Below are 136,570 nucleotides of genomic sequence, written 5' to 3'. Positions count from 1 at the left end.
GATTGTAGTAGCAACCAGAGTGCCTTGAGACTGAAGAGAGAACGTATCGTGCACAGCCGTCTTAAGGTGGAGAAAGATTTTTGTATAACTGTATCAATAGAAATCAAACAAAATAAAACATGGAAAAGAAAATAAGACGATACCTTTTTTATTGGACATAACTTAATACATTTCTTGATTAGCTTTCGAAGGTTGCCCTTCTTCATCAAATCGGAAATAAGCAAATGTGGTAGCAGATAGTATATATAAGTGAGATATCCAAGCATTACTTTGACAGTCTGGCAGGGTGGGAGGGCGGGGGTGGGTAGAAGATATGCATGGGGGCATCAAAGCATATCAATGATATTCTAACAGGATGGGTGTGGGTAGGTGAGAGGAGGGTGATAAACAGAGAAATACAACTTTATGGTTTATAATGGGCTAGAAAACCCAGATCCTTGTTAAGTCCTGTCTGTTGGGTGTCAAAATATTCAATCATTCTGACTTCAAAGGTCTTACATTCCTGTATTGTTTTAAAGTTACCCTTTAGGATTCTTACTATGAAATCACTGATGCAGTGTTCTGGTCTTGCATAGCTGTAGAGATCTGCTTATTAAATTTAAGGTGTCTGTCTATCCAAAATAAGTCCTAGAACACAAATGGAATCTTTCAAGATGATTGGCGTGCCCAAAATATTGATGTGGCAAGAGTTGGGGGGAGGGGGGTGCTCACTCCAGGAAAAAGTATAGCATCAATTTCTGATGGAATGAGCTTCAGTTTAATATCCAAATTATCCAACAGCCAGTGAGTGATAGTATCTCATTTCAATAAAAGTCCAGGAGATATGTGGAATGTAAGATTTTTACAATGAACAATAAAGAATAATTCAACAAGAAGAAGAAGCTGTACCATCAGCATAAACAAAAAAGTGAATCCTAGGTGTTGGAGAAGGAGAACCAGTGGTTTGAGGAATAATTAAATAGAATCTGGAGCCCAAAACTGATCCTGTGGTACTTGTGAAGTGAAGAAGGCATCCTTGTCAATGAACTCTAAGGGATCTTTGAGTTAAGTAGGATTTGAACCACTGTAGTACCATATCTAAAATGCCTGACCAATGATTCAACCCTACTAGACTACGTTGTGATCCTGTTCGACTCATTTTTCATAACTTTCTACCAATAGTCATATAATCCCCCCCAGAACCCCCTATGAACGCAACCTAGCTCTAATACTCTCCATGAGACAACCCCATAGACTCACACTAGTCTATCGAATTGTTAACCTGATCGATAACTAACTTGTAACCGCCCCCTTTGTTCCATGTAAGCCACATTGAACCTACCAGAAGGTGGGATAAAGTGGGATACAAATGCAATAAATAAATAGAGATCAGTCTATGAAATAAAACAGAACTGTCAACCAGGTCAAAAGCAGCTGAGAGATCTAGTTTAAGCGGAGCATCCTGGCCCTTATCTAGGTTGATCCTAATATAATCTACTAAAGCAAGTAGAAAACATTCAATGCTGTAATGTAAGCAGAATTCAGTCTGTCTTGGGTAAAGCGCATGCCACTTGTAAGTTGCAAAGACTATATAGAAAGGGCAAGTGATGTCACTTCCAGCGAGCCTGAAACAGGACAAGGGAAGAGATCTACAAGACGTATTGCTTCTGGGGCAGGCCAATGGCCTACCACCCTGCAACCTCACTTCTTGTCTTCTAATTCTACCACTTTCCAGTCTCTGATAAAGATTGGTTTGTAAAGCATGAAAACAGCATGGACGGCTGAAGAAAGAACCTTCTTCAGAGCCCTCTTTAGGCATCACAGTGATACCGCATGGACTGCTGAAGAGAGAACCTTCATCAGAGCCCCACATCACATTGATACACATAAATCATGACTATAGCCCAGAGGATCTTTATCAGAGCCCCATAACATTTATATAATCAGAGGCATGGTACTCGCAATATCAACATGATACATATGAAGACAACTTATTAGACAGCGAAGGGGATAGGTGGACACTGAAAAAACAGAAATGTAAAATTAGGGTATAACAAAGAGGTTGGGATAACAACAGTGGATCACAAACTCAAAGAAAATTTGCATGTATAATTAGATAGGGTATGTGCAAGTTTACAGTACATTAAGGTTGCCAACTGGATTCAGATTCATCTGTCAAGATTGATCTAATCCTGGGTTTACCCCATTGCATGCAGGGACTTGTAGTGTTGCTTTTCTTAGGGCATGCAATAGGGTGCACTCAGGACTGGATCAACCCTATCGGACAAATCTGGATCCAGTTTGCAACCCTACAGTATGTTCAGACAACATCAGTTAACACTTTTTCTGGTCTGATCTGATGGAGGCAGCAGAGCTCCTGGAAACTTAGTCACAAATATATCACATTATTTCAGCATGAAAACTTTTTGCTTGACATGGCAGTCACCCCATTTTATTCTGGTTTCAAGCTAATTTCCCAGAGCTCTCCTACAAGGAATTATATTTAACATATAACTACGTGGGATGATCATAAGTTGCGTTCCTCTAAATTGCAGAAAGCTGACTTGTACATTGCTTGTTCACTTAGGGTTGCAGATCTGAGACAAGGAGAGACAGCAGGAGAGACTTCAGACTGCTGACTCCTATAAACCCAAAATATATCCCCAATGAGAGGGGAGGAGTGTTGGAAGAGGCTGTGGGAGGTACTCGGGTTACAGCTTAAGCTCTTAAATCTCCCCGAGTGCTTAAAAATAGTCAGGAACAGACTCAGGGTCATTTGAAACCTTGGGTCTGCCAGCCAGAGGTAGAAGATTGGAGAAAGGGTCAGGCATTAGGTGGGCATGTTTAAGGCCTGATTATACTTCTTAAGAGTGAGAAATAGGGTGCAAGGAATTTTTTTTTTCTTGCTTCATTTTGATGTTTGATAAACCCATTGGAAGATCTACTTGTCAACGTGTTATGGAGGAGTAACCTAATGGTTAAAGCAGTGGGCTGAAAACCAGGGAAGCCAGGGTCCAAATCCCACTACAGCTCCTTGTGATCTTGGGCAAATCATTTCATTTTTCATTGCCTCAAGTAAGCCCATCAGAGACAGAGAAATACCTAGTGCACCTGAATGGAACTCACCTTGAGCTACTACTGAAAAAGGCTTAAGCTAAATCCAAATCCCATAACAGCCAAAATTAAGGCACATTAGGTACAAAACCTCTGTCTTAATTGCTGGTACATTCTCAGCACTTTGAGAAGGCAGCCATGGAGTTAACACAGAGCAGAAAACTGAAATCCAGAACCTCCAAGGTAGCATTTTCAGAAGAGTGCCCCATTCCACGCTCAGGACCCAAGAGACAATCTCAATGCATGGAGGGAGGAGGGTTTTAGATTTGTTAGGAATTAGGTAACATTCTGGGGAAAGGGGAGCCTATTCTGGAAAGATGGGCTTCACCTTAACCTGGGTGGAACCAGCTGCTGGTATCAACATTTAAAAAGGAGACAGAGCAGCTTTTAAACTGGAAACTGGGGGAAGGCCGACAGTCGCTCAAAAGCGCATGGTAGGAACAAGGTAGCTTTGAAGGATATCACCAAAGCAGGAAAGATAGAGACATTCTGATAGTGAGGATGCAATAAAGACCATAGTAGACCAAGGGCCCTGATTACTAAGGTACGCTGCTAAACCGGAATATTATGGATGTCTACACAGTTAGCATGTGCTAAAAACGCTAACGTGCCTGTAGCCCAGCTTAGTAAACAGGGCCTCAGGTGTCTTTAAATAAAGTCAAACCAACAAAAAGAAGGTGCAAGTCTCCCTTAAAAACCACAAGAAACAACAAAGAGAATGGAAGGTAACCAAGATAGACCAGATACAAATCGCAAAGAGTAAGAGCACCAAAAAATGTTTTATTAGGACCCTACACAGTCCGTGTTTCGGCCAACCGGCCTTCTTCAGGGGTCTTCAAATTGACGTATACATATGTGCCTCCAGAATTCTCATGGAATGAGAGATACAAACGCTGGTGCTATCCGATATCAAGCATAGACATTCGTTATCCTGGTGGAAGGAGGATAACCAGTGGGACACTGTCATACCAGGGTACAAATTATATCACTATGATAGGGTGGATCGAATTGGTGGAAGGGTAGAGCTATATGTTAAAGAGGGCCTTGGATCAAATAAACTACAATTTCTGCAGGACACAAAATACAACTTGGAATCCCTATGGTAGAAAAGGATAGTGATAGGCGTGTACCATTATCCACCTGGCCAGGTTGAACAGACAGATGTAGAAATGTCAGCAGAAATTAGGGAGGCTAGCAAACTGGGGAACACAATAATAATGGGTGATTTAAATTATCCCAATATTGACTGGATAAATGTAACATCATGGAGGTAAAGTTGCTTGATGAAATCAAGGACTGCTGTATGGAGTAGCTGGTTCAGGAACCAACAAGAGGGGGGAAAATTCTAGACCTAGTTGTTAGTGGAACACACGATATGGTGCAGGAGGTAAGGGTGCTGGTGGCACTAATCAGATTTGATTTAATAAGGGAAGTACACACAGGATATCCAATATGTTAGCATTTAACTTTCTTTTTTTTTTTTTAATTTCAAAATAAGTGCATAAAAAGCATTTAAGAAGCAATTTAGTTCACATGCCAAGAGAAGAAGGAGGAAATCAGGAAATACAATAAAAAAAAAATATATATATATATATATATTATAAAAAGAGTTACAACGAACATCAAAAAAGGAAACCAAACACTTAAAGGGAGACTTCAAAAGGGAAAAGGCCCCCAAAGCAAGAACAAAAGAAGACTATGAAAACAAAAACAAAACCTAGAGGAGCAGCTGCTAAGGTCAAACATTTACATCAGGCATGGATGTTGTTCAAAAATATCCTGGAAGCCCAGACCAGATATATTCCACATATTAAAAAAGGCAAAAAGAAGGCCACATGACAGCCAGCATGGTTAAAAAGTGAGCTGAAGGAGGCTATTAGAACTAAAAGAACGTCCTTCAGAAAATGGAAGTAGAATTCAACTGAAGATAATAGAAAACAGCAAAAGGAATGGTAAGATAAGTACAAAGCCAATGATAAGGAAGGTAAAAAGAGACTTTGAAAAGAAGATTGCATTGGGGGCAAAACACACACATTAAAATGTTATTGGGTATATTAGAAGCTAGAAGTTAGTAAAAGAATCAGCTGGACCGCTAGATGACCGAGGGGTAAAAGGGGTACTCGGGGTAGGAGGCAAGGCCATAACTGAGTGACTTGGAGGGGCATAATTGAAAGGGACGTCCAAGTTTTGTTGAGGACGTCCTCGCAAAACGTCCCGATGGAGGGGCAGGGAAACCCATATTATCGAAAAAAGATGGACGTCCATGTTTTGTTTTGATAATACAGTCAGGGACGTCCAAATCTTGAAATTTAGGTCGTCCCTAGAGATGGTCGTCCCTAGACTTAGTAGTTTCTGATTTTCGGCGATAATGGAAACCAAGGACGTCCATCTCAGAAATGACCAAATGCAAGCCCTTTTGTCATGGGAGGAGCCAGCATTTGTAGTGCACTGGTCCCCCTGACATGCTAGGACACCAACCGGGCACCCTAGGGGGCACTGCAGTGGACTTCATAAATTGCTCCCAGGTACACAGCTCCCTTACCTTGTGTGAGGAGCTCCCCAAAACCCACTACCCCCAACTATACACCACTACCATAGCCTTTACAGGTGAAGGGGGCACCTAGATGTAGGTATAGTGGGTTCTGGTGGGTTTTGGAGGGCTCGCTGTTTCCTCCACAAACATAAAAGGTAGCGGGGGGGGGGGAGCCTGGGTCCATCTGTCTGAAGTGCACTGCACCCACTAAAACTGCTCCAGGGACCTGCATACTGCTGTCACGGACCTGAGTATGACATCAGAGGCTGGCATAAAGACTGGCAAAAATTATTTTGAAAGATATTTTTTTAGGGTGGGAGGGGGTTAGTGACCACTGGGGGAGTAAGGGAAGGTGATCCACAATTCTCTCTGGTGGTCATCTGGTCATTTCGGGCACCTTTTTGTGCCTTGGTCGTAAGGAAAACACGACCAGGTAAAGTCGTCCAAGTGCTCATCAGAGACGCCCTTTTTTTTCCATTATGGGTCGAGGACGTCCATTTGTTAGGCATGCCCAAGTCCCGCCTTCGTTATGCCTCCAACACGCCCCCTTGAACTTTGGCCGTCCCTGCGACGGAAAGCAGTTGGGGACGTCCAAAATTGGCTTTCCATTATACCGATTTGGATGACCCTGTGAGAAGGACGTCCATCTCTTTCGAAAATGATCACATTGGTCTTCTTCACCAACGGAGATGTAGGGGAGATACCCATGCCAGAAATGGTATCTAATGGTGATAAGTTGGAGGAACTGAATCAAATCTCTGTAAACATGGAAGATGTAATGTGACAAACTAAAGAGTAGCAAATCACCTGGACCAGATAGTATACATCCCAGAGTACTGAAAGAATTAAAAAATGAACTTGGAGAGCTATTATTATAAATTAATAATTTATCTCTAAAATCAAACCTGGTATTGGAAGATAAGAGGGTGGCCAATGTGATGCCAATTTTTAAAAAGGGTTCCAGAAGAGACCTGGGAAAGTATAGACTGCTGAGCAGGGGAAAATGGTATAGTAATATAAAGAACAAAATTACTGAGGATATACATTGGCATGAATTAAGAGGACAAAGCCAACATGTATTTAGTTAAGGGAAATCTTGTCTCACCAATCTAATACATTTCTTTGAAGGGATGAATAAACATGTGGATAAAGGTGAGTCGGTTGATATTGTGTATTGGGATTTTCAGAAGGCACTTGATAAAGTACTTTATGAACAACTCCTGAAGAAATTAGAACATCATTAGGAGGCAATGTCCTGTTGTGGATTAAGAACTGGTTAATAGATAGAAAACAGAAAGTATAGTAAAATGGTGAATATTCTCCAATGGAAAAGGGTAAATAGTGGAGTTCCCCAGGGGTCTATGCTGGGACCGTTGCTTTTTAACATATTTAGAACGGGAATAACGAGTGAGGTGGTTAAATTTGCTGACAACACAAAAAATCATAAGAGGATTGTGAAAAATTGCAAGAGGACCTTACGAGACTGGAGACAAGGCATCCAAGTGGCAGATGACATTTAATGTGAGCAGCTGCGAAGTGATGCATGTAGGGAAGAGGAAACCAAAGTATAGCTACATGATGCAAGGTTCCACATTATGAGTTACTGCCCAGGAATAGGATTTAGGTGTCATCATTGATGATACATCTAAACCCTCTGTTCAGACTACAGTGGCGGCTAAGAAAGTATATAGAATATTAAGAATTATTAGGAAAGGAATGGAAAACAAAAATGAGAAAGTTATAATGCCTTTGTACCGCTCCATGGTGCTACTGCATCTCGAATACTGTATGCAATTCTGGTCACCACATCTCAAAAAAGATATAGTGAAATTAGAAAAGGTACAGAGAAGGGTGATGAAAATGTTGAAGGGGATGGGGCAACTTCCCTATGAGGAAAGGCTAAAGCAGCCAGGGCTGTTCAGCTTGGAGAAAAGACGGCTGAGGGGAGATATGATAGAGGTCTATAAAATAATGAATGGAATGAAACGGGTAGATGTGAATCGCTTGTTTACTCTTTCCAAAAGGGGCAAGCAATGAAGCTACAAAGTAGTAAATTTAAAACCAATCAGAGAAAATATTTCTTCAGTCAATGAATAATTAAACTCTAGAATTCATTACCAGAAAATGTGGTAAAAGCAGTTAGCGTAGCAGGGTTTGGACAAGTTTCTAAAAGAAAATGTGGTAAAAGCCATTATTAAGATGGACTTGGAGAAATCCACTGCTTATTCCTGGGATAAGCAGCATAAAATCTGTTTTAACTTTTTGGGATCTTGCCAGGTGCTTGTGACTTGGATTGGCCACTGTTGGAAACACGATACTGGGCTTGATGGACCATCGGTCGCTCCCAGTATGGCAATGCTTATGTTTTTATGTTCTTATTTACCCCATGTAAATGGCACAGCTGATAACTCGGAGCACAATTAACTACATCTCTGAAAGTGTCGAGACCTGCACTTCATTTTCTGCTTCATTAGCAGTCAATACGTAGTAATGACCTCCACGTTAACTGCAAGACTCAGTCCTTGCCAATAAGAATTTCCACAATGTATATTTCAATGCAGCAAATGGCAGTTAATGCACTGCGTTGATTATCACTGTGGCACGAGCTCATTAAAAGCTACAAACGCCTAATATAAGTTAAAGTGCTTCACTTTACCCAGGAGCAAACTGTCTCAGAAGTGAAAGGGGTTCAGTTGGACATCCTAACTTGGGCTCGGTGACTAATGCCTCCCAGATCGCAGTCTAAAGTGTCTTAATCAGTGTATCCAAACTGTCCAAATCTGTTTCCTAACTGCGTCCATTTATTTTATTTATTGTACATGTTTTTATATTGTATTTAGGCGGCCATTTTAAACTATCCCCCAATGCCCAGGTGAGTTTGGCCCCGTGCTCTTCCTATCACACCTTACCCTGTGCCCTCCACACCCTCAGTAATACCCATCACCCTGCCCCCTCCTATCACTCCCCCACCCCAATCCTCTATACCCCCAGTAATAACCATTACCCTTCCCCCATGTCCCCTTCATCCACAGTAATAGCAATCACCCCGCCCCTCCCATCACTCCTCACCTTGTGTCTTCTACATCTTCAATAATACCCACCACTGTGCCTCCTGCTATCTCTTCTCAACCCCCAATAATAACCATCACCTTGCCCCCCCAATCACTCCTCACCTTGTATCTTCTATAACCTCATCACCATGATCCCTCTTTTTACTCCTTGCCATGTGTCCTCTAACCCCCCCCCCCCCCCCCCCCCCAGTAATAACCATCATTATCCCCCCATCACTCCTCACCCCACATGCTCTTCACCCCCTAGTAATAATTCTTTTTCACTGAGAAGGTGGTTGATGCCTGGAATGCTCTCCTGAGGGAAGAGGGTGGAGAAAAAAAACCCTGTGGCGGAATTCAAAATGGCGTAGGATGAACACAGAGAATCTCTAATTAGAAAATGAATAGTATAAAAAAAAACTTAAAGGGTTGCATATGTGTTTGCATGTCAACTGGTGCTTAGATGGCAACTCTGGCTGTATCAACTAAGGTCGGTGCTAGGCTGGCTTGTACGTTCTGAGTTCCACGTATAACAATCCGGTTTAGGATGGGCTATAGAGACCTTTCACAGAAGCTCTAGTAATTTAGAACGTGAGGACAGTCCCGGCCAGACTTTTACAGGCAGTCCCGCAAATGACAAGGCAGATTTGGATAGGCTTTGATGGCAACTCCAGTAGTTGGAATATAAGGACAGAGCCGGGCGGACTTCTACAGTCCATATCCCAGAAATAACAAATAAAGACCATGATTAAGTATACAATATTATTATTATTATTTATTGCATTTGTATCCCACCTTATCCCACCTATTTGCAGGCTCAAAGTGGCTTACATAGTTTTGTTATACACAGTTAATCCTGGATGTCAGGTACAATTATGTTGTGCAGAGATTAATTAGGGGAAGAAGTAGAGAGAAGAAGGAAGGAATTTAGTAGGAATATTAAACGATGGGTTTTCTTAGGACGATGGGTTTTCAGAGGTGATTAGTACAGTTCTGGGTTTTCATTGTAAGCTTTGTTGAAGAAATCGTCTTGAGGGATTTGCGAAAGATAGTTGTTTCGTTGAATGTTTTCAGGTTCTCTAGGTAGTTGCGTTCCATAACTTCGTGCTCATGTAGGAGAAGGTGGTATATGCATCGTCTTGTATTTTAGTCCTTTGCAGTTGGGAAGTGCAGGTCAAGAAATTTGCGGGATGATTTTGAGGCGTTTCTGGGAGGTAAGTCCACAAGGTTTAACATGTAGATTGGGGCGTCTGCGTGAATGATTTTGTGTACCATTGTGCAGATCTTGAATGCAATACGTTCCTTAAGTGGGAGTCAGTGATGTTTCTCTTTTAAGGTTTGCACTTTCATATTTGGTTTTTCCAAATATGAGTCTGGCCGCAGTATTTTGGGCAGTTTGGAGTTTTTTGATGTTCTGCTCTTACAGCCTGCGTACAGGCTGAATGAATGAGACTGGTGGGTAGACTGGTGAACTATTTAGGTCTTTATTTACATAAGTACATAAGTATTGCCATACTGGGAAAGACAAAGGTCCATCAAGCCAGCATCCAGCTTCCAACAGTGGCCCAATCCAGGTCACAGATACCTGGCAAGATCCCAAAAAAGTACAAAACATTCTATACTGCTTATTCCAGAAATAGTGGATTTTCCCCAAGTCCATTTAATAATGGTCTATGGACTTTTTCTTCGGGAAGACGTACAAACCTTTTTTTAAACTCCGCTAAGCTAACCGCCTTACCACATTCTCCGGCAACGAATTCCAGAGTTTAATTATATGCTGAGCGAAGAAAACTTTTCTCCGATTCAGTTTAAATTTACTACATTGTAGCTTCATTGCATGCCCCCTAGTCTAGTATTTTTGGAAAGCGTAAACAGACACTTCACATCTACCCGTTCAACTCCACTCATTATTTTATAGACCTCTATCATATCTCCCCTCAGTCACCTTTTCTCCAAGCTGAAGAGCCGCAGCCGCTTTAGCCTTTCCTCATAGGGAAGTCGTCCCATCCCCTTTATCATTTTCATCGCCTTTCTCTGCACCTTTTCTAATTTCCACTTACTATGTTACTATGTACCTCCCTGCCCCTCACACTCCTCTCCCCCTGTCCCTTACATCCCACAGTAATAACCATCACTCTGCCCCCTCCTATCATTCCTAACTTCCTACACAGCTAACACTTTTTCTCCCATTTACAGAGAACCTGGCACTGTCTGTCCAACGTCTGGCTTCAGGGCATCCTACACTGCCTGCACTGTTTGCTCTGCAATGCCACAAAACCGAGATTTACCAGCGGCAGCAGCAGCGGAGAATGATTTGCCCTGCAAGTCTTCTCAATAATAATTCAATTCACTATATAAATATTCCCCATCAATAATTAAAGCCCTGTATAAATATTCCCAGTGAATAATTAAACAGCTTTTACTGCTATAAATTTCACTAAAGGCAGAGTAATACCAGTCGGCAGCCATGGCAGGGGTACCAGATCAGGACACATCTCCACTCGAGAAGCCCAGAAGACCAGTTTGGGATGTGAGCAGAGAATCTGGGATAGCTGGGACACAGGAGGAAAGGTTATTAAAATTTCGGAATGGCATAAACAGGGAGGGAAGAGATTGTTTTAAATCTTTTGAATGGTCTCATTATTTCAGAATGATTTCCATCACCGGTGACTGTCATAGAGGAAACGCCAAATCCCATCCTGCTGCTTGTAATTTATCTATAATCCTGATATGATAGTAATGAGATGATTGGCACAACCATGGTTTCCTGCTTGTGTTTTTCATTTTAATTTAGGTTAATGTTTTTGTTTGCTGCTAATGAGTATGTTTGATTTATAATACTGTCTCTAGCCATGAGTCCTTCAAGAGCTTAGATAGCTCCCTTCCTTATCCAACTCTATAGAAGAAACAATGGGACCCTGTAAATTCAGGTCCCCCTCCCCTTCCCCACTCCCTCATTCCCTCCAGCTGAGAATAAACCTGAAACTTTGAACCAAGCTCAGGTGCAATAGTCATTAGTGTTAACTGGCCTCATGCTCTTTTCTAATGCTGATTCCCCTACCTGTACTTCTGCCAATAAACCTCATTCTCCAACACTAAGACACTTATATACAGCTCTACCAATGCACTGTACTTCTGAGGTGCAGCGAGAATCCTACAGACACGGATCTACTAATACACCTCATGTCATATTCCAACCCTGAGCCGTTAATTACATGAGCAGGGCCGCCGAGAGACAGAGCCGATCCAAGGGCAGGGCTGCCGCATCTGCTGCCCCCCCCCCCCACTCGGGCCCGTCATCACTGCCCCCTGCCCCCTTACCTTCATGCATCTGCTCCTCCCTCAGTCTGTCACTCTCCTGCTCCTGTGTGTCTGGACCAGGGTTATCTGGTTAACCCAATCACCCAAATTCTGACACACAGGAACAGAAGAGAGACAAACTGAAGGAGCAGAACCTACTGGCACCAGGCCCCCCCCCCCCCCCCTTGGAGGCTGGGCCGAGGGAATATCGCCCCCCATGCCCCTCCCCTCTCGCCGGCCCACTATTCAAAGGATTTAGGCTCCTAACTTTGAGAATTATGATCTGAAATTGGTCTCTTTCAACATTTACTAGGGCTGAATGCATACATTTATATTCAAAATTTCACTAAACTCTTAAATTCAGGAGCATAAAAAGCAGTAGAAACAGGGGCAGATTTAAGACAGGGAACAGATGTTAAGAGCTTAGAACTGATTTTCAACACTAGGCTCATAAATCTAGACAAATGAACAACAGGCCCGATATTCAACTGGCAGTGATTCACGTTTTGCTGACCGGTAAGTTGACTGGTGTAAGTTGGTGCACTTAAGTGCATTGCTGATAATATTCTATAAGTATGTGCAGGTGGCATAGTAAGGGAAGACGGTGCCTAGGGCAGAGGGGGGAGAATGGCTCCCTGCACCCTTACTTTGCCAATATTCACTCCACTGTCCCTCGCCCAAGCGTGCACTGGAGGGATCACAAGCCCCGCCAGTGGAAACCCTCCTGCCTGCGAGCCGTGCCATCCATCCCCCCCTTCCCCCCGTGAAATGATGGATTTTGGAACAACCGAGCTTGCATGAGGGAGGAGGAGGAGGAGGGAGGCCCAACCTCCCCGTGCATGTGTGAAAACCACTCACGTCCACTGTGCCCCTGCCAAGACACGCCCCCCCTTTATTACGCCACTGCTTGTGTGTTCCTTGCTGACACACCCATGACATGTCCATGCTCTGCCCACATGTATGTGTATCTTGCAGTTGTGCACTAACCGCTGGATTCTATATATGGTGGCCAGATGTGCATGCAAATTAATTGAGTAATGAGCCCTTAGCTACCAATAATTGGGTGCTAGCTACCAATTATTGATGAAAATTGGCACGCATTAAACTGTGTATGTGTTGCTGGCTGTCCACTAGTTTATACGACATGGCACCTAACTCTACTAGCATATAACTCAAAGAGGGCATGGCCATGGGCATTCAGAAAGTTTCATGCACAGTTATAGAATATGGCCTTAGTGCGGCTAAACTTAGGCGCCAGCGCTTACACCAGGTTTCTGGAGGCGTGGGTTTGGTGCCTAAAGTTAGGTGGGGAAGAATCAGCATGAATGCAATTCCTATAAAGAGCACGTACCCTTTCACCGGTGGTGGGAGGCGGGGCTGGTGGTTGGGAGGCGGGGATAGTGCTGGGCAGACTTATACGGTCTGTGCCAGAGCGGTGGTGGGAGGCGGGCTGGTGGTTGGGAGGCGGGGACAGCGCTGGGCAGACTTATACAGTCTGTGCCAGAGCCGGGTGGTGGGAGGCGGGCTGGTGGTTGGGAGGCGGGGACAGCGCTGGGCAGACTTATACAGTCTGTGCCAGAGCTGGTGGTGGGAGGTGGGACTGGTGGTTGGGAGGCGGGGATAGTGCCTGGGCAGACTTATACGGTCTGTGCCAGAGCCGGTGGTGGGGAGGCGGGGCTGGTGATTGGGAGGCGGGGACAGCGCTGGGCAGACTATACAGTCTGTGCCAGAGCCGGTGGTGGGAGGCGGGCGGTGGTGTGAGAGGTGGGGATAGTGCTGGGCAGACTTATACGGTCTGTGCCCTGAAGAGGACAGGTACAAATCAAAGTAGGGTATACACAAACAGTAGCACATATGAGTTTATCTTGTTGGGCAGACTGGATGGACCGTGCAGGTCTTTTTCTGCCGTCATCTACTATGTTACTATGAGAATTGCGTTCAGTGCCATTTATTGAATTGCCCCCTAAGGGGTTAATTCTCTATAGCTCACTTAAAGTCGGGTGCTGGGATGATGCGCTAACCCTCAGATTCTATATATGGTTAACCAGCTCTGAACCATCATTGGGTTCTAACCAGGGCTTTTTTTGAAGGGGTACTTGGGGGTACGGAGTACCGGCACCGTTTCCATTGTCTGCTAAAATTGACCCATGGACCCCAAGTTTTAATGAAAGAGCTCTGGCTCTACACAGCAATTCTGCCTTGTCATAGATTCTGTGACTGGTTGCAGGGGGGGTCTTGCTATTGTGGGGTGGGTCCCTCACTGATCTCCCCACCCCTAAAGGGTGACCTGGCATTTGAGTACTGGCACCTTTTTCGCTAGAAAAAATGCACTGGTTCTAACAACCGATTATTGATGTTGATGGGCACTCATTAAAATTTGCATGCCCATCTGTCTGGTTGCTATTCTATAAGGCAGGGCGCCTAACTCTTATAATGAGTATCCCAAAATGGGTGTGGCCATGGGAGAGGCATGGCCTCCTGAAAAGTTATGCATATAATTCTAGTAGATGGGGTATGCGCGCTTAACTCAGGCGCCACGATTTACACCAGGTTTCAGATAGGCAAGGGAATCAGCTCTACATGCTATACTATAAAGGGTTATGTTTATTTATTTCATTTATTTATTTATAACACTTTGGGGCATGCCCCACGTTTTCCCACCCATTGGCAGGCTCAATGTGGCTAACATCAGTCCGTAAAGGCAATCGCCAATCTGGTAAATAAACAAACGAAGTATAGTAAGGTGAATAGGAAGGACAGTAATTACAAGGGATGAGGGAAAATAGGGGAAGGGTAATAGAGTCCATGAGGTCCATAAATTAGTTGTATTCCAGGAATAATGGATTTAAGACAGGTCCATTAGGGTAAGCCTTTCCAAATAAGCTGGTCTTAAGAGATTTTCTGAAGATCAGATGATCATGAATGATTTTCACAGATTTAGGTAATGTATTCCATAGTTGAGTGCTAATAAAGGAAAAGGTGGAAGTGTATTACAGTGAATTACAGCTATGTCATGCAAGGTTCCGCGTTAGGAGTTACAGACCTAGAAAGGGATCTGGGAGTCATCATGGATAAGACGTTGAAAACTTCTGCTCAGTGTGCTGCAGCAGCTAAGAAGGTGCACAGAATGTTGAGTATTATTAGGAAAGGGATGGAAAACAAACACAAGGATGTTATAATGCCGTTGTATCGCTCCATGGTGAGACCACACCTCGAGTATTGTGTTCAGTTCTAGTCGCCGCACCTCAAAAAAGATATAAAGGAATTGGAGAAGGTGCAGAGAAGGGCGACGAAAATGGTAAAAGGGATGGGAGGACTTCCCTATGAGGAAAGGCTAAGACGGTTAGGGCTCTTCAGCTTGGAGAAGAGGCGGCTGAGGGGTGATATGATAGAAGTCTACAAGATAATGAGTGGAATGGAGCGGACAGATGTGAAGCATTTGTTTACACTTTCTAACAATAATAGAACCAGGGGACATAAGATGAAGCTAGAATGTGGTAGATTTAAAACAAATAGGAGAAAGATTTTCTTTACTCAGCGTGTACATAAGTAATGTCATACTGGGAAAAGACCAAAGGCCCATCAAGCCCAGCATCCTGTTCCCGACAGCAGCCAATCCAGGTTAAGGGCACCTGGCAGCTTCCCAAACATACAAACATTCTATACGTTATTCCCGAAATTGTGGATTTTTTCCCAAGTCCATTTAGTAGCGGTCAATGGACTTGTCCTTTAGGAAACCGTCCAAACTCTTTTTAAACTCTGCCAAGCTAACCGCCTTCACCACGTTCTCCGGCAATTAATTCCAGAGTTTAATTACGCGTTGGGTGAAGAAAGATTTTTCATATTTGGTTTAAATGTACTACACTGTAGTTTCATCGCATGCCCCCTAGTCCTAGTATTTTTGGAAAGTGTGAACAGACGCTTCACATCCACCTGTTCCACTCCACTCATTATTTTATATACCTCTATTTAGACTCTGGAAGTCGTTGCCGGAGAATGTAGTGACAGCAGTTGGCCTTGCTGAGTTTAAAAGGGGTTTGGACAGATTCCTGGAGGAAAAGTCCATTGAACATTATTAATTTAAATGTTTGTTTTGTTTTTGGATTTTTGCCAGGTTCTTGAGGCCTGGATTGGCCACTGTCGGAGACAGGATGTTGGGCTTGATGGACCCTTGGTCTTTTCCCAGTACAGCGGTGCTTATTTACTTATGTATGTGGATTTATATTTGAGACCATTACAGGTAGGATGATGTAGGTTTAAATATGAACGGGATGATCTGCAAGAATTCCTAGATGGCAGATTGATAAGGGTATCCATGTTATGATATACAGGGCTTATTGTCTGCAAATACCCATATTTAGTTCATTGTGGATCACAACTCAAACGCACTGAGAAATAACCTCAGGAGGTATATGCTATAATGCAATGATTTTTAACCAGTGTGCCGTGGATGGTCTGCAGGTGTACCATGAGACTGTCAGTGGCTACAGTGGCAGGTAGGGGTCCCCAAGTTCCGTCAGCTGAAGATGTCCCTGAAGGCGCCCAGAAACTCCTAAGCACAGTTCGGCAGTCAGCAGCTGCTTCCTGATCCGCTGATGCCGGTAACTCTGGACATGCTTAGTTTTCGCGAAAAAATTGTTCTTCTTCTCTGGGTCCGAGTAAGTGAAATGCCAACCAAAACTGTTGTTGAAGCCTTTTACTCCTGTAATTGACTGCTGGATTTTCTTCCTTTTTTTCTCATTTCTTAGGAGCTCTTAAATTTTATTTTGCCTTTATCAAACGATATTATTGACTAGTGTTTTTTTTTTAAGTTGTGTGTATGGGCGGGGGGTGAGAAACTCGAAGGGGTAGGGCAGGGCGAGAATAGGGTGGAGCGGACATATATCCTTTAAAAAACTCATGGTGTGCCTTGACAATTTTAGCACCTTCTCAGTGCGCCATGAGATGGAAAAGGTTGACAATCTCTGTTATATTGGATAAAACAGACATACTCACAATTATAAGAAACAAGTCATAAAAGCACTTGATTATCCCAGATATTCATAAAACAAAAACGATTTAAGAGCTCTATGAAATACTTGGTAATTCCTAAGTGTACGCATCTGTAACAGTAGAAAATTCCATGATGAAGCAGTTTGGTAGTGAAGAGAAGAACAGAACAATTTCTTAGATCTAATTGAACGGACTGCTGGGAAATTTAGCAGCATGTGATCACAGATTTTCCTATTATTAATAGGCTGTCCCTGCAAGAACTGTACAAGCTCGTATAGGTAAAATGGTGCAACTCCGTAAATGATCTTAAATGTGATGTACTACTACTACCATAAATCACTTCTATAGTGCTACCAGTCGTACGCAGCGCTTTACAATCGAACATGAAGAAGACAGTCCCTGCTCAAAAGAGCTTACAATCTAAATCAGGACAAACAGACAGGACCAAAAAGGATAAGGGAAGGACAGACAGAAGGACACAAGGATAAGATAAAAGTGACAAGTCAGGAGTCGAAACAGGTAGGCCTTTAGCCCGGATTTGAAGGCAGCCAGGGATGGAGCTAGACGTAATGGCTCAGGAAGCCTATTCCAAGCATAAGGTGCGGCGAGATAGAAGGAGCAGAGTCTGGAGTTAGCGATGGAGGAGAAGGGTGCAATTAGGAGAGATTTGCCTAGTGAACGGAGTTCCTGGGAAGGAGTTTAGGGAGAGATGAGGGTGGAGAGGTAGTGAGGGGCTGCAGAATGAATGCACTTATAGGTCAACAAGAGGAGCTTGAATTGTATACGGAAACAGATAGGGAGCCAGTGAAGTGATTTCAGGAGAGGGCTGATATGGGCATAACCACTTTGGCGAAATATTAGTCATGCGGCAGAGTTTTGAACAGATTGAAGAGGAGAGAGATGGCTGAGTGGAAGACCTGAGAGAAGCAAGTTGCAGTAGTCTAAGCGAGAGGTGATGAGAGTGTGGATGAGGGTTCTGATAGCGTGTTCAGAAAGGAAAAGGGCGAATTCTGGCGATGTTATAAAGGAAGAAACGACAGGTTTTAGCAATCTGTTGAATATGGGCAGAGAAGGAGAGGGAGGAGTAGAAGATGACCCCAGTAAACAGTTTAAACTTAGCTTTAGCCTCAACCAGGAGCCAGTGCAATCTCACAAGCAAAGGAGAGGCTGAAATCGCTGGCTGAGAAAATCAGCCATGCCACTGTTTTTGAATAAGTTGCAATTGCTTTCCAAGTGTCTTTGAGCAACCATTATAAATTATGTTACAATAATCTACTCTGGACAGAGTTAGAGCTTGAACCAGTAATCTAAACATCAGAATCAAAGTAATTTTGGATTGTTCTAAGCTTCCTTGACGTGTGAAAAGATTTCTTAAAGATTTTACATAGTTGGAAAATGTTAATAAGCTATCTATCTCCACACCCAAAATTCTGAAGCAGAAGTCAAACAAGAAAGTATGCATTCCAAGAGAAAAGTTCAGGGGAAACTTAGAAGAACCAAACAAACCTAACTAAAAGAATTAGTTTTTTTCTGGATTTAATTTTGAGTCTATAATTTGAAATCCAGTCCTCAATAACCTGTACACAAATTCCCAACTCTTTCAATGTATCGCTCCGATCCCCTTTTACCGGTAGAAGAAAGGTGATGTCATCAGCATATTTAAAAAAAATGGTATCTTTAACCTTTCTAACACCAATCTTTATAGAATAGCGTTTAGTGATGATTTTTTTCAGCACCCATATCTGAGCACTACTTCTAGAATCCCCCCCCCCCCCCCCGAAGCACGAATTCTATGTTGGCAATTGTCATTATGGAAGTCTGAGTTATGCACCTAACCGTAGGCAGGTAACTGCTCATATTGTATAACCCATCTGCGCAAGCACTTGGCATGCCCCTCACCCACCCATGCTCCTCCTAGGTCCATGCCCTCTTGTGCTTACGCACTTTGCATTTTGCACACAGTTTATAGAATGCCAACTTAGGGCAGATATGTGTGTAACTGCTAATTAGTGTCAATTAGCACTAATTATAGCCAACCATTGGTTGTTAATGCCAATTGGCAGCTCATGAATCAATCAAGTTACATGCGTAAGTGACGGTATTGTAGAACTTGCAGACACGACTTTGTCTGCTAAGCATAAAGTTATGCACACAGGTTTATAGAATTAAGTGTGTGTCTGTGCTCGGAACAGCATACATCTGGTATACACAACCTGAGATAATAATATTATAGGGATGTGGTGAAATAACAGAGTCAAATACATCCCAAGAGTTGGGTGAAACTCTATATGCTCTCCCCTCTCTGTCTGGGGTATGTCTCTTAAGCTCTACACTGGATGCTTTGCTGGCTTCAAGTTACTTTTCTATAAGACCCTTTCATAAGGGGTCTCTTCACTTGCCATCACTTGCCATGGACTGCTTAGAAGTGCATGAATCAGTGCCAAGCTCCTATGTTTTGTTTTGGCTCAGGAACAGGGACACATTATGGTTTCTATAAGTTTCTGACTCCCTCTTGCAGTTGAAGTCATTGCCTGACCTATGGATGCCTGGTGGCAGCTGAAGCTCCTTGCTGGATGCACTCTTACAGTTCAAAGCTATTTCACCTGTTCAAATTGCTGGATAATGTTATCACACACAGCATGAACAACATAGGCAGCCGTGACTTCTCAATCCAGCCTAAACTCACATAAATGAAAACAGGACTCATGTGTTTGCAAATGGCAACAACTTGGCCGCAGCTTTATTTAAATCCAAGTTAACTTCAAATTAGGTTACTCAAGCCAACCTTAAGCTTTCCAGCTTTAACATGCCAATCCCAGTCCGCCACCATTAGCAAGACTGATAATTCATCAAGCAGCAATCCAGAACGCCCTGCCGCACAGCAAGGGGGGTTCAACCTTAAGCGCAACTGTCCCAGCTGCAGAACTTATCTCAGATCAGGCTTGGGTACACTCGCCCAAAGCTGTGACATTATGGTTGAAGGTTGAAACCTTTCAATTAAGGGGGGAGGCAGGAATGCTCTCTTTCCCGAATGCCAGCCAAAGATGGCTTGCGATCTCCCCAGGGGTTATATACCCCTGGCTTTCTCTCCATCTATCTCAGCCGGTTGCCGGTGCTTGGCAGGAAACCTCACCAGCTGCCCAGCATCCACCCCGCTGTCCAACTTTGCGCAGGCTCATCGAGTGAACGGCGCCATGTTAATGGCGGCTCCATGTACCCGAGGGGCACTAAGCCTTGTTTTGTGTCCTAACACAAGCCAACATAACGCATAGCATAGAAGAGGGAGCCACTGGGGAGATGTAGAGTCTGGGATCCTAAAATCTGCTTAGGCATCAACAGAAATATGTTTGGTACCTCTCAGCTTGCTAAGAAACTCAAGGCAGTCATATATCTTCAGTCACCCACACAGCACTTTCTCCTTCATCCCACCCCCCACTCTCCAGCTCCTGTCCCTCCCTCTCTAATTACCCACTGTCCGCAGTAACTTGATTTCTTTTACTACAGATTCATCAGACCTTATTTTTAGCCCTGTCTTCCCATCTTCCTTCTCTTTCTTAATATGGTGTTTGGTTGTCATTAAGCCAGTTGAGGTGTTTAGGGCTGGTGGGAGGAGATGAGCAGAGACTGACACAGACACAGAGAGACAGAGTGGACAAGTGGAGGCATAAAGGCAAAGTGAGAAAATCACAATATATTTATTTAGTCATCTGTGTCTAGCTGTTTAGGGACCTTTCTTGATTTTCCATAAACATATTACACCCCATAGCTACTATATAAATGAGGCCATGCAGATGTCTGTATGGGGACAAATATGTCACAACTACATATATAGTCAGGGAGCAAGGAGGAGGATTTTGCCAAGTGTCAAGTTCATCAAGATAGGAGGGCCTGCCCACCAGAGTCCTCCCTCCCCCACCCCCACCCCACATTCTCTTTTATGGTCCAGGGGTCATTTTATCTCTTTGCTTTTCAGGCTTTGCACCTTGGATCGGGTGGCCACCAGCACCCACGGACTCTCATACCCCCATCACCGGGTTAGCCCAGGCAGAAAAGGAACCAGAGAGGCCAGAGTGAGAGAGAAAGAGACAGAAAAGCCAGAGTCAAGTCATCTCCCAGCTCTTTCTCTTTTGCTGTGCCAAACTATTTTATTCAGACAGATAGAAGGACCTTTTTAACGAGGCTGCTCCTGAGGTCTGGGTTGTCCGTGAGGATGAAAGGGCTCTGGCTGGTGGTCGTGGTGCTCTGGCTTGCCGTGGGAAACCTAAGCGTGTGGGGTGAAGAGGGCCTGAATTTCCCGGTCTACGATGGTGAGGACCGAGTCATCGATGTGAACTTCAAGAACTACAAGTCGGTGATGAAGAAACATGAAGTCATGGCACTATACTACCACGAACATGTGGGGGACGACAAGGCTTCCCAGAGGCAGTTTGAAATGGAGGAGCTGATCTTAGAGGTAACGGATGGTGGGGAAAGGAGTTGTGGGTGCAAGAACCAAAAAGAGCTCTTTAGGGATGTAAGAGAGTTGGTGTGCCACTATTGTACAAGGGTCTGTACAAGGCAGACAATGGCTAAGAGGTCACAAGATGAGAGCTGCAGAAGAGAGGCTGAGACCTGGGTCTCTGCTTGCTGGTTATTCATTGAATCTTTTGGAGAAACTGTTTTTCTTGGGTGATACAAGAAATTGCTATGTAGATTCTTTGCAATCTGTCCTCTCCATGGCAGAGATCAATTAAGAGAAATCCTTTCCCAGGCTAGGAAAGAGTTCCTTGTACTGCAGTTTAAAGCTGGCATGCAGAGAGACATACCTTGAGCTATCTTGGCAAGCTCTCTCTTCTGCCCTAGGCTGTAGTCTCCAGTTATGGAAACTACGTCGTATAAGGTCAAGTTTTAGCCAAGAACTGTTTAGATCGATTGTACAATATCGACTATGGTAATATAATTTATAGTAGATATAAGGATATGGTGATTAAAAAACTGCAAACCTTGTTAAACACTACTGCAAGACTGATATTTAGATTATCCAAATTTGACAGAGTTATTGATTGCCAATGCAGGCACAAATTGTTTTTAAGCTTTGTTGCCTTATATTTTTTGATAGCACATGGTGAAACACCTGTGTATATATCAGATTTAATTAGATTATCGCCTAGGAATGTCTCCCCTGGATCTAGGTGGTTTTTAATGCTACAATATCCAAACCCCAAAAAGATAGTTTATATAAAGGTTTCTGTTAGCACATCAGCTAGCCAATGGAATGATTTACCAATCAGTATTAGAAGGCAATCCAACTATATGACTTTTCAAAAGTTACTGAAAACGTTTTTTAGAAAAATTTTAAATATGTAGTGTTTGTGTTGTATAAAGTACAAGTTTTTTTTAATTCATTTCTATAATTCCTGGAGATATTCCTGTTTCTTCTTTTTCTGAGCCACACTGAACTTTGATGGTATGTGTGGGATATAAATGTCATGTAATGTTTGCCTTCCTACTGAGCGAGTTTGGAAACTGGTATGAAATCTGCTTTGCAAGTATTTGAAACCAGATTCCAGTTCACTTTTCTTTGACCCAGAAATTTCTTCTTGCTGTCTTGGATTTCCAGCTCAATCGGAACCAGACCGTGTTGGGCTGCAACACCTGGAACTTTCATTCACAGAGCATCTGGGGACTTTTCTCTGGTTATGCTTCCCCTCTTAACTCCTGTAGCCCAATCATTGTGGAAACAGTGTTCAGCTGGTGGCCATACCCAGAACACCTTTCAGAGCTCTACAATAATAGTCCCTATGTTTGACCAGTAGGTGTCGCCATTGAGCAATGACTGGGACTCCCCTCCCCCAAGCTCTGCTCCACAGCATCTCCCGTTCCAACGGGCCCAGGGAATTGAACCCAAGTCCTCTGTATGATGGTATGCAGCATTATCACTGAACCACCAGGCCATACTAGGACTTGTATCAAATCCATCTCCTAGTCCATTCAAAGATAATATATTCACTTTAATTATCATTGTATTTTATGTCATAGTGAAAAGAATTGGTTTGAATGGAGCGTGGAGGATCAAACATCATCTTTTTCTACAGTTCAGTTTGTTTCTAAGCTTCAAGTTGGTGTGTAAAGTTGAGCATATGAAGGCAGCAGAAATGCACAGAAATGGCGATATTCTACTCATTTGTGTGCATAAGCAACTGAATATGCATGTAGATGACCTCTTATATAATACTGACTAGTGACAAAGTACCTACAATGGTTAGATGACACATTCTTTTCTCATGGGTGTGTGCATGGGAGGTGTTGGGGCAGAAAGTGGGCGGAGCTCAAAAGTTAAGTGCATAAATCAGTGGTTCCCAAACCTGATCCTGGAGGCACCCCAGCCAGTCAGGTTTTCTGGATATCCACAATGAATATTCATGAGAGTGATTTGCATGCAGTGGAGGCAGTGCATGCAAATCTCTCTCAAAAATATTCATTGTGGATATCCCAAAAACCTGACTGGCTGGGGTGCCTCCAGGACCAGGTTTGGGAACCACTGGCATAAATGATAAAATACTATAATTTATATGTGTAACTTCTAACTAACATCTAGGCGTGAGTGTTCACACCAGTTATAGGGCTAGTGTAAGTGCCCATGCCTTCCATGTGAGCATGTTTTCCGCCACCTGGTACCTACTTTTCTTTATAGAATAGATGCTCTAACCAATTCCTTTATTAGGCGCTCTGTTATTTAATTACCCTTACTTTGAAGAGGATTACAGTCTGACTACAAAAGTAAGTTGTCCTTCAGCTGAACTGTTTAGCGATGTGTGGGACTGTGTGTCACCCAGAAACTCACAAGTGCAACGAGATTCGTAAAGTCTTCATGCAGATCTTTAACTGGGCATTGGGATAATGCTGAGGCAGAAGTGAGATTGTGGGAATGGTACGTTGAGGTGGAGAGAGGGTAGAGAAAAGGGCCTGGAAATTCTAATAAACCGACCGGTACAGTAGAAAAGAAGCCCCCTCATGGTTTGGTCTTTGCAGTATAAACCAGCAGATTTGCCTTCCCTGTAGATGGGCCACCTTGCGTGGATTCATTGGTGGAGAAGAGCTGTACTGAAAGGTTTCACCTTGCCTCCAGCCCTCTCCTCTGTTCTCTTCAGCAACCTATTTTGACAACTGTTATGGCTATGCAGAAGATGATGGGGTGGAGGGGGATGTCTTTGGAAATTAAACAGAGTGCAGTGTTGCCCAATCCAATGACCTGCCATCATGAAATGAGTCCAATTCGGGATTTGTAATTTCTCTCACTGGCCCCTGTTGTTCTGCTGACCACACTGGGATAAGCAGGGCTTTTTTTGAGGGGGTACTTGGGGGTACTGAGTACCGGCACCTTTTCCACTGTCTGCTAAACTTGACCTATGGTTCTCGTATTTTAATGAAAGAGCTCAGGTTATACAAATTCTGCCTTGTCATAGATTCTATGACTGGTTGCAGGGGTCCTGGCTATTGTGGGATGAGTCCCTCAATGATCACTCCACCCCTGAAGGGTGGCCTGGCATTTGAGTACCGGCACCTTTTTTGCTAGACAAAATGCACTGGGGATAAGTCTGAAAACAATGGCATGACAGCAAGGTGTTATCTCGCTGGTGACCAAAGATAGGGTTACCAAAGATGGCTCCAAGTAATGCAATTTTCATCCTTTCTGTAATGTAGGGATGAGAACCCAGAAAATGTTCATTTTCATGTTTTTTTTTTTCATTTTCCAAATGAGTATCACACATGCACATCTTCTCAGAAAAGAATACGTGCAATCCACCGGATTGTATATATCGCGCCTAGCTTCAAAACATATTCTATAACAATCCACATAAATTAATTGGCTTTACAAGCCAATCAATGCTTTTAACAGCACTTAACAAGCAATAATGAGCACTAATTGGCAGTAATTAGAATTTACACACACAACTTGCTAAGCGTATTCTGTAACGCACAGCACCTACATTCTAATGCATGGAGCCAAAAAGGGCTGTGGTTACAGACAGGGAAATGGACATCTTGTGAGCATTCCAAAATTTATGCAAACTGTTATTACGCTACATTTTCCTCGGTGTAAATGGATGCGCCTAGTTCTAGGCACTGGGATATCAACTATGGGTATTCTATATACCGCACCTAAATATAGGCGCCACTAACAGAATATGCTTAGGCGGAAATTTATTCTACATGGATTCTTCAGGCGCCATATACAGAATTTAGCCCTATGCGGGAAGAAATCTATAAATAGTGCTCAAAATTTGACGCCTGAAAAGAGAGCACTCCATTTACAGAATAGCGCTTAAAGTGCATTTCCTTGCCCAACTCTAGGTGCTGGATTTATACCAGCTGAAACCTTGCGTAAATTGTTCAATATGCTATAACAGTGTGCCCAAAATTTTGGAATGTTCCTGACCCACCCCATGGCCCCTTCCATTGCCACGCCCCCTTTTGGGTTGCACGCTATGCGAATTCAGTGCCACCGTGTAATAGAATAGTGTGCCAAAACCTCATTGGTGCCAATCAACGTCAATAATTGGTTGTTAGAGTCCAATTGTCGCTCGTTAATGGTGCGCTATCCAATTAAGTGTATGAGCATCTTGGATTGGCATCCATATTTGGATGCCATATATAGAATCTTGGGGAGTGTCAGTACCCTTCTCCACCACTGCCAACTCCAGGCTCCGCCCTTTCTGCCTCGCCTCACCCCATGCCTGGAATAATCTCCCTGAGCCCATACGCCAGGCCCCCTACCTGCCCATCTTCAAAGCCTTGCTCAAAGCCCACCTCTTCAATGTCGCCTTCGGTACCGAACCACCATACCTCTATTCAGGAAACCTGGACTGCCCCTACTTGACATTTCGCCCTTTAGATTGTAAGCTCCTTGGAGCAGGGACTGTCCTTTATGTCAATTTATGTTAATCTGTACAGCGCTGCGTAACCCTAGTAGCACTCTAGAAATGTTAAGTAGTGTAGTAGTAGTAGTGTTGCTTCTTTAAGAAAAACACACACACTATGTGCACATAGTGGAAAATGGTAGTCGTTTAAAACAACAGCCCATCCCTACTCTGATATCAGGCCAACTGGTAACACTGCTAAAGATGAACTTTAATACTATGATAATCTGGCAAACTTCCAGATAGCTGATGAAATCAGTCTGCTCTACTTTATGGACTGTCATTGTCCAACGCTTTGCTTCCTTTAAGGGAGAGGTTATGGAACAAGAGTACAGCCTTCACTAAAACAAAAATGATGATACTTTATGGATCCCAACCCTGTGACTGAGCTGCACATATGACCCATTTCCAGGACTTCCATCTACTGGGGTGGGTAACAGACCTGCCAAGTTTTCCACATTCAGCAGGAGACTTTCACTTTCACAGCTCTTCTCCTACACTCCCGCCTGGGAGCAGAGAACTCCCATTGAGCAGCCTCTCTCCTTCCATTGGCAGCAGGAGATGCGTTAATAAGACGTTATCTCCTGCTGCCACAGGCTCAATCTTGTGATAAGAACTGCAAAATCTCACAGCTCTTATCACGAGACTGGTCCTGCAGCAGTAGGAGATGATGGTTGTCGGTGCCGCGGCCAAGATTTGTCAGGCGGTGGAGCCAGGAGGTAGAGTGGGCGGGTCAGGGAGCATGGCTGGGCGGAGTGAGGCGTGGCATAAAAATCTCCCTCTCAAAGATTGGATCCCCTTGGCAGCTCTGGGATAATATCCTTGAGGAAAGGAGCCTAGAAATCCCTGCTGGTTCATAAGCTGCCCTGAAAAGCTTAGGTTCCGAGGCCTAGATTTTGTGCCACTAAGGGGGCTTAAACTGACAGGTCAACTCTCCTGGAGAGTGGGGAGGCATGAGAAAAAACTACGGAGAGAACAAATCATATCAGAGCTACCTAGTGAACCAGCTCCTGCATGGCATGGGGGAGACTTTTGTTCACTCCTGTTTTTGAACATCTGTCTCACTGCATTGTGGGATTGTAATTTCTACATGGAAATAAGTGGAGAAGAGAATGGCCCACAGTTTCCCTCCAGACGCTGGATCACGTGACAGCTCACTCCCTATCAATTTTGGGGATGATTTTCAATAGTCTGCGTTGTGTGCATTGCTGCAGTTCATAAAGCTACAATAATCTGCATTGGTTCTGTTCAAATACGCTAGGGGAGCAGAAACAAAATACTGCACACGATATTGGAAATTTCACATGCATGTACCCACTTGCAAGTCTCCTTTTAATACAAATAAGAGCATGCTAACTATGCAACCAGCAGCTATCGCTAGGGAAGGTGGTTTTCAGGCAGACCATTTTACCTGGTTGAATTTATTTTTATTTGCCCAACTAAATACCTTTGCAAGTTTCCCTCCTATGGCTAAACTGTCTATGGTGAGTGAGCATGTAGGGAGGTGTTGAACATATCAATAAATAAATGCATAAAATAAAGAAAAAAAGCAGTGTGACAAGGTCAACTACGAAGGTCAGCCTATAGAACTAGTTGATGAATAAGGGTGAAGCATTTTGTAGGGGGATGGTGTTGCCACCTGACCTAGACTGCAGAGTTGCCAAGTTACTCAGTTCCAGGAGGGAGATTTATAGGCCAGCTCTGGATTTCTGACAATCCCATCATCATGCATTTTGAGACCTACAGCCCTGGGTAGAATAGGCCTGGCCAAAATGTCTTCCTCCTGGAACAGGATAACTTGGCAGCTCTGCCCACATCAGTCTCAGTTGGTCACTCAGTCCTGGTTTTGCCCCCACTGCATGCACAAGATTGTCCTTTTCTGCCTTTCCTAGAGCAACTGGAACCACAAGCTCTTAGATGGAGGGGAAGTTAGCCTAAGTGAGGCAGCCATCCTAGACACGAGGGCCATGGCAAAGCAGAATGTGCCATTGAATTACCTCTGCTGTGTTACCAGCCTCCTGCAACTCTGTGTCAAAATCAGATTCTAGTCCCTGTCCCTAGAGTAACATCCTCTCCTCCCAGTCAGCCCAAAGAAGTGATCTAATCGTGGGCACACAGGAGTTGCAATCCTTGTTCCTCTATAAAGGAAGTAAGCATACATTTCCATGCATCCAGTGGGACAAACTCAGGACTGACTTAGCCTTTTGGTTTGACCTGGATGGCATGGTAGCCCTAATTCCCTTCTAGTTTCAAGCTTAGTAGAGGCTTATATCCCGCCCACAAGAGAAGTCTGAGCAGCTTACATATATATGGGGGGGGGGGGGGGGGAGGACAGAGAGGATAAAGAGAAATGACAGCAGAGCAAGGGGAAGAAAGGGATGAAATACAATATAAACAGGAAAGCAGTTTCTGTACTGGTAAATTCTGGTCCATGGAGTGAAGCCCTCTTTGGACCGTATAGAAAGCTGTCAATTTCCCAATGGTTTGTACTGGCTTTTGCACATGCAGGCCTCCACGCCTTTGACAACCATTACTTTTCTTCCTTTTATTAGGGCTATTTAGGTTTACGTCTGTTTCCAAGAGTAAGTGGTCTGAATTCTACCTTAATAAGACTAGACATGAGCACTTCCTAAACAGCTGGACACAGACTTGCTTTAATAATGAACAGATCATTCACAGGAAGTTCATCAGTTTGAGTGTAATGGTCAGATCCCTAGTTTTCAGGCTAATTCAAATTATGGGGGGGGGGGGGGAGGAGGATAGCTTTGTAGATCAAACATATATAAATCATATGTGTGATCAATATTCACACTGGCTTCCTTTTACTCATGTCCTAGGGCTTGTTTGGCAATGTAAGGAGAGCTAAAAATACCAGCATGCTCTGGGGTTAGTGATGGACAGAGTTGGTGCACCAATCGTTATCTAGGTTTGGGGGGAGGAAGGGGTATAGGGGTGTGGATTTTGATCTCAATGGCAATTTCATTATAGCAGCCTGCTGGTTCCTATGTGACAAATACAAGTCTAAAGAATGCCAAACAAGGTTATCTCCCAGTTGATGAGAGGTCATATGTGTGTGCTCAATGCAAAGAGCTCCTAGCTCTCAGAGAACGAGTCCGTTCTTTTGAGGCTAGAGTAGCAGACTTGGGGGAGCTGAAGGAGACAGGTACATAGAGAAGGCCTACAGGGACGTGGTAGAGAAGTCCCACCTCCAGTCTGGAAGACCCTGTGCTGCCTTAGAAGAGGGAGGTCTTCTAAAAGGAGAGCATCACCCTGGTTTATCACCCTGGTGTAGCTGGAAGTAATCCTGTAGACAGGACCAGCACACTAGAGAATACAATATCCTCTTGAACCAAGGATGTGTCTCCAGGAGCTACTGGCCAGGAGGGAAGAGTTAGGATGGCTGTTGTAGTTGGTGATTCAATTATTAGACATGTAGATAGCTGGGTGGCTGGTGGATGTGAGGATCGCCTGGTCACTTGTCTGACTGGTGCGAAGGTGGCGGACCTCACATGTCACCTAGATAAGATTTTAGATAGTGTTGGCGAGGAACCAGCTGTCTTGGTACATGTGGGCACCAATGACATTGGAAAATGTTGGAGAGAGGTTCTGGAAGCCAAAGTTATGCTCTTAGATAGAAAGCTCAAATCCAGAACCTCGAGTCCAAGAGATAGGCAGCTCTGGAGTCTCATGCATGGATGAGGTGATGGAGGGGTTTAGAATTGTAAGGAACTGGGCAACATTCTAGGGAAGGGGGAGCCTATTCCAGAAGGATGGGCTCCACCTTAACCAGGGTGGGACCAGGCTGCTGACATCAGCATTTAAAAAAGAGATAGAGCAGCTTTTAAACTAGAACCTGGGGGAAGGCTGACAGTTGTTCAAAAATGCATGGTTCGGAACAAGGTATCTTTCAAAGATATCACCAAAACAGGGAAAATGGAGTATCCTGATAGCGAGGTTGCAAAAGAGACCATAGTAGATCAGATGTTCTTAAATAAAAAATCAGACAAAAGTTTGCAAATTAACTCTGTCAACTACTGAGCAAGATGTAAATAGGAACAACAAACATAGTTTGAAATGTCTATATGCGAATGCCAGAAGCCTTAGAAATAAGATGAGTTAGAATATTATTTATTATTACATTTGTACCCCGCGCTTTCCTGCTCATCGCAGGCTCAATGCGGCTTACATAGTAACAAGAGAATACAATCTGTAGTATCAGAATCAACAAAGGAGGTATGTGATAGGACCAATGAACAAGGAGTAAATGGAATAGAAGAGATGTGAGAGAAAGGATAGGGATAGGTAAGGAGGTGGGGCGATAAAGGAGAAGTTGGGAAGAGCATGGAGGGTAAGAAGGTTGGTAGGAGATGTTTTCTGAGTCATTGTTGTTAATAATTAGTTGAACCGGTAAATAGATGGATTGCTTATGATAACTTATGGTACGTCAGGTCATTCGGGTAAACCTGTTTGAATAGATGGGGTTTCAATAGTTTCCTAAAGGGAAGAAATTCACTAATTGACCGAATGTATCTGGGCAGAGCATTCCAGTGTTGGGATCCCAGGTAGGGGAAGTTAGATGCATGGTAGGTTTTGTACTTTAGTCCTTTGCAATTGGGAAGGTGCAGGTTAAGGTATGATCGTGACGATGTTGACATGTTTCTGGTCAGAAGGTTTAATAGATTGGCCATGTAACTTGGTGATACTCCATACATGATCTTGTGGATTAGAGTAATGGTCTTAAAGTTGACTCGTTCTCTAATAGGGAGCCAATGAAGTTTCATACGAAGGGGTGTTGCACTTTCGAATCTAGGCTTCCCATAAATAAGTCTAGCTGCCGTGTTCTGGGCAGTCTGACGTTTTTTCATAATTTGGGCCTTACATCCAACGAAGATACTATTACAGTAATCAGCGTGGGTGAGTACCATAGATTGTACCAAGCTGCGGAAGGTATTCAAGGGGAGATAAGGTTTCACACGTTTCAACATCCACATCCTGTTGAACATTTTCTTTGTGATGGATGTTGCGTGGTCTTCAAGGGATAAGTATTTATCCAATGGAACTCCAAAGACTTTCAGATTGTTGGATATAGGAATTGTGACATCAGGAGTGGTGAGAGTAGTTGGGTGGAATGTGGAATAGTGGGAAGAGAGGATTAGGCATTGAGTTTTATCTTTGTTCAGTTTCATTTTGAAAGCATTGGCCCAAGAAGTTAGAATTCTCATACCATTGGTTATTTTGTCGGAAATTTCTGCCAGGTTAGATTTGAAGGGAATAAATATGGTAACGTCATCAGCATAGATAAAAGGGTTGAGACCATGTCTGGAAAGGGATTTAGTCAGAGGAATCATCATAAGGTTGAACAGAATTGTGGATAGAGGAGAACCTTGAGGCACACCGCAATCTGATGACCAGGGAGATGATATTTCTGTAGATGACTTCTCTATAGGCTCTAGTGGTAATAAAGCCTTCAATCCATTTTATAACATTGCCACCAATTCCCAACTTATCCAGAAGTCTAGTAAGAATACACTGGTCGACCATGTCAAATGCTCCAGACATATCAAACTGTAAAAGGAGTATGCTATTTCCGAATGATATTTCTTGTTTGACTTTGGATATTAAAGTAAGCAATACCGTTTCTGTACTGTGGGTAGGACGGAAACCTGATTGAGACTCATGAAGGATGGAGAATTTTTGTATATACTCATTGACTTGAAAGGTCACTCTGTTTTCCATCAATTTAGTTAATAGGGGGATGGAGGCCACTGGTCGGTAATTGGTAACATCACTTATATGTTTCTTGGAGTCTTTGGGTATAGGTGTGAGCAATATGTTACCATGTTCGGTAGGGAAGGAACCCTGCTGCAACAAGAAGTTAAGGTGGATGGTGAGATCTGTGATGAAGCGTTCAGGGGCGTCTTTCATTGAATGGCTAGGGCAGAAGTCAAGATGACAATGGGATCTGGAGAGTTTGGAGATCGCCTTGTAAACTTCTTCGGTGGTGAGGAGGGTAAAACTTGTCCATGAGCGGTCAACCGGAGTTTCATTAATGTTAGGATCCAATTCATCGAGAAAGGTATCTATGTAGTTACCATCAAGGGGAATCGATTTACGAAGATTAATAATTTTATTATAGAAGTGCTTAGCCAATTGGGCTGCAGGTGGGCTATTTGAAGGTGAGAGGGTAACTAGATTGGTGTTAAGAAGGCTCTTTATGAGTTGATATTGTTTCTTTATATCTGTGCCATTGGTTGTGATTTTTTGAGTATAGTAGGATCTTTTTGCTCTTTTAATGGCGTTCTTATAATTTCTCTGTGACTGTTTCCAAGCGTTAAAGGTGAGATTGTTTCTTGATCTACTCCATGCTTTTTCTAGTTTTCTGGTTAGTGATTTTAGGTTTTTTAATAGGTCATTAAACCATGGTGATGGTTGACGTCTACGTAAAGTTCTGGATCAAAGGGGGCAATTTCATCCACGATATTGCACTAAATGAAAAATTAGTTATAACAGGCATCTCGAAGACCTGGTGGAAGGAGGATAACCAGTGGGACACTGTCATACCGGGGTACAAATTATATCGTAGTGATAGGGTGGATCGAATTGGTGGAGGGATAGCATTGTATGTTAAGAAGAGCCTTGAATCAAATAGATTGAAAATTCTGCCAGAAATACAGTAAATGACGGCAGATAAAGACCTGTACGGTCCATCCAGTCTGCCCAACAAGATAAACTCATTTTACATGGTATGTGATACTTTATATATATACCCAAGTTTGATTTGTCCTTGCCTTTCTCAGGGCACAGACCGTAGAAGTCTGCCCAGTACTGTTCTTGTAATAAGATCGGAAGCTAACATCGAAGCCCCTTAAAATTTACACTCCAGCCCATCCCTATCTATTCAGTCATGATCAGGGCGTAGACTGTAGAAGTCTGCCCAGCTCCCGTTTTGTTTCCAATTACCAGCGTCACCACCCAATCTCCGCTAAGATTCCACGGAACCATTCCTTCTAAACAGGATTCCTTTGTGTTTATCCCACGCACGTTTGAATTCCAATACCGTTTTCATCTCCACCACCTCCCGTGGGAGGGCATTCCACATATCCACCACCCTCTCCGTGAAAAAATACTTCCTGACATTACTCCTCAGTCTGCCCCCCTTCAACCTCAATCATGTCCTCTAGTTCTACCGCCTTCCCGTCTCTGGAAAAGGTTCGTTTGTGGATTAACACCTTTCAAATATTTGAACATCTGTATCATATCACCCCTGTTTCTCCTTTCCTCTAATGTATACATGTTCAGGTCAGCAAGTCTCTCCTCGTACGGTTTGCAATGCAAATCCCATACCATTTTTGTATCTTTTCTTTGCCCCGCTTCCAGTCTTTTTACATCTTTAGCAAGATTCGGCCTCCAAAACTGAACACAATACTCTAAGTGGGGCCTCACCAATGACTTCTAGAGGGGTATCAACACCTCCTTTCTTCTGCTGGTTATGCCCCTCTCTACGCAGCCTAGCATCCTTCTGGCCATGGCTGTCACCTTGTTGCATTGTTTCTTCACCTCAGATCCTCCGACACCAACATCCCAAGGTCTCTCATCCTGAGTCGAGCTTACTAATCTCTCCCCTCCTATCCGGTATCTCTCTTTTGGGTTTCCACACCCCAAGTGCATCACTCTACACTTCTTGGCATTAAACCTTAACTATAATATAAACCGGAAGACCACAATATAAGAAAACCAAGTCTACAAATTTACTTCAAACTATACCTTGGGTAAAAATATAATTTTTATCTTTTTATAATGCAATTGTGAAGTGTTTAAATGTGCTCAGACCATACCCATTCCAACCATTATATCTCCAAAGGCCAAAGGGAATATGTGGTAGTGTCCAGATGGAACTATCATTGCACATTCGATGTTCCGCCTCCTTACCATGTATGTACTGTGAGAGGGTAAGTGAAAGGGGATCCGGGAAGGCACGCAGAAGGGGGGTGCAGGCAGCCGGGGAACCCCAACGGGGCAGACTTCATGTGCACAACACCCACATTCAGAAAGCTGCGCTACCGGAGGCAGAGAGGTTGGCCGGGTTAAGGAAGAAGAGGAGGAACTACCAGTCCCAGAATCCCTCTCTTCCCCACCCGGCTGTGCAAGAATTAGGGGAGGAGATAGAAGATTGGGAAATGGTCTCTGAGGGAGGTGATGAGGGCCAGCTGGAGAGGTTGGGGGCGGGGGAAGTTGAAGAGGAGGATAAAATGGAGGTTACTGAAGGACAAGAGGAGGAACAGATGGAGATTGGAGCTCTGGCTCAAACCCAAAAAGCTGCTGTAAGAGGGTGGCTAGCTGTGCCTTGGAGACACTGGTGGAAGACCAGAGGAGAGAGACTGAGGCGCTGGGGGAGATCTCTACTAAAGAGGAAACAGGTGCAGCCCCTGGGAGAGAAAGAGGGCTGGGCACAATTGAAACCCCAGTCTGAACCAGGTGGGACCAAAGCTGTGCAGCTGTGCTGTAAGAAAGACTGTGTAAACTGTTTCATACTGGAAAGGTCTGGGCCTGCAACCTACCAAGCTATGGTGTTTTCTTTCTGATCATGTACTGTTCCCTAAAAGAAGTAATTTTGGCTAAAGTGAAGTTATATGGACTGTTTAAACCCTGAATGAGACTTTGGCAGCAAACCTTAACAACCTGGGAGTAAGGTGTTTTCCTTTTGTGTCTATGCTGAATGGAAGCAAGAAAATAAAGGGGTTTTTTTTCTATAAACGTTTTGCCTTGATTGAGCCTCTGTGGAAACAATAGAGAGAGGAGGAAGTCCTGCAAGCTCTCAGGGGGTGTGGTGCTGAGTTCACAGAACAGGCCAAGGTGGTGTGGAGCGAGGCAACAGTCCAGTGAAGGCGGACGCTAAGCAGGGTTGAGCCTGGCTGGGTCCTGAAAGGGAGACCCAGCTACAGTACATACATCTGAGCTTGCTCAAAGATCTTTATCATATATAATACATTATAACAATGAAGATTCTATATATTCAGTATATTAATGAAATATTCAAATTCTCCTAAACAGGATATATAAATATATCTGCTACATACTATTGTACTGAGCTCAGAGGATGCAACCTACAGATTTAGATATTATAACTTCCTGATATATACATAGGGAGGTACATGTCCAGCAGCTCTCCCTCCCATGTCCAGCAGCTCTCTCCCTTCCCTCCAGTCCCTTCCTCCTTTCTCTCCCATGTCCAGCAGCTCTCTCCCTTCCATCTAGATCCCCACCTCCTGCAACTCTATCCCTTCCATTCAGATCCCCTCCTTCCTCTTTCTCCCACTTCCAGTAGCTATCTCCTTCCTCCCACAAGTCTGACTCCAGAAAAACTATCCTTTCCCTCTAGCCCCCCCCCCCCCCTCCCATCGTCCTCTCCCCAAAGGTTCAGCACTTACTTTAGTTCTACCCTCCAGGCCTGCCCATCCAACATCCTTCACTCGCTGTCACTGCCTTTTCTCCCACGGCTCCGGGTACAGCCTTCTGGGAGGCAGCGTTCAGCATTGCCTGCGTGCCTGCCTGCCTTGAAATAATTCTTCTCCCCAGGCTCCGCTGCATCGGTCCCTGCATTCTCTTTTTCGCCTGTCGTGCAGCACTGCCATTCACACAGGCAGCTCTGCTCCCCCCTGCTGCGTTCATGTGGCCCTATGTAAACAGGAAGTGCGTCAGAGAGGGCCGGATGGTCGCGGCAAAAGGGAGCGGAGTTGCCTGTGTGAATGGCAGCACTGCGCGATGGGCGAAAAAGAGAATGCAGGGACCGATGCAGCGGAGCCTGGGGAGAAGAATTATTTTAGGGCAGGCAGGCAGGCACGCAGGCAATGCTGAACGCTGCCTCCCGGATGGCCATACCCAGAGCTGCGGGGAAAAAGGCAGTGACAGCGAGCGAAGGATGTTGGATGGGCAGGACTGCAGGGAAAGTGGCTGGGCCTGGGCCCGTCTAGGCCCACCCGTGGCTATGCGCCCCTGATGAGTCAAATATAGTGCAATCAAGCCATTGTGACATCACTGATGAGGTTGGCTCTTACACTTTAGTGGAATGTCATTATGACATCACAGTCTCAGCTCTGGTTACCAGAGACTGAAACTCTTCACACTAAGGGGGGAAGTTATCAACATGGATAATCATTAAGATGGGTTATTTTCCCACTAACTGGTGCTATTTTAGCACAAGCCCCATTTTATGCAATGAGACCTAGTAATTAATAACTAGGGTTAACAGTGCCCCAAGTTGATAGCAATGCCCCTAAGTTGCTTTGCTGTTATTTACATGCATAAGTGTACTTTACTTGCTCAAGTGCAAAGCTATAGAGAACAGAGATATTTATTTATTTTTTGAGAATACCCAGAATTACGTTTGTAATAATACCATGCCAGAGGAAAACCTGATAGCTAGATTTACTACTACTACTTATCATTTCTATAGCGCTATTAGATGTACACAGCGCTGTACACTTGAACATGAAGAGACAGTCCCTGCTCGACAGAGCTTACAATCTAATCAGGACAGACAAACAGGACAAATAAGAGATAAGGGAATATTAAAGTGAGGATGATAACATAAGGGTACTGAACAAGTGAGTAATGGTTAGGAGTTAAAAGCAGCATCAAAAAGGTGGGTTTTTAGCTTAGATTTGAAGACGGCCAAAGATGGAGCTTGACGTACCGGCTCAGGAAGTCTATTCCAGGCATATGGTGCAGCAAGATAAAAGGAATGGAGTCTGGAGTTAGCAGTGGAGGAGCAGGGTGCAGATAAGAGAGATTTACCCAGTGAGTCGAGATTTGGGATTGGGAAGGTATTTTATTTCACTACTGCAGATTTGGCTGAAGATACAGAGCTGGTATTTTTTTTTTTGTCACCTTCTCAGCATCTGGCATTTGGTGACCCCATTGAGAGGTTTGGTGCCATAGACATCCGGGCATCCAACCATGGAACCATGCACAACCCCTAGCCATAGTCACTTGGGTATGAAAGACAGTATGCTTGACATCCTTGCTTAAACCATCATCGTTTCTCTACGGGGGTTCTCAGCCCAGTCCTCGGGACATACCAAGTCAGTCGGGTTTTCAGGATACCCACAATGAATATGCAGAGATACATTTGTATATAATGCAGGCAATGCATATAATTTCTGGCCAAAAAAACTCATGTTCACAAAACTGTGTAAAGATACATTTCACTTAAACTACAAATATCGGTGCCAAAATTATACATATCAACAATCAAAGTTTGTACACCTATCACAGTATTTCTGTCCCAGCATAGGTCCCTGTTTTGCTCATGCTGCTTCGGGGGCATCTTTTCATATAGTCTGGTTTTCTGATATAACCATCTCTTACTCTGGTTCTGATCCCCAACGCCGCTATATAATGTCATTGGAGAAACGGAGAGCTGTGAACGTTCTGAGCTTTTTTTCTCCTCTTCTTTCTTTTTGTATAGAGTAATCCACTTGAAACACATTTCTTCAGATTGTGTTGTTTTGTCATCAAATTTCTAACACCAATTAGCTTGTTTTTGTGCTAAGAGGTGATGACATATGATGATCCAATCCTCTTTCGACTGCCAGTTCAATCTCCTCCTAAAAAGTGAAACAGCTGAGCAGGCCATCTAATTTTAAGCTTGCTGAAGGTGCAGAAAAATAGCATCTTTCCTCCCCCCGCCTCCAACCCCCCTCCCCAATGACTTCTTTAAGACAGCAGACCATAGTCACCTCTCCTGACCTCCATAGGCTGCAACTGCGACCAGCCAACAGGAGAAAGCCCAGAACCTTAACTGGGAAAGGCGATAGGGTGGGAGTGATGAGTGGAAGGCATGGAGGGGGGAGGGATAAGCCTAGGCATTCAAAATGTCTCAAATACTTAGATTACATGAGAAACTGCCAATACAGGGAAAGCTAAATCTAAGCAGAATCCAGATGGTGTCAAAGGGAAAAGGGACTTCGTAGGGGCTTTGGAAGAGGTAATTTATGCATCCGGCTCAGCGGGGAGCGAGGGGGGTCATAGAGCTATTTTCGGTGATGAGAGGGCCAAGTGGCAAAAGATCTTAAGCAACAGTGAAGAGCCGGGGTTGTTAAAAAAAAAAAAAAAAAAAAGAGTAAAATTATTTAAAGCTCAAGTATTTTTCTTAAAACATTATTTCAGGGGGGATGTTTATTATTTTGGGTTCTATAATGAACATGACAATACTTTTGTTTTTTTTAATACATAAGTGTTCAGTTTTGTTTTCTTCACCTTATATTAACCTGGGCCCCTGAGACAGCAGATCTAATTAATGGTTTAGTCAGGTGTCCGGAGAAACGTAGGCCACTTTTGGGACATGGATTTTAAAACTGATTACTATGTCACAGCTGTGTGTGGATCCAGATGTTTAAAAAAACAACAGGGTTTGCAATGTGGAGATGAAAAAGAGATTAAAACTTCTCTCTTCAATAAGGACATGGAATTAGTTAGGCATAAATTGGCTGGAAACCTTGTTATAGATGCCAAGTTCACCCTTCAAGGTGTTCTTTAGCATTTTACCTCCCTTTTGTTCCTGGCATCTTTGACTGCCTTCCTCTTGTGCCCAAACATGCATTTCCATGGGCTGCCTTTGATGTACTTCCTCAGCATCATTCATTGACTGACAGGAAGTTGCCACATCTTCCTTCCCTCCCTCCGTATCATATTTGTGCCTGATTGGCCCCCAGGGAACAGAAAAAGGAGTGAGATCTGAACTTAGATCATCCCTCTCCCTCACCCCCCTGGTTGTGCTCTTATCTAAAGGGATGAATCTAGGATCTCCATTCCCTGCTGACATTTTCCATGTTTTACAACTTCTCAATAGGCATTCACCTTCTTGCCACCTAAGCCCCTCCTCCCATTTCCCACTTCCTTCCTTATCCCTCTTCCCAGCTAATGTCCACTGTAGTACGTAGATGGTCCTGTCTTCCAGTTGACCATATACTAGAACCTGAAAAGTCACAGACATGCTCCTCATTCATCTCTATCTGCCACTTCCACTCCACTCCCATGTGTCGTAGGAACTTTGTCCATGTACATTTGTAGATTGTGGTCCAAAATTTAGAACTAGTCTTATGTGTTCTCAACTGAAAGTGGGTAAAGCAGACGATTCAGTTAATCTAGCCCTTTGGATAAGATGCCTCCACCTTGATCCATTAACTTCATAACGTAACTGCTCACATTATGTATTTTGAGAACAAGGTTTTATTTCTCAAGGAAAGTTGTTAAATTGCTATAACTATTTCTGCTTTACCTCTCTTTTCTAAAACATTCTTTTCCCACCTCTCTCTCTCTTTCCTCTTTTTCCTAGTTAGCAGCCCAAGTCCTAGAAAATAAAGGGATAGGATTTGGCTTGCTTGATGAAGATAAGGATGCTGCAGTGGCTAAGAAGCTTGGTAAGTCAGAACCTAACCTTCCTCTTTTGCACCTGTGTTGTCACTTCCTGTTGCATGGTTTCCATGTGTTTTCTATCATGTTGACTTTATTTGAAGCCATGAGTAACAGGAATTGGTATTAGGATGCATTTGTGAGTGTAGAGGCTCATCTGTCCAAAATTAATGAATAACAACTGGACAGACTGGATGGGCCAATATATGTACCTGGGAACTCTCTGGGGTTGACTGGGAAACTCGAGCCTTCACTGAAAGTTATGGGTCTTTGGAGACACCCGGGAAACCTCCTAGTGATAACTCTATCCTCTCCGGTTCCTACAGGCTGCCTGGAAGGGGGAAAAACAACAGTAGGAGAGGTGCTACAATTAGGGAGTGGAATGGGTTTTTTCTTGTGCTGCTCTGTCTCTTCCAGCCCCAACCTCCCCTCACACAGGGCTAGCAGGAGAGGGTAGGCTGGAGCAAGAAGAGGAGGCTGTTGTCTGCTGCAGTGTGTCCATACCTAGCAAGGGAAAGAGTGCTGGGGTTGGTCTTGAAGGAAAGGACAGAACGATGAAAGGCTTGTGGATAGAGGAGAGATAATAGGGTCATCCCTGAAGGTGAGGGGAGCTGCAAGATAGAGAGGAAAAGTGAATCTGTATGATGGAGTTGGTGGGGGACGTGGAGTGGAAAAGAAAAAAGGTTGTGTGTAGCACCTACCCATACCACTAATGCTCACCAACATTCAGGGCCACAATAAGTCAAACGTATTCAGGTATGAACATACTGTACCTGGGAAATTTCCAGGTACTGACCCCTTCTCTCCTGCTCCTGGCAGGCTACTTGGAGGAGGAGAGGGGGTAGATTAGGGAAGGAAGTAGCTCCTCTTTTATCTGTCCATTCTAGCCTCATCCCTTCCTCTCCTGTTCCCTGCATGACAGGATGGGAGAAGAGAACAGTGGGAAGGGATGCACTGGTTTCGGGAGCAGAGTGGTTATTCTCCAATCTCAGCATCACCTCCTTCCTTCTATTGCCTTTATTAATAACTGGAATAATTATGGGGAAGAAATGTTAACTAAATTAGCCCCTAAACAAAAGAAAATTAAAAGAACTAAAGCTAATAGTGACTGGTATACTCCTGAGTTACTACTTTTGAAACAATCCTGCCGTAGACTAGAGAGACATTGGAGAAAAACCAATGATTTCCAAATTAGGCGTCAATGGTGGAAAATGCTTTCATTGTACAAACAAAGGACCTCTTTTACCAAACTATGCTAGTGGTTCCTAGTGTGGTAATGCCAACAAAGCCTATTCATGTTCAATGGACTTTGAATCACTAGCATGGTTTGGTAAAAGAGGCCCATAATTTGAAAGAAATTAGAAAGTCATTTTATACTAACCTAATAGGTGTTGAAAATGTTGATTCAAAAAAATTTTTTTTAGCTTTTAAATAAGTTGAGAAATGTTCTCTCAATCAAAGAACGTATTGCATTCAAAATCTGCACCCTCGTTCACAAAATCCTCAACGCTGAAGCCCCGGGATACATGACAGACCTCATAGACCTCCCAATCAGAAACACGTCAAGATCAACATGAACATACCTAAATCTCCACTACCCAAGCTGCAAAGGACTCAAATACAAATCAACCTACGCATTCAGCTTCTCCTATATAAGCACACAACTATGGAACGCACTACCAAACGCCATGAAAACAACATATGACCACCTAAACTTCCGGAAACTACAAAAAACTCACCTATTCAAAAAGGCATACCCGAACGATCCAACTTAAATGCCTCAACTCTGCAACACAACAAAACCAAAACTCGTACTGGACATAAATTAACTCTTTCTCCTTATGATTCCTAAATCTGTCTGTCACGCATGAACTTTACTCTACCACAACCTCACTCTGTATTTGTTCATACCGATATTGGCGATCGCCTCTACGGTACTATGTAACTCACATTGAGCCTGCAAATAGGTGGGAAAATGTGGGATACAAGTGTAACAAATAAATAAATAAATAAATAAACATCTTCTACTACAATTTCACAACCTACTTTAAATCAGTTGGCAGCTATCTTTCAAGATAAAATAGCTAAGATCAGAGCTCAATTTATTATTGATAGTAGTTCAATCACTGATGCTCTTCGGGGATTTTCATAGTTGGAGTGGAGGAGTGTGGTAGCCGTGTTAGTCCACTCTTAAGGTTATCAATAGAAATCAAACAAAATAAAACATGGAAAAGAAAATAAGATGATACCTTTTTTATTGGACATAACTTAATACATTTCTTGATTAGCTTTTGAAGGTTGCCCTTCTTCGTCAGATCGGAAATAAGCAAATATGCTTATTCTGACGAAGAAGGGCAACCTTCAAAAGCAGACATTGAGTGCCGAAACACTGTCCATGTCGGGTCAGTGATGTACAGCATCCATTTGCGTGGCTGATTTAATGGACCTGTTTCAGATTTGAAGGCTCTTGGTGCTCTTTCGCTTTGTAACATTAGCGCATGGCCATTAAATCAGAAAATGGAAAATCGGCCATTTTTCGGCTGCAGTAGAAATGGCCTTAGCATGTGGGAAAGATTCATATAGGGCCACTGTTTGCCACAGCTTTGTAAAAGGGTCCCTTAATGTTGCATAACAAGTAAAAAAAAAAATACTTTGCAAAAAAGTGTTAAAAGTGCATTTATCTGGTGAATATATTGTTCAAATCCAATCTTTTTCCAGTAGAAAGTTCTAGGACATGATATGAGGCTCAAAGGAGATAGACTGAGAAATAACAGTAGAACATCTCTACACAGAAAGGTTGGTGGATGCAAGGACCAGCTTCCCAGTGGAGATAGTGAAGTTCAGAACAGTAACAGAATTCACGAAAGCCTTGGGCAAACACAGAGGAACCTTAGTGGTGAAGAAGTGACGGGAACAGCCAAATATCAACTAGGGTCTATAAGGTAGCAAAAGAAATCGGACCTCGTGGTCTTTAACTGCCATCACATTCCGTGTTTCAAGGAATCCAGTATGATTTCAACTACATAGAAATTCCCACACGTCCTGTGTTGCAAAGCTTTCATTGGTTTCTAAGCAATAATATCATATAGGAGGAATTTCAGTGCAGAATATTTTTATCACAATGCTATGAGTGGTGTTTTGTTTTCCACCTCACATTCTTTAGCACCCAAGGACCAGCAGAGGTCACTACAAGCCTACTCATAGCAAGTTTTCAAAAAGGCATTTCAACACAGCTGAAATCTAGGTAGTGGATCCTTTCCAAACCAAAAATGCTTTGATGTCTCACTTACATATACTGCCATCTACCAAGATTTGCTTATTTCCGATCTGACGAAGAAGGGCAACCTTCGAAAGCTAATCAAGAAATGTACTAAGTTATGTCCAATAAGAAAAGTATCATCTTATTTTCTTTTTCATGTTTTATTTCTATTGATTACCAAACAAAAAAAAAAGTAGGTATTTTTATTTTATTTTATTTATTTATTGCATTTGTATCCCACATTTTCCCACCTATTTGCGGGTTCATTGTGGCTTACAATACATTGTATTAATGGAAGTACAATCTGTTACAACATTATTATGGTTACATTATGAGGCATTAAGTTAAAACAAGTCCCTGTATCGTTAAAGAGAATAAAACAATGGCAAAGAACAACAAAACAATAGAAGAACACCGGATCCTGATTGGGCAGCAGAGCGATAGCAAGAGATGGTTCGGGTATAATATTTTCTGTTTTTTACCTGTAGATTAGGTTTAAGCGTGTAAGATTGCGGGGGATAGAAGTACGGAAGAGGATGTATTGATGCATTGCAATGCTCTCCCTTCTACTTATTTAATAGGGGTTTGAAGCCTGAAACTTTGGTTTGGTTTGAAACTTTGGTTTGGATGCAAGGTGAGATATCGTTTGGACTGCTGCGGTCTGCTTTTTGCTGGCCTCCCACTTGGTCGCCTCTCCCCTCTCCAGTCGGTTCAAAACTCTGCTGCCCGTCTCATCTTCCACCAGGGTCGCTTTACTCATACTACCCCTCTCCTCAAGACCCTTCACTGGCTCCCTATCCGTTTTCGCATCCTGTTCAAACTTCTTCTACTAACCTATAAATGTACTCACTCTGCTGCTCCCCAGTATCTCTCCACACTCGTCCTTCCCTACACCCCTTCCCGTGCACTCCGCTCCATGGATAAATCCTTCTTATCTGTTCCCTTCTCCACTACTGCCAACTCCAGACTTCGCGCCTTCTGTCTCACTGCACCCTACGCCTGGAATAAACTTCCTGAGCCCCTACGTCTTGCCCCATCCTTGGCCACTTTTAAATCTAGACTGAAAGCCCACCTCTTTAACATTGCTTTTGACTCGTAACCACTTGTAACCACTCACCTCCACCTACCCTCCTCTCTTCCTTCCCGTTCACATTAATTGATTTGATTTGCTTACTTTATTTATTTTTTGTCTATTAGATTGTAAGCTCTTTGAGCAGGGACTGTCTTTCTTCTATGTTTGTGCAGCGCTGCGTATGCTTTGTAGCGCTATAGAAATGCTAAATAGTAGTAGTAGTAGTAGTTTTATATTGTTTCTCATGTCATTCACAGGAATTTTTGTTTTGTTTAGGGTTTTTTAAATTGTTTTTTTCCATTACGAGAGCAATATCGTTAAGAGTTTGCATCTTTTGGAAAAAGTGTGCACTTATCACAATAAGTGTGCACTATTTAAAAACAGAACACACTCTTTGCAAATGGTGTACAGTCTACAAAAAGGGCATACATACTCCTTCACTAGCGTGTGTACTCTTTCAGAAGGGTGTGCACTATTAACACATTTTTAAAAAATGTTGGATTTCTCATGTCAATTTCAGGGAAAAAAATGATGTGACATGACGTGGGAATGTCTTAGACATTTTCCTTGTTGTTTCAAATGAATGCACATTCCTATTATTTAATGAGTGCATGAGTAGTTTCCTGTGCACTATGGTGGTTTTTGATATTTAAACCCAAGTACCAGATCCCTTGACGATCTTGGAGGAGTGGCCTAGTGGTTAGGGTGGTGGACTTTGGTCCTGAGGAACTGAGTTTGATTCCCACTTCAGGCACAGGCAGCTCCTTTTGACTCTGGGCAAGTCACTTAACCCTCCATTGCCCCATGTAAGCCGCATTGAGCCTGCCATGAGTGGGAAAGCGCAGGGTACAAATGTAACAAAAATAAAATAGATACTATTGGAGATTCTACATGGAATGTTGCTACTATTGGAGATTCTACATGGAATGTTGCTATTCCACTAGCAACATTCCATGTAGAAGGCTGCACAGGCTTCTGTTTCTGTGAGTCTGATGTCTTGCATGTACGTGCAGGACGTCAGACTCACAGAAGCAGAAGCCTGCGCGGCCGCATTGGTGACCTGCAAGGGCCGACTTCTACATGGAATGTTGCTAGTGGAATAGCAACATTCCATGTAGAATCTCAAATAGTAGCAACAGTGGAGGAGTGGCCTAGTGGTTAGGGTGGTGGACTTTGGTCCTGAGGAACTGAATTCGATTCCCACTTAAGGCACAGGCAGCTCCTTGTGACTCTGGGCAAGTCACTTAACCCTCCATTGCCCCATGTAAGCCGCATTGAGCCTGCCATGAGTGGGAAAGTGCAGGGTACAAATGTAACAAAAATAAATAAAAATAACTCATATGAGCAATTTCTAGAAGAACCTTTGGGTGGGGTCTTGTTCCAGGGTGCCCAGTCTTTTCCTCTTATTGTTCTCTGCCTCAGCTCATTCTCCAATGCTCAATTTAAAAAAATGTTTAGTCCAGCCAAAGCTCTCACTTGCTTCATTTGCTAAATATGTCTCCTGAGGAAGGCTGGCGCACATGCTAAACCATTTCTGTAACATCTCATCTGCTCCCTAAACGTTCAATAAACTACTTATTAAGGAGATGCTTGGTTCCAGCCCCTTCTGACTGCTGGACCTCCAGCCACGTCACGGACAGATTCTGTTTCACAAAATGCAGACGTGGCTTTCGGCCACTGTATTTCTGGGCTCTTCTGCCTCTCAGATGATGGCTGGGCATACGTTCTCTCTTACACTGGCAGCTGGCTCTTCTGCCGGGAGCTGGCATTTCTGTGTCAACCCGAGAAATACTGCTGCTATAATGTTGCGCTGTTAAAAAGTTATTTGAAAATTTTTATTCACCCAATAATCAATGGGTTATGTTGGAAACTGCTGCTTGCCAGGGTAAAGACGTAGGATGTGTTCATGAGGCCCCTTCAAAACATGCCTGCCAAATAATAACTTACAAAATAGCTAAATGTAGAAAGTGTTGCCCAGTAACCAAATGTGTATTTCCTTTCTTTCAGGAAGCTAATGCACATAGTTGAAAGCTCTTCACAAGTAGCACTTCTGCACCTCTTTTTAACTCTTGTGTGATTGTTCAGCTCCAGTAAGAAGGTACAAAACAGAGCTTTTACTGATCAAACCCTCTTAAAAGTCAGTGTAAAGTTAACTGTGCAGCTTGGTACCAGGCCGGACCATCCCTTGACTGCCACCACGACTTCAACCTACTCCCTTATTTTCCTAATGTTCTGCCTTCCCTTGGAGAATTCAAATTGTTCACTTGATGAATTTAGTTCTTTTTTTTTTAACGTGGGCACTGGCAAATAGCAGTATGTTATGGTATATTCTATTTCTTAACTATCTATGATGGTGAAATAAAATACCAGCAACAACTGTAGACCAATTTCACCTGATACAATCTTACGGTTTGTGGTCACTGTAGTCAAACTTTATATAGGAACACTACATAGTGAAACATTTATGAAACCTATTCACATTTTTGAGGGGTAGAACCTCCAGAAGTTTCCTACTGCTCCTACTGCTCCTGTGGGCATCCAGTTCTGTTAGGCCCAGGGCATTTTTTGAGGGGGTACTGAGTACCGGCATGCTTTCCATTGTCTGCTAAAATTGACCCATGGTCCCCAAGTTATAATGAAAGAGCTCAGGCCCTACACACCAATTCTGCCTTGTCATAGATTCTGTGATTAGTTTCTGGGGGCCTGGCTATTGTGGGGTGGGTCCATCAGTGATCACCGCACCCCTGAAGGGTGGCCTGGCATTTGAGTACTGGCACCTTTTTCGCTAGAAAAAACACACTGGTTAGGCCTGACCTCTACTGGAGCTAATACCCCAGGGTGTCTTCCCCTTTGCCCCATTTTTAACCTTCTGTCTCCTTCCTGGATAGCCCAGGCTGCTGCAGTGACAGTCCTTGACTAGGGGGTCACAAACTGTAGCCTACTTCTAGAACCTCATATGCACTCACCCTAGGTTTGGCTAACAATGGCTGGGACTTCCTCTTCCCTGTTGGCTGTGAATGCTGCTCTGCTGCACCCATAGTCATCATAAGGATTGAAATCCAAACTTGGCAGTCAAACCCAGGTCTCCCACTCAGCTACAATCAACCCTTCTCTGACACAGTAGATGAGTTGAATATAGTCAACCACTGCCCAAGTGTGCTAAGTGTGGTTGCACCAAAAGTCACAATCAATATACTTATAAAAGCCTGGCTTGGCTTTCCATTTATGGTTGAGTATAGTGTCCAGGACTGCAACTCATGTCTTCAGAAAAAGTCCCCAGCGCTCTATATTTGCCGATCGTTGCTTTCATTTGCCCGTCACTTTATTCTTTGGAGTGTCGTTTCCCTGATGAAATGAACTTGGCAACAACAGTAGGATGCAGTGAAGAGGTTAGAATCATGTAATACTAAGACCAATTAAAGTTAAATGTGGGTTTCCATAGAGACAGTTACTCTCTCATTATCTTTAATAAGGGGTAGACAGCACTTAGTCAAGCTTCAGGGAGAACTGGGTGTTTTGTTATTTTCTGTGTGTGTGTGTGTGTGTGTCTGTGTGTGGAGGGAGGGGGAGAAGGGAAGGAAGTAGAGGAGAGAGAAAGGAAGAGGCAGAGAGACAGCGAAAGTGAGGGAAGAAAAAGGAGAAAAAACTCCAGAAGAGACCAGAATAGATAAGGCAACAAAGAGAAAGGTAGAATGAGGGGGAAAAAGAGTGGGAAAGAAAAAATGATTTCTTCTGTAGCTTAGACCTTGGAATGTACCCCAGGCGGATTGTTCTGCCACTGAAGCTAACTCTGAACCAACTCTCCCACAGATTCTCTGAGGATATAGCTGTGAACATACTCTGTTTCAGTAGGGACTTCAGGCCAGGCCTGGATATCTGACAACCCCATCTAAGGATCTGCCATGCTGATTTCAATGGAACTCCAAGGCTCGCAGTAGACATGTTTTTAGAAGATTCCAGAAAGTGTTGTTGCCTGCTCATTAGGAAGCCAATTGGCAGCATTCAAGTGGATCAGCAAGTTACCCAATTCTAGGAAGGAGATTTTAGGCCAGCCCTGGATTTCTGACAATCCCATTCTGGTGAATTATAGGACCTGAAGCATTGACTTCAATGACTACAGATACAACAGTGCATTGGGACATATGGAGGGGCATTTTTGACTGGGGACGCTCATCTCTAAGGGCGCCCATCTCCGAGGACGGCGCCACAAAGGGGTGGGGCCAACTGTATTTTTGAACGAGATGGGTGTCCATCTTTCGTTTCGATAATACGGTTGGGGAGCCCAAATCTCAACGTTTAGGTCAACATTAAAGATGGTCGACCTAAATGCCGAGATCGTCGGATTTAGAGATGGGCGCCCTCGGTTTTCACCGATAATGGAAACCAATGGCGCCCATCTCAAAAATGAACAAATCCAAGGCATTTGGTCGTGGGAGGGGCCAGGATTCATAGTGCACTGGTCCCCCTCACATGCCAGGGTACCAACTGGGCATCCTAGGGGGCACTACAGTGGACTTTGCAAATTGGTCCCAGGTGCATAGCTCCCTTACTTTGGGTGCTGAGCCCCCCCAAACCCACTCCTCACAACTATACACCACTACCATAGCCCTAAGGGGTGAAGGGGGGCATCTACATGTGGGTACAGTGGGTTTCGGGTGGGTTTTGAAGGGCTCCCATTTTCCACCACAAGTGTAACAGGTGGGGGGGGATGGGCCTGGGTCCGCCTGCCTGAAGTCCACTGCACCCACTAAAACTGCTCCAGGGACCTGTATACTGCTGCGATGGACCTGAGTATGACATTTGAGGCTGGCATAGAGGCTGGCAAAATAAGTTTTTAAAGTTGGTTTTTTGAGGGTGGGAGAGGGTTAGTGACCACTGGGGCAGTCAGGGGAGGTGATCCCCGATTCCGGTGGTCATCTGGTCAGTTCGGGCACTTTTTTGGGACTTGGACCTGAAATAAAAGGGACCACATAAAGTGGACCAAATTCTCGCCATGGACACCCTTCTTTTTTCCATTATCGGGCGAAGCCAGCCATCTCAAAGCACGCCCCCATCCCGCCCCCGTCCCGCCTTCGCTACCATACCGATACACCCTCTTGAAGTTTGGCCGGCTCCACAACGGAAAGCAGTTGGTGCCGGCCAAAATCGGCTTTCGACTATACCGATTTGGCCGGCTTTAGGAGATGCCAGCCATCGCCGGATTTGTCAGAAGATGGCCAGTGATCTCCTTTGAAAATAAGCTGGATGTTCAAAACCATGCCTGACCAAAACATCTAACTCCTGAAACAGAGTAACTTGGCATCAGCCATTCATGTACTAAAACCTGATATTCTGCTTTCTGTATTCTCCTATACCAAAGTAGTTACGTTGTATATAAATTTACAATAAATAACACACAAGCCAAAAATGATCACAAATAACAAACCCAAATAAATCCAAAGCCACAATTATCAGAAAACTCTTCACAGACTGAGCAACAGGAGGGTAAGTGAGTTATGCCACAACCTCTTGATGAGAGAGGGACTTTGACTTTTCCTTCCATTCTGCCCCGTTGTCTCTATGAAAGTGGAAAGATTGGGAGTGTTTTGTTCCCCTGCCCCTGACTCTGGTGACAAGAGTGGGCCAATGTGGCATGGATATTGTGATGTCCCAGCTCCACTGTGAGAAATGAGGATTAGGATAGGGTAGGGAGGGAAACTGGGATGGAATTTGTTCCAAGTAATTCATAATAGGGGAAGTCCACAAAAAATATTAGCCAGATAGAGGTAGACTTGGGAAAGCCATTGTTCATCCCTGGAAGTGTGCTATAAGAAATAGATCTATTTTGGGGGATTTGCTGGGTACTTGTGACCAGACAAGCCACTGTCAAAGATGAGATGCTGAGCTCGACAGACCTTGGTTTGACTCATTATAGCTGTTCTTATGTTTCAGAAATGGGCCTTTTTTACTAGTGTTTTCATAAGTTGTACAGTTGTTTTAACTGATTTTTTTCTAAATGTTGCTTTCGCAAGTTTAAAAAAAATTTAGTTATGAAATTTTAAGTATCTTACATCTTACACTTCTAGAGAAATATGAAAATCATTAGAATGAAAAAAGATTATGAATCAATAAGTACATAAGTATATAAGTATTGCCATACTGGGGAAGACCAAAGGTCCATCAAGCCCAGCATCATGTTTCCAACAGTGGCCAATCCAGGTCACAAATACCTGGCACTATCCCAAAAAAGTACAAAACATTTTATACTGCTTATTCCAGAAATAGTGGATTTTCTCCGTCCATTTAATAATGGTCTATGGACTTTTTCTTTAGGAAGCCATCCAAACCTTTTTTTAAACTCCGCTAAGCTAACCGCCTTTACCACATTCTCTGGCAATGAATTCCAGAGTTTAATTACACATCGAGTGAAGAAAAATTTTCTCTGATTTGTTTTAAATTTACTGCATTGTAGCTTTATCGCATGCCCCCTAGTCCTAGTATTTTTGGAAGGCAGTAAGAGCTCAGACTGTAAATAGGTGCCTACTAGTTTTAACATTAGCACAGGCCCATTTATAAAAGCTCTTTTTCCCAGCTGTGGTAAAAATATGGCCCGGCATGCTCCCAAAACATGAGTCCACACTACCGCAGGCTACTTTTTACCATGGCTTAGTAAAAGGACCCCCAAGTTCTAAGTTGTGTGAATTGGGGAGACCTATACTTTATTATACATTTACAAGGGAACTTTAAAAAGAATAAAGCTCCCAGTTGCTGAACAGCAGGGCGTAAAAGCAAGAACCGTCTCCTTTTCCTCTGAGTTTCTCTAGATACATCAAGAGACATCCAAACCTTACAATTAAGGTATATCTTTTCACGATGTATGAGAAATAACCAGTCTTTATCTGATAGTAACGCAAATAGAGACATAGAAATATGATTGCAAATAAAGGCCAAATGGCCCATCCAGTCTGCCCATCTGAAGCATCTGCTATCTCCTCCTCTCCTTAAGACATCCCACATGCCTGTCCCACACTTTCTTAAATTGATACACAGTCCTCGTCTCCACCACCTCCATCGGGAGGCTATTCCACGCATCAACCACACTTTCAGTAAAAAAATATTTCCTTAGATTACTCCTGAACCTATTTTATTTTTGTTACATTTGTACCCCGTGCTTTCCCACTCATGGCAGGCTCAATGTGGCTTACATGGGGCAATGGAGGGTTAAGTGACTTGCCCAGAGTCACAAGGAGCTGTCTGTGCCTGAAGTGAGAATTGAACTCAGTTCCTCAGGACCAAAGTCCACCACCCTAACCACTAGGCCACTCCTCCACTAAGACACTAAATAAGGAATGGACGTTATTCAAAAATACCATCTTGGAGGCCCAGACAAGATGCATTCCATACATTTGCAAAGGTGGAAAAGAAGAGAAAAAGACAGTCAGCATGGTTAAAAGATAAGTAAAAGATGCTATTACAGCCAAAAGATTGTCCTTCAAAGAATGGAAAAAGGACCCAAATGAAGAAAATAAAAAGCAACATAAGCACTGGCAATTCAGATGCAAAGCATTAATAACCTCTTAACTTCATTTTATGCCCTCTCATTCCAGAGTTGTCCTTCATTTGAAAAAGGCTCACCTCCTGTACATTAATTATTATTATTATTATTATTAACATTTGTATAATACCACAAAGATATTTAAATGCCTCTATCATATCCCCTCTCTCCTGCCTTTCTTTCAGAGGAAACATACTAAGATCTATAAATTTGTCCCCATATACATTATGACAGTTACCTCTGACCAGTTTTGTAGCTGCCCTCTGGACCGACTCCATCCTATTTAATAAACAGTGCTTACGTCTTTTTGAAGGTTTGGTCTCCAGAATTGCACAAGTACTCTAAATGGGGTCTCATAAGAGATTTATACAAGGGCACTCTCACCTCTTTTTTCCTACTGGCCATTCTGCCTCCTTAGTCACCTGAACATCCTTCTGGCTTTGACCGTCGCCTTTTCTACTGCTACGACACATTAAGGTCATCAGATACGATCATCCCCAAGTCCTGCTCTTCTTTTGTATACAGAAGTACCTGGTAAAAAAAAATAAGTACTTGAATATATGTAAACCGCTTTGAATGTAGTTGCAAAAACCTCAGAAAGGAGGTATATCAAGTCCCATTAACAAGATTCCATGCAGAATCTTAAAAAGTAGCAACATTCTATGTAGAACCCCAAAGAATAACAAGATTCCAGAATCCCAGCCTATTTGAGATTCTACATGGAATGTTGCTATTCCACTAGCAACATTCCATGTAGAAGCCTGCCCTTGCAGATCAGCAACGTGGCCGTGCAGGCTTCTGTTTCTGTGAGTCTGACATCAGACTCACAGAAACAGAAGCCTGCACGGCCGCATTGCTGATCTGCAAGGGCAGGCTTCACCATGGAATGTTGCTAGTGGAGGAGTAGCCTAGTGGTTAGTGCAGTGGACTTTGATCCTAGGGAACTGGGTTCAATTCCCACTGCAGCTCCTTGTGACTCTGGGCAAGTCACTTAACCCTCCATTACCCCTGGTACAAAATAAGTACCTGAATATATGTAAACTGCTTTGAATGTAATTGCAAAAACCTCAGAAAGGCATACATCAAGTCCCATTTCCATTTCCTTTTCCCACTTCACCCCCTAAAGGGGAAGCAGGTTGAGCCAAATCAGTTTCAGGTCTCTAATAAAGCAGAAACACCTAGAGGTTCCAAAGGCTGATTTGGTTTCAATTGAGACCCCACCCCTCTTAATTTCTTCTTTAAGTTTGTTACTGGAAGGATATTATCTGGTGAAACATTCAGATCCTCCTTCAAACATCTAGGAAAAGATCCTTAAGGGTAGCTGTTTTTAAACAAAGAAAATTAAGCACAAGCAAATTATAGTTTCTATTTGCACTTTCCAGAGATAAAATCTTAGTTTATAGAAACAAATTGTGTTTTAACAATGCAGCCTTCAAATATCTCATTGAGGTTGCAGATTCTTTCAGTTTTACCATTTTAGCTTTGGTCTGCACTACTGTTCCCTGTAAGCTGAGTGAGAATCCTCCACCTACAGTCCTGCCAGCGAGGGCTGCTGTTTCACTATCACTATCACATTTTCAATAGTGAGGGGATCAGACATCCTCTGCAGGACTCCAGGGAACCTGCCTGCCCCTAGTGATTGAAAATCGAACATTGAAGCCCCCCCCCCCCCCCCCCCAATGGCAGCAATGTAGTTGGAGGACTCCCGCTCAGCTTAGAGGAACAGTGGACTCTGCCCTATATCAGATTCATTCTGTGCAACTTTATTCTCTAAGGCCACAATAGTCTGTCTTGTGTCAATATGTTGTGATATTAATGTCTTACCTAGCTACAAAATAGCTTGCCATATTAGCTCCAAGATAAACGTTTCAGGGTGGACCAACTCAAAAGTCTGGAGCTTTCCTGGTGTCCCTGACACTGTTGAAGCAAGACAGTCTCATTGCAGTGTTTCCATCATGAACAGGGAGAAGGTTTCTCTAGAACCTTCAGCCCCAATACACCACTGTTGTATGCCAACGAATCCACCCAGCCTGGCTGGTCTGCAGGGGATGTTTCCCCCTCAAACCACACCCATGAGAACCCCTCTGCGTTCAGCAGATGTGGAAAGTGCCAACACTGGGCTTCCATAGAGTGACTGTGGTGGTGGAACTCTTAACTCCAGGCTTAAGGTATGGTTTGCCCCCAAGGAATCTGCCGGTATCCCTATCTCTGGCTGTACCTCTAGCGGACCACTCACAGAGTCCTGTCCTCTCAGTCCAAAACACTGGACAAATGAATCTATAGTGGCTCCATTTGGCAGGGAAGAATACTCTGAAGGGAAAACCCTCACCTTGCTTTTCCTTCTGACCATAATAGGGTAGAGAGTATCAGAGGCAAGAAAAGTGTCTTGAAAAAGCTCAGGGTACTGCAGTCATCTTGGATCTCCCCTTTTATTGATTATCCTTTTGTAAATTTTTGTATATTTTGATTTTTGCTTTTATTTATTTTTTATTTATAAGTTTCAAAATAACAAAATCAAGTACAGAAAGCTAAAAATAAAGGGAAAATATATAATATTATACATTATATTATATTAACTGCTCCCGTATGAGGAAAGGCTAAAGAGGCTAAGGCTCTTCAGGTTGGAAAAAAGACAACTGAGGGGGGATATGATTGAGGTCTACAAAATCCTGACTGGAGTGGAACAGGTGGAGGTGAATCGGTTTTTCTCTCATTCAAAAAGTACAAAGACCAGGAGAAACTTAATGAAATTGAATGGAAATATTTTTTCACTCATAGAAAAATTAAGCTTGGGAACTCGTTGCCAGAGGATGTGGTAACAGCGGTAAGTGTATCTGGGGTTTAAAAAAGGTTTGGACATGTTCCTGGAGGAAAAGTTGATAGCCTATTATTGAGATGGACAAGGGGAAGCCACTGCTTGCCCTGGGATTGGTAGCATGGAATGGTGCTACTAACTGGGTTTCTACCTGGTGTTTGTGACCCGTTTGTTGGTTACTGCTAGAAGCAGGATACTGGGCTGGATGGACCATTGGTCTGACCCAGTATGGCTGTTCTTAATTTACAATAATCAAGTAAATAAAGACAATTTATCTGCTACAGTCTACTACTTATGAGGATCCAGTACTAGAGGGAGAAAAAAGAAAACTTCCAAAAGAAGAATCAGAGGAAAACAAAATGTGCTAGACTACACATGAACCCTAGACCACTTCCTGAGGTACTGATACAGAAGTCCACCTAGTAGCCAGAAATGTAATTGCATGTAAGGTTTCCCAGCCAGAATATAAACTTACTAGACTGGAAGTGCACAATACATTCACAGAGATATTTCAGATAGAAAGAGGCTCCCAACTGCGTTACTTCCAATTGAAATAGCAAAATTGTGTACGTCTTTTCTGAGTTTCTGAAGATACGCCTGGGAAAATAATAATAATTAAAACAAAACCCTAAACAATGTCTCTTTAGATCTGAAAAAAGTGTAAGCAAAAAATCCCTATCAGCATTCGAAGTCAAAATTACAACCAGATTCACTCAGGAACTCCCAGACAGTCCATCAGAAGGTTCTCCAGCTTCTCTTAACTTCCAATGAGTCCATTTTTAATTCTACTACTACTACTACTATTTGACATTTCTAAAGCGCTACTAGGGTTACGCAGCGCTGTACAATATAACATAGAAGGACAGTCCCTGCTCGAAGACCTTACAATCTAATGGACAAATGTACAGACATCAAGTAGTGGCAGTCAAATTGGGGCAGTCTAAGGTTAGGTGCCGAAGGCAACATTGAAGAGGTGGGCTTTGAGCAAGGATTTGAAGATGCTTGCCTTTCCCACATCTGGTCAGGAGGTAATAAGCTCTGACAATTGGAGGAGACAATGCAGAAAATATATGTAATGTCTGCAGCAGAGGCGTAGCCAGCCCTCCAATTTTGGAGGCGCCCAGGAGTGGACTGGAGGGGTCAACACATTCCTCCCTCCTCTTCTCTTCTCCCCCTCCTCCCATGCGTGTGCTAAACATCCCCACCAGCCGTTTAATGGAGTGCTACAGTTCTGGAGGAGGCCTGAGCCCAAAGTGGGGGGCCTAGGCCCCCAAGACCCCTCTCTACACCTCTAGTCTGCAGCAATGTCTTTGAAAGATCTTTAGCTGAGACATTCTGACTACAGAAAATATTCAGCACTCCTAGGTTCACACTTCTTATAACACATTCAACAATTTCCACCTTAAATCGAATTGCTGTTAAATCTGTAACACATGCAGAGCTACAGTCTGATAATCCAATTATGTTTGTACCACAAGAGGTTTTAAATTAGCTAATTCCAAAACCTAAGATTTAACTTTATTGTCTACCTCATTAAGACAAGTCAGATTATTAATCACTGGAGAAAAGGTTTTAGCCAAGTCAGATAAAGGGAGCCAAATAGAATCATGAGTCATCACTGCTGGTTTACGCAAGCCAACATGGATTAGTTTCTTTGAAGAGGATAAAGGTGAGCCGGTTGATATTGTGTATCAACATATTTATTCACAGCCTCAAAGAAATGAAGCAGATTGATGAAGCAAGACTTGCTTTGGCTGAATCCATGTTTACTCTGTCCCATTAAGCCATGTTTGTCTATGTGTTTCATAATTTTATTCTTTATGATAGTTTCCACTATTTTGCCTGGCACTGAAGTCAGGCTTACCGATCTGTAATTTCCCTATCACCCTTGGATCCCTTTTTAAAAATTGGCGTTACAGTGGCCATCCGCCAATCTTCAGGTACTACAGATGATTTTTAACAACAGGTTACAGATCACTAACAGCAGCAGATCAGTAATTTAATGTTTGAATTCTTTCAATACCATGGGGTGCATGCCATCTGGACCAGGTGATTTACTACTCTTTAATTTGCCAATTTGGCTCAGTATGTCTTCTAAGTTCACCTAGATTTTTTTTAGATCCTCCACATCATCGCCCTTGAAAACTATTTCTTGTACAAGTAGACCCCTTACATCTTCTTCCGTAAAGACCAAAGCTAGGGCTTTTTTTGAGGGGGTACTTGGGGGTACTGAGTACCGACACCTTTTCCATTGTCTGCTAAAATTGAACCATTAACCCCAAGTTTTAATGACAGCTCAGGCTCTACACACCAATTCTGCCTTGTCATAGATTCTGTGACCGTTTGCAGGGGGCTTGGCTATTGTTGGGTGGGTCCCTCAGTGATCACCTCACCCCTGAAGGGTGGCCTGGCAAATTGAGTACTGGCACCTTTTTCGCTAGAAAAAATGCACTGATCAAAGCAAATAATTCTCTGCTATGACCTTGTCCTCCCTGAGTGCCCCTTTTTCTCCTTCATGATCCAACAGTCCCATGGATTCCCTCACAGGCTTTCTGCTTCTGATGTACCTGAAAAAGTTGTTACTGTGAGCTTTTGCCTCTGCAGCAAGTTTCTCTTCATAGTCTCTTTTAGCCTTCTTTATCAATGTTTCACATCTAACTTGCCAGTGCTTATGTTGCTTCTTATTTTCATTTTGGTCCTTTTTCCATTCTTTAACCTATAGCACAACCCCCCCCCCCCCCCCACTCCATTTTGATACCCTCTATCATTGCAATATAATTTGTGCTCTGTTAACACTGTGTCCCACTGATTGTCCTCCTTCCACTAGGTCGCTGAGATGCCTATTATATCTACTTTTTTGGTGCTGCATTTAACTCCTAACCCTTACTCACTTGTTCAGTACCCATGTTTTATCATTCCCAACTTAGTAATTCCCTTATCCTTTATTTGTCCTGTTTGTCTGTCCTAATTAGATTGTAAGCTCTGTCAAACAGGGACTGTCTTTTCATGGTCAGTGTACAGCGCTGCGTACGTCTAGTAGCACTATAGAAATTATAAGTAGTAGTAGTAGTACTTCTTCATTTAGTGCTATATACTCTAACTCTTCCATCTTATTTTTTTCGCTTCTAGCATTTGTGTACAGACACATCAAATTGTGTTTTTATCCTTGCATTTACAAGCTGCTTAGAATTTGATGGGAATAATTTGCATCTTTTACTCAGCTCTCTCCTTGAACACTCCTGGCTTTCTTTCACCATTGTTGAAACCTCTCTATTTGGATTCCTTAAATGTCTTGTTTCAATAGTACAATAGTATCCTTCAAGGGTACTCCACATTGAACCATGCACTCCTCCTGGATGACTGTCGGCCTTCCCTCCAGCCCCTCCATTTTAGTTTAAAAGCTGTTCTGTCTCCTTTTCAAATGTTAACTGGGATGCAACCAGGCTGCTGGCGCTAAGGTGGAGTCCATCCTTTTGGAATAGCATCCCCCTTTCCCAGAATTCTGTTCAGTTCCTAACAAATCTAAATCTGTCATCCCTGCATCATTGTCCCAACCATGCATTGAGACTTCGGAGCTCTGTCTGCCTCTTGCGTCCTGGAACAGACAGCATGTCCAAAAACACTAGCCTGGAAGATCTGGATTTCAGCTACCTAAGTGCCCAAATTCATTCGCCAGAACTTCCCTCTCTCCTATATCATTGCTATCCACATGTAGCAAGACAGCTGGTTCCTGCCCAGCACTATCCAAAATCCTATCTAGGTGATGCGTGAGGTCCGCCACTTGTGCACCAGGCAGGCAAGTGACCAGGCGATCCACACAGAAATGCACTGGGCTACTGTTAGGCAGATCTTATTTCTCTTGAACACTGAGTCTGATCTAGCCCATTGTGTGTCTTCCCTGTTTTTCCTCCCGAAGGTCAAATTTGGTCCTGTTCCATTACGTTTTCAGAGACAATACATCCTTTAAAGATCAGAAACTGCATGAACACTCAGTCTGTCCTTACTATGTGCTAGGGATGCACTAGGTTTTGTTCCTTCACACCACAGTCTACACTTCTCGGGTTGTTAAAGTGGGATGCAGCCTCTAAGTCCCAATGATCTCCCAAGATATTCAAAAAAATCCAACAGATACAGCCTAAATCCTCATGGAATCTCTGGCTGAGTTTCTTCAGACTTCTACTGCTTTAATAGCTACTCACAGCCAGATGCTCCAAATCCAGACTCTCCTTAGGTCTGGACCCCTCTCAATTCCTCTTTACTAATTTGGGCTAGCAGGGTCTAAGTGGAAATCTCAGGACAGTGCAGCTGCATTTGCCCCCAACCAGGCCAGCTCTGCCCCTAAAAGAAAGTGAAAGCGACCAGCAAGGGGCCTTAAGCAAACACATGTACTCAAGGCATGCCATACCCCACTCCCTCTGAACAGGAAGCAATGTTTTAGGTGCAGGGCTGGTCTGATGGAGGGCAGTGGCTGCAGCAGCAATGTCACCCACTGGTAGGAAGAGAAGAGGGAAGATGCTGCGTAGCATAGGGTTGTTGAAGGGAAGGAAAGGGGCAATGCTGGACAGCTGAGGAGTAGGCAAGGGACAAGGCTGAATACTGGGAGGGACAAGGCTGAATACTTGGAGGGATAGGGAAGAGGACAAGCTGGACACTTGGAGGGTAAGTAAGGGGCAATGGAAAGGTGGTAAAGAATGAAAAGGGGGATGCTGGACACCTGAAAAGGGGGGAGTAAAGAAGGGAAGGGGCAATGCTGGACACGGTTGAAGGTCATGGAATATGGTCTAGCTGGCCTGAGAGACACCTGCTTTCTGTTGCAAGGCCCAGCTGATCATGAGGAGCGGGCAGCTCCCTGCTGCTCCTCAGCAGCCTTGAGCCTCACAGGACTCCACGACAGCCCTCACCCTGCACTGGCAAAGGACTACAAGCAAAGACCCGACCCCAGTTTAAGCATGGTCTTCAACAGTTCCATCCAAAAACAGGATGGGAGGAGCTACTTTTAGTGATGGATACCTAGACCCATTCCCCATTGCATCACCTTAAGCACAGGTGAAACTAGGGGCAAAGACTCCAGAAATTTCTTTCCTATAAAACTAAAGGAGTGCTTTGGTGCCCTTCTATATGAGAAGACTGCCGTAAGTATAATTCTTCCATGAGTGAGAAGAAACATGCCAAGCTGACCAATACTGCAATATTTCCTCAGAGCCCAATCATATCTTTGAGCATGACAGTGGAATTCTGTTCAAACAATGTGTCACCTCCATATTAATATCACACGTCTTTTTATCATCGCACTGAATGTTATCACAGAGGCATTTGAACGGATGAGGCATTTGCTCTAACGAGCTGTCAGGCGGGATGTGTGGATCCTGTTTCACTGACGTTGAAGCAACAGCTTCTGTTACTTTCACTGTAGTTATCTCTTGAAAAGAAAATCTTTTATACAAGATTTAAGGGCTAAATGTTAGAAGTATACTGCTGTTAGACATTGAATATGATGATAGATAAGCCCCATGTATCGTGCTTATTCCTGACATAATACCAGAGATGCTGAACGATCTCAGGCTTTACGCTCATGGTAGGATCTTTTGTTCTTATCCTATGCATTCATGACACATAAAATCAGACATAGCCATGCAAAGAAACCAGATACATATCTAATAAATTTTCAAACAATTAAAAAAAGGTGTGAGCAAATTCCAAATAAATAAATAAATTAATTAATTATGTGGCTCTTTTACTAGATCACATTAAGGTCTAATGCATGCTAGAAGCTGACCAAATCCAGGTTTTCGGTTTTAGCCAAAACTGAATCTCTGGCCGAAATTTGCCACTCTGTTTTGGCCGAAGCCGAAACCATCCATGCCCCGCCTCCTGAACAGCACCTATTCTCTCCCCCCATGACCAGACAGAACCTCCTTTCCCACCTCCACCCCACCATGACCAGACAGAGCCTTCCCCTCCCATCCCCGTGACCCAACAGAGTCACCTCCAGGACTGACCTGTGACCGACCGACCCCCCCCCCCCCATCCCCAAGGCCCACCTTAAACTCCAGTGGCAGAACCAGGACAGGAATGATCCCCAGTTGCTCCTGCCCCTGCTGTCTCTGATGTCAACCACGGCTGCCAAGATTAGAACCGGCATAGGCAGGAGCAATTCACTGAGTAATTTATAGCATTTTTAAAATAGGCAGTATGTAATGTATGCATGTATTTACAGAACAGTGCTTAGGTGGAATTTTGGTACATATGTACAGATATGCCTTATTCTGATCATTTATGTGTATACTTTGGTGCATAAATGTTAGCACTTACATCATAGAATCACCCCCTAAAGGAGAATTCTAAAACCGGGCACCACCATTTAGGTACTCCAAAGGCATTTGGTAGGGTTGAATGAAAAGTATTGCCTCCTACCTCTACTAACTTTTGCTTAAATTAAGATATTGTAAAGAATACAAAAATAGTAATGATTGAAACTCACTCTTTTATTACATGTATTTATTTGTCTACATAGCCACCACCATTCATCGCACATTTCTGCCAATGATGGACAGGAATGTCAGATAACCAAAGGTTGGTTAACCGGAACTCTACTGCACTGCAAAATTATAAAAGTTGTTTACAAAGAATTGGTAACACAAAACACTGCGAGACAAATACAACATAAACATGGTTATGACATTAGGCAAGGAGCAGTATGCCAATATTCAAGGCGCCGGCAGCAGACAAAAAAACGCTGTCCACCACTGGCTGAATATCGGCCGAATAGGTTTTAAGGACACTCTTGAATTTTGAAAATGAGAGGTCTATTCTAAGAGAAAGTGGAAGACAATTTTTAAAAAGAGTAATTACGCTAAAGCAAGAATTAGCTCAGGCATCTCTATTGCCTCTGTGTTACCATATGGAAGTGTCTGTCTAGGTCCTTGTTAGGTATCCAATCCAATATCCTGATGGAACCGGGTGGGGGGAGGGGATAATGCCAAATGATAATCAGTTCCATTCCTTGTGCACAGGACAAAATATTTGGTTTGTTCTGTTTGTTTAACCTTGTTCTCATTTTTCAGTCTTTGTTTCAATGTTTCCCACACATTTTAATGTGTGTCAGTTGACTCAATATGTGTTAATTCCTAGGTTAACTTGCATTAAATCAATTTTGTACATACTAAATTTTTTTAAGACTCCAAACAAATAGACATCCCTACTGTGGACATAACCTTTAAGGGTCTAAACGCCCAAACTGGTTGTCCTTGAAAAATGAAATCATTTTGCTCGAAAAACTGTCCAAGTTTCACCACACCCACAAATTTAGAGGCTGCAAAAAACATGACCTCTTCCACAGAGAAAATGGTACGACAGACATGTTTGTCGAAGATATATCTTATTTTTTTTCTCTATGTTTATTTTTTGCTCTCTACCTAAAGATGATCACATGACTCAATGTCATCAAGGGTAGATTGATAGAGTCCTGGTTTTACACTATTGCATGCATGAACTTGTAGTTCCTATTCTCTTAGCCAGCAGCAGACCAAGATCAGTGTCTCTCTGCAGCCCTTGGCGTCCTAACCACTATTCTATTGATTTTAATGAGTTTGTCATCTGAATAAAGATGGCCACCAAGTACTTTGGCCCTAGTCATGTGACCTACAGTATAAATGAAAATAATCTCACTTTCTCCTGACTGTCCAATGATAAGACAAGAGTAAAAAGATATTGGAATCGGGCTACTACCTTCCTGCGTTTGGTAAGAAAGGTGCCTTAAGATTAGCAACAGAAGGATCTCAACAAAATGATGAGTGAATTGACAGATTAGCACAAAACCCTACAGTGTGCTGGTTTGAAAAACCATTTTTAAAAAACCCAACAAGCTTCGATACAACAGGAGAGAGAGAAAAACCCAGACACAACAGGCCACAGATACTGACAGAGTGAATTGAGAACATCTGTGCTCTGTGTTTGGCAGGTCATTATTATACCAATGAAATCCTACTAACACGCTATTACTACAAATGAATGGGGTGTCTGTTATTTTCCAAAGGGTAGTAAGGATATGCAGAGAGGCTCTCAGGATGTGAAAGAGTGAGATAAGAAAATAGAGATCATGAGAGATCTACAGAGCTGCACCAGGAATAAAATTGAGCAGCCTAGATGGACCTCACAGGCCTTTCAAAAATATGGACTTCTGAGTCACCAACAAGACACTCCTTTGACAACAGCTCCAAGCTCTTGGGCCACAAAACAGGGAGGGTGGAATCACCCTTTCACTGAAGGGCAGAGAGAAGGTCAGGATGAATAACATTAAAGCTATGGCTCCATCTGTAGATACAGCACTGCTTAGGATACGGTCATCAGATTACAAAACTCTGTTGATGGATTTGTGATCATATGCTTTAGAAAGCTTAATATGTTTTAATTTCTCATTTCCATGGAAATATTTGCCATGGGTTTCAGTGGCAGAAAATCACTGAAACAATCCATTACAGCTATTTATTCATTTGCTTTAAATTAATCACTCTTTCCCTATCTCTCTATCCGTTAACTATCACCCTCCCCCCACCCCCCACCCCCCCAACTATCAAATACATACAAGGTCAAATATGCAGTCATTGCGATTTTATAATGGTAAAAAAAAAATGCCACTTTTCACCAGATTTGCTTGTAGTGTGAAAATTTTTTTATTTTTCTTTTTGTTACATTTGTACCCCACACTTTCCCACTCATGGCAGGCTCAATGCAGCTTACTACAGTATACAGGTACTTATTTGTACCTGGGGCAATGGAGGGTTAAGTGACTTGCCCAGAGACACAAGGAGCTGCAGTGGGAATTGAACCTAGTCCCCCAGGATCAAAGTCCACTGCACTAACCACTAGGCTACTCCTCCACTAGCAACATTCCATGTAGAAGCCTGCCCTTGCAGATCAGCATCGCGGCTGCGCAGGCTTCTGCTTCTGTGAGTCTGACCTGCACAATGGGCGCCTTGGCTCTCTTATTTTATATTGGAACTTAAGCGCCTTGGTTCTATTCTTGCAGCCTTGGGGTACTAAGTGGAGGTGCCCAGTTGTAGAATTGCTCCCAGGAACCTTAGCCATCTGAAAATAGTGTTGCTACCTCACGCTCGGTCCCTTATTTAAAGATACAAGCTTTGGGGACTGTGGGAAAAAGTGTACGATTTTTATCAGCCTGTTTGGCTGCCCATTATCGGTAAACACAGAGCTCTGTGAAAACAGCTTGGAATGTGAAAAACAGCATTGTATAAAAAGATGCACCTGGCACTGCCTGGTTTGTAATGAGAACAATTCTCAGCTGCATCCAATATGTAGGGAGGGGTGAAGAGACTCAGAGGCTGCCCGGTTAAGAATATAACAGAGTCGGGCTGGATTTGCACTCTACTCACCTCGGGCCAGATACTGTGCATCACTGGGCCCATTGGAATAAAATGGGCCCTGCTGAAGATAACTCGAGCTAACCTTTAGTAAAAGACCCCCTTAGTCTCCCAGCTGAGATGGTTGCAGGATTGTGCGGGACAGTGGCGTTCCTAGGTTGGCTGACACCTGGGGCGGAATCGCCGATGCGCCCCCCCCCCCAGTGAAATTACACCCCCCCCCCCGGGTGCAGCGCGACCCCCCCTCCCCCCGGGTGCATTTTTATCTGCTGGGGGGTTGCCGCAAGCCTGTCAGCTCCGAGTCCACTCGTTCCCTGCTGCTCCCTCTGCCCCGGAACAGGAAGTAACCTGTTCCGCGCAGAGGGAGCAACAGGGAGGGAACGAGCGGACTCGGCCAACAGGCGCGCGGCACCCCCCCAGTGGCGTGCACCCGGGGCGGACCGCCCCCACCGTCCCCGTCCCCCCTTGGTACGCCACTGGTGCTGGATCATTTGCATCACCTGTACATTGAGATAATAGAAGCATTTTATATTTCACGTTTATCATTCTGTGCTTACTGGGTTACCAGTATATACAAGGTTTAATAAACGTATGTTGTTGTTGTTATTATTATTATTATTATTATTATTATTATTATCATTGTCACTTTGCCCACCACATCCTCAGTTATTGTGACAGGGACACAGATATCACTGCCTCCATGTCCTAAATAATAAGCTAATCCGGTCCTGGCTTTACCCTCATGAATGCCTGAACTTGTAGTTTTCATAATAGCCCATTGTTTTCCCTGGGAAATGAGAACTGTGGGCCCAAAATCCAGTCAACATTTTGCTGACGGCCGCCGGCATAGTCCCTGGAAATTCAATACCAAGCCATGTCCGGGCTCTAGCATTGGATTTCTGGGTATACAGGGCCGGTGAAAACAGAGCCACTTAAGTGTGATATTCTTGATATTTATGAACCATTTTATTTGGTCCTGTTTATGTGGTTAACTTGGCCAGTTAACTGCTGAATAGCAGCAAGTGCCAACTCAGCCCCCATAATACCTTCAAAACAGCCAGTTTCGAGTTGGGCATTAACTGGACATTTTCAGTATTGTTATCTGGTTAAGTGCTGCTGAATTTCACCAAACAAGTGATTGGCCATTTAAATCATTTTATATATTGGGAGCCAGTGGCATAGCTATGGGGGACCACTGGGGCCTGGGCCCCCAAGTTGGCTCTGGGTCCCCTGGTTTGGCAGGCGGGGATCCCCAACCCCCGCCAGCTGAAGCATTTGTCCAGCGCTGGCCTCCGCCACATTGCCTGCCCTGCTCTTCCCCTCACAAACTGAGCATGGCGACACTTCACGCGTGCTCCATGTCATTAAAACAAGTGCGTACGTGATGTAAGGGGAAGAGCAGGGCAGGCAATGTGGCCGAGACCAGCGCTGGATAAATGCTTCAGCCGGCGGGGATTGGGGATCCCCGCCAGCCAAGGTATGTGAGGAGGTGGCAGCCATGGGGGGAGGGGGAGTGGCCAAAATGTGCCCCCCCCCTCGTCGAGGTCTGGCTACACCACTGTCGAGACCTACAAGTCCAGGCAATGGAGAAAAACCAGGACTGCACTACCTTGTTCCTTCTGTCATGCAGTCAGTTGGCACCCTATCCCCTAAGCCTCTAGGGGCCAATATTCAGACCATGAGTGGTAGCTGGCCCTTCAGTGCTTAGCCGAGATATTCAATGCCATGCTGTTTCCATTGAATATCCGGGTGTTTTTTGACCGGTTTAAATTTAACCAGCGAAACTAATATTCAGCAGTGGCCAGCGATGCGCTGAATACCGGCAGATAGCTTGTTATATATATATATATATCAATCATCAATCTATATAAATGAGACGTGACCGACTGACCTGCAAGTGCGCAGTTGAGACCCGAACATTGAGAGAGTCCAAGCCCCGCCTCCACCAGCAGTACAGCCCAATAGGGAGTAGGTCTGGGAAATGGGTGTGGAAATCGGAAGAGGAGGAAGGGAAGGAGGGCGGAAAGAGGGGGGGATCGATGCTGGGGGGGGGTCAAAGGTGGTGGCGCGAGTGTGCGCAACATCATACCCGATGTTACTGGGCAGAGCCACTGCGGCGAGCTGGGCGACGAGTCCACCAGTACCAAACCACTTCTCACCTAACATGATCAAGCAGGGATCTAAAAACTCGCCCGTTCTAACGGGCTAAACGGCTAGTATATAGATATATAGATATAGATAAATATTGGGCAGTGTATCCTTAATGAAGCTGTACAGGTCTGAAAATGCATCAGGTGAAGTGACAGAACTGGCCCAAGGGCTCCCTGCTGGAAGTGGGCCTTTTGGTGACTGTCATCCACTGCCACCAGCTTTTGAAAGTTTATACTTGTGTATCTTTTTCATTTGTCAGGTTTGGAAGAGGTAGACAGCATTTATGTGTTCAAAGACAACGAGATTATCGAATATGATGGGGAACTCGCTGCCCACACGTTGGTGGAATTTCTTTTGGATGTGAGTAACTCTGGCCTTGTTCTTATTTCTCTATTATATGCAGGTTTGGTGTCAGGAATCTGTAAAACTATTACTGGGTTACGGGTAAGGGTCAAGCTCAGAAAATCCTAGTTTAACTTCCAACAGCCTCCCTCCCTCTGCCCACAAAATGCATATGGTTTATGGTTTATTTGACATTTGCTATATCTATATCGCATGTAATAGCAGAGAGGAACACCATATAATAACAGAATAGACCCAGAAAACTAAAACGCCAACATCAATTAACAAAATAAAATCCCAACAATGTGACCGAACAATAAAATCACCAGAACAATCAATCACAACCTTTCTGTTAGATTACAGGAAGATCTCTGTTATATCACCCAGTTTAAGTAGGGAAAGCTTTGGAAAACAAATAAGTCTTCAATTTAATTTTAAAGTTCACAAATCACACTATCGTGAGGCAATGAATTCCAAAGCTTGGGTGCAAGAAAATAAAATGCCGGATGACGTCTGCTTTCTAAACGGGCACATGAAGGGCTCGGTAAAGAAAACAAAACCTCGGAAGATGAACGTAGGCGCTGGGATGGTTTATGAACCTAACTGAGAAAAAAAGATACGGCGGAGTACCAGAACACAACAATTTATGTAAAAGATTTTGAACTGACAATGAAAGTGATGTGGGAGTCAATTATAGCAGATAAGTAATGGGGTGACGTGGTCATTTATGGGCATGACGGAGAATGTTTCTTGCAGTATTTTATACTGTTTGAAGCCGTTTAATAGAGGCCTGAGGTAAACTTGCAAGAATTGTTTTACAATAATCCAATTTTGAAAGGATAAGCGCACAAGGAATATTGCTGGATAGCTAAGTACCATTTAACCAGCCGGGTGTCGTTACTGGCCGGTTAAATGGTTTTGAATACTGGCCAATGAGAATAGTTAAATATTTAATTCTATAAATATTTAATAGTTAAATAGTTAATTCTATCAATTATGCATGTAACTTTGCATCCTCCCCATACTGGGCAAAATTCATTAAATGGCACACATATTTGGGTGCCAAAAAATGAACGCAAAAAGTTATTCTAGAAACGGCACTCTAAGTTGGGCACTGTTATAAACTAGCAGTCAGTTCCAGGATCCACATCTAATTTTGAGCGCGAAGATTTATACCAAGTCAACCCTAGTGTAAATCCTTACGTATAAATTAGGCACGAATCTGCCTTATTCTATAACACTTCACGCAAATTCTAGAAACGCCCCTGACCTGCCCATGCTCTTCCCATGGCCATGCCCCCTTTTCGGATCCATCCTTAAAAATTTGCACGTGCGCCTTTATAGGATACTGACTAGGAAGATGCGCATGCAAATTCAAATTGTCGCCAATTAGCACTCATAATTGATTGTTAGTGCCCAATTACTGGCGCTAATTGGCTTTGTTCAATTAAATGGGCGTGTGCCCAAATTTGTATGCACAATTTTGAGCACCATATATAAGGCCAAAATTCAGACCATGGGAGGGAGCCCGACTAGCTCCGCTGTCAGCGGTCAGCCTGGATATTCAATGCCGGGCTGTTTCAAGTGACCGGCATTGAATATCCAGTTTACTTTAGTTGGTTTAAGTTAACTGGCTATGTTGATATTCGAAGATAATCGGTTAAGTTTAAACTGGCTGATGTGGCCGCCTATAATAGCCTTACATGAATTGAATATTCAGGGATAGCCAGTTATATCGCACGATATAGTTATCTCCTCTAGGCACTAATCGGGAATACTCAGTAGGGGAGACCTAGCTACCCTCCCCCCCCGCTGAATATTGCTGGATAGCTAGTTAAGTGCCATTTAACTAGCCAGGTGCAGTTTCTGGCCAGTTAAATGGTTCTGAATATCGGGCAGATAGAACTTACTAGACTTTGTCCAGATTTCGCCCATGACTATGCCCTACCTACCACCTACATGTTATCAGAGATATGTTTGGTATCTTTCTAGGTTCTGGAGGATCCGGTTGAGTTTGTTGATGGATTTCAGGAGCTTGAAGCCTTTGAAAAAGAGGAGGAGGACTCCAAGCTCATTGGTTACTTCAAGAAGAAGACTCTGAACGTAGGTATCCAGTCCCTGACTACAAGCTGATCCAGTTCTGGTTTTATCCCATCATATGCATGGACTCGTAGTTTTGGTTCCTCTAATTAAAGTAATACAGGCATACGGGGTAAAATCAGTTCAAACGTTTGAAAGGCACTTTGACACATATGCTGTTTGAATGTCATGTAATTCACAAATTCTGGGAAGAAGTTTGGCAAATCATGCAAAAACTACTTAACATCGCAGTATACCTACTCCTGCTAATATATTTTTAAGATCCTCGTTCTCAGATTTAGGATTATCCCCCTTCCCCCCACATACACACACCAATTTTGGGGTTCTTTTACTAAGGTGCTCTAATAGATTTAGTGTATGCCAATGATTAGCACGCGTCAAGGGGCCCTTTTACTAAGCTGGGTTAAAAAGTGGCTCATGCTAGTGTGGGTACGTGAAATTGGCACGTGCTGGGCCATTTTTACCATGGTGGGTAAAAAGGCCTTTTGTAAAATGAGGTAGTAAATGGCCGTGCACTAATATTAAAAAGAGTGCGCAGCTAATTACTGCCTGAACCCTTACCACCACCTATTTATTTGGTGGTAAGGGCTCATGTGCTGGCAACGTGGCCATGCTGCCGATTACCACTGGGAATGTCCCCCCCCTCCCCCCCCTGTTAGAAAATAGAAAATTATTTTCTACCGTGGGAAACTGTCAGGGGCATTTTCGAAAGAGAAGGGCGCCCATCTTCAGACACAAATCGGGAGATGGGCGTCCTTCTCTCAGGGTCGCCCAAATCAGCATAATCGAAAGCCGATTTTGGGCACCCTCAACTGCTTTCCGTCGCGGGGACGACCAAAGTTCACGGGGGCGTGTTGGAGGTGTAACGAAGGCGGGACTGGGGCGTGCTTAACACATGGGTGTCCTCGGCCGATAATGGAAAAAGAAGGGCGTCCCTGACGAGCATTTGGTCGACTTTACTTGGTCCATTTTTTTTCACGACCAAGCCTCAAAGAGGTGCCCAAACTGACCAGATGACCACCGGAGGGAATCGGGGATGACCTCCCCAGACTCCGCCAGTGGTCACCAACCCCTCCCACCCTAAAATAAAACTTAAATTTTTTTTTTTGCCAGCCTCTATGCCAGCCTCAAATGTCATATGCAGGTCCATGGAGCAATTTTAGCGGGATCCTTGGGTGGGAGGTTCAATTGCTGTTCCAGGGGAGGCAGGGAAGGAGGAGTCTTTTGCAGTTTTGAGGAGTAGGAGGGAGGTAGGGAGATTGGAATATTTGGGTGCAGACAATGTTCAGTGCTGCGTAGCTCAATGGGCATAGGTAGGACTGTTTTTTGTGTGGTCCATTGATTTTTCCCGGCACCTGCCTACTGCCCGCTACTCCTCAACTCTACCCTCGTAACATCCCTGTGTGGCCTAGTTCCCAGTTCCCTGACTTGTTGAACCCAATCACGGTTAGTTGAAAACCTCCATTCTCCAGAGATCTGGTCCAGCATTTAGCATATCTTTAGGACAGAAGCACGTGAAGGTTCCATATTGCCCTCTATCTCTAAAGATACAGATTAAGAGATATTCTTCAATCACATGGCAAAGTGAGGGTAAAGACAGACTTCCCCTATTTGTTGCTAACTTTTTCTACAATCCATTATTCTGACATCGCAGACTGTATTGTCCTGTGTGGGAAATCATACCTCATGGTAACTGAGTCACTCAGCAGTTTAGGAGGTCCTCAGTTCCAAGGAATCGTAATCCCACACACGCATCAGAAACAGCAACAGAGCGGGATGGATCCATAAGGAATGATCTGATGAGCAAGCAGTCACATGCGGGATCGAACCAGCCAGGAGCTGCTCCAGAACACACACACTTGAATTACCATATACACCACACGAGTCCCACAGAGATCCTTGCACAAGCAGCCGTTTAAACAACCACACACAACTTGGTAATGCTCTCAGCAACCGTTCTGAAGGCAGCTTTCAGGGTTAGAAATCGTGGCACAGTGTGTAAAGGCTGCTACGCTGCTGCCCGTGATCAGATATTCTGTCTGGATTCATAAATAGAGCCAGTCATGCACTGACTTACCCTGTATATGAAGCACTTACTCTGGGGTTGTCATCTCTTGTTTCAATAACTAATGGTAATGTTGAAACACGTGTTCCCTCACCATAAGGAAAGAGAGAAAAAAATCCCTTTGAATCATATTTAATAAACATGATGTGGTGAGGCTGAAACAGGCACATAATCTTTTAATTTGGTCAAGATGTTTTGTGGAGAGTTTTTATCTTAAAAGGAGATAGATTACAGGTGATTTAGCATAACACTGGCGTAGCCACAAGTGGGCCTGGGTGGGCCGTGGCCCACCCACTTAGGGCTCAGGCCCACCCAACAGTAGCACACGTTTAGTGGTAGCTGGTGGGGATCCCAAGCTCTGCCAGCTGAAGACATCCCCCTGATGGTAACGAAAACGCTACTCTCCACAATAACGGCACCTGCGCATGCTCAGTTTTCAGTGCATGCCTGCTGCAGACTACCAAGTTGGAAAGAAGCATTTTTCTCACCAGCCGAGATATTTTTTTGGGTGGTGGTTGAGGGGAGGGGGAGAGAACACTTGGTGCCCACCCACTTCTTGCCTAGGCCCACCCAAAATCTGTTGTCTTGCTACGCCCCTGTAAAACATAAGAGTTGGGATGTCACCCCAAGTTCAGTGCAACCCTGAAAGATGACAGCTAGAAACCAGAAAGGGGTGAAAGAGGATGGGTAACTCTACCAAGTGTGATTTCATACTTTAAATACTGACAGGTCGATATCAAAGAAGGCTGGTTGAATCACTTGTTTGGGGTTAACTGGTCATTTTTAGTGGACTTAGCTGGTTGGTCTGCTAAAAATGCCCGGTCAGCGCCTAATGCAAAACTGGCTCTTTTGGCCCGGCATTGAATTTCTGGCATAACACCTGCGGCAGTAAGGAAACACTGAACGCTGCTGGAAAATGCAATCCTATAACTTGACACCTACAAGAGCCCACCACTTACACATGTCATTCCTGAGAAAAATGACAGTAATGTGCGTAGGTGCACTAAGGCCGAATCTATAAGGTTGATTGTACGTTTGAGGGGCATATACATGGACAGAGCATGGGCGTGTCTGCAGCACATGCTCACAACTGATAAAACACTATAAGTTACGCACATCTCATGGCGCAATGTGGCGTAAATGGCCCCACCTAAATTTCAGCACGCCATTTCGAGTTTACAGTCGTATTCTATCATGGCATCTTGCCAACCACATGCTGTTATAAAATATTGGCTCAGCAACTGCCACTGGGCACCTTAATAGAGGGCACCCTCCCCCTGATATTTAAACCTATATGGCCAGGAACCATTCTGGCCAGTTAAATGGTACTTCACTGGCTGTCCAGCATAATCAGTGGGAGATCACTGGTTTTCTCCCGCTGAATATTGCCGAATAGTGCTTAGCGGATAACTGGTTATATCGTGCGATATAACAGCTATCCACTAATATCAGCGCATCGCCGACTAAATAGCAGGCCTATCTTTGGCTAGTTTCAACTTAACCAGCCAGTGCTGAATCTACTGTCCAAAAACCACCCCAGATAGTCAATGCCGGTCAACGGAAATATCCCAGCATGAATAGCCGGGCTCAGCACTGACCACGGAAGGCAGCCTGGCTACATCCTGTGGTCTGAATATCAGCCCTTTGTGGTTGAACTGCTGCCTCACACTCGGGCGTTTACTAGCAAAGCTGAATCCTAGGTCTGTTGCAGTTGGTAGGTTTCATATTCCTATCAGAGAAGCCTGGGATGACTACTTGATTTAAGTCTGAATCATTCCAATTAATAGGTAAAGAGTTTAAGCAATCTTTCCAGCTGGCTGAGTTGCTGATAAAGGAATTTTTCAATCACAAAGATGGGATTTCATAACCGTGCTTGTGATGTCACAGACAGCTGTAGACATGAAAGCATGTGAATGAAGCTGATACCTTACACTGCCAACAAAGTTGCATAAAGACCACATTTAATCTGACTGCTGGGCAGTGGGACACTGACTAGATATCCAACCCTGCTCCAACCCTGCTCATTTTCCCAAGGGAAAGACTCCTGTACCTCTACAAGGATTGACGAACTTCCCTAACAAACATAGGCATGCGGAGGTTCATTTTATAATGTCATTTTCACATGTATAGATGGGTTCATAAAATAGTGCCCAATGTAAAACGACATGCTTTGGAGACCTGCCAACCAGAAATACAACAGGATCAGCACGAACATACGTAAATCTCCACTACCCAAGCTGGAAAGGACTCCAATACAAATCAACTTGTGCATGCAGCTTTTCCTATTAAGCGCACAACTATGGAACGTACTGCCAAAGTCGTAAAAACAACGTATGACCACCTAAATTTCTGGAAATCACTAAAAACAACCCTATTCAAAAAGGCATACCCCACCGACCCAACTTAAAAGCCTGAATCCATGCAACACAACGAAACCAAAGTTTGTAATGGACATAACGGAACTCTTCCTCTCTAAGCTCCCCTAATGTGTCTATCACACATGAGCCTTATTTTACCACAATATCACCTTGTATTTGTTCATACCGGAATTGGCGAACGCCGATACGGTACTATGTAAGCCACATTGAGCCTGGGGAAATGTGGGATACAAATGGAACAAATAAATAAATTCTATAAAGGTGCTGAAAAATCAGCACCAGAAAAAAAAGGAGTGGAGCAGTATTCTACAATTAGCGCTACAAGTTGAGCGCTGTTTATAGAATAGCGCTTAGAGATGATTCTCACGTCCAAATTTGGGCACCGGTATTTATGTCAGCTAGTGTAAATACTGGCACCCAACTCTTGGCATTTGGGTGCAGGAACGGTGCTATTCTATAACTACACCTGCAATTTTTGGAATGCCCCTGCCCCACCCCCTTTTGAGTTGCATGCTAATGGATTTGAGCGCCCAGTGCACATGCAAATTCCAATTACTGCCAATTAACTGTAATAATTAATTAACAATGTATTACATGTTAATTTTTTATTTTTGTTACATTTGTACCTCTCGCTTTCCCACTCATGGCAGGCTCAATGCGGCAGGCACTGGAGGGTTAAGTGACTTGCCCAGAGTCACAAGGAGCTGCCTGTGCCGGGAATCGAACTCAGTTCCTCAGTTCCCCAGGACCAAAGTCCACCACCCTAACCACTAGGCCACTCCTCCACTGGCCCATTAGCTAATTAATTTGCTCACACGTCTTCGATCTGCATGCAGATTTCGGCGCGCAGTTTTCAGTGCCATATATAGAATCCAAGGGTTTGATATGACTGCACATGCTTTGCCAGTAGGCCTTGCAGCAGTGGCAACCTAGGCCAACTGAGGCAGGGACCTCAGGCGTCACTCTTCTGAGCCAGCATCGCCTCCTGCCCTTAATTGCCCAACTTGTTTTCACCAGTTCAGCTTTTCTTTTCTCATTTTTCCAAAGGCTGTCCTGCCACCGGTCCCAGCCCCTTCTCTCTACTGCAGCCTGCCTCTCTGACATAACTTCCTGTTTCCTTGGAGGCGGGTCGCAGTAGAGAGAAGGGGCCGGGACTGGCGGCAGGGCAGCTTCTGGAATCGCTGCTGCTGCCTTTGGAAAATGAGAAAGAAAGCTGAACTGGTGAAAACAAGTTGGGCAATTAAGGGCAGGAGGCGATGCTGGCTCAGAAGAGTGACGCCTGAGGTCCCTGCCTCAGTTGGCCTAGGCTGCCACTGCTGCAAGGCCTACTGGCAAAGCATGTGCCGTCATATCAAACCCTTGGATTCTATATATGGGGTGAGGATGCAAAGGGGGCGGGGTGTGGGCGGGGCAAGGGGCAGGACATGTGTCCTCTTTTTGACAGGACAAAATATGGTAACCCTAGATTAAAGTTAATCAGCTAAGTCAATATTCGAAGATAACTAGTTAATTTTAAACCAGTCAAAGATATACCAGCTATGTATGGGGCTGATGTGGCCACTTACAATAGCCAGATACGAATTGAATATTTGTGGATAGCCGGTTATCTCCTTGGCGCTATCAGTTAATATTCAGCAGGGGATACCTGACTATCTGCAGCTGAATATCGCTGGATAGCCAGTTCAGTGCCATATAACCGGCCAGGTGCAGTTCCTGGTCAGTTAAATGGTTTTGAATATTGGAGGGGTAGAACAAGATTCAGTAAATGGTGCCCAAATTTGACCATCAAAAAATGAGCGTTGAGCACTATCCTATAAACGGCGCTCCAAGTTGGACGCGTAGTGCCGGGATCTGCGCCTAGTTTTACACCCTGGTATAAATCCTCGCTTGTAAATTATGCCCAGATCCCCCGGATTCTACAATAGTGTGCATGTCTTTAGTGAATGCCCTGACCCAGCCAGTACCCTCCCATGGCCGCGTCTCCTTTTAAGTTGGATGGTAAAAATTTACACACGCATCTTTATAGAACGTTGCCAATTAATGCCAACAATCAATTGTTAGGGTCCAATTATTGGTGCTAATTGGGTTGTTACTCAAAATTGTGCATACAAATTAAGTGCACACTTTGGGGGCTAACATGCATGTAAACATAAGCTCCTGGTTTAGAGAATTTCCCGTATAGAGTGCAGATACAAAGGGCAATTCTTAACTGATGTGTCAAATAGAGTATATCACTTCAAGTCAAATAATTTTTTATTTGGATGTTGCTCACACCTTTTTCAGTAGTAACTCAATGTAAGTTACAGTTGGGTACGCTAGGTTTTTTTTTCTGTCCCTGGAAAGCTCACAATCTAGTTTGTACCTGAGGCAATGGAGGGTTAAGTGACTTGCCCAAGATCACAAGGAGCAGCAGTGGGATTTGAACGGCCACCTCTGGATTGCAAGACCTGTGCTCTAACCACTAGGCCACTCCTCCACTCAGCAACATTCCGTGTAGAATCACCAATAATAGCAACATTCCATGTTCCACTGCACTAACCACTAGGCTGCTCCTCCATTAGGAGCATTCCATGTAGAAGCCTGCCCTTGCAGATCAGCAACACGGCCGCGCAGGCTTCTGCTTCTGTGAGTCTGACGTCCTGCACTGCTGATCTGCAAGGGCAGGCTTCTGTTTCTCTGTCCCAGGAGGGCTCACAATCTAAGTTTGTACCTGAAGCAATGGAGGGTTAAGTGACTTGCCCAAGATCACAAGGAGCAGCAGTGGGATTTGAACCGGCCACCTCTGGATTGCAAGACCTGTGCTCTAACCACTAGGCCACTCCTCCACTCAGCAACATTCCATGTAGAATCTCAAATAGTAGCAACGTTCGATGTTCCACTGCACTAACCACTAGGCTACTCCTCCATTAGCAACGTTCCATGTAGAAGCCTGCCCTTGCAGATCAGCAACGCAGCTGCGCAGGCTTCTGCTTCTGTGAGTCTGACGCAGACTCACAGAAACAGAAGCCTGCGCGGTCGCACTGCTGATCTGCAAGGGCAGGCTTCTGTTTCTCTGTCCCAGGAGGGCTCACAATCTAAGTTTGTACCTGAGGCAGTGGAGGGTTAAGTGACTTGCCCAAGATCACAAGGAGCAGCAGTGGGATTTGAACTGGGCACCATGGGATTTTGAGCCTGGCACACTAAGCTACTCCTCCACTCCATTATATCACCCAAATCATATCAGGCTGTTGAAGGTTGGGCAGATCTGAAATCAAATCACAATTAAGTCATAGCTATCTTAAACTTGTCAGGGGCATCACTATATGGACACCTCCAAAGTAGAAAATAGGATTGATACATATATTAGGAAAGCTTTACATCTCTAAAGAGGGCTAAGCCCCTTTGCATTTTTAATTCCAAGACCCAGTGCCTTCTTGGACTTGCAGAGTTTTATGGGATGTTGGAACTTACTTTTCTATGGTCTACAGGTGTTGTGGTAGATGCTTGAAGCAGCCTGCTATGTGAAAATGGCTAGTAACAGATTACTAATGAGTGCCAAATTTGATAGGCTACAGGGATATTAAAGCATACCAAAATGTACATTGATAATCTAAATCTGTTTACTTCTTTAAGATTTCAAGGCCTATGAAGACGCAGCTGAAGAATTCCATCCCTACATCTCTTTCTATGCCACTTTTGATGGCAAGGTATGAGAATATACATTCCATATATATTAATACTAGTAGAAGTACTAGGAAAAAGCAGCAAGACGCGGCAGAGGGGAGAGGAATAGGAATCATAGGGAAGTATTTAGAGACAAGATCTCATCAACAGCTAAACCATAATAAACAAAATTACCCCGTTGTTGATTTTTAAGGTATTTTAATACATTTTTCACATTTGACCAACAAATTTATTTTTAAATATTTATACAAGTGAAGGGAAGAAAGTAGCCATCTTGGTTTCCAAGAACTTCAGATTCCCAGGATGTATGACATCACTGACCAAAGCTGAAGCAGACATACATAACAGTCAGGTTAAAGAGGAGAGTGTAGTAGAGCCTCAATTTGCCTTAGTACCTTAAATCATGAAAAACTAACCTGTGATAACTGAAAAGCATTCATTTCACAATGTAAAACCAACTGGAACTGGTTGATCAATTCACCGATTAAGAAAGTTAACGGGCAGTCTTATTCTAAGTAAGACATAATCTTAAAAAGGCGAGTTGAGAGAAATTTCCTCAGTTTTTATACCAGCCTAATATATGCTAAGTGAATGCATTTAATTATTCCTTTTGCCTTCTTGCTTGTTTGGCTGTGTGCTTTTTCCAATACAAAATAGCACCGTCTTTCACAAGCTATCAAGAGAATAAAGTTTCCTACACAGTTGTACGCAAATGCAGTTCACCACTGTTTACTGTGCCTTCAGGGTGTTCTGCAATGCTGTAGAATCATTGTATTACTTGGTATTTATTAATCCAGCTTTCTTCCTCTCTCTCTTTCTACATGCCCTCCATTTTCCTCTCTATCTCATATTCTGCTTACCCACCCTTCTTTTTCCCTCTACAATTCTTCACTCTCTTTATTTTCCAACAATACTTCTGTTGCCTCTATATTCTTGCTCCCTCCGTCCACTCATCTTCCTTCCCCTTTCCTGTCTCTTTGTCCCTTGTGTTGCTGCTACCTTCCTCCCTCCCTCCCTCCCTCCCCCCCCCCCCCCCCCCCCCCCCCCCCCGCCTTCCACTTTTAATGTGTAGGTTGCCAGGAAGCTGAGCTTGAAGCTGAACCAGATTGACTATTATGAGCCCTTCCACAGTGAGCCAATCACCATTCCCAACAAACCCAACAGCGAACAGGAGATTGTAGACTTCCTTGAGGAGAATAAGAGGTACATAGTCTAATAAGTGGGAAGGGCTATATGATGGAGATGAAGGGCAATATTCAAAGAGCAGCTATACTTTCATCTGAACATATAACTGCTTTTTAAAAAAATGTCCAAGGTATACATTCTATACATATAGGACTAGATTCTGTATATGGTGCCGAAAAAAAAACCACTTAGTGCTATTCTATAACAGGTGCGGTTTATAGAATATGTGTTTCACCCAGACCCATGACTAAATTTAGGCATGACCAATGACGCCAATTAAAACCCAGTGTAGATGCCCATGCCTAACTTAGTTACGGATCGGGCATATTCTATAACAGTGCACATAGTTTGTAGGAACATTCATGACCCGCCCATGCTCCTCCCATGGCCATGACCCCTTTGGAGATCAGTGCATTAGAATTTACCAGTGGCGTATGTGGGGCCACAGGGGCCTGGGCCCCCCCAACTTTTCTCTGGGTCTCTGGTTTTGCTGGTGGGGTCCCCAACCCCCCACCAGCTGAAGCGTTGTCCAACGCCGGTCTCTGGGTCCACCGCGTTGCCTGTCCTGCTCTGTTTTCCCCTCACTTCCGGCACACTCCTTTTAGTGAAACTGAGCATGCTCAATTTCACTACAAGGAGTGAAGGACATGAGGGGAAGACAGAGCAGAAATCACCTGTGCTGGTGGCATTCCAGGCGATGAAAGTGATGTTGATTCAAGAAGATAGACATTCCAGACTGTTGCACTTCTCTCACATCTTCTAATGGGGCATCTCAGGAAATAAACTTTCAAACCGGGCACCAAACCTAGAATTCCCTCACTCACTGCCATCGGACTTTTATCTCCTCAAATCTTGTTGCCCCTTATCCCCCTGGATTCTATATATTGTTGCTAGTGTTCCGTGCCAAAATCCAAGCGTATTCTAAAACAACACGTGTAATTGTCTTAACGAAAACAGGACTTAACGAGCAATAATGAGCATTAATTAGCAATAATTAGAATTTGCACACACAACTCGCTAAGTGTATTCTGTAACGCAGAGCCCCTAAATTCAAATGTGTGCAGCCAAAAAGAGGCGTGGTTATAGGTGGGGAAACGGGCATTTCGTGGGCATTCCAAAATTTACACGCACTGTTATAGAATATGCCCCTCTGTGCCTAAATCTACGCCATGTTTCCCTTGGTGTAAATGGATGCGCATAGTTCTAGGCACTGGGATATCAACTAAGCATATTCTGTATAACGTGCCTAAATCTAGGCGCCGCTTCTAGAACACGCTTGGACGGAAATTTGTTCCACGTGGATTTTTCAGGCGCTATATATAGAATCTGGCCCTATGTGTGAAAAACCTTCATGGGAGTACAGATGGCTAGATGGTACATCCAATATGTGACAATGATGATGAAGGTGCTTTTGACTGTGGATGATCACAATGCAGCAGAATATCGTAGCTGGCTATCTTTGACTGGGGGCTGCAGGACAAACCTTCCTCCAATCCGACAGCTGCCTTCAACTATTCCGTTTCTATAGCAGCATGGAAAAATCCTGCTGCCATAGAAACGTGGCATCCAATTGGCCTAACATATTACATTCTCCAAAGAACTATCTCTATCTCCTTTTCTCTCTTTGCCACTATTAATTTCCTTGACATTCTTAAAGACACCAGAATGTTTTATCCAAAGTATTGAGCACGGTTTGACCCAGAAATTAATGAGAATCAGAAACAGAGGAAGAGATTATACTGTCCATTAAAATGAGGCCTGGCCCCAAGACCTTGTGGGGAGATTCATTGCTCCTGCAAGTCCCACCTTCATGCCTACTCCGATTCTAAAGAGGAAGCTACTTCTCTTTAATGGAAACCACCCCTTCATCCCTTTACAATACTTAGTTCCATGTATTTAATAGCTGATTTTCCATCTTTGTTTTACCAGATTTCCTTCTCTCACAAAAACTGGTCTCAAATCAGCTTGCATTCATCCATAAATGCTGCACCTGCGTGTACGTCTTACAGCAGAATTCAATTACAGATCCTTCACCATGCGTCATTGCAAGAAGATGCTTTTGGCTATTTAATTTCAGCTAACGCTTGTGTTATTCAAGTCAATCAGCAGTTGTCCAACCCAGCCAGTTGCCATCCTTGTGAGAGCTGAAGGAATTAGAGTTGAGGCACCCAGGCCCCTCATTCCTGACTGCTGGGAAGTTTACTTAGTCTACTTCCTCCTTCAGGTTATGGTGTCAGTGCCAAAACTTGAGATGTAGAGCATGGCCCAGGTCACCTGCTGAAGCGTAACCGAGTATTCCAAAGAACAGGAGCCAGGGTTGGGTCTCAGAATCCAAATGGGATCTACATGTCTGACTATATGGTTGCCCTTGGATCAATGGGCTGGCCAAAAACTGTTGAGGTTTTTTAGCTAATGCATCAATTAATTCTGGGCTCAGTATGTTTTTCCCAGCTCTGTCACACTAAGGGTTTCTGATGGAACAAGAGCAGAAAAGTAGTAATAGCTGGGCCTGCATAGTTTTCATTCATGACCTGTGCATCAAGTCTGTGTACTCGATCAGGAATGCCACTCATTGCCTGGCCCTTTTTATGTAAGTTTGGGAAGCATCAATGTATGCAGTGAATGCCAAAGCCATGTTGTAGATTGGAAACTTACTCAATGTAAGTAAAATTAAACATGAAACCCCCTATTTTCAAGATTTTCATTTATTATTTATCTATGGCTAGACTTCTAAAGATAGGACCTATAAAGGTTATAGTGTAGTTGTGCTAGAACAAGAGCTGACCCTAGGGGAGTGTGAGACCTGCGGAGAATCAGCCAGGGCAGGGTTTTCCTGGGATTGAAGGGTCATGGAGGCCCCATGTGGCACTCAGTAACCCCTGATCACTCCACAGTGGGAGAAATGACAGCTCTTAGCTTCACAGCACTCTGTTGCAGTCTTTGGGGCAGGAAAGTGACAACAAACTGTGGGCAATACTGACAGATAATTCTACATAAGGCAGGGTTGGACAGAGAGTGGTCTGGACCCTCGGGCAATAAGTACCATTGGGACCCCCCTGGTCATGCTTCCACCCCGGTCCTGCTGCCACCTCCCTAGTCCTGCTGTCTTCCTCTCTCCCTGTCAGCCTTTTCTTTTGGTCCTGCAGCTAAATCAGCCATCTGTCACTGACACTGGAACGTTTCTCTGCTGCAGCCTGCTTATGGAAGAAGGAAGCTACATCAGAAGGGGATGGGCCATGGTAGAGGGAAGTTACGGCATCAGCTGCAGATGGACAATTTAGTTGCCAGTGTCCCTGCTTGCGAAGGGGAGGTTCAAGGACAGGAGACAAGGGCATCCCAGTCCCGGTCCCAGAGAAGAGAGTGGGAGGGAAGAACTGAGGGCTCCCCCCCCCCCCCCACACACACACACAGCCCTGGGCCTTCAGGCACTGTCCAGTTGCCCGTATGGTCAGTCCACCCCTGACTGCAGGGCTACTGCAGTGATATGCAGCCTCATTATATCATGGGGTCTGGGGCAATTGCCCATGTTTTCTCCCCCTAAGGACAGCTGTGGCTGAGACCAAAACACTAGTTACATACCCTGGCCCCTCTTTCCTGGCCATCAGATAGTTTACTTACAATCTAATTCCTCTCCCTCAAGAAAAGTGAGGGTGCTGGCCCTGGAAGACTAATTCTTGTACCATGCATTTTTCACAGCGGCAAAATTCTGAACCTATTTATTGTAAAAATGAATCACACATATTGTATTTAGTGTGGGGGGAGCTTTGAACTTTATGGTTTATGAAGCAGCTCCATGTTATACAATAATATTTTCTTACTCTTTCCACATGAGTCACGGGTATACATCTACCCTCCTTCATCGAGGATCTCACAGAATTTGAATGAGCCAGCAAAATGAGTTTGAGATGAGTGTCAGAATAGATATGTACAAAATAAGACATCTAGGGAGAAAATATCCACATTTTTCTTAGACAAGGGTAGCCGGTTCCCTGATGCACTGGAGCTGAAGATGACCTCAGAGCAGTGGTGTTCCTTGGTCGGCTGCCACCCGGGGCGGATCGCCGCTGCACACCCTCCTGTGTGCAGCGTTGTCCCCTCCCCGGGTGCAGCATAGTCACCCCCCCCCCCCCCCAGCACATTGCCTCGAAACACGCCCCCCCCCCCCCCCGAGTGCATTGTTCTCAGCTCTTGCGGTGCTGAGAGCAGCCGCACGGCTCTTGGCTCTGCCGGTTCTCTCCTTCCTGGAACAGGAAGTAACATTAGAGAGAGAGCAAGGGAACCTGCGGAGCCGACAGCCGCGTGGCTGCTCCCTGCACCCCCCCCCCTGCAGTGTGCACCTGGGGCGGACGGCCCCCACCGCCCCACCCTTGGTACGCCGCTGCCTCAGAGGCAGGTAGACAGTTCTTTTTAGTGTCTATGACTCTAAAATTACAGCCTTCTCCACCATCCCTTCCCCAGGCACACAGAACAGGTATTAATGGTCCTTATCAGCTGGTTGTATAATATTTGAACAGTATCTGGACAGTCTCACTGGAAAAATAACTTAAGAAGTTTGGAAAAATGTTTCTCATTCAGGGGCCCATTTACAGAGCAGCGTAAGCCCAGCGCAGGCTTACCACTCGCTCTTCTGGGACTACCACCAACCCAATGCGGCTGCCAGCAGTAGTCCCGCCCTGAGTGTGCGCCAGTTCTGAGGGAAAAAGAAAACCCCTGGAAATGGCTTGCGCAGAGGTAATCCGGCGGTAATCGGGCAGCGTTGCGCACTACCCAGATACCGCTGGGTTAGCATGGGAGCCCTTATCGCTACTTCAGTAGGTGGCGGTAAGGGCTTCCCATCACATGGCCACGCGGTAAGAGTTCTGTTACAGAATGGCCATGTGTGACTGGGGGCTTTTTACCCACTGTGGTAAAAAAAGCCCTGGCACGCGGGAAAACTGGCCCTGCCAATACTGCATGGCCCTTTTTTCCGCAGCTTGGTAAAAGGACCTTCAGTTATTCATATACGAATTCACCCGTCAAAAATATCCAACCTCACTGAAACTTAAAAGTGGAGAAAAAATACCTCAGAGTACTTATTTGTTTAAGAAACTCAAATTCAAAATATTCCATCACAGGTCAAAAAAACTTCACTCTATATTTTAAACAAATTTTGAATCTTAAATTAAATCATAATATTTTCAACAACAAAAAATGTTTAATGACTGGTGAAACATCAAGTATATGAATTGGGAACAGTTCATAATTTCAACATCCATACTTAGGGGTCCTTTTACTAAGGTATACTAATGGATTTAGCATACGCTAATGATTAGCATGCGTGAAATGATAAGACCATTATATTCCTATGGGCATCTTATTATTTAGTGCACACTAAATCCGTTAGCGCACCTTAGTAAAAGTACCCCTTAGTGTTTAAATCACATTTAGCTCAATCTTCATTAGGCCATCCATAACTCCCATCATTTTTGGCTTCACATAGGAAAGTCTTCATAGCCAATCAATCACCATCCCTGATAGGGACTCCCTGTTTTGCAGAAAACTAATGAATAAGGGGAAAATTCCTCTGTTCCTTGAGCACTGCATTCTCAAAATTGTGGCGAGTTTCTCAAGACGCCACCCTGAGAATGACAAAGACAAATCAAACTCAGGTATACATATAAAGTATCACAAACCATGTAAAATGAGTTTATCTTGTTGGGCAGACTGGATGGACCGTTCAGGTCTTTATCTGCCATCATTTACTATGTTATGTTACTATTAGGCTCATTTTCAAAGCACTTAGCCTCCCAAAGTTCCATAGAAACCTATGGAACTTAGCCTCCCGAAGTGCTTTGAAAATATGCCTCTATGTGTCATGCTTCTCGCCGGTCACGAACAGTGAGCCCTTGGACCACTACCGATGACCAGCAGTGGCAGAAGAACCCCTCAAACAGGCAGCAAGGCACAGACCGGACTGGAGCCGCTGGACAGGAGTAGCAGCAGAAGCAACAAGCTGGAACTGGCAGAGCAGGAACCCCAGTCTTCACCTGCGCTTAGCGCTTTTCCCCAGGAGTTGAGCCCCTGGGTGCAGGCGGCCGGCAGGGCTTAACAGGACAGGGCAGGCGCTGGACTGGAACAGAAGCACAGGCAGCGAGCAGAAGGAAAGTCCACGAAGCAAACAAGGTCTAGGGCAGGCAGCAGCAGAAGAATAAGCCAGAAAACAGACAAGGTCTAGCTGACACGAAAAGTAGCAAAGTAGCACTGCAACAAAACTCTCACAGTCTAAGACTACACTGAGGACCTCTGTTGCAAGGCAAACTAGAAAGCGCCCAGGTGGTTAATAAGGGCAAACAACAAGGGAGTTCATCAGGTAAGGATGCTGCTTGGTTCCAAAAATCCCAAGCCAGTCTGGACGGCTGGAAAACCCGGACCGACATGACTTCTGGAACATGGGAAACGGCAAGAAGGTAGTCCACAGCAGCCACCAGGTCTTGCCAGCAGGGGCTGAGATGGATGAGAGCCTGAAACATGGGCAAAATCGTAACACTATGATGTCATCCAACTCCTGAAACAAAGCAAAGGTGGAAGTGGGACTGTACCACAAAACCAAGGCAAACCACGATAGAAAGCGTCCAAAAGTTTATTTGCTAGCGGGAAGTCTGACCCAAAGAAAAGACCCAACACGAGCCGTGTTTCGGCTAAAGAGCCTTCCTCAGGGGTCGAAACTGTTCAAATCAAAAACATGTGGAACAAACGTACTCCTGAAGTGATGATGTCACTTGTAGAGAGTGCGCTTCTGCTAGAGTAATGAGCCGTCAGTTAAGCATGTGGACCCCATCTCATGCGTGAACGTAATTGGCTCTACGCAAAACATACTCTTCACAAGGTAGAGCCAATTATGTTCATGCACGACATTTCCCCTGAAGAAGCTCCCAGTAGTGAAACGGGACCTCCTTGGGATAAGCATTAAAGCTAAGTTTAGCTTTTTGAACATAATTTTTGCTATTATGGAGTTACATATTGTATATAGGTACTTACTTTGTACCTGGGGCAAAGTGAGTTGCCCAGAATCACAAGGAGCTGCAATGGGAATTGAACCCAGTTCCCCTGTTTTGCAGGCTACTGCACTAACCATTAGACCACTCCTTCAACTTTCAGGCCCCTTGCAGCCCCAATCTCCTCCTTTCAGATACTCTCAGGTGTGGTTAAGATTTGGGGTATAGGATATATCCGGGACTCCAGTCTCTCTTCTCAAACTTCTCAGCCTCTGCAGTCTCTCAGTTTCTTTTGTCCTCTCTGTGACTTACTTCTCATCAGATGCTCCTCATGCTCAACCGCAAAATTGGATGCACCCAGGCTTTGGGTCCCACCTCCTATCACACAGGCTGCCCACATGTACCGACACTGCTTCTGGACACCAATTCTTTCCCCAACTCGGACATAGAGTTGGATTAAGTGTTTTCCCTCTTCTTGAGGATAGGATCTCCCTGGTGATCCCTCGTTTTGCCTCCCTAAGGCAAATGGGAGTTGTTCTATAAAATAGGCACTAATATTTACATGGCAATTACTCGCATAAATGTTTACAATAATGGCATATACATGTGTATGTGTTTACATGCACACATAAATGCCAAAAATGTGCCGAAGTGCTATTCTGTATATTTGAAAGAACACTTTTCAGTTGTAACGATGGTGCTGTTCACCTCGTCGTAGATCAACCCGTTTTCTCCTATTTTCTTATTTATTTATTTTCAATCGTTTCTTGAATAAACTTCTTCTTAAATACTTCTTAAATACTTTTAAATCTTTTTCCAAGAGAGATAGAATATTATAACTTAGCTTTGAAGAGACTTTAAGCAGCAATGTATCTCCAATTTAAACCTCTACCGACTTGGCCAGGTTTCGAAGGTCTTCTTCAGGGAAGAGGTTTACATTTAGAACTTCACTTCTTCGTATAAACAAAATGGCTGCCATTTTGTTTATATGAAGAAGTGAAGTTCTAAATGTAAACCTGTTCTCTGAAGAAGACCTTCGAAACCTTGTAAAGTTTCCTATGGCTGTATATAGAAGATTTACAGAACATTTTTCCTTTATAACTATAATATGTATTTACTAAATTATCTGGATTGTAATGTGGGATACAAATGTCATTATCAAACATATAAACGGCAAGTGACCGTACTCACTTGCAACTGCGCAGTACAGACTTCCCTCTCTGTCCTGCCCTCGCGTCAAGACGTCAAGACGTCATGACGTCAGAGGGCGGAACAGAGAGGGAAATGGAGTCGAATTGTCGGATGACGATGCTGCCGCCTGGAATGGAACATCGCGCGAAACAACCTCCACCCCCCCCCCCATCCCCGTCGCTGCTCCTGCCCCCCTCCGTATCGGGCCCCCTGCACTGACCTGACAGTGCCTCTCACCTCCGTAGCGCTTTCACACCGAGGTAAAGATACCTTGAAATCATGTGGATATTTCCCCAAAATCATCATCTTAGCATATGGGAACAGACTTAAAGATATAAGAGAGACATTTAAATACCTACATGGCATAAATGCACAGGAGGCAGGTCTCTTTCAATAGAAAGGAAGCTCTGGAACGAGGGGGCATAGGATGAAGGTGAAAGGGAACAGACTCAGGAGTAACCTGAGGAAATATGTCTTCACAGAAAGGGTGGTGAATTTGTGGAATGGCCTCCCAGTGGAAGTGGTGGAGACGAAAACAGTATCTGAATTCAAGAAAGCTTGGTACAAGTACCTAGGATCTCTGAGGGAGTGATAGGGAGAGTAGAAGGCATGGATGGGCAGATTGGATAGGCCATATGGTCTTTATCTGTCTTTGTTTTCTCTGTTTCTATATTTCTCAATATACAGTGACAGCCAAAAAGGCTGACACGATCGACAAACGTAATCAAATATGGAATAAAGGAGTTATGCAAATTTGTTGTGTGCCCACGTATGAATACTGTGGGCAAGAAAAGGGTGCAGAGAAAGGAGCACAGATGTTTGAGGGGCTGTATCACAACAACAAGGAGAGACTCAAAAAGGCCAATTTCATAGAAAGTTGCCAATGTATGAAGGGGGGGGGGGGGGGAACCTTATTTGCAGCCTAGTATGTGACTTTATAAAATCCAATCACGAATCCTGAAAAAAACACCACCTAGATCAGGGGTGCTCAATCTGCAACCCAGTTGGGTTTTCAGGATTTCCAGAATGAATATGTACGAGATCTATTTGCATACAATGGAGGCAGTGCATGCAAATAGATCTCATCATTGGGACAATGCTGAAAACTCAACTGGGTTGCGGCCCTCAAGGTCCGACATTGAACACCCCTGACCTAGACTGAGGTTGCCGAGATTTACGTCTAACTGCGCTGTATGCTCTTTTACATGCGAGGTCATTTTATTGCTTTACGCTCATATAGTGGCATAAATGCATGAAAAATCCTTTTCATAAAATGAGGGCTTTTCATCCCGAAAAAGAGACCGCTGAGGGGAGATATTGGGGGAGGCATAAATTCATGAGATGGGTGGAGAAAGTTGTAAAACAGTGGTTCTCAGCCCAGACTTTGGGACACGCCTAGTCAGTTTAGCTTTCAGGGTATCCCAGTGGCGTACCAAGGGGGGGCGGTGGGGTCGGTCCGCCCAGGGTGCACACCGCTGGGGGGTGCCGCGGCGCGACTGCTCCTCCGAGTTCGATAAACTTCGTTCGTTCGCTGCAGCTCCCTCTGCCCCGGAACAGGTTACTTCCTGTTCCGGGGCAGAAGGAGCTGCAGCGAACAAACGAAGTTTAGCGAACTCGTAGGCGCAGGCACGCACCGCGGCACCCCCCCCAGCGGCGTGCACCCAGGGGGTTGTCATTTCGCCGGAGGGGGGGAGGTGTCATCTAGCGGGGGGGGGCACGCTGCACCCGGGGGGGGGCACATCGGCGCTCCGCCCCGGGTGCCATCCAGGCCAGGAACGCCACTGGGGTATCCACAATGAATATGCATGAGATAATTTGTATGCTGTGCCTTCACTGTATACGAATGTAGCTCATGCACACTCATTACGTGTATCAAGAACTGGGTTGAGAACCACTCCTGTAAAGAGTTGAAAAAGAAAATGATAATGTGGAGGGGGGGAGAGGCAGCTTGATTCATCTGGGTATGTCCTGCAAGTCATTACATCGTTACAGTCTAATCAACTTATGTAACAGCTAGAAGGATACCCAGGCGCATCACCCTCCCCCATTCATTTACTTTGCAGTGTTTTTCAGCACTGAAAACAAGAACACTGTTGTTATCATCTAACCTATAATTTGCTCGTTTAATCTTCTGTTATCATTCTCTCTTAGCTGCATTTGCATTTAAGTGAGTATAATTCATGAAAGTTATTCACATATAGATTCAGTTAATCAAAAGAAACAAAAAAGTGTCACCTACAGCCTGACTGTTGACCTTTAGCTCTACATATGTTCGTGGACTGACATGGCAGCCACTCCACTTGAGTGGAGTAATCACAATGAGAAAAGTATAACCAGCAGATTGTAGAATTTATCAGCCCCGCATTCCTTGCACTCTGAAGATAAATTATTACTTTTGTGCCATCCTTCTACCTTATTAGACTAAACAAGTATCATTCCTCCATATTTTATCTTGAAGGTGCTATGTTATGGAATGCACTGCCGACTGAATTACGCAAAATTGTTTCAGTGGCTCAATTCGAAAGCATATTTATTTAGGCAAGCCTCTGCCTCCTATTAAGTATTTATTGAAACTTCCCCACTCTGCTGTCAAATTGATACGTTAACATGTTTTATTGATATTTTGGTTGGGTTTTTTTTTTGGTTCATTGTGAAATTTCGATGTTCATTTTCAAAGCACATAGACTTACAAAATTACACGGAGGGGCATTTTCGATATGACATCTAAGTCGGACATTGGACATATTGCGCTAAACGTCCCAAATCCGAATAGGAAATATGGCCATTTTCGAAACAGCAAAACGTCTATCTTTTTTTTTCAAAAATGACCACATGCAAGATGTTTTTGTGCTCTGTGTGTTATCTTTTTGGGCCATTTTCAAGAAAAACCAAAATCATTCAAGTGTAAAACGTAGAAAATCAAGCCATTGGGACGTAGGAGGAGCCAGCATTCTTAGCAAACTGGTCACATAGACATCCCAGGAGAGCAATGGGGTATCCTTGGGGGCACTGCAGTAGACTTTGCATAAAAGTTCCCAGGTATACATCTCACCTTTACTCCCTATGCTGAGCCCTCCAAAACCCGCCAAAAACCTATCGCACCCAAATATATACCACTACAATAGTCCTTATAGGTGAAGGAGCACCTATATGTGGGTACAGTATGTTTTGGGGGAGTGTGGGAGGGCTCACACTTTCCACCACAAGTGTAACAGGTAGTGTGGGAAATGGGTCTGGGTCCTCCTCTCTAGAGTGCACTCCACTGACCACTCCACTACTCCAGGGACCTGCTTGTTACTCTAATAGACCTGGCTATAACATCTGAAGCTGTCATAGAGGCTGGTAAGTAATATTTTTAATCACATCTTTGGGGGGAGGGAGGTATGGCTGTAAAATGTCCAAGTGTTAGGAACGCCCTAAACCTACCCCTGACACACCCCCTTGTGAGTTGAATGCACTGCAGATTAATTGCATAAATAAATGTTTGCAAACTAGGTTTCGAAAACACAGATTTGGATGTTTTGAGAAGAAATTCATCCAAATGCTGCTTTATGACACTTTTTGGATGTTTTTCTCTTTCAGAAATGAGCCCCATAGTAAACTATCCGCCTTATTTTCAAAAGAGAAAGACGCTCATATTTCGACCCAAATCGGGAGATGGGCGTCTTTCTCCCGTGGGCGGCCAAATCAGTATAATCGAAAGCCGATTTTGGGCATCTTCAACTGCACTCCGTTGCGGAAACGGCCAAAGTTGACGGGGGCATGTTGGAGGCGTGGTGAAGGCAGGACTGTGGCGTGGTTATCGGCCGCACAGAAATGGGCGGCTTTCGCCAATAATGGAAAAAAACAGCCGTTTTTAGCGAGAATTTAGGGCACTTTTTTTGGACCCTTTTTTTTCACGAACAAGTCCCAAAAAAGTGCCCTAAATGACCAGATGACCATTGGAGGGAATCAGGGATGACCTCCCCTGACTCCCCCAGTGGTCATTAACCCCCTCCCACCAAACAAAAAACTACTTAAACAACTTTTTTTTTCCAGCCTGTATGCCACCCTCAAATGCCATACCCAGCTCCATCACAGCAGTATGCAGGTCCTTGGAGCAGTTGTTAGTGGGTGCAGTGGACTTCAGGCAGGTGGACCCAGGCCCATCCCCCCCTACCTGGGAGCCCTTCAAAACCCACCTGAAACCCACTGTACCCACATGTAGGTGCCCCCTTTCACCCATAAGGGCTATGGTAATGGTGTAGAGTTGTGGGGAGTGGATTTTGGAGGGGATTTGTGGGGCTCAGCACCCAAGGTAAGGGAGCTATGCACCTGGGAGCTATTTTAATTTTTTTTTTTAATTTTTAGAAGTGCCCCCTAGGGTGCCCGGTTGATGTCCTGGCATGTCAGGGGGACCAGTGCACTACAAATGCTGGCTCCTCCCATGACCAAATGCCTTGGATTTGGCTGGGTTTGAGATGGCCGGGCTCGGTTTCCATTATCGGCGAAAAACGAGGCCGGCCATCTCAAACCCGGCCATCTCTGACATTTGGCCGGCCCCAACCGTATTATCGAAACGAAAGATGGCTGGCCATCTTGTTCGAAAATATGGTCGCCCCACCCCTTCGCGGCGCCATCCTCGGAGATGAGCGCCCTTAGAGATGGGCGTCCCCGGTCGAAAATGCCCCTCCACGTCAGTCACTGGATAGTTAAATTAAAGATAAACTTTCCACAGTGAAAAAAATTGACTCCCTAGCTGAGACCCAAGGAGGAAATAGAAGTATGTGATTTCCTTCATCACCCCAATGTATCTTTATAAAATACTAGGGATAAAGCAGTACAAATTATGGCCTAAAATTTATTTGCAACCAACAGTATAGCACAAACATGTTTCAAATATATGTAGCCAGTCATTGTCTATGTACCTTTCTATGCATAAACTGTGAGGTAATTTTATAAAAGATCTAAAACTGAATAAAATCCTGCCTAAAAGCCTTGCTAACCGCATCTTCATTAACATGGTGACCTTCTTCTGAAATGTCTTCTGAAACTTCACACTACAGGGTCCATAATATGTACACCCTTCCAAAATAAGGGGAATTGCTACAGTGGGGAGCTTTTCCTATCCGCTTTGGAGACGCAATCCATGTCTGAGTAGAATAAGGCATCGTGAGCACCGTATTGAATAGATTTCTGTCTCAATGACAATGAGGACAACAAGAGAAGGCCACAGACCACATAGAAAGGGGGACCAATGTTTTCTTTAAATGCTATTCTGTTTTTTAAATTCACTTTCATTGTTGGCAATGATAAAAAGCTGCTTCTGACTCCCAGACTCACTTTAAATGGTGACGGTTCAGGGACTTCATGTTGTCATGGCAACATATCTTTATTGCCACGCTAGTACAGTGCTCATCCTTAAGTATATTTTATTTTCCTATTATTGCTTTCTTTGTTAGATCTACTGTCCTCTCCCCATCTTGCTTATGCTCCCTAAGGGACAGCATGCTAGCTTTATCATTGAAATTTATATTTTAAAAACAGGAGGGAGAGACAGTTGCAACTTATGTGATGAAATCATGACAACATTAAGCCCTTCATCCACTATCTTCCTGCCCTACCCCTCAAGTAAAAGTTCCATTTATCCGACCATTTCCCATCCATCTCCCTTTCACCCAGTGACATTTATCTTCCAGTTTTGTCTTTTTATATGATTGGCTGATATTTACCCTTTAATCATATCTCAAACTCATGACACTGAAGTAGAGATATGATGGGACTAGAGTTGGCCAGTAAGTTCTATATCATCAGGGACAGATTGAGACAATTCTGATTTTACCTTTGTTGCATCTTTAGACCTGCAGTTTCTTTCCATTTGTTGAGTAATTGCAACTACAAATCCATAAATATATTGGGGATAAAGCTAGGATCCTTGCTGACCTCTTGGAGTTTTTAGTGAACCCTAGATAAGACCTGCTCTCTGAAAGGAGACTTTTTGGTCATGTAATCTTTCTTTCATTCAAAATCAGCACTGTAGGTACCAAAAACAAAATACCTGGGGTGGGGGGAAGGGATGATGTCAATGCACCATGATTGGCCAAAAGCATCCCTCCTAAAATTGGGGAACTTGCTACATTCCTGCAAAATCATGTTAAAAGCCAATAGAAATCGACATCAGATTGGGAGAGAGCTTGATAGTTGGTAGCAGAGGCGTATCTGAACTTCGGCTGTAGGGGGGGCCAGAGCCAGAGTGAGGGGGCACATTATAGCCCCCCCCCCCGCCGTCGCTGCCATTGCCGACCCCCCACCCCCCCTGCCACCGTCACCTACCTTTGCTGGCAGGGGACCCCAACCCCCCCAGCCGAGGTCCGCTTCCTCCTGCCGCTGCCTTTAAAAATATTCCTTCAGCTGGCGGGGGACCCCAACCCCCGCCAGCCGAGGTCCGCTTCCTCCTGCTGCTGCCTTTAAAAATATTCCTTCAGCTGGTGGGGGACCCCAACCCCCGCCAGCCGAGCCGAGGTCTTTCAAGTTCTTCTTCATCCTCCGTGCTGTTCAAAGCTGCTGAATCCAGTTTCGGAGTCTGACGTCACTGCACGTTGTACGTGCAGGACGACAGACTCACAGAACCAAAGTCTGAACAGCACGGAGGACGAAGAAGAACTTAAAAGACCTCGGCTCGGCTGGCGGGGGTTGGGTCCCCCCGCCAGCTGAAGGAATATGTTTAAAGGCAGCAGCAGGAGGAAGCGGACCTCGGCGGGGGAGGGTTGACGGTGGGAGGGGGGTCCAGGGTGAAATCTGCGGGGGCCCAGGCCCCCGTGGCCCCATGCAGATACGCCCCTGGTTGGTAGACTGAGATGTATGGGACATCTATCAGTACAGAGACAGGTGTGGTCCAGGTAATCTGGTACACTTAACAGCAAGAAACAAAACAGTGAGGAGATATCGTCCAAAGCAAAAGGCAAAGAACCAAATGTCCTTAAAGAGTTTATTAATGCCAACAGAAAAAAGACAAGACACTTCCACTCAACTACAAATGTGCATGATATTAATAGTCAGACTTGACATGGCCGTGTTTCGATGATGTTGAATCAGGAGTCACTCAGTCCAATATTATTCTCACAGAATTATTGTACTAAGCACTGATAGCATAGACCCCGACACACAGATCATCACTGATGTGTAGCAGGTTTTACCACAAGTAGTTGCCTACTACAATATAATTCATGCGTGGAACAAACTCCCTGAGCCCATACGCCAAGCCCCCTCCCTGCCCATCTTCAAATCACTGCTCAAAGCCCACCTCTTCAATGTCGCCTTCGGCACCTAACCACCACACCTATACTCAGAAATCTAGACTACACCAACTTGACATTTTGTCCTTTAGATTGTAAGCTCATCTGAGCAGGGACCGTCCTTCTTTGTTAAATTGTACAGCGCTGCGTAACCCTAGTAGCGCTCTAGAAATGTTAAGTAGTAGTAGTAGTAGTAACTGTGTTACAGTAATACTGGACTGAGTGACTCCTGAAGCAGGCATCATTGCTGAAACATGACCGTGTCAAGTCTGACTTTTCATGTCACGCACATTTGTATTTGAGAGGAAGTATCTTATCCTTTTTCTGTTGGCATTCCGTTTTGCTCCCTAGAGAACCACGAGGTCTTTTGCTTCTTCATTGTTTTTTTCTTTTACGCATAAGAGCAGAGCAAAATAGCCAAACTCTAAGGCTTTTTAATCCATTGTACTCTACAGTACTCTAGGAGGGTGGTATAATGGAATAATCTGGTAAACATGCATCACCCCTTCCCCCTTGCTTAAGCATGTCTCCAACATAGCCTGAACTGCCTAAGTCATGTTTTTTAATGCTTGCGTGCATACACCTTCTTTTTATTTTATTTTATGGAAGTACTTTGATAAATTCCACAAACACTGTTGCAAACTATAACAGTTCCAATAGGTAACAAAGACATGATCAACGTCAATTGGCCTATCCTTCCTATTGTAGAAGACTTTTATATTTGATAATCTACCTACCCCCCCCCCCCCCCTCCATAGAATACCTCCCTTTCCCCTAAGAACCCTGTACAACACATAGTGGAATCATTGGAATCATTGTCCACAGAAATGTCTTGGTCATGACAGTATTACAGGCGATCGTAATTGGATCAGATTGCCATATCTTTGTTCATTTCTTAACGGCTTGCTTCTTCTCAGCCAGCAACTTTTCCATATCATACATATACCACAACTTAGAGATCCACTTTTGATGCAGTGGAACCCCTCATATTTCCAGGCACCTGCCATCATGAATGCACCTTCTTTAAGGGAGTTTCCAAAGGAACCATGTAGTCTGCTGCTTGTGGTACCTTCATGGAGCCAATCATGACCACAAGTACCCTGAGATAGAAAGGTCGTGGAAAAAAGGACATCACTTGCCCATTCAACAATTAGCATGCCATCTAGGACAAGTACATATCCTTAAGCAAGCAAGTCTGAATTATCTTCCAATTTTCAGTATCTCGTATTTCACTTTATTATGCAATTCATCTGCCAAGGAGCGAGTCCTTATGTAAACCAGAATAATTACTGATGACATCCATTACACTTAACTTCAAATAGAAGGCCCTTGATACAGTATCAATTTCTTCGGCTCTGCCCCCTTGATTGTCAGATGTCCTCAATTAAGCCTACTTAAGATTCAAAAGGAACAACATGCTCAGAGGACCAAAAAAAAATCAAGCATGTGACTTCTGCAGCACCAAATTTCCACCGAGGTTTGACGCCATAGGTTCTGGGTTCACACCTCATTGATCTTGTTGTCTGGATGTCTGTAATGAATATGTATGAGATTCACTACCATATGTTGGAGTCAGGAGGTATGCAAATCTATCTCATGCATATTTATTACAGATATCCTGAAAACTCAGACCTGGCCAGGTGTTGTCTTATGAAAGGATTGAACCACTCCATAGTAAGGATGTATAGAAGGTATCTTTGTGTTTGGATTTGTAGTCATGTATGTTACTTCCACACAAAAATCAAAAACAATGTTTCCAAACGTAAATAAAAGATGCTTGGGGCTTTGTCCCATCCCTTCTGCACCACCCCATAATTTACTTGCTATGGCCAGGATCCAAAAGGAGCAGAAGCATTGCCCAATTCCTCCTACTCGATTGGTGCAATATTCAAAATGGTGGCTTGTAGGGCTGGAAGGGGAGGTTTTCAAAAGGTTAGGTGATGATCATGTGTGTTATTTGCACACAAACATCACAACCAATGTAGCCAAAGTTAACAAGTCCGACTTTGGATGTTTTGCAAAAAATGTACACAATCTGAATAGAAAAAAAGGTCATTTTCAAAAAAGAAAAACATCTGTCTTTTTTTCGAAAATACTGTTTTGAACTTTTGGTTTTTGGTCCATTTTTGGAAAAAAAAAACACGGTCCAAGTGCAAAACGCACAAAATCAAGCCACTGGGATGTAGGAGAACCCAGCTTTTTAGTAGACTGGTCCCCCAGATATCCCAGGAAAGCAATAGGGCACCTCTTAGCCATAGCCACTGCCTTATCACATTGTTTCATCAACTTGAGATCCTCAGACACCATCACCCCAAGGTCCCCCTCCTGAGCTGTGCTTATCAATCTCTTGTCTCCTATTTCGTACATCTCCTTTGGATTTCTGCAAAGTGCATCACTCTGCACTTCACATTAACCATTCTGCTAAATTTTGGAGATTGATTCAGATGGTTTCTACTTCCTCTGGGTTTATCCTAGTGGTTAGTGCAGCGGACTTTGATCCTGGAGAACTGGGTTCAATTCCCACTGCATCTCCCTGTGACTCTGGGCAAGTCACTTAACCCTCCATTGCCCCAGATACAAATAAGTACCTGTATATACTATGTAAAGCACTTTGAATGTAGTTGAAAAAACCACAGAAAGGACCATTCCCCTTTCCTCCCATTGTGTCATCCACAAAAAGGCAAACGTTTCCTTCTAACTCTTCAGCAATGTCTCTCACAAATATTACACAGAATTGGTCCCATTACCAACCCCTGAGACACTCCATTACTCAACTTTTTTTTCCTCTGAGCAAATTCCATTTACTACCACCCTCTGTTATGTCGGTCAACTAATTTCCAATCCAGTTCACCACTTTGAATCCTAAGTTCAGCCCTCTCAGTTTATTCAGGAGTCTCTTGTGAGGAACCTTATCAAAGGCTTTGCTGAAATCCAAGTAGATTACATCTATTGCATGTCCTTTATCCAGTTCTTTGGTCACTCATTCAAAAAAATCAATCAGACTTGGCAGAGTTTAAAAGGGGGTTAGACGGTTTCCTAAAGGACAAGTCCATAAACCGCTACTAAATGGACTTGGAAAAAATCCACAATTCCAGGAATAACATGTATAGAATGTTTGTACGTTTGGGAAGCTCGCCTGGTGCCCTTGGCCTGGATTGGCCGCTGTCGTGGACAGGATGCTGGGCTCGATGGACCTTTGGTCTTTTCCCAGTGTGGCATTACTTATGTACTTATGACTTATTTGGCAGGATTTTCCTTTGGTAAAACCATGTTGCTTTGGATCCTGCAAACCACTGGGTTCTAGAAAGTTAACTATTTACTGTATTTATTAGGATTTATTTACCGCATTTTTGAAGGAATTCACTCAAGGCGGTAACTATCTTTTCCTTCAATAGCAACTCTATTATTTTCCTACCATTGATGTGGGGCTTACTGGCCTGTAGTTTTTCTCTTCTTCCCTGTCCCCGCTTTTGTGAAGAGGGACCACATCTGCTTATTTCCAATCCCACAGAACATCTCCCATCTCTAAAGATCTATTAAATAAATTCTTAAGTGGTCTCACTAGGATTTGTCTGAGTCCCTTCAGTATTCTGGGATGTATCTTATCTGGCTCCATAGCTTTGTCCACTTTCAGATTTTCAAGTTGTTTATAAATGCTTTCTACCATGAACAGTGCAATATTCACTCCATTTCCAGAATATTTATTTATTGCATTTGTATCCCACATTTTCCCACCTCTTTGCAGGCTCAATGTGGCTTACAATACATCATGGATACTGGAAATAAGAAGAGAATATACATTCGGTTTTACAGAAGGATTTTGGGTTGCATGGTAGTGGAATACATGATAGTGGTATAGCAGAAGATATTATAAGACATTTCTGGATATATTTGGAGATTTTTACATGTGTTGATCTTTGTGGTATATCTTGTCAAAGAGCATAGGCGCCCCGTATAAGAGGCTTGGGGAGGCTAAGCCTCCCCAGCCCAATCGTGGACTTCCGCTTGTGATGCAGCCCACCCCCCCCGCCCCGCGCATTTTGATCTTTTATTTCCGTGGCAGCGACGTCAATGAAGAAAAAGACTACAGGCTCGCTGCCAGCTTCTCCCTTCTCTCTGCACACAGTGTCCCGCCTTCTGCGGTGATGCATTTCCTGTTTCCGTGAGAGCGGGACACTGTGTGCAGAGAGAAGGGAGAAGCTGGCGGCAAGCCTGTAGTCTTTTTCTTCATTGACGTCGCTGCCACGGAGCGTATGGAGGTAAGTTCCGCCCCCTTTAGCCTCCCAAACAGTTGGGCTACCGACCGTCTATGTCAAAGAGATAAGTCTTCAGTAGTTTGCGGAAGTTGGTCAGTTCATAGATCGCTTTCAGGTTGCGTGGCAACGCGTTCCAGAGCTGCGTGCTCATATAGGAGAAGGTAGATGCGTGCATTAATTTGTATTTTAGACCTTTACAGTTGGGAAAATGAAGATTAAGGAATGTGCGGTAGCTGACCATGATCCTTCTCTAGGATTTTCTTCAATGAACACCAAGGAGAAGTAGTTGCTTACTTTATCCTCATCACTCTCCACATAGCTTCTTTCAGTCTTACAATTCCATTCCTAGCCTTTCTTCTTTCCCCAATACGTCTGAAAAAGGTCTTGTCACCTGTCTTTACATCTTTAGCCAATTTTTTCCGCCTGTGCTTTCGCTAACCGTATTTCCCTCTTTGCTTCTTTGAGTTTAATCTGGTAATCTTTTCTGTGATCCTTTTGTGGTATTCTTCTGTATTTCTTGAACTCCGCCTCTTTTGCCCTTATTTTTTCAGCCACTTGTTTGGAGAACCACATAGGCTTCCTGTTTCTCTTGTTTTTGTTTACTTTCCTTGCATAAAGATGTTTTGCCATATTTATAACAGCTTTCAGCTTGGACTACTGCCCTTCCACTTCTCCTGTGTCTACCCATATCGTCAGCTCTTTCTTCAGGTATTCCCACATTTCACCATTTGCTCTTATATCAAACCACATCATGTGACGATCGCTGTTGCCTAGGTGGGTACCTGCCTGGACATTAGAAACACATCCAGGTAGGTAAATAAAAGATTCCTGGGACTTTGTCCCATTTCTTCTATACTTGCTATTTACTTGCTATGGTTCCATAGGGGACCTAGTATCATAGTAAATGATGACAGCTAAAGACCTGAACGGTCCATCCAGTCTGCCCAACAAAATAAACTAATTTTACATGGTTTAAGATACTTTATATGTATACCTGAGTATGATTTGTCCTTGCCATTCTCAGGGCACAGACCGTAGAAGTCTGCCCAGCACTCTTCTTGTACTAAAAGTTCTGAAGCCAACATCGAAGCTCCTTAAATTTACAGCCCATCCATATCTATTCAGTTACAATCAGGGCGTAGACCTTAGAAGTCTGCCCAGCGCTGGTTTTGCTTCCCAATTACCGGCATTACCACTCAACGGAGAGAACCAATCCCCAATTCCCCTTGCTCCATCAGTGCTACATTAAAAATAGTGGCTTGTAGGGCTGGAAGGGCGAGGTTTTAAAAGTTAGGTGGTGTATTAGTCAGTGGAATTTTGTTCATTTGTCATTTCTTTCCAAAATGAAATGAAAACACATCCCCACTGAACAGGAAAGCATGACGCGGGTGATCTAAGAATTAGATACAACAGTCATAAGAACTGGGTTGAATAAAAAGCTTTAGTATTACACCATAAAACAAGAAGCAAAACATAATAGCACTTTAATTGCACAGCAATAAGTGCCATTTTCATATGTGGTTGTATGAATTATGGCTTGAAGGAGTGGCAGCTCTCTTTTGCAGTGGACCAAGTATGTCCCAAACCTTCGTCTGCTGCACCAGCTGCACATCATTTTTAGACGCTGCAAGGTCGAGTTCTGCAGCGGAAGCAATAAATAATTATAATAGGTTTTTGTTGAGAGCTTGGTACACGTGTAGAATGATCTACAGCAGCTCAGTAGGAGCAGAAGGTAAGATCTTCCCCAAACAATAGCTTATTTTCAATGTTACAGAGCAGAGCGGGCAAAATGTCGGAGCACAGCAATTAACAGACACAAAGGAGAATTCAATCCAGTGAGTGCTGGCATATTCTTCAAACTAATTGGGAAATACTTCTGAAGATGAACAATCCAAACATCCTCCCTTTCTGTTTACTCAAGATGAATAGTTTGCCAAATGACTGTCTGTCCGTTGCAGATGTGACTCCCTGTTTCAGTCCATTTAAGAAAGTCCATATTATTCGGAAACAGTGATTTGAAAGGGCCAAGGTGAGGAAGAGGCACAGTGGGTCAACTCTGGAAAGAGGGACTGGCAAATGTTTTTCCATTGGTGTGATATACAGGCCTTCTTCACAGACAGAGATATAATTGAACACATTCAAGATATAGCTGTTAAAGAGGCAGTATGTCCGCTGTTGATTGGGATATCCCTATTGCGGGGTCCTTTAGAAACAAGGAGATCCTGGATTCTCTACAGGAGAGAACTATTCCAGCAGTTGGTAATGGAACCCAGACGGGATGGGGCCATACTGGACTTAGTGTTATAATGGGGAGAGTGTTTCTAATTATCTGGCATCCAGTGATCACCAAATGGTGTGGTATAATATTAAGATAGGTGTGGAAAGGGTTCATTCAAAAGTGAAGAGAAGAGATGGCTGAGAAGAGATATGATAGAAGTCTATAAAATAATGAGTAGAGTGGAACGGGTAGACATGAATCGCTTGTTTACTCTTTCCAAAAATACTAGGACTAGAGGGCACGCAATGAAGCTACAAAGTAGTTCATTTAAAATGAATTGGAGAAAATATTTTTTCACTCAACTCTGGAATTTGTTGCCAGAGAACGTAGTAAAATCAGTTAGCTTAGCAGGGTTTAAAAAGGGTTTGGATTGCTTCCTAAAGGAAAAGTCCATAAGCCATTATTAAAATGACTTGGGGAAAATCCACTGCTTATTTCTAGGATAAGAAACATAAAATGTATTGTACTTTTTTGGGATCTTACCAGGTACTTGTAACCTGGATTGGCCATTGTTGGAAACAGGATGCTGGACTTGATGGACCTTCGGTCTGTCCCAGTATGGCAATACTTATGTACTTATGTGGGGTTTAGTCAGGCAGGAGCCTCTCCTATCCACACAATCCCTTTTGAATATGAATCGAGGGCCTCAATTTTGGGCCCTCAACAATTGGTCTAATGACAGTTTGTCCAATGGACAATTGGTCTAAAATACATACCACCTGATTCTATATACCGCACCTAGCAGTCCGTCCTGAAATCTAAGCATATTCCATAACAACGTGTGTAACTTAATTGGCTTATCAAGCTAATCAACGTTAATAACAGCACGTAACAGGCAACAATGAGCACAAATTGGCAATAATTCGAATTTACATGTATAACTCGCAAAGCGCATCCTGCAATGAATTGCACCTAAATTCTAATTGCATACTTCAAAAGGGGCATGGGCAGGGAAATGGACATTTTATGGGCGTTCCTAAATTGACGTGTAGTTACAGAATATGGCCCAGTGCATATAATTCTATGCGCTGGGATTTACGCCACGTTTTCATTGGTGTAAAGGGAGGCGTGTAGTTTTAGGTGCTGGGATATCAACTAAGTGTATTCTATATACTGCGCTTAAACCTAGGCACCGCCTATTGAATATGCTTAGCCAGAAATGTTTACCGCGCAGATTTTTTACGCACCTTATATAGAATCTGGTCCATAACTGCTAATGGATCCGCTGGTCTAAAAGACAATTGGTCTAAACAAAAGAGGAGACAGGATACTGATGCAAAAATCAATGTAATTTTGTAAGAAAAAACTACAGCAAGACACAGAAATTAGAGATTAGCACACAAACTTTATGAAAAAAAAGTTAATTTTATAAACTTCTATATAGGTGCCTTCAGCACCTAACCACCATACCTCCATTCAGGAAATCTAGACTGCTCTAACTTGACATTTCGTCCTTTAGATTGTACGCTCCTTTGAGCAGGGACTGTCCTTCATTGTTAAACTGTACAGCGCTGCGTAACCCTAGTAGCGCTCTAGAAATGTTAAGTAGTAGTAGTAGAAAATTAATATGAGAAAATTAAAAAGCACGAAAGTTGGTCAATGTTCTGGGCAATGCCACATAGAAAATCCAGAGTACTGTGTGACTTTGCACCTCTGTTGCATTAAGTTACTTTTTTACCTATTGTACTACAATATCAAGTCGCTTCCAGGGTTAGTGCCTTGATTAGATTAAAAGACTCTTCACAAAAAACCACCAAAGAAAAAGATGTGGGGACTATTGAGTAATATACATAAACATGTCCCAAACATCAATATGGAGCACAGGTCATAAAAAGTAACATTTTAGTATCTGGAGACCATCAGATCTAACTGCCTCACACAGCCATCAGAACACCATGTGTTCTATCGCAATAAGCGAAATGGTGTGGTGCAAATCCTCATAGGCTCTCCTCATTATTTTACAACTATTACATTCTTATATTTCTTTTTGTCAGACTATCCTGCTTATAATCGAAAGAGAAAAACGCCTATATTGTGACCCAAATCGGGAGATAGACGTTTATCTCCCAAAAACGAATAAAGCGGTATAATCAAAAGCCGAATTTGGACTCCGTCGCGGATGCGGACAACGTTGATGGGGGCGTGTCGAAGGCGTGGTGAAGGCGGAACTGGGGCGTGGTTATCTGCCGATCAGAGATGGGCGCCTTTCGCCGATAATGGAAAAAAAATATGCGTTTTTAGCGAGAATTTAGGGCACTTTTCCTGGACCCTGTTTTTCCACGAATAAGGCCCCAAAAAGTGCCCTAAATGACCAGATGACCACTGGAGGGAATCGGGGATGACCTCCCCTGACTCCCCCAGTGGTCACAAACCCCCTCCCACCACAAAATATGCTGTTTCACAACTTTTTATTTTCACCCTCAAATGTCATACCCACCTCCCTGGCAGCAGTATGCAGGTCACTGGAGCAGTGGACTTCAGGCAGGTGGACCCAGGCTCATCCCCCACCTGTTACACTTGTGCTGGTAAATGGGAGCCCTCCAAACCGCCCCCCAAACCCACTGTACCCACGTGTAGGTGCCCCCCTTCACCCCTTAGGGCTATAGTAATGGTGTAGACTTGTGGGCAGTGGGTTTTGAGGGGGATTTGGGGGGCTCAACACACAAGGGAAGGGTGCTCTGCACCTGGGAGCTCTTTTACCTTTTTTTTTTTTTTTTGTAAAAGTGCCCCCTAGGGTGCCCGGTTGGTGTCCTGGCATGTGAGGGGGACCAGTGCAGTACGAATCCTGGCCCCTCCCACGAATAAATGTCTTGGAGTTATTCGTTTTTGAGCTGGGCGTTTTCGGTTTCCATTATCGCTGAAAAACAAAAACGCCCAGCTCAAAAAAAGATAAACGTCCATGTTTTTTCGAAAATACGATTCGGTCCGCCCCTTCACGGACCCGTTCTCGGAGATAAACGCCCATGGAAATAGGCGTTTCTGTTCGATTATGCCCCTCCATATATATCTCATGAAAAAACTAGTGTTTCTAAGAACACTTATCTTAAAAGACAGCAGCTTGAAGATATCAGAGGTATCAAAGATATCAGAGAACCCCCTCTGATATCTTCAAGCTGCTGTCTTTTAAGATAAGTGTTCTTAGAAACACTAGTTTTTTCATGAGATATATATTGTCTGACAAAAAGAAATATAAGAATGTAATAAATAGTTGTAAAATAATGAGGAGAGCCTATGAGGATTTGCACCACACCATTTCGCTTATTGCGATAGAACACATGGTGTTCTGATGGCTGTGTGAGGCAGTTAGATCTGATGGTCTCCAGATACTAAAATGTTACTTTTTATGACCTGTGCTCCATATTGATGTTTGGGACATGTTTATGTTGATTAGATTAAAAGCATGTGATGTATTCTCATTATCGACTTTAAAAAAGTGATCTGCCACATGACAAATGTATGACGTCACATCTTCCCATCTGGGAATATGCCATCAGTGGTGATCAAAGCGCTCGCCACCAATGGCTGAATATTGGACTTGTTGATTATAAACATAGACCTGCCATTCATTTATCTAGATTTAGATGAAGTGGCTGCCAAAAAGGCAAGCAATGTTAGGAATTATTAAGAAAGGAATAGAGAATAAATCAAACAGTATCATGATGCATTTGTATTGCGCCATGGTGCTACCGCCTATTGAGTACTGTGTGCAATTCTGGTCACTGAATCTCAGACAAGATATAGTGGCACTGGAAAAGGTACAGAGAAGGGTAACCTAAATGATTAAGGGGATGGAAGGACTCTCATATGAAGAAAGGCTAAAGAGGTTAGGACTCTTCAGCTTGGAGAAGAGACAGCTGAAGACACTACTACTACTACTATTTAGCATTTCTATAGCGCTACAAGGCATACGCAGCGCTGCACAAACATAGAAGAAAGACAGTCCCTGCTCAAAGAGCTTACAATCTAATAGACAAAAAATAAATAAAGTAGGCAAATCAAATCAATTAATGTGAACGGGAAGGAAGAGAGGAGGGTAGGTGGAGGCGAGTGGTTACAAGTGGTTACGAGTCAAAAGCAATGTTAAAGAGGTGGGCTTTCAGTCTAGATTTAAAGGTGGCCAAGGATGGGGCAAGACGTAGGGGCTCAGGAAGTTTATTCCAGGCGTAGGGTGCAGCGAGACAGAAGGCGCGAAGTCTGGAGTTGGCAGTAGTGGAGAAGGGAACAGATAAGAAGGATTTATCCATGGAGCGGAGTGCACGGGAAGGGGTGTAGGGAAGGACGAGTGTGGAGAGATACTGGGGAGCAGCAGAGTGAGTACATTTATAGGTTAGGAGAAGAAGTTTGAACAGGATGCGAAAACGGATAGGGAGCCAGGGAAGGGTCTTGAGGAGAGGGGTAGTATGAGTAAAGCGACCCTGGCGGAAGATGAGACGGGCAGCAGAGTTTTGAACCGACTGGAGAGGGGAGAGGTGACTAAGTGGGAGGCCAGCAAGAAGCAGATGTGATAGAGATCTATAAAATCCTGGAGTGGAGAGGACTGGGTAAACATGAATCTATCAAAAAGTACAACGATCAAGGGACACTCCAAGAAATTATATAGTAGCACATTTAAAACAAATAGGAGAAAATATTTTTTCATACAATGCATAGTTAAGCCAGAGCAAGCGGTAAAGCAGTTAAAATAGCTGGGTTTAAAAAGGTTTGGACAAATTGTTGGAGGAAAAGTCCATAAACCATTATTAAATTAGACCTGGGGAAGGCCACAGTTTATTCTTGAGATTAAGTATCATGGAATCTTCACACTTCTTGGGACTTTGCCAGATATTTTGTGATGTGGACTGCCACTGGACCTTCATCTGACCAGTACAGCAAGTCTTACGCTCTTATGCTATGTTCTTATGAGCCTACGTTTTGCAACTAGTGCTAAATTCAGTGCTAAGCTTCTAACTCTTTTCCCTGCCCTAGATCTGCCCCTGTTGCCACCCACTTTTCTTGTTCCTAAATTAGGAGTTTAATAACATTTTGAGCATAAAGTTAGGCATTCAGCCCTAGTAAATTTTGCAAATTGGGCCTCCTGTGTTTTTGGACCACTTTACTTATCAGTTCCATCCTAGAGGTGAAAGTTTGGGTTTTTTCCTGAGCTGAAACCTTCATTCGTTTAGACCTGACTAAAATTATAGGTGACAGGAACCTATAAAAAGATACTGTTAATCCATTTTTTGTGATGAGTCTCATAGTCAAGCAGGAGGGACCCTAGTGGTATGCTGGCTGAAGTTCAAGGATGCAGCAAGAGAAACCCAAAACTAGGAAGATGTGGATTTCTGCCTGATGTAGCTGCCTTCCCCTCGGGTTGAGTCATCAGGTGCTGACAGGCACCAGGCTCTGGCCACCCAGAGTTGCAGTGCTGGACACAGCTAAATGCTGTCATGAAGACAATCACACAAAAGGAGGGCCACACTGGAGACTGGAGCAGACTGGGACAAGAGCATAGCAAGGAATTAGGGTCTGGTGGATCACAGTGGGAAGTCTGGGTCTAAAATATGTCATCAGGGAATTGGGGTCTGAAATTAGGAGGAACTGATCGGGGCTTGGATAGGACAGAGGCAAACGCTAGAGTGGTGGAAGACCAAACTCAGGTATAGGAAGCAGGTGAGACAGGAAATGATCTCAAGCAAGATAGCCTCTGAAAGGAAGTGGGAACCATAAAGCAGAAGAAATCAAACCTGCTGGGAGAAACATACCAACACCTGATGGTGGGAGGGTGGAACTTCATTTCATCATGAAATCCTTCAAGAAACAGAGCCATCTGCAGGCAGAAGCGTAGCCAGGTTGAGGGTGCGGGGGGAGTGGAGAGTGTGGACTGCCAATGGCACCAATGACAGATCATGTAAAAAAAAATAGGCGCCAGAGCTGTCAGAAGTCCATTTGGGGGAGCGGCCGCTCCCCTGGCGACCCACCTAGCTACGCTTCTGCCTGTAGGGTAGTGGTGGAACTTCACAACCCCAAATGCTTTTTGATCTTCATCTCTATAATTTGTACATTACCAAAATTTGTCAACTGATTTTTTTTTTTAAATCACTGTTCGTTCCCAGCTCTTCAAATTAGACAGTAAAATATTGCCAGACAGTGTGGAAACCCAGCAGATACAGTTTGGCAGTTTGACTTTTAAAATAATTATGAAGAGAAGTTTGTACAGAAAGGCAAGCAGCTAAAACACCTTTGTGCTATCCTTTGACAGAATGGCATTTTGTTGACTATGAGTAGGGCTTAGCATTTAAAATGTAAGTGCATGAGTTACCTGCCTGATGTGAATTCAGAAACTGTGTTTGCTAGATCATGGCAGATGGCATCCTAGTATCCTTCCACCAGGGGCAGACTGACCATTTAGGCAAATGGCCAGTGCCCAAGGGCCCAGAGAGGCTGCCCACCGCTGCTGCACATTACAGCCCACCCCCATCCTACCTTGAAGCGCCCAGGTGGTCTAGTGGCATCTGCAGGAGCAGGAAAAATCCCACTCTTTCCTGCCTGCTGCTGCTACTCTGCCTGCTGGCACTGCTGTGTTTTAAAAATGGCTGCAGAGACTGCCAAGACCCGCAACACTACCGCGGTAAGTCTTGGCAGCCATTTTGAAAACACAGCGGCACCAGGCACGGTAGCAATGGCGGGCAGGAAAGAGTGGGGTTCTTTCCTGCCCCCCAAAAAGCCACTAGACTACCAGGGCCCTTCAAGGTAGGACCGGGGAGGGCCCACTTTGGCTCAGGGTGAGTGGGAGGAGAGCAGCAACTGTGGCGGTGGGGAGGGGGCTGTAGTGTTCGGGAGGGGGTGGCGGTGCGGCGGTAGGTCAGCGGTGCAACGATGGGGTGGCAGGCAGTGGCTGGGAGGCCCCAATAATCTTTATTGCCCAGGGGCCGTGACCACTGACAGTCTGCCCCTGCCTTCCACCATCTAACAATATCGCAACAGGGTGAATCTGCCAAAACCTTGAGCAAAAAGAAGTTTGAGGAATGTGCTTTATTGTTTATGAACTGATCAATATTTGGAACAATCTAACCAGCCACTGGTCAGTTAAATTGCTTGTTTGGGGTTACCCACTACTATTGCCACTGAAAATAAGCTGTTAGCACCTAAGTGAAAACCGGCTATTTGGGGGGCGTTCCAGAAGTCTTATCTTCCGCCTCGACCGATATACTCATATCACCCCTCTCCTCAAGTCACTTCACTGGCTCCCGATCAGGTACCGCATACAGTTCAAGCTTCTCCTACTAACCTACAAATGCACTCGATCTGCAGCCCCTCATTACCTCTCTACCCTCATCTCCCCTTACGTTCCTACCCGTAACCTCCGCTCTCAAGACAAATCCCTCCTCTCAGTACCCTTCTCCACCACCGCCAACTCCAGGCTCCGCCCTTTCTGCCTCGCCTCACCCCATACTTGGAATAAACTCCCTGAGCCCATATGCCAGGCCCCCTCCCTGCCCATCTTCAAATCCTTGCTCAAAGCCCACCTCTTCAATGTCGCCTTCGGCACCTAACCACCATACCTCTACTCAGGAAATCTAGACTGCCCCAACTTGACATTTCGTCCTTTAGATTGTAAGCTCCTTCGAGCAGGGACTGTCCTTCTTTGTTAAACTGTACAGCGCTGCAAAACCCTAGTAGCGCTCTAGAAATGTTAAGTAGTAGTAGTAGAAGTGGCTGATTAAGTATTGATATTCATCACTTAACCAGCCTGGGTAACCACATAAACGGGACCACATAAAACACATCCTACTTTTATGCGGCAACCCATGGCCGGTTAAGTTCTGAATAGCTGTGTTATAGCCTGAGCTGCAGACACCGGATATTCAGTGCCAAATCGTGGCCATGGCCTGTGACTGAATGTCTGGGAATATCGCTGGCAATGATCAGCAAATCGCTCACCACCGCCGGCTGAATATTTACCCCAAAGTTTTGCCTGTCTCTTATTGATACTCCAAAGAGAACCAAGACTATAAGCTTACTGCTGAAACACATTGATCAATGATATAACTCCACCAATGTGTATAAATTTTAAAAAAGTATTTTACTCACAAGAAGTGATGTGACGAAAAGTCGGCTCTATCCTGAGTGTTTGTGTGGCCTTAACCCAAGTCCCTGATGAAAGATTTCTTGAAACCCGCGGTGTCGGGCGTTTCCAGGGGAAGTTGACCAACTGGTCTTACACATGAGCAAATGAGGGCGAAGTGATAGTTGTCAATCAACATTGTTCAGATAAGTTTTTGTTTTTCATTTTTGTATTCTGAGTAGCACTTTGGCATACACATTACAGCACTTAAAAAAAAAAACTTACGAGAGTAGCCCGATGAAAGAGGTTCTATGCCACTTGGCAATTAAACAGTATTGCCTAAAAATAGCGGTTGTTGCTGAGGGCACTCTTAAAAAATGTTTCTCTAAAAATATGAAAAATGAAAAAGAACTTGTTAAAGTAAAATACTTTTTTTAAAATGTATACACATTGGTGTTGATATTTGTGGAGTTATATCATTCATCAATGTGTTTCAGCAGTAAGCGTATAGTCTTGGTTCTATTTGGAGTATGATTACTTATTACCAATGACTGTGGGATTGATTTGTAACTTGTCTCTTATTGAGACATCGGTCCATGGCTCTAGTGTAATGATATCCTGTCAACTCAAACCAATTCCAGTGGCTGATCACTGATAGAGCAGGGGCGTAGCCAGACACCCACTTTTGGGTGGGCCTGGGCCCAGAATGGGTGGGCAGAACTCTGCCCTGTCCCACAAGTGATTTGGTCTCTCCCTCTCTCGCCTGCTTGCCATATGGTCTCTCAAACATCCCCCTCCCCCACACCTTTTAAATAGCAGATTTTCACTGGCAGCGAGCAGCAACTAATACACACTGCTCATGTTGGCCCCCACAGCTTTCCCTCTGATGCAACTTCCTGTTTCTGCATAGGCGGGAATACATCAGAGGGAAGGCTGGTATGCAGGAAGGCCAGTTGTTGGGAATTTTCGGCTGGTGGGGCTTGGGGATCCCTGCCAGACACTTCATAGGTGTGCTGCTACTGGGTGGGCCTAAGCCCAGTGGGTGGGCCTGGGCCCACCCAGGCCCACCCTTGACTACGCCACTGTGATAGAGACCCAGAAATTTAAGTATGATCATTACCCCTCTCTGGTCACACAGCGACAGTTCAGCAAAATTCATAGAGGAACCCAAACTATTGCTACGTCATGCAAGGTTCAGCATTAGGAGTCACGGAACGAGAAAGGGACCTGGGAGTCATCATTGATGATACGTTGAAACCTTCTACTCAGTGTGCTGCTGCAGCTAAGAAAGCAAATAGAATGTTAGGTATTATTAGGAAAGGGATGGAAAACAAAAATGAGGATATTATAATGCCACTGTATCGGTCCATGGTGCGACCGCACCTACAGTATTGTGTTCAATTCTGGTCGCCGCACCTCAAAAAAGATATAGTGGAATTAGAAAAGGTGCAGAGAAGGGCGACAAAGATGATTAAGGGGATGGGACGACTTTCCTATGAGGAAAGGCTAAAGCGGCTGGGGCTGTTCATCTTGGAGCAAAGGCGGCTGAGGGGTGATATGATAGAGGTATATAAAATAATGAGTGGAGAGGAAAAGATAGATATGGAGCGTCTGTTTACGCTTTCCAAAAATACTAGGACAAGGGGGCATGCAATGAAGGTGAAGTGCAGTAAATTTAAAACAAATAAGAGAAAATTATTCTTTACTCAGCGCGTAATTCAACTCTGGAATTCGTTGCTGGAGAATGTGGTTAAGGCGGTTAGCTTAGCAAAGTTTAAGAAAGGTTTGGACGGCTTCCTGAAGGAAAAGGCCATAGAATGTTATTAAATGGACGTAGGGAAAAATCCACTATTCCTGGGACAAGCAGTACAAAATGCTTTGCTCCGTGGATCTTGTCAGGTGACTGTGACCTGGATTGGCCACTGTCGGAGACAGGGTGCTGGGCTAGATGGACCTTTGGTGTGACTCAGTATGGCGATGCTTATGTCTTATGTCTTATAGAAGTGTAGCGTGCTCTTTGTCTCCTCTGAAGCCTTGTCTGTTGGTTTACAGCAGTTGGATGAAGAGTTCGAGGAACAGAGGAAACTGCAGATAAATGCCTTTATTCTAAACATTTATTTGCGTAATAAGTGTTAGCGCCTATATTACAGAATTGCCCCCTGAGTTTCAAGGACATTGTGGAGGCAGACACAATCAAAGGTAGATGAAATCTTTAAAATTTGTATTATGGTAGATTAAAGTAATGCCCGACATGGCCGTGTTTCATCCAACACATGCTGTTTCAGGGGCTTAAACATGACCTTATGGTGTCAGGGATTCAAATCACCATGAGGCATTACAACACCTCCTAGCTCCAGATGAGGGCTCATGATGCCCACATAGGAACCCCCATCTGGAACTAAGAGGTCCTTTAATGCCTCATGGTGATGTGAATCCTTGACACCATAAGGTCAAGTTTAAGCCCCTGAAGCTGCTTGTGTAGGGTGGAACACGGCCATGTCGGGCATTACTTAATCTACCATAATAACGATTTTTAAAATTTCATCTACCTTTGATCGTGTCTGCCTCCACAATTTCCTTCCTTGTCTACCTGTTTCTTGGGACCATCCCTAACTTTCAAGTCACCAGGGTTGCTATTAAAGCAGCCATACACTAATAACACATGCCAGTTCACGCGCTAAGAGTTTCACGCACTGTAGTAAAAGATCACCTAAATATTTTCAGTTTTTAAAACCTTTCAAAAATGGCAGCGATAAGCAGGGCAATTGTGTTCACCTACTTTGACTTCCATTTGTGTGGTGGATAGATCTGAATGTTTCCAGTCATTCAAACATGCCTCGTTCTTTATCTTTTGTAGACCAACACTGAGAAAGCTGAAACCAGACAGCATGTTCAACACTTGGGTGAGTCCAGTTGACATATTGAAACATAAAATAACAAGCTATTACGTATGCCACCCTGGGCAGTTACTTTGAGAAGAGGAAAGACGGGTTGTAAATTTTATAATAAATTTAAGTCCTACTTCCTCTACAAGTTAGTATGGGTTAAACTCCCCAAACGTTGTCCAAATTTAGGTGCCAAAATTCTGGGCGCTAGGGGCCAATTCTATAACAGCAATTATGGGTGTAATTGCTATTATAGAATGCCATGTAAGTTGGCATTTATAGGCGCAGACATTAAAGCCATATCAATGCTTGGTGTAGATACGCCTAAATGTTGACCATTGTGTGTGTAAATGGTAGCATGCTATAGCATTTAGGTGCAATGTTTGTAGAACAGTGTCTAAGGGTAATTGTGCTTGTAACGTCAAATTAGTGCCAATGAATCCTATTTTACAATTAAGGCTCAATAATGATACTTAAAGCCAATTAGCACCTTAAAGTGGCATACTGTGTGCCTATCGTAACTGCCAAATGTGCGTGCTCCTAGTGACCTGCTACGGACAAGCTTACCACGAAAGGTCTTTTTCAAGACCACTTTTGTAATATAGCCAATCACTTTACGTTTGGTTCGTCACACGGACCAAATCGTGTTTCAGACATTTCAGACTCATATATGCTACTCATAGCGGGAGACTCCTGATGCAGGCCTGTAGGCCGAAACACAACAGTTGTGTCGAGTCTTTTCTTCAATAAAGAAGTTTTTATGATATTGTCTCCAGGATTTGTATTTCCGTGATCAAACATCCCACTTTTTACCTATATCTGGGAAATAATTTTAAGACATGGGTGGGGGGTATAGTTTGACAGGTGGTGCATATGCAACATACACACCTGGAATAAATAAGCCGCTGGCGCATGGCCATTAATACAAAAACTAGAAAATCGGCCATTTTACTGCTGAGGTAAAAATGGCCTTAGTATGTGGGAAAGACTCACGTAAAGGTGCACTAAGACCATTTTCTACTGCAGCTTAGTAAAAGGGCCCCTATGTCCCACTGGATATCCACCCATCAATAGTTAGTGCCATTAGGAAACAATTCAGCACACGATATATCAAAAGGCAATTTGAGTTTAGTAAATTAATTTGTCTTCAAAAGCATACAAGCAGAATGGACCAACCTAATGGCATGAAAAAGAACATCGGAGTCAACCAGAAACATCCAGGTGATTCCAAGGAGATGGAAGTAGTAATACACAATTTATTCCTTAAAAATGATGACTCATGACTCGACACAGCACCATGTTTCAGCGATGTGCCTGCCTCAGAAGCCTTAAACGTAGATGATAAACTCGTTGTGATTAAACGTCTAAGAGACACTAAAAGAAGATGCAGTCTTTATAAAGACTGTACATCCAAAAGTTAGCTATTGTAGCGTACTGCCATGAAAACAGTGTGGTCATTAAAACCAGTAGATGTTTATTCACAACAATTGGGTTTATCATCTACAGTTAAGACTCCTGAGGCAGGCACATTGCCAAAACACAGTGCCATGTCGAGTCATGAGTCATAATTTTTAAGGAATAAATTGTGTATGACTACTTCCGTCTCCTTGGAATCCTTGGATGTGTCTTGTTGACTCCGCTACTCTTTTGTCTGACTTGTTAACGTCTGTAGTGGTCTCAGCTACTCCACCTTGGTGCTTGATCTCTATGAAAAAGAACATAATGCTTTTATGTTTTTCTCAGCGCAGGGAACTGTTGCTCACCCTTAGATTTTTTTTTATTACAAAACAGCAGGATTTCTGTTAGCAGTTTGTTTAATAGAGATCTGCATTTTTTTTTGCAACAACATGGAAAATAGTGCTATCATTTTCCATGTCATTTTTTTGCCTAAAACAAAAGGAACAAACCCCAAATTTCTGTGTCTTTCCTGTGTCGTAAATAGCATACTTTATTTATGAATAATGCACACTCTTTCACAATTCTGCGCTCTTTCCAACAGAGCATGCACCACTAATGAAATACTCCTGAAATGAAAATTCCTGTAAATCAGTAGCATAGTCAGGAACTTTTTACAGGGGGTGCATCTCCCCCCTGTCCCCCTGTGCCATGCTGCCCCCCCCCCCATGCCACAGCCCCACACCCACACCCACCTTCACCTTAAAATCCTCTCGGTTTAGTCTTCACCCAGGCTACGGCAGCAGCAACTCGTAGGCTGCCTGCATCTTGCTCCGGGACTTCCTCCATGAATTGTCCCACCCATAGGCCAATTCAGGGAGGAAGTCCCGGACCAGGCCACAGACAGCCTATGAATGCTGCTGTCCAGGTGAAGCCGAGAAGATTTTAAGGGGGGCCGGGTCTGACAAAGGGTGCGTTCACCACGACACATCTACCCTAAATATGCTTTGCTGTAAATGACACAGGAAATGAAACATGACAAAATCTTTTTGAGCTGCAGACCCCTGTTGTTTTAAGCAGCCCTGGATTCATTTTCACTGCCGGCTATTCTGCAGTTCAGGCAGAGATAGGAACCTTTCATGATTAAAACTCATGTATTACCAATGTAACCCTCATGCACTAAAGAGAATTTTGGTAAATATAGCACACATTGGTTCATTTGTTCCCAGTATTATTAACAATCCTTCTTACAGGAGCGGAATGACAGGAATCTGCGCCCCTGGGTAATAAGAGGGTCCTGCTGCCCCCCCCCCCCCAAGCCCTGGGTTCCATATCCCTTCCCCTTTTCCCCTGGGTCCCACATCTCTCCCCCCTCCCCAGATCCAACATCTTTCTCCCCCACTGCAGTTCCTTGTGACTCTGGACAAGTCACTTAACCCTCCATTGCCCCAGGTACAAATAAGTACCTGTATATACTATGTGAACCACTTTGAATGTAGTTGCAAAAACCAAAGAAAGGTGGTATATCAAGTCCCATTTCCCTTATCCATTTCCCTCCCCCACAGATGCAACATCTCCCCCTCTCATTCTTTCTCCCTCCCTCCCTTCAATGCACACTCTGTGCTCCCTTCCACAGGTCCCAACTACTCTTTCCCCCTCCCGAGGCCAATTATCTCCCTCTCTTTGGATCTGGCTGTCTCCCCTCACGTTTACCTGAAAAGTCCCTTTCTCCATACAGGGCCCCAGCTGTCTGTCACTAACTGGAAACTCTCTGCCGTGGCCTACCCTTGTGAAAGCAGGAAGTTATGTCAGAAAGGAGCAGGTCGCGGCAGAGAAAAGGTTCAAGTCAGCAACAAACATGGGGGTGGGTCACAGAGGGGGAGTGCAAGACCCGGGGACGGAGGGGAGAGAGGTGTCGTAAATGTGGGGAGGAAGTACTGGGCCTCCAACTGCACAGGGCCCTCCAGCACTGCCCAGTTACCCGAATGGTCAGTCTGCCCCTGCCTTCTTAGAAGGCTTCTTTCTAGCCTCAGTTCATTCAGTTTCACAGTCTGAAATTCTGCTTCGGTTCCTGTCGGGCAGGAGGCTGCTGCCACCACTGACACACTAACTGCAGCTCCTTCTCTTCTCCATAGGAAGATGACATGGATGGAATCCACATTGTAGCTTTTGCAGAAGAGGATGACCCTGGTAATTCCCTTCACCTTTTCATATGTTTCATGACTTCTATAAGCATCTAATAGAGCTTTCTGACTTTTGTGAAGGTTCATGCAGTTGTCCCTGGGACCAGCATTCTGTTGTTACACAGACCTTATTGTTTCAAACCATGACTAGTTTGGCCTTAGAATGAGATGATATATAAGCAGGCGAAATAGTAAATGGAGGCCTCATAATTCTCTGAATCACTTTATTCTCCCAGTCTCATCAAATCAAGCAGGAGGTCAGTGACCCCATTATTGAGAGCAGTTCTACTTCTATGAGATGAAAAAGATCTCCACAGCCAATTTTTTCTCCGTTATCTACTGACAAATGTGTGACTTGGATCTAAGGAATGATGGTAAAGATGGTGTCAGTAAAAGTCAGTGGATGCTAGAGTGAGACTCCTAAAGACATTGCCTAGGGTAGGATAGTACTGTTGGAAATTATAACCACACTAATCTACCTAACATACTCAAGATCATTGGAACAAAAGCTAAACGGAGAGAGACCATCCAAAAGTCAGATTTTCTGGGAAAAGCTTACCATTCACTGAGGTGAAGCACCAAAAGGGTTAGAAAAATCATAAGTACATAAGTAATGCCACACTGGGAAAAGACCAAGGGTCCATCGAGCCCAGCATCCTGTCCACGACAGCGGCCAATCCAGGCCAAGGGCACCTGGCAGCTTCCCAAACGTACAAACATTCTATACATGTTATTCCTGGAATTGTGGATTTTTCCCAAGTCCATTTAGTACTGGTTTATGGACTTGTCCTTTAGGAAACCGTCCAGCCCCTTTTTAAACTCTGCTAAGCTAACCGCCTTCACCACGTTCTCCGGCAATGAATTCCAGAGTTTAATTATGCATTGGGTGAAGAAAAATTTTCTCCGATTTGTTTTAAATTTACTAACATTCATATAACAGTGCTAATGGAGATTACCCTGAGTGTAGTATCTCCATAAGAACATTAGAGTTGCCCTACTGGGTCAGACCAAAGGTCTATCTAGCCCAGTACCCTGTCCAGCTTATTTTCAAAAGAGAAGGGCGGCCATCTTCCGACCCAAGTGCTATGGTAATGGTGTAGAATTGTGGGGAGCGGGTTTTGGGGGGGGGATTTGGGGGGCTCAGCACCCAAGGTAAAGGAGCTATGCACCTGGGAGGTATTTTAATGTTTTTTTTAAGTGCCCCCTAGGGTGCCCGGTTGGTGTCCTGGCATGTGAGGGGGACCAGTGCATTACGAATCCTGGCCCCTCCCATGACCAAAGGGCTTGGATTTGGTCATTTTTTAGATGGCCGGCTTCAGTTTCCATTATCGCTGAAAACCGATGCCGACCATCTCAAATCCACCCAAATCCTAGGCATTTGGCCGGCACCAACTGTATTATCGAAAGAAAAGATGGCCGCCCACCTTTTTCGATAATACGGTCTGTCCCGCCCCTTCGCGCCCCCGTCCTCGGAGATGGGCGTCCCCGTTCGATTATCCCCCTCCATGTCTAACAGTAACTGGTCCAGGTTACAGGTACCTGATAGAGTCCCAAAAAGTAGCAAGATTTAATGCTTCTCAACTGAAGGATAAGCAGTAACATTCCCCGGGTCTACTTTAATAACAGTTTATGGACTTTTCCTCCAGGAATTTGTCCAAACCTTTTAAAAACCCAGCTACATAAACTGCTTTTGATGCTTGTTCCGGCAATGCGTTTCAGAGTTTAACTATATGTTGAGTGAAAAAATATTTTCTCCTATTTGTTTTAAATGAGCCACTATTTAACATCATGGACTGTCCCCTAGTCTTTGTACTTTTTGAAAGAGTAAACAATCAATTTGTATTTATCTGTTCCACTCCATTACAATGTTATAGATCTCTATCATATCTCTCCTTTTTCCACCTCTTCTCCAAGCTGAAGAGCCCTAAATTCTTTATTCTTTTCTCGTGCCCTTAATCATTTTGGTTGCCTTTTTCTGTACCCTTTCGAGTTCCACTATATCTTTTAATTATTATTATTTGAAAATTAAATTTTACATTTCCATAAGAAAATAAAGAACAACAAAAGCCACATTAATAAGGATACAGCAGTTAAATTTGAAATATATACGAAGAAAAAAAAGGAGTTAGACAAAACGTCCAAAACCACTCTTCTTGTCAATTCAACAATACAAGCCTTCCAAGGTACCAACTACTACTCCACTGAAACATTCTTAGCAATCAAAAATCTTTCAAGCTGGCTGAGATCAAAGAAAACATAATGAATGCCATTTACTGTTAACAAACATTTACAGGGAAATTGCAGAAAGAAGGATTCTTCAGTTGTAATCACTCTGGGGTCCTTTTACTAAGCTGCGGGAAAAAGGGCCCTGTGTTAGCAACAGAAGCTGTTTTTCCCACGCACCAGGGCCTCTTTACCGCAGCCAGTAAAATGCCTCCCCAAAATATGGACACGCGGTAAGATGTCCGATTACCGCCGGGTTACCGCCGTGCTAGAAAAAAAATAACACATTTCCAGAGCGCCGGAAATGGCGCACATTCGACTCGGAACTACCGCTGGTGGCCACGTTGGGCTGGCGACAGTTCAGATTTAGTATCGGGCTTACCGCCGCTTTGTAAAAGACCCGCTCTATCATTAAGCTTCAAAAATTCTTTCCTACAAAGTTAAGTTGCTCGCATCTAGCCACAAAACTGAGTGTCCTTCTTTCAAAAATAAGCCTTGAGTATTCTATTTTTTTCCCACTCAGTTGGGAGAGTTACCAGCCTTCTAATTCTATAACATTCCGTGCCCAACTTTATACTTAGCACGCAAAGATGGCGCCCAATTTATAGAATAAGGTCAGTTCAATGGCTGGTGGTTAATTGGCGTTACTTGGCACCAATTGGCAGTTGCGTGTATAACTGACCTTAGTTGCTATTCAAGAAGGTGTGGCCATGGGAGGGGCATGGGTGGGTCAGGGGCATGCCCAGGAATCACATGCACAGGGTATAGAACACTAGGGTTATCCCCAGGATTCTATATATGGCAACTTAAGTTCTACATGGAAATCGAAGCGTATTCTATAACAATGCATGTAACTTAATTGATTAGCTAATCAGCGCTGTTAATTGGATGTTAACAAGCAATTATCAGCACTAATAGGCATTAAGATTTACATGCACAACTCGATAAATGTATTCTGTAATGTGGTGCACCTAAATTCTAAGTTGCATAGATGAAAAGGGGGCGGGGCATGGCCAGGGCATGGGAATTTCTAAAATCTACACACGTTGTTATAGAAATCACCCGCTCTGCGCCTAATTTAGTCATTGGAATTTATGCCAAATAAAACATGGCATAAATGGCCGTGGCTATATTTGGTTGCATGGAGAGGTGCTCGGCATTATTCGTAGTAGTAGTAGTGTATACCATGCCAAAATTTAAGCCCATTCTATAAAATTTAGGCTTACTTTACAGAATACGCTTAGACATATTATGTTTCCATATGGAATTTTCAGATGCCATATATAGAATCTAGCCCTATGTGCCTAACTGCCAACAGTTAGGTGTGACCACTTACACCAGCCTACATGGCATAAGTGCTCATGCCAGGGACGTAGCCAGACTTCGGCAGGAGGAGGGTCCAGAACCCAAGGTGAGGGGCACATTTTAGCCCCCACCCCGGTGCCGCTGACCCCCCCCCCCCCCGCCATTGCCGACCACCGCCACCACCAACTTTGACTCCCCCCCCTGTCGACGACTCTCTTGACCCCCCCCTCCCGCTGCTGCCTACCTTTGCTGGCGGGGGACCCCAACCCCCGCCAGCCGAGTCTTCTTCCGGCGCAAGGCTTCCAGACTCACAAAAACAGAATGAAGCCTTGCAAGGCTTCGTTCTGTTTCTGTGAGTCTGACGTCCTGTATGTACAACGTGCAGGACATCAGACTCAGAAACAGAACGAAGCCTTGCGCCGGCAGAAGAGGACCTCGGCTGGTGGGGGTTGGGGGTCCTCCACCAGCAAAGGTGGCGGGAGGGGGGGAATCGAGAGGGTCGTTGGTAGGGGGTCCAGGGCCAAATCTATGGGGGTCCAGGCCCCCGTGGTCCCACGTAGCTAAGCCACTGGCTCATGCCTAAGGTTTGACACGAAACTGCAAACTTACATTCATATTCTATAATTGCAGTTCCACGCGGAACTTGCCATTATAGAATTGGTGCTCAGTATGCATTATCGCAGTGCCTAAATTTCAGCATTGTTTTATTGAATTTAACCCCAAGAGTGTAGCCACTATATGTTTTTTGTGATGTGGTGACCAGAACTGCGTGCAATAGACATGGGTCATATCAACAGAGGCTACCTGCTGAGGTTACCCAACTTATAGGAGATGGCACCACTTGAACCAAGAATTTCCAGAATCTATTGATATAAAGTTGCCCTCCTGAATTCCTGACTCCACAACATACTGTTGATTTGGTTTTTGTTTGGGTAGACTTCCATAGGAAGGGTTGCCATGTTCTCATGTTGATAAATTGTACAAAGCTATGCCATAAAAAGTATTGTTTTCTCATTCATAAGTCCAGTATATGATCTTTAGGGTTAGAAAGAAAGGTTTGCCTTTTTACAGATGACACAAAGGTAGCCAATAGAGTGGATATCCTGGAGGAAGTAGAAAGCATGAGATGAGATCTCCAGAAACTAGAAGAATGGTCAAAGGTGTGGCAGTTAAAATTTAGTTGCATTCATTCAATATACTCTAATATCATTGATGTATACCTGTTATTTATTAAACATCATGTATCCACAATCCCTCATAACAAAATTTGATATTCTGAACCACTCACCAACCATCATTCAAACCTTGTATACCCTATGCATAAGTATATTTTTTATAACTTGCATAAAATATATACTATATACAGTCCAAAAAACCAACATCTTGCTTTCACTTAATCTGTGATGCTGATCTTTTTATCTTATGGCATCATGAAGCAAACCTGCTGTTCAAAAGCTTCACACATAGTCCATAGTCCAATTTGTCACGCTCTGGTGTATTAATCCCACAACATGTCCCAGGTAATATGGGTATAACTCAAAGCAAGAACAATGTTCTGCCCGTGGAAGGCTGTCGAAAAGATACTTGCACAGTAAATCACTTCAGCTGATTGTCTTTACTCATTCTGGTCCTCAATGCGAGACCGCATTTTGTGCTTCCTTTATCAGGAGGAGCCGTATACCAAAGTCTAACACATCATGAGAACAATAAAAACAATCATGAACACATCACTTTATCCATTATATTTCTATAATTGTTTTACCTAATATTCAAACACATACTAGCTGCTTACCATTGAGACTCTATTCCAAAAGCACCGTCCCCAGACGTCATAATACCACCCATGAAGCACCAAGGTTATATACCTGACAGGCTCCACCCTCCTACTGTGACACACCATACGTCACAGCCATTCAACCTCAAGATTAAGACCCCTTGGTGAGACCGTATTCCATTGATAGATACAGCGTTGTTCAATGTTAAACAACTGGTTGCTAACAACGCCGCCTCTGGTAGAACTCTCTATTTGTACCAACACAGCACATCGTAAATCATCGATGTTATGTCCATTGGTGAACCAATGGTTAACCAATGGTGTTTCTTGTTTCAATTCCTAATATTGCTGATGTGTTCTGCTAATCGATTTTTAAGCTTTCTTTTTGTATGTCCAATATAGTAAAGTGAACAAGGGCAAATAATACAATACACCACCCCTTCACTATTACAGGTGGTATTAGCTTTTAAATAGAAAGGTCTACCAGACCCTGGAATAGCAATCCATGTAGTATCCATAGAGTACTTACAATACACACATCTATTACAAGGGGCATAACGCCCTTCAAACCTATTCGGTGATGACCGTTTCAACAATTCTCCCAAATTCGACTTACGGCGGTAGGCGATCTTGGGGCGCTCACTGAACACTGGGTGTACAGACAACACGTGTCAATATTTATGAATTATTTGTCCAACTTGTGGAGCATATTGAGAATATGGAAGCACGCATGCTAAAGGTCTGACCATAGGTGTTTGCACAGGAGAAAGTAACCAGGGTCTATGTGCGTAATGCGCTCGCTTATAAGCCTTTTTCAGAATACGCATAGGGTAGCCCCGCTGTCTGAATCTTTCCATCATATCCAGCGCCTGAATCTTAAAATCCTGGAGAGACGTACACAGTCTCCTAAGCCTCAAAAATTGTTCGACAGGAACACCCTGATGTAATGCTTTATGATGATAACTTGTATAGTGTAACAGGGTGTTCCTGTCGGTGGGCTTCCGATAAATAGAAATAGAAAACTCGCACTTCTCTGTTCTAGTAATTTTTATATCCAGGAATTCAATTTCATGCTGAGCTATACGAGAGGTAAACTTGATATGTGGATCCACAGAATTAAGGGCATCAATAAACCCATGCAATTTACTTTCCGATCCCTGCCACACCAGTATAACATCATCTATGTACCTCTTCCACAGATACTGGGAAGAGTCATGTAAAGACATGCTAATGAGGGTGTGACAGTAGCCCCCATCGCAACCCCTCGCTTCTGAACATAAAATTTTTCCTGAAATGTGAAATAGTTATTACAAATAACCCATTTAAGCAGTTGAAGGAAAGCCAATTTTTTTCTCTATTGACATTGACGTTTGCTCCAAATAGTATTCAGCCACCTGAATGACTTTATCCTGTGGGAGATTTCTATATAGAGCCACAACGTCTAAGCCCACCATAAAGAGATCTTCACTATTGTCACAAATTATATTGAGACATTCTATCATACCTATAAAATCCGAGGAGTCACGGACATAGGACTCTGCTTGACTAACAAAGGGTCTCAGAACCTTATCCACCATTTTAGAAAGGGGTTCTAACACCGAGTCGCGTGTGGAAACAATGGGGCGACCAGGTGGGTCCACTGTGAACTTATGGACCTTCGGAACAAAGTAAATATATGGTATCTTCGGGTTAGGGTGGCATAAATATTTTTGCTCCTTCTTAGTGAATATACCATCCAACACTGCTCTATCAACAAATTCACTGATCTGATTTTTCAAACCTATCGTGGGATCACTTTCTATCTCAATATAATAATCCAATTGTCGAAGCTGCCTCAATCCCTCTGCTATATATTTACTTGTGTCCATAACCACAGTAGACCCACCCTTATCAGCTGTAATGATAGTCAGTTCCAAGTTGTTCGCCAGCTGGTGGATACTGCGACACTGTGGACGGGACAAATTGTCATAGAGGTACCCGCGCTGACATTCTGTTCTGTCAAGTTCTTTTAACACCAGTTTTTGGAAATCCATTATAGATGAATCGGGGGGCCCGGGGGTACCCACTTAGATCTACCGGTGGTACGTTCTGGTATTTGGTCTTCCACTATACCTGGCTGTGGGGGGCCGAAGAATAACCTTAACCGTAAATCCCTGAAGAATCTAAACAAACCTTGTCTGGTTGCAAAAGTGTCATAATTAGTAACCGGGACAAAAGAAAGTCCCTTATTTAAGACTTCCAAATCGTCCTGTGATAGCCTAGATGAAGATATGTTAATTACATTATTGTTTTCTTTGTTTTCTTCGGTTTGACTACAGTTTTGCTTGAATCTGCCTTCACTTTGGCCACCCCCTCTTGCCCTTGTATAGGGAGTCGTAAAAAAGAAGCTGGCAACATATTATCTATTTCTTGAACACTGTTGCCACTTGTTACATTTTGTCTCTGCTTTTGTACTTTGTTCCACTTATTATCCTCCTTAGAAGAGTCCCTGGAGGACAACTTAAAATTAATCCGTCTGCCAACCCCTCTGTGGACACATGATGTTTAATAAATAACAGGTATACCTCAATGATATTGGAGTATATTGAATGAATGCAATTATTGAGTTAATACTCCTATTATAGAATATAACCCTAATCGAGAGATCTTAGTTAAAATTTAGTGCCAAGAAGTGCTGTGTGATGCATTTGGGATGCAGAAATCCAAAGGAGATGTATCAGATAGGAGGAGAGAGATTGTTAGGCTCAAGAGAGGGACCTCAGAGTGATGGTGTCTGAGGATCTCAAGGTGACAAAACAATGCGACAAGGCAGTGGCCATAGCCAGAAGGATGTTAGGCTGCATAGAGAGGGGTATATCCAGCAGATGAAAGGAGGTGTTGATGCCCCTTTACAAGTCATTGATGAGGCTCCAATTGGAGTATTGTGTTCAGTTTTGGAGGCCGTATCTTGCTAAGGATGTAAAAAGACTTGATGTAGTTCAGAGAAAAGTGATGAAAATGGTATGGAGTTTTCACCACAAGACATATGATGAGAGACTTAAGGACCTGAACATGTATACCCTGGAGGAAAGGAAAGACAGGAGTGATATGATACACACATTCAAATATTTGAAAGGTATTAATCTACAAACAAACCTTTTCCAGAGACGGGAAAGTGGTAAAACTAGAGGGCATGAATGGAGGTTGCAGGGGGATTGACTCAGGAATAATGCCCGGAAGTACTTTTTCACAGAGAGGTACCTGGGAATTTGGTAACGGAATTCAAAAATGTGTGGGACAAACACAAAAGAATCCTATATGGAAGGCATGGAACCAAACAAGCTTAGTGGTGATTAGATGGCAACACCAATAATTGGGAAGCAAATCTAGTGCTGGGCAGTCTTCTACAGTCTGTGCCCTGATCATGGCTGGACAGATTTAGCTTCAGTAGCTGGAGAACAAGGCCAGTGCCGGGCAGACCTCTACAGTCTGTGCCCTGATCATGGCTGAACAGATTTGGATGGGCTGGAGTGGGGCTTCAATGGCAACTTCATTAGTTGGAGAACAAAGCCAGTGCCAGGCAGAATTCTATGGTCTATGCCTGGAAAATGGCAAAGACAAACCAAAATCAAGTATACATATGTAGAATCACATCATACCTTATGCTATGGAGTGGAGGAACAGCCTAGTGGTTTTGCAGTGGACTTTGATCCTGGGGAACTGTGTTCAATTCCCACTGCAGCTCCTTATGATTCTGGGCAAGTCACTTAACCCTCCATCAGTGGCGTTCCTTGGGGGGCTGACACCTGGGGCGGATCGCCGATGCGCCCCGCCCCCTGGTGCAGCGCTCCCCCCTGGATGCAGCACGACACCCCCTGCGAAAGAACCCCCCCCCCCCAGGTGCACGTTGCTGGGGGGGTGCCGCGCGTGCCTGTCCTCCTTTCGTTCCATGCTTCTTCTCTGCCCCGGAACAGGAAGTAACCTGTTCCGGGGCAAAGAAGAAGCATGGAACGAACGGAGGACAGGCACGCGCGGCACCCCCCCCCCCCCCCAGCGTCGTGCACCCGGGGCGGACCGCACCCACCGCCCTCCATTGCCTGTATGTGTAAATCACTTTGATTGTAACCACAAAAAGGTGGTATATCAAGTTCCACTCCCTTTCCCTATGAGTTTATCTTGTTGGACAGACTGTATATGCTGTCATCTACTATGTTATTATATGCAGTTATTAGCCTAACAGGTGTTTTTGCTGGGTTTTTGATTTATGCTTGTCTTTTGGTCATAGATGGTTATGAGTTCCTGGAGATCATTAAGGAGGTCGCTGAGGACAACACTGACAACCCTGACCTCAGTATCATCTGGATTGATCCTGAAGATTTCCCATTGGTAAGATGGGCCCTTCTGCCTAGTTGTGTTTTGTTAAAATGTTTCCCAAAACACATCCATAAATATGACATTCTCCAGTAAAAATCTGAGTTCTCCATAATTCTGTTTCCAATATTCTAGCCATCTTCTCTTCAAACCTTTGTTCATGTTTATGGTAACTACAAGTCTCCATTGTCTCGGAGAATTAGTAAACAAGCCTTCTCTGAGATTAGCATCATAAATGTTGCTCCACAACGTAGATGATGGGAGATACTTTGGTACCAAATATCAACCATCTTTTAAGGTGTATACTAGTAGAGTCACAGTGTCTCAAAGTTCGTAAGAGAGATGAGTGTTGTTAATGGGGATGTTGAGTGCTCTACTGCCTCCGCCTTGCCCAATAATCAGGCTTGATGCCTTTCCTGGAAGAAAGATGGACCCTCAATTATAACGTTCAATGTCCTATTATTTCAGCACCTTATTTTGATAAAATGAGTCAGCCTATGTTAACAGCCAGTGGTGCTCTCTCTGATTTTTAGTCTTGCATTTCCTACAGTCAGGTCACATTAAGGTAAATGCTGTGAAAAAGTAGACTATTATGACCTGGAGCGAGTTAGTCATGACTTAATATGAATTATCAGCAAAGTGTATTGGCCCAAACTACTCAAAATATAATTGCAGTTGGTTAACTGTAATTTATTTTTATGTTTTTTCCCCTTATAGCTGATTCCTTACTGGGAAGAGACATTTGGCATTGATTTGTCCAAGCCTCATATTGGAATTGTCAATGTCACAGATGTAAGTACTGTCTGTTCATCCTTTATTTCACATCTTTCTCTTTCCTTAATTCTCAGCTTCCACTTCTCTCTCTCTCTCTCTCCCAAGCTGTTCTTTTCCACCTCTCCTTCTCTTCTCCCTGATTTTCCAATTCTCCCCATTTTTTCTCCTCAGTTTTCCCTCTTACCTTTTTTCTCCTTCCTCAGTCCTTCCTGCAGCACTTCTCCCACTCTCTCCTTTTTTTTGACCACACCTTTCTATTTCCGCTGCCTTTTTTCTTTTGTCTTTCCATGTCTTTTTCTTCCCTTTCTAGTGCTCCTGGCTTCTCCCTTTGTATTTCTTTTATTATTGTTATTAGCATTGAAAAAAATTCTATAAAGAAACATCAAAGGAAAGCATTGAGTTTCATACATAAAAAGAAAACTCCTAATACAAAAATTTGCAAAAACTCAATGCACATCAAAGAGACAGCAATTCATGAAAGAACATACATAACTAAAAGAAAATCTAAGGAGTAACAAAACCCACCAAATATTGTTCCCTTTGTCTTTAAGCTCATCGTTTCACATCCCCTAATTTCTCATCTCTCTTTTTTCCCCCACTTTTGACTTTCTATTTTTCACCACCCCCACCTCTTTCACCACCTGATCTTCCTGCCTCCTATTCCATCTCACTCCATTCTCAATAATTTGTACCTATGCTGTCTTCTTGTTTAATCTACTGTCTGCAGGCAGTTTGCTTCCCTTCTACACTTTTAGTCTGCTTGCTGTACAATCGAGGTCCTTAAGATGAAAGCTCTTTCTCGACCAGGCTGTCATTTTACTGCATACCAGATTTCTTCTGCCTCACTCTCCCTCTCTCTCTCCCCCCTCCATTCTCTTGTTTGTCTTTTCATCTTTCTTCACCATCCCTGAGTGAAGAGATCTGCCACCACAGTAAAATGTTCTTTGACCGACACCCAGCAAGTCTCAACCACACACAAATTCTGAATAAAGATGTAGTGCCGGGCACTGCAAGTCCAGCCCTCAAGAAGTTCATTAAATTTCAGCGTGTCTAGATTTTCTGAGGTTGTTAGCTGTGCTTATGAAACAATCTTAAGAAAAGAATCACCATGACAAAACTATTAATTACACAAAATTGACATGTATTGCGATCATCATGCTTCATAACATTGCCCCATTGTCCTGCTCTTCACCAAACACTGAATGCTCAGACATCCCTGAAATGTATTTTGATCTTCAAACCACCTTAAAATGGCACCACTGAGAAGCAATTGAAAGAGTCATGTATGTAATGACAAAAACTCATTTGAAAGTGGGGTCCAAAAGTCCTCGCTGAATCCTAAGTACAAGACATTGTTGATTTAAATCTTGAGTTGATAATGAATGTGACTGTTGGCCAGACTGGATGGACCATTCAGGTCTTTATCTGCCGTCACTTACTATGTTACTATGGACTGCTTTCAAAATTTTAATATCATTTTCATTCCCCTTCTCAAAAATATTTTGTCCAAGCTGACATGGAGGGCAGGATTGAGGCATAGGCAAATTAGGAATATGCCTAGGGTCCAGTTGGATGGGCTAATTCAGCAGTTCCTGACCAGTGTGCTCATTTATGCTGCAAGACTTATCTCAGTAAGTCAGCTGCTTCTCCCAACCGCTGACATTGATCCACCCTGTATGCATTGTCCTTCTGCCAGCAGAACTACTTTCACCCCCTTCCTCTGCTGGCTTTCCTCTATAGTTTTGTGGGACCCATCGGTCCCATGCAGTTCTGACTGCAGAGGAAATATATCAGAGGAGAAGGCAAGAGCAGGTGAGAAGTCCTACCCCCCCCCCCCCCCCCCAATTCCTGCCTGCTGGTGAAGATCAAATAGAGTGTAACAAAGATGATTATTTGACCATGAGGAATGTGGACTGCTTAGGGTTCAACCAAGGGTTACCCCTGACCTGCCCTCATATCTCTTTTTTTTGGTACTAGCCTGGGTTCTTTTCAAATAGAAATCATGCAAGCAGATCTAGGTAGACGTGATGACCTCTGCGTTGCCTGGAAATGTAGAATGGATGAGATATTCAGTATACCAGACTTGTTTTTACAGAGTCGGCAGTACGCTGGCTGTTCAGTATTCAGCCGGGCCTGCTTTGTTTGCGGGTGGTCTGTTCCTTCAGTCCGATTGTTTGACCAGATGAATATTCCAATACCTCTTTTGTAAATGAGAAGCATGCCCATCTATAACAAATGTGTGAATTCTGTTAAATGAGGTGGGAAGGGGGAGAGTTGCGATCTGCAGACCCCCTCCTGCCTCTTTGGCCTTGTAGAGCAGGGGTTCTCAATCCAATCCTTAGGACACACCAAGCCAGATTGTTTTTCAGATATCCACAATGAATATGTATTTGCATGCATTTGCTCCATTGTATACAAATCTCTCATATACATATTCAAGGTGGGTATCCTGAAAACCTGACTGGCTTGGTGTGGCCCTAGGACTGAGCTAAGAAGCAGTATTCCAGAGTGATCAGACTCCACATGGTGTTACACCTCCCATAAGCCTATCTAGGGGTTTGCCCCCATTTTATGATTCTTTCTCCTCCCACCCCTCTATCTCAGGCATTGTAGAGATTATCTTCTGTGTGAGAGCGGCAGACGATGGTTTCCCTTCAAAAGCAGCACATGTGCTTCCCTGAGTCAATCAGCAGGTGTTGCTGTTGTGCAATAGCAAGGATAAGTGCATTCACTCTGCCGCTCCCCAGTACCTCTCCACTCTTGTCTCCCCCTACGTTCCCCCTCGAGTACTCCGTTCTGTAGATAAATCTCTCGTATCCGTCCCTTTCTCCTCTACTGCTAATTCAAGACTCCGTTCCTTTTGTCTCGCTGCACCTCACACCTGGAATAGACTTCCCGAGCCTGTACGTCTAGCCCCGTCTTTAGCTGTTTTCAAATCCAAACTCAAAACCCATCTCTTTACCACTGGTTTTGACTCCTAACTCACTTACTCTGTCCTTTATCCTCACCTCTTTATTCCCTTACCCCCTTAATTGTTCTGTCTGTTTACCTGTCTTATCTAGATTGTAAGCTCTTTGAGCAGGGACTGTCTTCTGTGTATGGTGTACAGCGCTGCTTATGCCTTGTAGCGCTATAGAAATGATAAGTAGATAGATAGATAGATAGATAGATAGATAGATAGATAGATAGATAGATAGATAGATAGATAGATAGATAGATTCTGCCCCAATCAGCATCCTCGGTTCCCATTGGCTTGAGAAATATGACTCAAGTCCAACAGTTTAACTCAGATGTCCCATACAAATGCAAATTGTTAGGGAGAGATAGAGATTAAGTATGTAGTGTTTAATCATGAAGAAGTGGAAACTGTACAAAATTCCAGATACAACTCTGACCATTTTGTTGGGCAGACTGTCAACATTTACTAGGTTACTGAGCCATTTGAGCATCGGGGCCTTAGTGCACTAATTCTTGCATTTTCATTCTGAAAATTGTCTTCATTAAGTAGGTTGAATGAAAGGGTTTATATTTTTGGAGCAACAGTCCCCTCCCCTCAATGCCTAATCTTTCATTAGTTTCTAAGTTTAGCTTAATGCAAAGATTCTCACCCAGTGATCCAGGGTTCTCTCAGGGTTTGAGAGAGTTTCAGATTTCACCAAATCTAACAAAAGCTCATGAAAAATAAAAATAAAAAATAAAACAGAAATAGGCATATTTAACTGTGTACAGAAAAACACTGGTGGTGTGATTTGGGGGGGGGGGAGGGGGGACAAAGTCAAAAGGTTCAAAATTCTTGAGTGTTAATGCTGTCATGCTAGACCATGGACCGATCCCTCCTGTTTTCTATGGCTGTCTCTTTGCATAGAAGTTCATTAGAATACTCATCAATTCTGTTCAAGAACAACACTGTAGCCTTGTCATCACTGCTCCCTCTAAGCTGGGTGAATCCATCACCCGTGTTTTGCAGCACTCTATCTGAAAGATCGAGGCAGACAGTTCTCATCAGATTTTCATGGGATCCACCCAGCTAACATGTTTCACATCCCAAGATGGCTGGAGAATGCCTCACTTGCTTAGAACATAAATGGTGGACTCTTATGCACCTTAAAGGGGACTTTTGCTTATAACAGAGAACTAGTTCTACCACAGGGGTTATTTAAGCTAGAGTTTCTGGAATGCTTTTTGCTCATTTGCTGGTTACCCCCAGCTGGAAGGAAAGTGAAACCGATTCCCAGAATATCTTCTTCCTTTGGAGTATTCAGACATTGAATATATATCTGTAACCTGGGAGTGACCCACTTTTTTTTCCACTTTCTATCAGGCTGACAGTGTCTGGCTGGAAATGGATGATGAAGAGGATCTCCCAACAGTTGACGAGCTAGAAGAATGGATTGAAGATGTACTAGAAGGTGAGATCAATACTGAAGATGACGACGATGATGATGACGACACTGATGACGACGATAGTGATGATGACGACAGTGATGATGATGACGACGATGATGATGATGATGATTAAGACACAATCTTAGCCATTGTTGTTGTTACCATTCTTTGATCATCTCGCCTAGACATACACACAAAGTAATATCGAACTTTAGCTATAACATATTTTTATATGGATCCCATTCAAATTCATCTCCCCTTCTAAATCTGTCCTCAGGTTGACTGCCATTAATATCACCAACACACTCCATGAGCCTTTTTCCCCCCCTATTCTTCATTTAAAAGCAATAAATGGAGAGAAAGATGGTGAAGCAAGGAAAGAAAATAATGGTGACGCTTTCTCATCAAAACATTTGTAGTTGTTCTAAAAAAAAATCTCTGTCTCTTTCCCCAGAATACTTTCCCCTTCCATTGCTATGGAACACCTCTCATATCTTGGGATAAAGGATATGGAATGAGCTATTTACAGAAGAGAATAACATGTCTTGGAGGGCATAAAATGAACTTCCTTTAGAAGTTTTTCACTGCCCTTTTTCAATTCAAAAACACCAACAATTAACTACAATCTTCAAACATGTTCTTTGGAGTCATTAATATAGGGAAAAGAACATGAATTGTGCTATCTTACTAGAAATGTCCATGGACTATGGAGCTCCATCAACCTTGTAGAAGACATGATGTCTTAAGGTGGATGTTTCTTCTTCTCCTTTAATATGTGTTAACTAGGAGAAGGGTGGGAGAAGGAAGGAAAGGCTAGGTCATCCTATTTTTAGGCCACACTCAGAAGCCATAGGCCATTTTATATCTGACCCATTCCATAGTCTTAATAGTGAGGATTAGCCTTCCATAAAGTTGCTTTCCTACCTAGAGTACAAATCCTGAAGGTGTTCATTTCTCATTTTCTATTTCAACGCCTTTTTAATTAAACATCTTTAGCAGTTCCTACTAACGTGTAAATCTAGCCAGACAGGATACTGTGTAGGAAAGCTGCTGGTTTTCTTCTAAGTAACAAATGCACACATTTGATAGAAAATGTCTTTATCAGTGGGGTGTTTTGTTGCTGGTTTTTAAAAAAAAAAACAAATTTGTATATCTTTAAACAGCTTTGTATAGAACGTTATTTATATCGACCAGAGTCAAATGTCATTGCTGGTTTTGTGTCCGATGATGAAGACGTTAAAAAACAAAGCCAAAAAGCACCAAACAAATGAAACAAAAACACAGAGGTAGGCAGCACTTTTTTTTAAATTTTCCACTGGAGATGTCTTAATTGGGTTCTGCCGTGCTTGGTGTGAAAAGCACAGGAAGAGATCCGAGGTCTTAAAATATGTATGGCACAACAACAAAAAAAGTCCCTTTCATAAAAGAATTATGTCTTGTGTGATTTTTGCATTTATATTAAAAGGGGAAGTGTGATAAATTATATAGAGAGATAGATATTGATATAGAAACTGTTTATATACAGTATATAGATAGGTAAATGCATGTACGTATATGTATATATGTGTACATGTATATAGGGGTTGATATTCGATTCCCACTTCAGGCACAGGCAGCTCCTTGTGACTCTGGGCAAGTCACTTAACCGTCCATTGCCCCATGTAAGCCGCATTGAGCCTGCCATGAGTGGGAAAGTGCGGGGTACAAATGTAATAAAATAAAAATAAATAAAATATTCAAAGTGCAGGACATCAGAAACAGAAGGAAGCCTTTTGTGAGAAGAAGAGGACCTCGACTGGCGGGGGTTGGGGTCACCCGCCAGCAAAGGTAGGCAGTGGCGGGTTGGCGGCGGGAAGGGGGGGGGGGTCGAGAGGGTCGTCGTCGTCGGGGGGGGGGGCAAAGTTGGTGGTGGTGGCGGCGGGGTCGGCAAAGGCGGGGGGGGGGGTCGGCAGCACCGCCGGGGAGAGGCTAAAATGTGCCCCCTCACCTCGGACTCTGGACCCCCTCCCGCCAAAGTCTGGCTACACCCCTGGAATACTCTTAGGCCTTTTTCTTTTCAGTGCTGATTTTTTAGACATGATATATAGAATCTAACCCAGTGTGAACTCACTTATATTTCACCCTTAACATCGAGAGAAAATTAAGTTTTAACCGACTCTCCACTCAAAGCCCTTTCTCAGTATAAGGAATGATACTACAGACATCAATGATGAAGGAGCTGACCCTTATAGCACATTGTAGACCCCCCACTCATAGTTTAAATAGTGATCTTGCCTTCATTGGAAGCCAATGTAATTGCCTTAATAAGGGGGGTTACACTATCCCATTTTGAAGCCTGACAGATCAAGCTCACTGCCATATTCTGGAATGTCTGTAAACAACGAACCACTAGCCTTGAACAACCAACATACAACTGATTACAGTTGTCAAGCTGACTCAGAACACGTGCTTGTATTACTAAGGAGCTCATTTTCAAAAGAGAAAAATGTCCAAAAAGTGGCATAAATCGGCATTTGGCCGTTTTTCTCACAAAAACGTCCAAATTGGTATTTTCAAAACCAATTTTTAGCTGTTTTTCTATGAAGTCCATCAGAAGTGCATTCAAATCACAAGGGGAGGTGTCAGGGGCATGTTAAGGGCAGGGTCTGGGCGTTCCTAAAATTTGGATGTTTTTCAGCCATATTAGAACAAAACAAAATCGTCCAGGACTAATACGAAGACGTTTTGAGCTAAACCTGTTTTTATAACGAATAAGGCACAAAAATAACCAGATGACCACTGAAGGGAATCAGGTATGACCTGCCCTTACTCCCCCAGTGGTCACTAACCCCCTCCCACCCCCCAAAAATGTGATTAAAAACATTACTTGTCAGCCTCCATAAGTACATAAGTACATAAGTAATGCCATACTGGGAAAAGACCAAGGGTCCATCGAGCCCAGCATCCTGTCCACGACAGCGGCCAATCCAGGCCAAGGGCACCTGGTGAGCTTCCCAAACATACAAACATTCTATACATGTTATTCCTGGAATTTTGGAGTTTTCCAAGTCCGTTTAGTAGCGGTTAATGGACTTGTCCTTTAGGAAACCGTCTAACCCCCTTTTAAACTCTGCCAAGCTAACCACCTTCACCACTTTCTCCGGCAACGAATTCCAGAGTTTAATTACACGTTGGGTGAAGAAAAATTTTCTCCGATTTGTTTTAAATTTACTACACTGTAGTTTCATCGCATGCCCCCTACTCCTAGTATTTTTGGAAAGCGTGAACAGACGCTTCACATCCACCTGTTCCACTCCACTCATTATTTTATATACCTCTATCATGTCTCCCCTCAGCCGTCTCTTCTCCAAGCTATATAGCCCTAGCCTCCTTAGTCTTTCTTCATAGGGAAGTCGTCCCATCCCCGCTATCATTTTAGTCGCCCTTCGCTGCACTTTTTCCAATTCTACTATATCTTTCTTGAGATGCGGTGTGACCAGAATTGAACACAATACTCAAGGTGCGGTCGCACCATGGAGCGATACAACGGCATTATAACATCCTCACACCTGTTTTCCATACCTTTCCTGATAATACCCAACATTCTATTCGCTTTCTTAGCCACAGCAGCACACTGAGCAGAAGGTTTCAGTGTGTTATCGACGACGACACCCAGATCCCTTTCTTGGTCCATGACTCCATGCCAACCTCAGATGTTATACTCAGGTCCATTAGGTCCCTGGAGTAGTCTAGTGGTGGGTGCAGAGGCCCATACCTCCCCCTACCTGTTCCATTTGTGGAGGAAACTGTGAGCCCTCCAAAACTCACCAGAAGCCCACTGTACCCACATATAGGTGCCCCCTTTTCCCATAAGGGCTATGGTAGTGGTGTACAGTTGGGGGTAGTGGGTGAGCTTTGGGGGGCTCAGAAGACAAGATAAGGGAGGTATGGTGAGATGTGTATCTGGGAGCATTTTATGAAGTCCACTGCAGTGCCCCCTAGGGTGCCCTATTGCTTTCCTGGGATGTCTAGGGGACAAGTCTACTAAAAATGCTGGCTCCTCCTACATCTCAATGGCATGATTTTGTGCATTTTGCACTTGGGCATTTTTATTTTTTTTTAATAGGCCAAATCACAAAACCTTGTTCAAAACAGTATTTTCAGAAAAAAAAAAGAGACATTTTCTTTTTTGGAAATGACCTTCTTTTCTATTCAGATTTTGGAAGTTTTTTGCACAACGTCCAAAGTTGGATTTAGATGTCCTATCGAAAATCCCCCTCCACATCTTTTTTGAGATGCGGTGACCAGAATTGAACCCTGCCACAAATCACTGTGATATCAACTGTGGAGAAGGAGGAGATGGCCTGATCTACCACCATTCTTCTCCCATCATCTCTGATTGGGCAGTGCAGATAGTTTAGAAAAGAGGGGTAGGGGAGGGCCTGAGAGACAGAGCATGACACTGGGATGGGAGTAGGTGGGGGTGAGAGAACAAGGGACTTGGCCTAGGGGGAAGAGAGGGAGAGTGTCAACCTCGAATGGAATGGATGTGTCAAGCAAAGGTTAATTGGGTTGGGGTTGTGACAGATAAAAACCATAACTAAGTAAATCACAACATCTATCCACCTATATCAGACTGTATCTTTCTTTAACTGCCTGACCAATTCCTCTTGTTTTCCAAGACTTCTTTGTAACACCAATTGTATTCTTTACCCTGGAATGGTGATGCCATATCAGGTCTTTGTAAGCCACATTGAGCCTGCAAATAGGTGGGAAAATGTGGGAATACAAGTGCAATAAAATAAATAAAAGGGATGAGTCATGGTGGGGGAAATAAGAGCAGAGAATGAGCTATCAATGGTGGATGAAAGAGACAGAGCATGATGCTGGGATGGGGGTAGGTGGGAGGGGGGTGGGCCTAGGGGGAAGAGAGAGAGAGTGTTAACCTTGGAGAGGAAAAATGGATGGAATGGATGTGTCGAGCAGAGGTCAGTTGGGGGGGGGGGCTGTGAGAAAAAAGGAATGAGTCTCAGTGGGGGAAGAGCAGAGAATGAGCTTTCAGTGGTAGATGAGAGGGGATGAGTCTAGGAAGTTGAGCCTGAAGAAGAACAAGAAGAAAGCCTGAGAATGAGGAGATGCTCCTGGTGGGGGGGGGGGGGGGGGGGGAATAGAGGGTGTAAGCTGGGGAGGAGTGGATGACTGTTGGAGACTGCGATTCTGAATGGATCAGTTTAGGGGACCATGAACCTTTGGATGGATAGCATTGAACCTGCTGTGTGTGGGAAAGCGCGGGCTACAAATGTAATAAATAAATAAATAGTGAGAAAAATAGAGTTAATATAAAGAAAAGGTAGGAAAAAGGAAGAAGTTGAGAAGAGACAAAATAAAGAGAAAAGAAAGGGGAATGGAGCATAGGAAGGTGCGAGCAAACAGAAGGGAAGAGTAGAAGAGGAGGAAGAAAAGGGGCAACTCAGGCATCACATCCTCTCAAACACAGCATCAAACTTACTTACTACTCATGCAACTATACACATACACATGCCCCCAGATCCATTCATTCATCCCCTCTCCACTCACAACCCCACCTACAGCCTTGTAGACATCTCTCAAAAATTCAAAAAACACACCACACCCCATTACACACATAGAGCACCCAATCAAATACACCACACCCAACCACTATCCATCCAATTACACAGTAACACATGCACACCCCCTTCCTGAAATCCCCAAATTCAATCACACCCTCCCCCACCCTACCAAATTTACTCAGTCATATATACACATACATGCAAAACACCAAAGCAGACTAGGAGTCCAGCAGATACTTTATTAAAATAGTCCCAAGATTCTTTATTTAAAACTTCCCGATGTGGCCACATTTCACCAAAATGGTTGCATCAGGGGTATTGAAAAAACACAAACATACACTATGAATATTCATAATACAAATATCAATAAAATACATATAAAAATACATTCATATAAACTTTAAAACATGCAATATAAATAATTTACCATAAAAGATACAGATAAAAATCTTTGTGTTTTAAATTGTTAGTGTTTTTACAATACCCCTAATCAGTACATTTTTTCTAGCAAAAAAGGTGCCGGTACTCAAATGCTAGGCCACCCTTCAGGGTTGGGGTGATAGCTGAGGGACCCACCCTACAATAGCCAGGTCTCCTGCAACCAGTCACAGAATCAGTACCCCTTCAAAAAAGCCCCGCCCCTGATGCAGCCATATTGACAAAACATGACCACGTCAGGACTTTTTTAAATAAAGAATCTTGGGACTATTTTAATAAAGTATCTTCTGGACTCCTAGTCTACTCTGGTATTTTGCATCGTTGCTTGCTGCATAATCAAAGATCCTCTTTTGTGTTTCTGCAGCCATGTGCACTGATGGATGGCCATTCCATGACAGGGCACCAAGGTTAATTGACCAGGAAGGCATCTATGTGTGTTTATAAAGCACTAGCACAAATCCAGCCACAGTTACACCTACATTGAAGGTGCAGAGTAGATATTATGCCTGCTCGAGAGCAGATGAAATGTTGGTGTGTAGAGTATGCAAGTAATCGTGTAGATTAATGTATATTACTAACCGTTAAGCCCGTTAAACCGGGCGAGACTTCCAGCTACCCTCCTCGCCGCCGCTCCCTCCCCCCTCCGTGCCGGGCCCCCTGCACTAACCTGACAGCGCCTCTCACCTCCGTGTGAAAGCGCTGCAGGCAGCAGCAGATCGCTCTGATGCTGCCTGCAGTGCTTCCACACGGAGGTGAGAGGCGCTGTCAGGTCAGTGCAGGGGGCCCAATACGGAGGGGGGCGGGAGCGGCGGCGGGGATGGGGGGGGGGAGGGTGGAGGTTGGTGCGCACGATGTTCGTTTCCAGGCTCCAGCAGCAGCATCCGACAGTCCGACTCCATTTCCCTCTCTGTTCCGCCCCTGACATCATCACATCTTGACGCGAGGGCGGGACAGAGAGGGAAGTCTCTACTGCGCATTTGCAGGTGAGTCGGTCACTTGCCATTTATATGTTTGATAATCAACAGTCTATATACTTTGCCAGAATGAACCCCAGCAATGCCCGCAATAAAAATACCTATGCTCATTATGTTTATGTCTATGTTTTATTAAACTTTATATCCTGCTTTCCTTTTCACAACAAAGCAGTTTACAATTTTAAAAAGTATACAAAACACACACAAAAAAAATAATAAAAATAAAAGAAACTCCATGCCAACACACAAACTCTTACATCATAAATGCCATTTTGCACTTGTGCATTGCCACATATACTCAGGCTTACTAATTTTATAAACTTGTGTGCACAAGTTGATACTTAGCTGCTAATTGCTGTTAATGACCAGTTATTGACTATAATTGATGTTGAGTGGTGCTAATTGGCACTAATTTGCAGGTAACTGCCCTTAGTTGGGATTCTTCAAATTGCGTATGCATAATATATAGCACGCGACTGCAAGGGGGCGTGGATCTGGGAGGGGCATAGGCGGATCAGGGGTGTGTCCAGCACTGGCATGCACAGGTTCTAGAACACTGACAGTGACACCCCTAACTGCCTGCATTTAGATGTGATCACCAGGCAATAATTCTCATGTAACTGAAGGGAGCCAAAAAATATATGCTCACAGAATACTCAGCTTCAGATGTAACTTTACATCAGATCCGCGCATCTACCCCTGTTATGGCTAAAATGAGCCAAGCATACCTTAGGGGTAGTGACGTAATCCTCATCGATCCTCTTTTTCCATTTTTTCAAAATTTTTTCTAACTTTAAAAAACTTTTTTCAATATTTTAGTTGTTTAGCATTTACTTAGCTTTTTTGTAACTCAGTTACTCATTCACTTCCGTACACATAGCGGAGACTCGGTTAAACCGACATAGGGCCATGTTTCACGACAGACGCTGTATCAAGGTATTCTCCTATATCTGAAGCTGAGTATTCTGTGAGCATACATTTAGACGTGAGCATTTACACAGCCATTGAGCTGACCTATGTGCTTGCGCGTAATTGTAGACTTATGCCAATATTCTATAACGCATGTAGTGG

General features: G+C 43.8%; 1 protein-coding gene across 1 annotated transcript; it reads left to right on the top strand.

Moving 5' to 3' along the window:
- The first annotated feature begins 20,919 nt into the window (after positions 1–20,919).
- Positions 20,920–129,946, top strand: CASQ1 (calsequestrin 1). The gene is given in 12 exon segments (XM_030187108.1): positions 20,920–21,421; positions 39,205–39,289; positions 65,752–65,852; positions 67,827–67,920; positions 67,923–67,937; positions 75,990–76,063; positions 77,113–77,243; positions 110,100–110,145; positions 113,658–113,712; positions 123,272–123,372; positions 124,075–124,149; positions 128,453–129,946. Coding segments are annotated over 12 exon segments (1,218 nt in total). The 5' UTR covers positions 20,920–21,178; the 3' UTR covers positions 128,651–129,946.
- The last annotated feature ends 6,624 nt before the right edge of the window (positions 129,947–136,570 follow it).

Source organism: Microcaecilia unicolor, chromosome 14, assembly GCF_901765095.1.
Source record: "Microcaecilia unicolor chromosome 14, aMicUni1.1, whole genome shotgun sequence".
Classification (NCBI taxonomy): domain Eukaryota; kingdom Metazoa; phylum Chordata; class Amphibia; order Gymnophiona; family Siphonopidae; genus Microcaecilia; species Microcaecilia unicolor.
The sequence above is the reverse complement of the archived record's forward strand: the minus strand, read 5'-3'. Positions and strand labels throughout refer to the sequence as shown.